Source organism: Haliotis cracherodii, unplaced genomic scaffold, assembly GCF_022045235.1.
Source record: "Haliotis cracherodii isolate W230 unplaced genomic scaffold, xgHalCrac1.p SCAF_5, whole genome shotgun sequence".
Taxonomy (NCBI): domain Eukaryota; kingdom Metazoa; phylum Mollusca; class Gastropoda; order Lepetellida; family Haliotidae; genus Haliotis; species Haliotis cracherodii.
Window position 1 is genome coordinate 8,361,633 of NW_027266308.1, and position 105,602 is coordinate 8,467,234.

Genomic DNA, 105,602 nt, shown 5'->3' on the forward strand with positions numbered 1-105,602 from the left:
TCATGACAAGTTACACTAAAAATGAGGATAGTACTCGTTCCCGGAGCAGAACTCCAAAACATTGGGCTATTGCCAATCTTTATTTCATACTCAAGAGGCCACAGGCCTGTAGTACATAATACAATTCAGCATAATTAATCATTACAATAGAACATCAAATTGAAATAAATTATCTCCCTCTATCTTATTCTTAGTTCTAAATATAATGGACATCTGATAAGGAAGTGATACTCGTCTTCTATTTCATTTAAGTTACACATGTTACATTTTCTTTGTTCTCGTTGGGTATTTAAATATCTGCATGTTTCAATATGTAGATCACGCGACATGCAACGAAACCGTGCTAATGCTTTTTCTATATTTTGGTATGGTAATATCAACGAGATAGCATTCTCTATAAATGTAGGATTTAAAAAGTTTAAAATAAAAGTGTTTATTTGATAATGCTAATGAAACATTCCATAATTGTAAATGAATATCTTTTAGTCTTTGTTTCAGTGACTGGATAAACTAATAAGCTGTATTATTGACCCGTTGATCATACCAAACATTACCAAAACCAGATTCAAATAAAGGTTCTCTAACACCAGTTGCCCAGTTTCTTTTACCATTTGCATAAAAAACAATAACATATTATAAAACTTTTTATTAAATCTATACAAAGGCATATTTAAAATTCTTAACCACTATTTGATAACTTTAATATATGCAAAAATATACAGTGGATAGCGACCACAATCACCATAAACCACAACCCAGGGTGTATTAACTTTTACACCCAAATATTTCTTACAGACATACAAGTGAATCTTTTCTATAGTATCTACTTTTGAGAGTCCCCAAATCTCTGCACCATACAATAAAATTGGACTTATTTTTACATCAAAAATTTTGAAAAGTGTATTATAATCAAAGTTTAGACCACGTGCATTTCGTTGTATAGCAATGAATACATTTTGAGCTTGTATGGATGCTTGGCTTACATGATATGTCCATGAAAGACGGTTAGTAAAATACACTCCTAAATATATATAAAAAAATTGCTAATATATAATTGGTTACCTTTATAGTTCCCCTTTTCATATTTTGATAAATTACCGCCGTTTTTAAATACAACATTTTTTGTTTTATTTCTATTTATATTCAATTTCCATTATCACAATATTTTTTCTAACTCTTTAATTTGTGACTGTAGACCTTTAATAGTACTTGATAATAGTGTAATATCGTCTGCAAACAAAAGTAAAAACAATTGTATTTCTTCTGGGTGTAGTTGAATTCCATAGGAACAATTATTATATATTTGCATTGCAAATTCATTGATGAAAAACGAAAACAGGAACGGACTTAAGATACAACCCTGTCGTACTCCTAAAAGACTTGAAAATGTAGGAGAAATAACTTGGTTATTTCGAACACAGACTTTTATATTTTCATAAATGCTACATAACAATTTATTCATTTTAGAACTTATTCCATGAGTCTTAAAAAGATTCCAAAGTTTATTTCTTTGCACAGAGTCGAATGTTTTAGAAAAATCAACAAAAATTACATAAAACTTTCCACCCTTATTATTAAGGGTATCTTTGTATTAAACAATGTAATATCAATATGTTGTCCACGATACTATATATATCATTCTCTGAATCCAGCTTGTGACTCATCAATTTTGTTCATTGTACTAGCCCAATACACTAATCTTTTATTAATAATAAAAGTAAATATCTTGCTAAAAATGCTAAAAAGAGTTATACCCCTATAATTACCAGTGTTGTTTATATCCCCGCTCTTATGGAGAGGTACTATTATTCCCACCGACCATGAATTCGGAAAGGTTCCGTTTTCTAAAATGACATTAAATATTAGTTCAAGATATGGTACTAACAGGTCTGCTGAATGTTTGAAAAATTCAGGCATTAAATTATCAATGCCAGATGATTTATTGCACTTAAGTTGGATGCTTTCTTAATTTTCTTCTCTCGTAATTGGGGAATCAAGGATCAGCTACAATTTCATCAGTTTCGTTGTTGTTATCATCCTCATTTACATTATCATTACATTCCAGAAATGACACTTTCTCATTGAAAAATACCGAACAGCATTATTTTTTTCTTCGCTGAACTGAAGGTATCCAATGGCAATGAACCAAAACTGGGTAAAAGAAGCCAAGCTCAATTTCCGAATTGCACCAGACCGGGGCCCACTTGCACAAAGCGATCTTAGCGCTAAGACTATTGTAAGCCTATGTTAAAGTATGGGAGTTACGATCATCTTAGCGCTAAGATATATTATCTCCTGCTTGTGTATGGTGCCCCAAGAAGACATCATTGTGATGTACTTGATGTACTCCACTGTTTCCTGAATTGGTTGCACAATATTGATAATGTCTTCCATTAACTGCCCGACGAAGGAGGGCAGTTGAAAAGACCGAGGGCTTCTGCAAATGATAATGCCCTGGAAAATAGCGTTACCGTTATTATAGCTAAAATGGATGGAATTTGTTATCAAATAAAAAGAAACAACAATGTCGATTTTGAAACATTTACTGCAATCAACACGAATGTCACTGACCCACTTTTACAAATATGGAAACGTCATAGAACAAACCAGATGACGTCACTATTGAACGTTACGTCACCTATCCCTATCCTATGACGTCACCTAACAACGGGCGTGATAATGGCCCGTCGTCAAGTAATATGAGGGCATTATCAAGTTACATTGGCCCGCTCATTTCTGATAACATGCGGGCGTTTTTATGATAATTCTATCCATTTTAGCTATAAGATATGTTAGAATCGGGTAGCCTTGTGGTAAAAGCGTTCGATCGTCACGCCGCAGATCCGGGTTCGATTCCCCAAATGGGTGCAATGTTTGAAGCCCATTTCTGGTGTCCCTCGTCGCGATTTTGCTAGAATAACTGCGGCATAAAACCATACTCACTCACTTATATGATGCTTAGAGTAGAAGACTACTTCAGTTCAGGAAAAGTAATTAAAATTAAATTCATGATATCACTGTCATTAGTATACCTTTAGATTATTACCAAAAAATATGTTAAGTTATTATTTCGTATTTTACAAAGAGAGAGGTATGGAGTTTATGGAGATTAATTCTAACGTTGGTGTTGCTAATACAATTCTTAATTCCGTAGGTTATTACAACATGCAGAAATCTAAATTTAGTTTGTATTATTAAATTTGTATTAATAGATCTCTATTATTTTGAAATGGTATGAGGCATACAAGTGTGTTGTTTGAAATGGTTGGCGTTGTCAGATGTTCGATACACATAATCAATACACTGAAATAAACTAGTCAAGGTTTCACGTTTGTTCGCTTTTATCATTGAATGACACAATCAAACTCAGCCACATGTTTTATTAATAGAAAGTAGGGAACAATGGAGGACTCCAGTCCTCTCCTTGCCAACATCAATACAAAAATAAAATATTCATCGCAGCTTATTTGTCATATGTTGCGGGAACATATGATAAAAATCAAAATCGGATTACATGTTTGTCTCCGACGCGTCATACTGAAAAATATACTCCACATGTCTACCATAAAACCTTTTTAAAAAGCTTTACTAGAGTTCTTGAATGGTGTAAACTTTATCAAACAACTTCTGGGTAAGAGTCGTATGACGCTCTTTGGAAAGTTCGTACAAAAAGAAGGTTCGGAGAACCTCAAACGTTGTGAAATGTAGACGCCTAAGGCTGGATCTGCCGGAATACTGATTCCATCGGAGAGAATCGGATCTTGTAATTGTGCGTGGTGTGTTGGTGCCATATATAGCAGTCTCATCAACACTGCCAGACACTTGGTATTGGTTTGATTTCAGCCTTCCTGTCCACTCCGATGTGTCACTGAGACAGAAGACAACGGAGACGACAACGTTGAACCCTATGGCTGTGGGAAGTACAAACCCAAGTAGGTCCGACTCACAACCAGCCTTGAAGTATTTGGTCAAATAGAGTAGGCATTGGTGTTTGTATAGACAAGGGCCTTGCAGAAATAATGTAGACATTATTGCCTTTATAATCAGGGCCTTGTAGAATCCGGTCCAATAGTGTCGACATAGTTGCTTTTATAATCAGACGCCTTGTAAATTCAGGTCCAATAGTGTAGACATTGTTTCTTTTATAATCAAGGCCTTGTAGAATCCGGTCCAATAGTGTAGACATTATTGCCTTTATAATCAGGGCCTTGTAGAATCCGGTCCAATAGTGTAGACATTGTTGCTTTTATAATCAAGGCCTTGTAGAATCCGGTCCAATAGTGTAGACATTATTGCTTTTATAATCAGGGCCTTGTAGAATCCGGTGCAATAGTGAAGATATTGTTGCTTTTATAATCAGGGCCTTGTAGAATCCGGTCGAATAGTGTAGATATTGTTGCTTTTATAATCAAGGCCTTGTAGTATCCCATGCAATTGTGTCTACTAGACATTGTTGCTTGAATAATCAGTGACTTGTAGAATCCGGTGCAATAGTGTAGACATTGTTGCTTTTATAATTAGGGCCTTGTAGAATCCGGTCCAATAGTGTAGACATTGTTGCTTTTATAATCAGGGCCTTGTAGTATCCCGTATAATAGTGTAGACATTGTTGCTTTTATAATCAGGGCCTTGTAGTATCCCGTGCAATATTGTCTACTAGACATTGTTGCTTTTTTAATAAGGGCCTTGTAGCATCTAGTGCAATAGTGTAGACACTGTTGCTTTTATAATCAGGGCCTTATAGCATCCGGTCCAATAGTGTAGACATTGTTGCTTTTATGATCAGGGCCATGTAGTATCCCGTGCAATAGTGTCTACTAGACATTGTTGCTTTTATAATCATGGCCTTGTAGTATCCAATGCAACTGTGTAGACATTGTTGCTTTTATAATCATGGCCTTATAGCATCCGGTCCAATAGTGTAGACATTGTTGCTTTTATAATCAGATCCTTGTAGTATCCGGTAGAATAGTGTAGACATTGTTGCTTTTATAATCATGGCCTTGTAGTATCCGGTAGAATAGTGTAGATAGTGTTGCTTTTATAATCAGGGTCTGTAGCATCGGGTGCAATAGTGTAGATATTGTTGCTTTTATAATCATGGCCTTGTAGAATCCGGTGCAATAGTGTAGACATTTTTGCTTTTATAATCAGGGCCTTGTAGAATCTGGTACAATAGTGTAGCATTATTGCTTTTATAATTAGGGCCTTGTAGAATGCGGTCCAATAGTGTAGACATTGTTGCTTTTATAATCATGGCATTGTAGAATCCGGTCCAATAATGTTGACATTTTTGCTTTTATAATCAAGGCCTTGTAGAATCCGGTGCAATAGTGTAGACATTGTTGCTTTTATAATCAGGGCCTTGTAGAATCCGGTCCAATAGTGTCTATTAGACATTGCTGCTTTTATAATCATGGCCTTGTAGTATCCGATGCAATTGTGTTGTCATTAATGCTTTTATAATCAGGGCCTTGTAGTATCCGGTAGATGAGTGTAGATATTGTTGCTTTTTTAATCAGGGCCTTGTAGCATCCGGTGCCATAGTGTAGTCATTGTTGCTTTTGTAGTCAGAGCCTTGTAGTATCCCGTGCAATAGTGTCTACTAGGCATTGTTGCTTTTATAATCATGGCCTTGTAGTATCCGATGCAATTGTGTAGTCATTGTTGCTTTTATAATCAAGGCCTGATAACATCCGGTCCAATAGTGTAGACATTGTTTCTTTTATAATCAGGGCCTTGTAGAATCTGGTCTAATAGTGTAAACATTGTTGCTTTTATAATCATGGCCTTGTAGAATTCGGTCCAATCGTGTAGACATTTTTGCTTTTATAATCAGGGCCTTGTAGTATCCGGTAGAATAGTGTAGATATTGTTGCTTTTATAATCAGGGCCTTGTAGAATCCGGTCCAATAGTGTCTATTAGACATTGCTGCTTTTATAATCATGGCCTTGTAGTATCCGATGCAATTGTGTTGTCATTAATGCTTTTATAATCAGGGCCTTGTAGTATCCGGTAGATGAGTGTAGATATTGTTGCTTTTTTAATCAGGGCCTTGTAGCATCCGGTGCCATAGTGTAGTCATTGTTGCTTTTATAGTCAGAGCCTTGTAGTATCCCGTGCAATAGTGTCTACTAGGCATTGTTGCTTTTATAATCATGGCCTTGTAGTATCCGATGCAATTGTGTAGTCATTGTTGCTTTTATAATCAAGGCCTGATAACATCCGGTCCAATAGTGTAGACATTGTTTCTTTTATAATCAGGGCCTGGTAGAATCTGGTCCAATAGTGTAAACATTGTTGCTTTTATAATCATGGCCTTGTAGAATTCGGTCCGATCGTGTAGACATTTTTGCTTTTATAATCAGGGCCTTGTAGTATCCGGTAGAATAGTGTAGATATTGTTGCTTTTTTAATCAGGGCCTTGTAGCATCTGGTGCAATAGTTTAGACACTGTTGCTTTTATAATCAGGGCCTTGTAGAATCCGGTGCAATAGTGTAGATATTGTTGCTTTTTTAATCAAGGCCTTGTAGAATCCGGTGAAATAGTGTAGACATTGTTGATTTTATGATCAGGGCCTTGTAGTATCCGGTAGAATAGTGTAGATATTGTTGCGGTTATAATCAGGGTCTGTAGCATCGGGTGCCATAGTGTAGACATTGTTCCTTTTACAATCAGCATTGTTGCTGTTACTGTCAGGGAACGGAACGATGCCCTGCATTATTCGGTGTGATTGTATGTCTGTTTTACTCTCATTGCCAGAGCCTTGCAGTGCATGAACTCCATCCAGGCACATGTCATCTGGCAGTGTGTCTTCAACTTCTGCGAGGGCTTTCTTGTTAACGGCATCATCAACGTAGTCATCGTTGCCTTGGAAACGCGATATGCCCTACCCAGTAGCATGTCGGGCCTCATCTCCAGTAGCAACGACTTCGGCACATTCCTTGTCATCCTTCCCATCAGCTACTTCGGCGAACATCGGCACAAACCGAGATTAATGGCCATGGGGATCGTTGTTATGGCTCTTGGCAGTCTTCTCTTCGCCCTTCCCCACTTCATCGGAGGAGAATACGAGTACACTCTTTCCAGTAATACATCCATCTTTTAGTCGGCACGCTGTAACTCTCTTTGCAGAGTGATGTCCCTTTGACGGGCACGGATCCGCTGGTCGGCGGCTTGAAGTACAGATAAGCCCCACCACATCGTACATCGTACAACATCATGTGTGTCCTCCCACGTATAACTAACGCGCAAACACACACACACACACACACACACACACACACACACACACACACACACACACACACACACACACACACACACACACACACACACACACACACACACTTGCCACCTAAATGGATCGGGTGGTCAGGCTGAGTGATTGCATTTCATCATATCTCAACTGAGTGGGTCGATGCTCATATCAATCACTGGATTGTCTGGTCAAGACTCGATTAATTACAGACCGCCGTCATATTGCTTGAAGATTGCTGAGTGCGGCCTTAAACAACAAACAAACAAATAGCGAAGTCACTGAATCTACACGTTGTACTAAACACGGTATACGCCTTTAAACACTCGAGTTTAAATAGTAACGGTTGCGAATTGAACAAAATACGTTGTAAACTACGGTTCCAAACCGTTCGTGTGAATAGTCTGTTTCATCGCAATTGACCAGATGTTATTTGATTCAGATAACGGGATGACAAACGCGTCGACTAATCTTTGTCTGCTGAATTCGTCTCTCTCCGAATCCTGCTCTGAAACTACTAGCCAGTCAAAATCGTCCCCTCTCTACGCCCTGTTTCTGATTGGCCAAATGTTGCTAGGAGTGGGAGCGTGTCCCCTGTTTACTGTTGGTTTGACATACATTGATGAAAATACGACGACGAAGATGACATCCTTTTACACAGGTAAACCCATGTAAAATACCCGCGGCATGTAATATTCCCACTTATGTATCAGTGGACTCTTCTCAATGATGTCCATAGGATTCGGGAAATAGGAAACCACACTGAACAATTTTAAATTGTCAAAGCATCACTGAAACTACTGCATGCGTCCCATCATCCCCAGAGGATGCTAGGTCAGAACAGTTTTCTACAAATAGATATTGAATATTGATTGGTCACAATGTGTGATCTGGCTGGTTGTGTCACAATGTATGATCTGTCTGGTTGTATTATAGTGTGTGATCTGGCTGGTTGTGTTATAGTGTGTGATCTGGCTGGTTGTGTTATAGTGTGTGATCTGGCTGGTTGTGTCACAGTGTATGATCTGCCTGGTTGTGTTATAGTGTGTGATTTGGCTGGTTGTGTTATAGTGTGTGATCTGGCTGGTTGTGTCACAGTGTATGATCTGGCTGGTTGTGTTATAGTGTGTGATCTGGCTGGTTGTGTCACAGTGTGTGATCTGGCTGGTTGTGTCACAGTGTATGATCTGGCTGGTCGTGTCACAATGTGTGATCTGGCTGGTCGTGTCACAGTGTGTGGTCTGGCTGGTTGTGTCACAGTGTATGATCTGGCTGGTTGTGTCACAGTGTGTGATCTGGCTGGTTGTGTCACAGTGTGTGATCTGGCTGGTTGTGTCACAATATGTGATCTGGCTGGTCGTGTCACAGTGTGTGATCTGGCTGGTCGTGTCACAGTGTGTGATCTGGCTGGTTGTGTCACAGTGTATGATCTGGCTGGTTGTGTCACAGTGTGTGATCTGGCTGGTTGTGTCACAGTGTGTGATCTGGCTGGTTGTGTTACAGTGTGTGATCTGGCTGGTTGTGTCACAGTGTGTGATCTGGCTGGTTGTGTCACAGTGTATGATCTGGCTGGTTGTGTTATAGTGTATGATCTGGCTTGTTGTGTTATAGTGTGTGATCTGGCTGGTTGTGTCACAGTGTGTGATCTGTCTGGTTGTGTTATAGTGTGTGATCTGGCTGGTTGTGTCACAGTGTGTGATCTGGCTGGTTGTGTCACAGTGTGTGGTCTGGCTGGTTGTGTTACAGTGTGTGGTCTGTCTGGTTGTGTCACAGTGTGTGATCTGGCTGGTTGTGTCACAGTGTATGATCTGGCTGGTTGTGTTATAGTGTGTGATCTGGCTGGTTGTGTCACAATGTGTGATCTGTCTGGTTGTGTTATAGTGTGTGATCTGGCTGGTTGTGTCACAGTGTGTGATCTGGCTGGTTGTGTCACAGTGTGTGGTCTGGCTGGTTGTGTTACAGTGTGTGGTCTGGCTGGTTGTGTTACAGTGTGTGGTCTGTCTGGTTGTGTCACAGTGTGTGATCTGGCTGGTTGTGTCACAGTGTATGATCTGGCTGGTTGTGTTATAGTGTGTGATCTGGCTGGTTGTGTCACAGTGTGTGATCTGGCTGGTTGTGTCACAGTGTATGATCTCGATGCTTGTGTCACAGTGTATGATCTGGCTGGTTGTATTATAGTGTGTGATCTGGCTGGTTGTGTCACAGTGTGTGATCTGGCTGGTCGTGTCATAGTGTATGATCTGTCTGGTTGTGTCACAGTGTATGATCTGGCTGGTTGTGTCACAGTGTATGATCTGGCTGGTTGTATCATAGTGTGTGATCTGGCTGGTTGTGTCACAGTGTGTGATCTAGCTGGTTGTGTCACAGTGTGTGATCTGGCTGGTTGTGTCACAGTGTGTGATCTGGCTGGTTGTGTCACAATATGTGATCTGGCTGGTCGTGTCACAGTGTGTGATCTGGCTGGTCGTGTCACAGTGTGTGATCTGGCTGGTTGTGTCACAGTGTATGATCTGGCTGGTTGTGTCACAGTGTGTGATCTGGCTGGTTGTGTCAGAGTGTGTGATCTGGCTGGTTGTGTCACAGTGTGTGATCTGGCTGGTTGTGTTATAGTGTGTGATCTGTCTGGTTGTGTCACAGTGTGTGATCTGTCTGGTTGTGTCACAGTGTGTGGTCTGGCTGGTTGTGTTACAGTGTGTGGTCTGGCTGGTTGTGTTACAGTGTGTGGTCTGTCTGGTTGTGTCACAGTGTGTGATCTGGCTGGTTGTGTCATAGTGTGTGATCTGGCTGGTTGTGTCACAATGTTTGATCTGTCTGGTTGTGTCACAGTGTGTGATCTGGCTGGTCGTGTCATAGTGTATGATCTGTCTGGTTGTGTCAATGTGTGATCTGTCTGGTTGTGTTACAGTGTATGATCTGGCTGGTTGTGTCACAGTGTGTGATCTGGCTGGTTGTGTCACAGTGTATGATCTGGCTGGTTGTGTCAATGTGTGATCTGTCTGGTTGTGTTACAGTGTATGATCTGGCTGGTTGTGTCACAGTGTGTGATCTGTCTGGTTGTGTCACAGTGTATGATCTGGCTGGTCGTGTCACAATGTGTGATCTGGCTGGTCGTGTCACAGTGTGTGATATTGATGTATTCATCCATCCATGGAATGTATCGTCCAAGGAGATAGTAACTGTTTAGCTAAAATAGGTGCTTACTTTCAAGGGTGGACATTCTTCGCCGCTGCCGTTGGTGTCGCTGTTGGTTACGTGGTAGGTGGACAGACGCTTAGCATCTTTGTCGACATCAACACCGTGGACCCGAGCAGGTGAGTTGCAAACACCTCTTTATATACTCCAGTTCTATATCAACACAGTGTAACACGCCAGAAGCAGACACGCGTGTATCAGTTGGTGTCTGATGGTATGTGTGCAGCTCATGTTGTTATATTTTGTGGTCTAGAATGTTCAGATGTGATATTATTGAATGTCACCACATCATAAGATTCTATGCTTACACGTCATATGATTCAATGATTACATGTCACAAGATTCAATGATTACACGTCACATGATTCAATGATTACACGTCATATGATTCAATGATTACACGTCATATTATTGAATGTTTTCACGTCATATGATTCAATTATTACACGTTACGCGATTCAATGATTACGCGTCATATGATTCAGTGATTACACGTCACACGATTCAATGATTACACGCCATATGATTCAATGATTACACGTCATATCATTCAATGATTACACGTCATATGATTCAATGATCGCACGTCACACGATTCAGTGATTACACGTCATATCATTCAATGATTACACGTCATATGATTCAATGATTACACGTCACACGATTCAATGATTACACGTCACACGATTCATTGATTACAAGTCATATTATTGAATGTTTATACGTCATATGATTCAATGATTACACGTCATATGATTCAATGTTTACACGTCATATGATTCAATGTTTATACGTCATATAATTCAATGTTTACACGTCATATGATTCAATTTGTACACGTCATATGATTCAATGATTACACGTCACACGATTCAATGATTACACGTCATATGATTCAATGATTATGCGTCATATGATTCAATGTTTACACGTGTGTTTACACGTCATATGATTCAATGTTTACACGTGTTTACACGTCATATGATTCAATGATTACACGTCACACGATTCAATGATTACACGTCATATGATTCAATAATTATACGTCATATGATTCAATGTTTACACATGTGGTTAGACGTCATAAGTTTCAATGTTTATACGTCATATGATTCAATGTTTACACGTCATGTGATGCTCCCCCTCCGCTACCCCAGCATCCCTCTCACACCAGCTGACCCCCAGTGGGTGGGGGCGTGGTGGATCGGCGTCCTCGTCACATTCATCGCGTTCCTTCTCGTCTCCATTCCATTCCTTGGATACCCGAAAAAACTCCCGGGTGAGTAAAGCTGGTTGGTGCTGTTTGGTAGACAGTTTGGGAGATATATATGGAATATTTAACCCTGCCTTTTATTCTCAGGTCATACAGCAGAGTAAATGAAATTAAAATTGATTTTTAATTTTAATTTTGAAAACTACGTAAATGAGGATCAAATCAGGGTAAGTCGGAATACTTATCCTCGCAGGGGGCACGGATGGCCAAGTCGTCTGAGGCGCCGCGATTCGCTGCGCAGAGTTGCGTCCCCTGGACACGCCAGAAACCTATGATTGTGGGTTCGAATCCCGGTTCATCCCGATTATTATGTTTCTAGGTTTGTCACCACCATAGCTGTGCTCGTGGGTTTCACCGAAGTGGTAAACGTCTGAGAGCTGCACCACTTCGGGCTTTCCTCCTACATTAAGCTGACACGCCGTGATATGACTGGAATACTGTTAAAAGCGGCGTTAAACCCAACTCACTCACTCTATTAGAAACTGTAGTATTCTAGATTTGCATTGGTTGTATAATGTATTGGAGATATTTGTTTCATGGTCGGTACAATTTGTGACTCTTATACTTCGATGCATGCACACACAAAAAAAAACACAAAAAAAAACCAATTGTTAAATGTTGTAGTTTATACGTTATAATGTTCTTATGGAATTGTCATTTTTATTTGCATGAAAGACTTCTCGAGATGTTCTTGGTACAGTAAGTGTCCGAGTACAAACCCACCAAAACCGTTTGCAGGCTCTGTTTTAACTTCGGTACTATTATATTGCGAAAGTAAAACCAATCCATCATCAGGGAATATAAATGGCTATCATTGCTATACCGATAAATGGCTATACCGATATATCGGTATATGGTCTCTGGGTACAGCGCCGGCGCACAATAAGCAAGTCGCTCTCTTTCCACAGGCTATGCTGCATTGCAGCTGAAGCGGAAGTCAGAGGCACATACTGGCGGGGCGGAGGACGTAACAGCCACACCGGGCTTTGGGAAGAACATCAGAGACTTCCCCACAGCAGTGCTGCTTCTTGTATGTGAATGCTTCTGCTTGTTTGATAATAGATGCTTCTGCTCGTTTGATAATCAATGCTGACAAAATGGTTACAAACAACAACTACTCATTTATAAGTCGGAGATTGTTACCACTAGCTAAACCCAAAAACAACACATCAATAAAAACAGTTTTAAAAGTTTCAAATCTCCGAAGCTTGTCGAGGTTGACACGCGGGGGAGATTCTATTTATCATACCAAATCATTCTTTTAACTTTCTCAACAATGTCTTGGGTGTGTCATGAGTAAGTGAGTATGGTTGTACGCCGCTTTTAGCAATATTCCAGCAATATCATGGCGGTGGACACCAGAAACGGGCTTCACACATTGTACCCATTAAGGAATCGAACTCGAGTCTTCGACGTGACGAGCGAACACTTAAACCACTAGGCTACCCGACCGCCCCTGGGTGTGAAATGAACAGTTAATCAGTTTCTGTGGCAGAGAAATGGGTGATGTCTTTCGATTTTGACGCCATGGTTTCAATGTCATTGTTGGGATATCTCCGAGGACGGACATGTTATTTTTTCGGCAACTGCTTCCAAACGCAAATGGTTTTTTTCTGTGATCCGTACAATTTACTGGTTTTGCCACAACACTTAATCTTTTTAGCATGTCCAGCGAACTAAGTTTGTTTTGTTTTTTAAACCTGAGGACATTTTTTCCTGGTGTTTTTCTGTCAACAAATTGTTAAATGTCTCCTACCTGCATGCCTATATTATCGTGTGGTGTAGAACTGCCGTGTGATGATAATCCTTCGAGTCTGAATGGAAACCTATACATATATGAGATATACACATTTGAAACCTCTGATTTATCTACTTCAGCTGAAGAACCCGACCTATGTTCTGACGTGCTTGGGGGCAACAGTAGAAGCGATGATTGTGACAGGATTAGCAACATTTGGGGCCAAATTGCTGCAGCAGAAGTTCCACGCTGACATCACAACCGCGGGGCTCATTATGGGTGGGTGGTACACGGGACCATGTCAGACGTTGCCGGCTGATGGCAGGGGACTGAGAGTCCCGATATGTTCTCTGCCGATAACGTGACGGTGACGGGTGTGGGCGGGGGTTGAGACTGTCGTGCTGTGTGCTGGTATCATGACGGTGACGTGTGTGGGAGGGGGTTGAGACTGTCGCGTTGTCAGCAGGCGTCGTGACGGTGGCGGGTGTGGGAGGGGGTTGAGACTGTCGTGCTGTGTGCTGGTATCGTGACGGTGACGTGTGTGGGAGGGGGTTGAGACTGTCGCGTTGTCAGCAGGTGTCGTGACGGTGACGGGTATGGCTGGGGGTTTATACTGTCATGCTGTCTGCAGGTATCGTGACGGTGACGGGTGTGGGAGGGGGTTGGTAATGTCACGCTGTCTGCAGGTTTCGTGACGGTGACGGGTGTGGGCGGGGGGTTTATATTGTCACGCTGTCTGCAGGTTTCGTGACGGTGACGGGTGTGGGCGGGGGTTGAGACTGTCGTGCTGTGTGCTGGTATCATGACGGTGACGTGTGTGGGAGGGGGTTGAGACTGTCGCGTTGTCAGCAGGCGTCGTGACGGTGGCGGGTGTGGGAGGGGGTTGAGACTGTCGTGCTGTGTGCTGGTATCGTGACGGTGACGTGTGTGGGAGGGGGTTTATACTGTCATGCTGTGTGCTGGTATCATGACGGTGACGTGTGTGGGCGGGGGTTGAGACTGTCGTGCTGTCTGCCGATATCGTGACGGTGACGGGTGTGGGCGGGGGTTGAGACTGTCGTGCTGTGTGCTGGTATCATGACGGTGACGTGTGTGGAAGGGGGTTGAGACTGTCGCGTTGTCAGCAGGTGTCGTGACGGTGACGGGTGTGGGCGGGGGGTTTATATTGTCATGCTCTCTGCAGGTATCGTGACGGTGACGGGTGTGGGAGGGGGTTGGTACTGTCGTGCTGTGTGCTGGTATCATGACGGTGACGTGTGTGGGCGGGGGTTGATACTGTCGCGTTGTCAGCAGGCGTCGTGACGGTGGCGGGTATGGCTGGGGGTTCAGACTGTCGTGCTGTGTGCTGGTATCATGACGGTGACGGGTGTGGGCGGGGGTTGAGACTGTCGCGTTGTGTGCTGGTATCGTGACGGTGACGGGTGTTGGCGGGGGTTGATACTGTCACGTTGTGTGCTGGTATAGTGACGGTGATGGGTGTGGGTGGGGGTTGAGACTGTCGTGCTGTGTGCCGATATCGTGACGGTGACGGGTGTGGGCGGGGATTGAGACTGTCACTTTGTCAGCAGGCGTCGTGACGGTGGCGGGTGTGGCTGGGGGTTTATATTGTCATGCTCTCTGCCGATATCGTGACGGTGACGTGTGTGGGAGGGAGTTGATATTGTCACGCTGTGTGCTGGTATAGTGACGGTGATGGGTGTGGGAGGGGGTTGGTACTGTCACGCTGTGTGCTGGTATCGTGACGGTGGCGGGTATGGGCGGGGGTTGATACTGTCACGTTGTGTGCTGGTATCGTGACGGTGACGGGTGTGGGAGGGGGTTGGTACTGTCACGCTATCTGCGGTTATCGTGACGGTGACGGGTGTGGTTAGGGGTTGGTACTGTCACGCTGTCTGCAGGTTTCGTGACGGTGACGGGTGTTGGAGGGGGTTGGTACTGTCACGCTGTCTGCAGGTATCGTGACGGTGACGTGTGTGGGTGTGGGTTGATACTGTCACGCTGTGTGCTGGTATAGTGGCGATGATGGGTGTGGGAGAGGGTTGGTACTGTCATGCTGTCTGCAGGTGTCGTGACGGTGGCGGGTGTGGGTGGGGGTTGATACTGTAACGCTGTGTGCTGGTATAGTGACGGTGACGGGTGTTGGCGGGGGTTGATACTGTAACGCTGTGTGCTGGTATCGTGACGGTGATGGGTGTGGGAGGGGGTTGGTACTGTCATGCTCTCTGCAGGTATCGTGACGGTGACGGGTGTGGGTGTGGGTGTGGGTGTGGGTTGATACTGTCACGTTGTGTGCTGGTATCGTGACGGAGACGGGTGTGGGCCGGGGTTGATACTGTCACGTTGTTGTCTGCAGGTATGTCACGTAGACGAGTGTGGGCGGGGTTGATACTATCACGTTGTGTGCTGGTATCGTGACGGAGACGGGTGTGGGCCGGGGTTGATACTGTCACGTTGTCTGCAGGTATGTCACGTAGACGAGTGTGGGCGGGGTTGATACTGTCACGTTGTTGTCTGCAGGTATCGTGACGTAGACGGGTGTGGGCGGGGTTGATACTGTCACGTTGTTGTCTGCAGGTATCGTGACGTAGACGGGTGTGGGCGGGGTTGATACTGTCACGTTGTTGTCTGCAGGTATCGTGACGTAGACGGGTGTGGGCAGGGGTTTGATACTGTCACGTTGTTGTCTGCAGGTATCGTGACGGTGCCAGGTGCTGGCGGGGGGATGATCCTGGGCGGGTACCTCGTGAAACGCTTGGATCTAAAATGTCGGGGTATTTTGCGCCTGTGTGCCGCGTTCGCCGCTGTGAGTCTCCTGTTGGCTCCTTCCTTCCTGGCATGGTGTGAAGATGCTCCTCTCTCCGGCATCACCACGTCGTACCAGGCCGGCATGTAAGTATCCCATCTTATCTATATCGTGTCTATATAGATCTCGCTTAAATACAGAAACTAGTGATCATTATAACAGTGAATTAAAATCAGCCAATCTGTTTTGTGTCTCCCAAACGTTGACTTTATGTGTCTCCCAAACGTTGTCTGTTTTGTGTCTCTCAAACGTTGACTGTTTTGTGTCTCTCAAACGTTGTCTGTTTTGTGTCTCTCAAACGTTGACTGTTTTGTGTCTCCCAAACGTTGTCTGTTTTGTGTCTCTCAAACGTTGACTGTTTTGTGTCTCTCAAACGTTGACTGTTTTGTGTCTCTCAAACGTTGACTGTTTTGTGTCTCTCAAACGTTGTCTGTTTTGTGTCTCTCAAACGTTGTCTGTTTTGTGTCTCTCAAACGTTGACTGTTTTGTGTCTCCCAAACGTTGACTTTATGTGTCTCCCAAACGTTGTCTGTTTTGTGTCTCTCAAACGTTGACTGTTTTGTGTCTCTCAAACGTTGACTGTTTTGTGTCTCCCAAACGTTGTCTGTTTGGTGTCTCCCAAACGTTGTCTGTTTGGTGTGCTCACAGACGTTGACTGTTTTGTGTCTCCCAAACGTTGACTGTTTTGTGTCTCCCAAACGTTGTCTGTTTGGTGTCTCACAGACGTTGTCTGTTTTGTGTCTCACAGACTTTGACTGTTTTGTGTCTCACAGACGTTGACTGCTTTGTGTCTCCAAGACGTTGATTGTTTGGTTTTTGTTTGTGTTTTTTTAACACCGCACTCAGTTATATTCCAGCTATATGACGGCGGTCTGTAAATAATCTAATCTGGACCAGACAATCCAGTGATTGACATCATGAGCATCGATCCACGCAATTGGGATACGATGACATGCAGTCAGCGAGCCTGACCAACCGATCCCGTTAGTCGCCTCTTACGACAAGCATAGTCGCCTTTTACGACAAGTATGGGTTGCTGAAGACCTATTCTACCCCGGATCTTCACGGCTTGACTTCTTTGTGTACCCCCGACGTTGACTGTTTTGTGCTTCCACGTTTGTTTGTTGTGTCTCCATGGTGATGGTTGTTCTATATAATCTTCAGAGATATCCCAGCTGGGGGTCTGACGTCAGACTGCAACTCTGGGTGTGGGTGTACTACCGCTGGGTTCGAACCGTTATGTGTCAACTCCACCATCGTATATTTCTCGCCATGCCACGCGGGGTGTACCTCATATACAACGCTGAATGGAACAAAGGTAATATACAAAAGTAGACTAGAAAACTGTTTCGGAAAAAAATCGTTTGTAATTTCAACTTGCACATAAGTTCCAAGACATTTAGGGGCGGTCGGGTAGCCTAGTGGTTAAAGTGTTCGCTCGTCACGCCGAAGACCCGGGTTCGATTCCCGACATGGGCACAATGTGTGAAGCCCATTTCTGGTGTCTCCCGTCGTGATATTGCTGGAATATTGCTTAAACCGGCGTAAAACCATACTCAGTCGGTCCAAGACATTTTAAATGCAATATGGTATATATCATATATGGACTCATACTGATGTCCAAAACGTTCTTTATTGGGTAACATGGACTTGAGTGCGGTGAGTGTATGTGAGTGCGGTGAGTGTATGTGAGTGCGGTGAGTGTATGTGAGTGCGTTTAAAATAATCGCTGCTTTGAACAGTATTCCAGTTATATCACGGCGTGTCTGCTTAATGTGGGAGGAAAGAATGGTGTTGACGAATCTAGAAACATAATCGGAGCGAATCGGGATTCGAACCCACAAACATAGACTATTGGCGTGCCCAAGGGAGGCAACTCTGCACAGCGAATTGCGGCGCCTTAAACGAGAGGCCACCGAGCCCAAGCATGCAAGAGAAGTTTAAGCCAAGCATCACAATGGACAATAAGCCGAATAGCTGTAGACCCATCTCTCATGATGACCCTTACTAGTATACTCAAATTAAGTATTCAAACAAGTATTGAGGATCAAAATGAAATTGAAAGTAATGCACGAATAGCTGTCTATTAACTGATATTGGCTTTGTATGCAATGTTTCAGATTTATGAGAACTGTTCTTGTTTTGACAAGAAACTACCCAGTCACCCTACCCTGAACGGTTCCCAGGCCACCCGGGATGCTGTGACCATGCAGTGGGTTCGACCAGGGACATGCGCAGAGAGTTGTTTTTGGCTCTACGTGTTCTCGGTGTTGTTTTTCTTCATCATGTTGTTCACCTTCTCCATGATGGCGCCCACGGTCTCCGCGCTTTTCAGGTGAGCTATGCTCAGGTGAGCTTTGTACAGGTGAGCTATGTACAGGTGAGCTATGTACAGGTGAGCTATGTGCAGGTGGGCTATGTGCAGGTGAGCTATGTTCAGGTGAGCCAAGTTTAGGTGAGCTATGTACAGGTGCGCTATTACAGGTGAGCTATGTACAATTGAGATATGTTTAGGTGAGCTATGTTCAGGTGAGCTATGTTCAGATGAGCTATGTACAAGTGAGCTATGTACACAAGACTTGCATGCCGTGACTGACGTCTGTTCTGATTAAACTTGTTTGTTGCTTGTCTTTATGCAATTTGTCAATTTGTCAATTAATAACCCACTCTCTGCTACTAAGGGGCACGGATGGCCCAGTCGTCTAAGGCGCAGCGCAGAGTTACGTCCCTTGGGCACGCCAGAAATCTATGATTGTGGGTTCGAATCCCGATTCTCCCCGATTATGTTTCTAGGTTTGTCAGCACCATACCCGTGCTCGTGGGTTTCACCGAAGTGGTAAACGTCTGTGACCTGCATCACTTCGGGCTATCCTCCCACATTAAGCTGACACACCGCGATATAACAGGAATCCTGTTAAAAGCGGCGTTTAAGCCAACTCACTCATTCTGCTGCTCGGGCATACGCATACTCTCACTAACCCCTGGCGGTTACATTAACCCTAATGGTCCAAACCATTCTACGTCACGTCAAAAACCCACTTTCCCGACGCAAGGGATTAGAACCTGGACTTTTGTAGTCAGTTAACTCCCTTGCCTCGGGAAGATGCATGACGTTCACCATTGGTGTAACCCGCCGTCATACGGCTGCACTGATGCAAACAGACACCCTCAGGAGCACTCACTCGGGCAATGGACCCGTGAAGATCCGGGGTAGAATAGGTCTTCAGCAACCCATGATTGCCGTAAGAGGCGATTATGCTTGTCGGAAGAGGCGACTAACGGGATCGGGTGGTCAGGCTCGCTGACTTGGTTGATGCATGTCATCGTATCCCAATTGCGTAGATCGATGCTCATGATGTCACTCCCTGGATTGTCTGGTCCAGACTCGATTATGTACAGACCGCCGTCATGTAGCGGGAATATTGCTGAGTGCGGCGTTAAACAACAAACAAACAAACATTTGGGCAATGGTCCCGACAAGACGCGCGTAGAGATACAGGGTAGTCATAGTGCGTGATTGAGTATGGTTTTACGCCGCTTGTAGCAATATTCCAGCATTATCACAGCAGGGGACACCAGAAATGGGCTTCACAAATTGTACCCATGTCGGGAATCGAACCCGGGTCCTCGACGTGACGACGAGGTAGCTATTGGCTGAAAGCCTGTGCTATACCCTGTCCCGTGACGTCACTATTTGGGGTTACATCACGGCGTGTCAGCTTAATGTGGGAGGAAAGCCCGAAGTGATGCAGGTCTCAGACGTTTACCACTTCGGTGAAACCCACGAGCACGGGTATGGTGCTGACAAACCTAGAAACATAATCGGGGCGAACTGGGATTCGAACCCACAATCATAGGTTTCTGGCGTGCCCAAGGGACGCAACTCTACACAGCGAATCGCAGCGCCTTAGACGACTGGGCCACCCGTGCCCCCGTCACAAACATGAAGTTTCCTCTATTTGGACGATTACCATTTTTGACGTTCCTTGATATGTCATTGCCATTCGTGTTCTTCTGAAAGAAATAATATCTACACACATGCAGATGATTTCTTCCACATTCAGGTGTGTACCTCACAAGCAGCGTTCACTTGGCCTGGGGCTCCAACTACTGATAGCGCGGCTAATAGGTAAGGGTATATCGACTGATGTCCCCCATTGAATAGTGGCGGGCCCGGGGGTCGGTGGTAGGGTGGTAGTGTTTTTAGGTTGGCCCTCCCACTACTCCTCCTTCAACTAAAGGACCCGTGAAGATTCCGGGGTAGAATAGGTCTTCAGCAACTCATGTTTGCCGTAAAAGGCGACTATGCTTGTCGTAAAAGGCGACTAACGGGGTCGGGTGGTCAGGCTCGCTGACTTGGTTGATGCATGTCATCGATCCCAGTTGCGTGGATCGATGCTCATGATATTAATCACTGGATTGTCTGGCCCGGACTCGATTATTTACAGACCGCCGTCATATAGCTGGAATATTGCTGAGTGCGGCGTTAAACAACAAACCAACCAACCTTGAACTAAAGGTTTACAATTCAAAATGAGACACACAGGGTTTTACCTTGACCTACAAAAGTAGGGGTCTAAAGTATCCAGTAATTTTCAGTGGTCCTTTAATGAAATATGAGAATCATGTAAAGTGCTGACATAGTGGTGTGTACTTTACTGTAGGATTTGATCATTACTTTACTAACATGACCTTTATATCTCTTGTCAAGAATTGTCGTAAGAGGCGATCAACGGGATCGGGTGGTCAGGCTCGCTGACTTGGTTGATGAATGTCATCGTATCCCAATTGCGTGGACCGATGCTCATGATGTCAATCACTCTGCCACCCCTGCCACTCTAAGAATATAACTGTCCCCTCTTTTATACACCCTGCATGTGGGACACCCACCCACCCCCCACCCACCCCCCACCCCCACCCCTGAAAATGCGCCGCTCCACCACCACCCACCAATCATATGTTAAAGGGATCCGCCTCTGCCAACGATGCATGTTTTCATCTTTCTGTGAACACCTGATATCGTCCCTATTTCATAGTGATTCATAACCACATGCTCAGAATATAATCATAATCGTATTAGGCACATCAGAGATTTCTGATGATGATGGAAAGTGTTTTTTTGTGGCTTTTATTCTAAAAGCAATAGCATGTTCTTTTCTTTTAGCAAAGACACCACTCTTGTATGGAGGCCGAGAGGGGACACCCTTTCTCGCTCTATCGCTTTCTCGCGGTAAAGTAATATCCCCTCTTGACCACTATAGGGGTCGTATGTGTTATCGTTTTCAACTGGGAGATAATGTTGAAATTTCCTCACTATTTACTTAAACATAATTCAACTGTACAGACGTAGGTGATTTTTAAACAATTAATTAAATGCAAAAAGATGCTGAGTAAACTTAATTAATTGCATAGAGGAAATGCCAACCTGAATATAAAAACAAACAACTATCTATTTCCAAATCAAGGTTATTGAGAACAATGTGTCATTCAAACACTAGAAATGACATAATGGACGTCCGGTGGCGAGGATTTCTACTCAGTCGTGTCAAACGAGTACGGTGGCCCATAAGGGACATGGAGTCTGTTTTTCCATATTTTGATGTTTCACTTACTTTTATCGTAACCTTTAGCAAATTAACACAATTTGTCTTACAAATATGTGATAAATCATGTATAAAAACAACTGAAAACATGGAAAATGTACTTTCAAGTAGCTATTGAGTCGCTGAAATGTGAAGCGAAAATGTCAATAACTAAATTGGAAATGTCAAAATCCAAAACGAAAATGTCAAAAACTAAATTGGAAATGTCAAAAAACAAAACGAAAATGTCAAAAACCAAAACGCACATGTCAAAAACTAAAATGAAACAACAGAAAACTATTTCCACCGCGGTGATAATATTTCAACCACGGTGTAAATAGTTTTCACCGCGGTGGAAATAGCTTTCTGTATTTTCATTTTAGTTTTTGACATTTTCGCTTTTGTTATAGACATTTTCATTTTAGTTTTTGACATTTTTGTTTCCCTTTTCTGCGATTCAATATCTTCTTTACACATGATTTATCACAAATCGTGTTAATTTGCAAAAGGTAAAGACAAAAGTAAGTGAAATATCAAAATATGGAAAAACAGACTCCATGTCCCTTATGGGCCACCGTAAACGAGGCATCAGTGAGTCACCACTAGACGACGCCATCCATACAACACATGCAATCAAAGGCCGACACGACTCAGCGGGTATGGATAGGCTTTATCACACTTGTACTCAGATCTACACCTTTTGCCTTCTCGTTTGCCTTCCATTGTGTTGACACCAACTCCGATAACAAAATACACACTGATATAATCTAAGTGTTGTTTTAGGGAAACACTATTGTGTTTTAGGAGTGAGTGAGTGAGTGAGTCTGGTTTAACGCCGCTTTTAACAGTATTCCAGTCATATCGCGGCGTGTCAGCTTTATGTGGGAGGAAAGCCCGAAGTGATGCAGGTCTCAGACGTTTACCACTTCGGTGAAACCCACGAGCACGGGTATGGTGCTGACAAACCTAGAAACATAATCGGGACGAACCGGGATTCGAACCCACAATCATAGGTTTCTGGCGTGCCTAAGGGACGCAATTCTGCACAGCGAATCGCGGCGTCTTAGACGACTGGGCCAGTGTTTTAGGAAGTCCTCTAGTCAGCAGTACTAATGAGCGGTGCTATTTGGTGTTTGTTTTGATTACTGGGCCTGGGGAGGGGTGGGGGGTGTCACACTTTAGTATTTAGATATGATTGTCATGCCTCGCCACACGCTGACGAAGTGATAGTCCCATAAAACTCCTAAATATGTCCATAAATCCATCAATTACGTTTTACGCAAAAATCCGTGGGTTGTTTTAAAATCCAATTCGTTTGTACAGTTAATTTATGTTTAAGTAGATAGAGAAAATTTCAACACACACATGCGACCCCTATAGTGGTCAAGATGGGATATGACAATTCCGCGAGAAAGCGGCAGAGCGAGAAAGCGAGAAGGCGGTGTCCCCTCTCGACCACCATACTCTTGAATAAATAAACGGTAAATATAAATGGTCCATATACTTCACCGAGTAAATGTTGTGTTGTCTGTTCCAGTAATAGAAACATACTCCAGATTCCTTGTTCTAGGCGCAGTGTTGTTGTGTGATCTATACTACTCAAAGAAGATAAGGATCACAAAATTCTTTTACATTACTTTAGTTAATATGTCTTAGTATAGCAGATTCTTAATAATTATTTATTATCGTAGTATAATTGTAACCTGTTCCGCCAGGTACCACCCCGGGGCCAGTGTTGCTGGGAGCTATCCTGGACAGTACCTGTGAGGTGTGGCAGCAGTCGTGTGGGGAGAGGGGGTCGTGCTGGGTGTACAGCAACAACGCCATGGCCTACCGGCTGCTGGGCTGGTGGTTGGGGCTTAAGGCCCTCAGCATCATATTCTATGGGCTCGCATCTAAAGTGTACAAAGCACCACTTGATGAAATAATAGGATAAAAAAAATATTGTGTGCGCGGTTTTTGTCATGTCATATTATTACACAGTTGCCTCGGGAGGGAGACTAATTACAGTCTATACCCAAAGAAAGGATATCGTCAAAATAATGAGAAATAAGATATATCAATATATAGTGAAAATTATTAAATCAACATAAGTGAGTGAGTGAGTTTGGTTCAACGCCGCTTTGAACAGTATTTCAGTTATATTGTTATAGAAGTCCAATATAAACAGTAATTGTAATCAGAGTACATTTAGAAAACCTTGTCCATCATAAGTGTCACCTATTTTCGTTACATCACGATCTATCTGCAAATGTCCATTCACAATTTTCACATTAAAGCAAATAATAAGATTATAGTATCATAGATAGTTACCTGGAAATGAACTTCTATCGGATTCAACTTTTTGGGTCATGTTCACTGCTGATAGCTATGTTTATCTATCACTGAACGTTCGCGCGAGCAGCACTTGTCAGGCATGACCTGATTACCACTGTGTGTCACTACGCTATTTACATCCATGAATAATATACCTATTGTTATTATTATGCACTATCACTGTACAGGTTGATGCATTCAATGTTACCTTGTTATTATATTTGTTCACTGTTTAGATTCATGATGTATTTTGGGTGATAAGAATAATGTTTGTCAGGGACTATTTCTTGTATACACTCTTGCATCGTGGCTATTTTTAGACAGTAAGTTGACATTTGATCTAGATAAACAATGACCTAATACACTGGTTATTGAAGATTTTCCGATAACTTACTTGCTCTAAAATGTTTCAAAGTATATTTCACTTTGGATATTAATGATAATTACACTTGATTGCAGTAAATAACTAATTTGATCAGTTTGACATTTCTGAGGTTACGGTGACCTGTCAATTATGTCTACGCTTGGCATAGTGACTGTTTATAACTTGGATGTCCGTTTTCACATCAAAGTCATAGATTCATGATAAAGTATTTTTCTGCAGTCTAATCTAGATTTGCAATATTCAGACACATAGAGGACAGCATATACGTTCCCATATTTCTTGCATTTGTAGCAGCAATATGACAGTCGTTTTGTGTTATGACATTTCATTGCCGATAGTTCAAGGCAATATTGACTTTCTGTTTGTCCGTTTCTCTGTTAATATTTGCCAAGTATTTTAATGAATCGTGTTACTGTCCGAATTATTAAAGGACTTATAGGACAACACCAGTACTTGGAATGGGGGCATATTTTGTCCTATAGGCCTATATTTGTCAATAGTCTTAGCGTACGTTTGACGTCTGACAAACTGTCCTCCCAGTCGCTTGGTCTGAATCTATCCTTGTCCTAAATATCATTGTATCAGATATTAGCACAAATTCTGTTTGTTCAACGTGTTCAATCTATTCGGACACTTTGTACATTATAAGGACAATAGCAATTGATAAAAGAAACTGATTGTTTTGTAAATTTCACTTGTAACGGAGATGACCACCAAGCAAGATGGCGGCCGCTGACGCTATGTTGGCGTAAAGATATTGTCCATTTAATTATAACAAATCGTCTCGATGTCCTGATTATTTCTACTGTGTCCTAATTGTATTCGGACAAATAGGACAAAACAAGGACATTTTGTAATCACTTACTTGTGTTGGAAATGACATTACCTATGCCATGCTTGGGATATGAAAGCCATCCAACTTGTGTCCTGATTGGCTAAAAAAGGTCACATGACCTGTTAATGATGCCTATAAATACGATCACGGGTCAAGGTCTAGAACAGTTCTACTTAACATTCACTACCACTAGGTACATATTTTGATACATTTTTAGGCCAAATTTAGAAGAAATCTCTTGACATTTTATTACTTAAAATAACATTTTCTTAAAACAATAAAGCTAATATAACTTAATATTATTACCTCTTTGGAGACTGAGCCCTGTTAGTAAAATCCTTTAGACTTAATAGTAGTTGGTCGAAACTGGGGGTATTTATTGGCATCATTTTTCATCACATTGTTAATAATTTATGTCCACACTGTTGACATTTAAAACCAAAATTAAACATAAAGTTTGTAAACGCCATTACAAACTTGGACTGCTAAATTTCATCTTTGCTTGTGTTATTTGTGTTTTCACTAGCACCCTAAGGGTGTTACAATATCACGGGGTGTCAGTTTAATGTGGAAGGAAATCAGATAATGATGCAGGTCTCAGACGTTTACCACTTCGGTGAAACCCACAAACACGGGTATGGTGCTGACAAACATAGAAACATAATCGGGGCGAATCTGGATGGTAGGTTTCTGGCGTGCCCAGGGGAGGCAACTCTGCACAACGAATTGTGGCCCCAAGACGACTGGGCCCCAGCTCCTCCTCAGCGCGTGATATCTTCGTTTCACTCTCGGTAACCAGTTTGGGAGCGGCTATTACAAATCTTAAAATTTGCCCTCTTACCCCAAATGTAGTGACGTTTATACATTTGCTTATGTCCTCATAGTGAATATTGAAAAGGTTTACCCCTGGCCATATTTCCGAGATGAATTTACATTTTTCTTTGTTTGATCAGATTGGTTCGAGATTGCAGACGAACGAAAAATCCACCAACTTCCCCCTTACATTCTTACTATATCAATTACAATGTAGTTGTAATGGAACAGAATTACAAACTGACAATCAAAGTAAATAATTAAGCTGGGGCAAGATTATTCGGCGTCAAGACAGTCATCACTTGTTTGTAAACATAACTGTCATTCCGTTGCGAGTCCAAGCATGATTGTGATCGCCAATCACAGTGGCAGCGATGGTGCAGAGAGCTCCGCGAACGGGATATCGCTGTGAGGAGCTTGGACTAGGCCATCCGTGCACTCCCAGATTAATAAAGGGAGAATCTATCGGTATCGATCCACACAATAGAGATCGATGACATGCATCAATTCAGCGAGCCTGACCACCCGATCCCGTTAGTCGCTTCTTACGATAAGCATAGTCGCCTTTTACGGCAAGCACGGGTTGCTGAAAACCTATTCTACCCCGCATCCTCACATATATATATAAGCAGCCATCAAGGCAAATCTCACTCAACTTGCATGCTTCGTCGAACACCACTTAGATGTGTTTTCCGTTACTGACTTGGACTTCATTACAAAGATGCAGGGGACTTTGAGAAATGTGTCAAAATGTGAGAAACAGAAAACACTGAAAGACTATTTTATGTAGATGAGGTGAGGTGAGGTGAAATTGGGTTTAACGTCGCGTCCAAGATTATTGCACTTATATAGCGACGTGCATGCACGTGTAAGTGTGTGTGTGGCTGCTTGTACTAGTCCGGACTGATGCCGATTTATAGTGCTAGCTCACTGAGATACCATGCCGCAGTTTAACACGAATACCCCACTCAGACACAGTATACTGACTCCGAGCCGACCAGTCCTTGTTTTAGCCCCTTAATGCCGAGCGCCAGACAGGGTAACAACAAGTACAATCGTTTAACGTCTTTTTGTATGACGCGGCCCGGGATCGAACCCTGGACCTTCCGCTCTCCGGGCGGACGCTCTACCACAAGACCACGGAGGCGGTCTTATGTAGATGAAGCAAGTTGCCAAGACAGTAGCACTTGCATTTACACGAGGAAACGTGTGTCGTTGATGTGTTTAATTCAGTGAGTAATGACTCTATTGTTATGTATAAATGGGAAAATTATTATTATTTTTGCACATTCATTAATTATAAATTAAGGAATGAATGAATAAACAACATAACAATATTAATATTTCGTTTTTAATGATTTTATTACAAGGTACACACGGTTATTATCTATCGTGAAGACGTCCGATTTTCGATCACAAATCACTTAATTTCGTTAATCCGACATACTCGTTAATCCGACACAATCATGTGCAACCAACGATGTCGGATTAACGAGACTTGATTGTATTGTACAGTATACAAGTGTTAAGTTGTGGAATGTTAAAATGGAGTAATGAAGCGGAACAGACATGTTTAAGTTTTTCTTAAAATGAATATTAGTATGTCAGTTTACAAAAATAAATCAAGGCAGGATAACAACAAGCACCACATTAACGTCTTTTGGTATGACGTGGCCGAGGATCGAACCCCGGACATTCTGATGGTACTTGTTGTTACCCTGGCTGGCTTTTGGCATTAAGGGGCCGAGACTAGTACAAGCTAGACTGGTACAAGCAGCCACACACACGTGCATGCACGTCGCTATATTCGTGCAGTAATCCTGAACGCTACGTTAAAATCCTATTCCACCTTACCTATCATTACACACCTCCATAATGACAAAACAATGTCGCCTACGATCACCGAACCTGACCACCCGATTGAATCAGTTCTTAATTGTTTTAAAACATGACATGATAGGATTACAGCCAATTACTCCATTCCTTAAAAATAATGGAGCGTTCGAGGCAAATTATTTTTAAGGAATGGAGAGTTACGAGGATATTCCCCTACTTAAAACTCATCCCTACTTTTACACTTTGACTAAATATTCTTTTTTTGAAAATATTTGAAAAATAAACCAGGACTCTTTGTTGTCTGTACTTATGCTGCGTGAGTCGCCCTTGCGTGATGCACGAGGAATGCGTTCTCTGCCGCTGTTGCACGTGCGCCAAGCTCCGTCGCGCGCTGACATTTACAAAGCGTGCTACACGGCTCTTTATAATTTCGTTGGGCCATAAACTAGTATTTATCAATCGCTTGCACATTGTTAATACATGCTGACGGGAATAATAGGAAATATAGAGCCCCGAACAAGGGATATTTGTATTACCTAATTTGTATTTTCTCGCCAAAGGCTTATGTAATTGCTATAAATATGAACACTGTTGTAGGTAACCTGCTCTAACACAAAATATATCCATATTATATAGAGCTTTTAAGTATTATGCAAAATTATGAAAATATTTCATTATTAATTTCTCACCACACGTTCATGTGCCGCCGTAGCTGAGGTTGATAATAACACGTTATCAAATCAAACGATCGGGGTTCGAATCCCGCTGGCAACACATGTTTTCGGGAAAAAATATAATTATTCACTTGACAATATATGTAAAAAATAGTTCCGTCTGTTACAAGTGGAAATTTATTCAAATGTTGGTTCAAGATAATGTACATTTGACAAACAACTCTCAATTCCTGAAAAAATAATGGAGCGTTGAAACAATAGAATGACGTCATAGAAGTGTTTTAACTTCAAGGAAAATGAAAGGTCTGCTTCGTGTGCAGAAAAAAAATCAGTACATTGTTGTCGAGACAAGCATCATCCGGCCAATTGTCAGGACCGTTTAACCCTTGCTCATTGAGGAAAACACGATGTGAAACTATTGACATTTGATGTTGTTACTTTAAGTGCTTAAGAGGTTGCCTTCCGCCTTAACAATGTCGGCTGACCTGTCCCTCTTTGGGACTTTGAGTAGGGGTACACATATCTATTGTGAGTTTGGTATTCAAATAATTTCTGTTTTTGTATTGATATGATTTCTATTTTGTATATTAATGTACTTTCATTTTTATTCTTTGGCTGCTCTGTTTATATACGTTCGAGCAGCTGTCCATCTCTCATAGATAGAGTTAGTTTGGCCTTCGCTATTGCACCTCTTGGCTTTAGGAGATCTATGACAGATAGCGGATCTAACTGCAATTCTTGTTTTAACCGAGCCCGGGCTGGGGCATGGTCTTGACATTCCAGTAACATGTGAGTAATGGATTGAGGTTGATTGCAAGATGGACAAACCTTTTTATTGTGCTTTTTGTGACCGAGTCTCAGGCGTGAGATGGCAATTGCAACTTTCCTTTCATTTGAGTATGAGTTTGGCTTTCTGTGGATCTTGGGTTGAATTTTGTACAGCCATCTGCTGATCTTACTTGCGTCCCACTGGGCTTGCCATCTTTGGGCTATTGTTGCTTTGATTTTGCTTTTTATTTCTAGTATACTAGAGGGAATAGGCTGTATCTCCGCTTTGTCTAGAGCTAGCTTCGCCAGTGTGTCTGCCTTTTCATTTCCATGAATATCTATACTGAACAGCAAAAGTTCCTGTGACATTGAATAAGATTTAATGCAGTTATGTTTTTTACCAAATCTGAAACAATTTCGGTTTGCAACAGATAAAAGACTCATGTAAGTGTTCAAATGGTTTAATTTGCCATACCGACTTCAGAAAATGCGTGATTTCATAAAAAAAACATGAACATGCCAAAATGTCAATTTACAAATCAATAGCGTGTGTGTCCACCTCTGGTTGCGATGCAAGCAACACATCTTGGTCTCATGTAACGGACCAGGCGTAGCACAAAGTCCTGTAGGATATCTGTCCATATCTGCTGGGGCGTGTTTCGAAGTTCATGGAGTGTCTGTGGAACACGTGGTTGACGTCGAAGGCGCCGATCCATCTCAACCCACATGTGCTCGATTGGTGAGAGATCAGGGGAGCGAGCCGGCCAGGGGATGACATTCACGTTGTTTTGTTGAAGAGAATCATGAACCAGTCGAGCAATATGAGGCCGGGCGTTGTCATGTTGAAAGGTAATGGCTGGGCCATGACGACGCAAACACGGTAGAACAACAGGGCCGATGATCTCGTCGCGGTAGCGCTGTCCATTGAGATTTCCCTCTACCACTATCAAACGGGTCCTCTGTCTTGCTGTAATCCCACTCCATACCATAACGCTGCCGCCCCCAAATCGGTCTTCTTCCATGACACAATGATTGACGTAACGTTCACCTCGACGTCGGTACACTCGAATCCGTCCATCGCTGTCGCTAGGGTGAAAACGAGACTCGTCAGTGAATAGAACTTTTACCAACTGCATGGCCGTCCAGCGTAGAGGCTGTCTGCACCACTGTAGACGTGTTTGACGGTGGTTTCCTGTCAAAATGGGACGTCTGGCGGGTCTTCTGGCGACAATCCCTGCACATCTAAGGCGACGACGTTTGTGAAGATATTCGTCGAAGGCTAGGGACGCTTCTTGCAGTCACTGTTGCTGGCTGGAATCGATTTCGTAGGTGTGTTGTTCGAATCCAGTTGTCTTGTCGATTATTGGTTTCGCGTGGCCTGCCACTCCGAGGATGGTCTCTGACTGCATTCGTCTGTTTCCAACGTTGCCATAAACACCAAATGTGTTTGGTGTTTCTGTGGACGTTAAATTGTCTTGCAACATCACGTTGACTCGATCCTGCTTCAAGCATACCAATGGCTCGCAGTCGCTCATTTTCGGACAGGCGTGGCATTTCGTAATGTTGAATAATTGCGTAATTTTGTTGTTTTTCTGAGTGGTTGTTGTCAGCACGATGCATATGGAATCCTGTTAACGCACATGTTTTCATATCCTTTCTTGGGTAGTCAAATGCATGGGGCTTGCATAAAAGTCAACTTTTGCATGGAATGCATGCTTTTCTGTAGCAGTTGCGTTTTTGTGACTTGATTCCATACATGTACTACAATATTGAAAACCAAACTTTACTTGTTTGAAAAATACACTATAATATTAGTGTCACAGGAACTTTTGTTGTCCTGTTGCCCTTGGTCCGATAGTTTTGCATATTCGGCAGTTTCTGACGCTGATGGCTTGAAGTGCATTTAGCGAGTCTGATAGGACGACTTCCTTTGCGTCCGGTAGTTTCGGTATGAGTTGACATTTGTACACGTAACGTTACTATATATATATATGTATGGTGTAGATACTGGCTATTACTGACACGGGACGCTGAGCTGAGGAAGACGAGGCGAGGCACAAGACATTGATATACTGGGAGTAGGTAATCTATTTGATTTGCCAAGTGATCGTTGTAGGCTTAGAAACACATTCAACTTAATTAGAACCAATCTGCATGTAATTTCATGACGGCAAGTGTGGCCTTTGAAGGTAATTGGCCTTACGATACGAGCCGGATTATGTGAAATGTGCAATGAATACGAAAACAAAAAGTTTCAAAGAGGCCTCTATCGATCTTCGGATCTAGCCAGACAATGTGAAAATCGATCTCAACTTCGCTGACAAACACAACTTCGGTGTGTGCAGGAGTTGCCGCTTGTCCACACTTTTATCCGATATTTTGCCTTTTTGTGATTCGCTTTTGCTGGAAATATCAACCGTGTCTGTGTCTTATTTTCCAGGGAGCCATGAGACGCGCTTCTTTAATATTTCTGACGCTGGCGACGATGTTGTCAATGACGCCGGTCTTGTCAGAAGGCGCTGGGCACTCTGTTTTATCAGAGAGGAAGAAATTGACGGACGACTTTTACAAGCCTGACATCGAGAAGTTCTGTAGCCTGGAGGTGGCGTGTGATGGAGTCAGCGGGACTCGTATCCCCATTCAACTCCCCCGGGGGCGGGACGGCAGTGACGGAGTTCAAGGCCCCGCGGGTCCACAAGGAATACGAGGAAAGCCTGGAAAACGGGGACCGGCTGGCCCACCCGGGAAAGGTAAGGATAAGTACGCCTGTCTGCATTCACCACCTTCATCCTCTTGTGTTTGTTGTTGTTTTGTTTGTTTGTTTGTTTAACGCCGCACTCAGCAATATTCCGGCTATATGACGGCCGTCTGTAAATAATCGAGTCTGGACCAGACAATCCAGTGATTTACATCATGAGCATCGATCCACGCAACTGGGATACGATGACATGCATCAACCAAGTCAGCGAGCCTGACCATCCGATCCCGTTAGTCGCTTCTTACGACAAGCATAGTCACCTTTCACGGCTAGCATGGGTTGCTGAAGACCTATTCTACCCCGGGTCTTCAAGAGGCCCATCCTCTTGGGAATAACAGTAGTTGCATTGCCCTGTCCCCATGCCCCTCTATACATGTGTGTATATCTGCATACGTGAGCATACTTGTCATGTGAACGCATTTACGCATGTGCGTATATTTGCAAATTTGCATCATGTCTGGAGCAGGTGCAAATGTAAATATCAATCTGCAGTGTATGCATATGTTTAAATGTGAACGTTGATGATCGGATGATCTTATTAATATATCTGTTGATATGGCAACACACAAATTGTGAACAGTTCCGTTGCCATCCCCCCCCCCCCCCCCCCCCCCCCCAACCTTGGATCGTAGTTTCCTATCCCAGTTCGGGCCGAATATGTATCATAAGTTTTTTCAGCACCAAATTCGTGCTCGTAGGTTTCACTAAAGTTGTAAACGTCTGAGACCTTCGGGCTTTCCTCCCACACTAAGCTGGAATACAGTTGTAAACGTCTGAGACCTTCGGGCTTTCCTCCCACACTAAGCTGGAATACTGTTCAAAATGGCGTTAAAGTCAACTCACTCAGCATGATCAATCCTAGTGAGTGAGTGAGTGAGTGAGTGAGTGAGTGAGTATGGTTTTACGTCAATAGCAATATTCCCGCAATATCACGACCAGAAATGGGCTTCACACATTGTACCCATGTCGGGAATCGAACCCGGGTCTTCGGCGTGACGAGCGAACGCTTTAACCACTAGGCTACCCGACAGCCCCTGATCAATCTTAAAGGGTAAAAAACATTACTTTCAGTTATATGGCAATGTGTACATCCGGCAACATTACCAGATCTTCTCGATTTGGGGTTTGTAAATGTTTAATGTATTGACGGAACCAGATGTACTAGGTTTGGGACAAGCTACAGTTTCACATGTGGTGCCTTTGCCAGCCTCTCTAGGGTTGTGGATACCAAACGTTGGCATGTAGCAGTGCGACCAAATTCTCTAGGGTTGTGGATAACAAACGTTGGCATGTAGCGATACGACCAGCCTCTCTAGGGTTGTGGATACCAAACGTTGGCATGTAACGATACGACCAACCTCTCTAGGGTTGTGGATAACAAACGTTGGCATGTAGCGATACAATCAGCCTCTCTAGGATTGTGGATAACAAACGTTGGCATGTAGCGATGCGACCAGCCTCTCTAGGGTTGTGGATAACAAACGTTGACATGTAGCGATGCGACCAACCTCTCTAGGGTTGTGGATAACAAACGTTGACATGTAGCGATACGACCAACCTGTCTAGGGTTGTGGATACCAAACGTTGGCATGTAGCGATACGATCAGCCTGTCTAGGGCTGTGGATAACAAACGTTGACATGTAGCGATATGATCAGCCTCTCTAGGGTTGTAGATACCAAACGTTGGCGTGTAGCGATACGACACACACATGCACACACACACACACACACACACACACACACACACACACACACACACGCCTGCATACATTTATATGCGGCAGCGTTATGGTATTGAGTGGGATTACAGCAAGACAGAGGACCCGTTTGATAGTGGTAGAGGGAAATCTCAATGGACAGCGCTACTGCGACGAGATCATCGGCCCTGTTGTTCTACCGTGTTTGCGTCCTCATGGCCCAGCCATTACCTTTCAACATGACAACGCCCGGCCTCACATTGCTCGACTGGGTTCAGGAGTCTCTTCAACAAAACAACGTGAATGTCATCCCCTGGCCGGCTCGCTCCCCTGATCTCTCACAAATCGAGCAAATGTGGGATGAGATGGATCGGCGCCTTTGACGTCAACCACGTGTTCAACAGACACTCCATCAACTTCGAAACATGCTCCAGCAGATATGGACAGATATCCCACAGGACTTTGTGCGACGTCTGGTCTATTTCATGAGACCAAGATGTGTTGCTTGCATCGCAACCAGAGGTGGACACACACGCTATTGATTTGTAAATTGACATTTTGGCATGATCATGTGTTTTTTTTATGAAATCACGCATTTTCTGAGTCGGTATGGCAAATTATACAATTTGAACACTTACATGAGTCTTTTATCTGTTGCAAACCAAAATTGTTTCAGATTTGGTAAAAAAACATAACTTTGCATTAAATCTTATTCAATGCCACAGGAACTTTTGTTGTTCAGTATAGTTAGCACATTTATGAGAAGAGTGTAGTGTAGAATACCAGGTTTTTTTTAGAATGATCAAGAAGTCTTATTTTAAATAATCTGATAAATATGTTAATAATTCAAACATCCTGGCTAATCCATACAAAACCAAAACCAAACTGAAATAGAATATGTTTGATATGTGTAGCCCATGTGACTCTGCCAGCAGCATCAAGCGACTTAAAAATTAAATAACATTGATGAGGTAGCCAATTTCTATCTGGAGTGATTGGTCTACACCAGGACTTGACTGCCCGTGACATGTATGTAAGCTGAAGTGGAGCTCAACCACATTCACCCAATACCATACTATTGCATGTACTTTTACCAACTTTCAGGAAATATTTGCACATTCTTATCTGGACATTTTAGTAGTTTTACAATATGTTGTTCCCCAGATTTCTGACCCATTACACAATATTGGTGTAACCATTGCATCAAAAATCCCGAAAAAATCAGTACAATTAATATCACATACTCTCCTTGGATACCTGTATATTGCCATTATGGCTTTATTTGCTTGTGATGCAAGGCAGAACTGCGCTTTAGTCCAGTTAATTCACAAACATTTTCCAAACCAATTATCTTTATATTTGTAACTGTAATGCAGTTTCAGCGACTGATTTGACTGGTTATAAACTTTCATCATACAGAATAATAGATGAAGGCCATAATCTTGTAGCTGTGTAGCTGTACGCTGCCATCTTTGCTATCAGCAAGTTCCCTAATTCTTAAAGTAATTCTCTACTCTCTAAACAGGGCCAATCTCATTAGCATCTTATCTCAGTTCTCGCTACCGCTAAACAAAGATCTGAGGAAATCCCATTACGGGTCATGCCAGAACGACCTTTCATCTGACCAATCAGAGCGTCGCTCACCATATCAGGAAAGTGTCATTGGGAATGTGTTTTCTAACCATGCACCCTCGTAAACTTAAACATGATGTATTCCGACCGACAGAACATCGACTGAAAACGTCCAAATCTTCGGCTAGCTCTTGCTTCATTGTGATAATCACTGGAACGGAAGAGACTATGTATTGCCCGTGGGAAGTACTGCCATACAATCGAGGCCATCTATCAGCAATTTAAAATGTTCGTATGTTAAGGGGGCACGGGTGGCCTAGTCGTCTAAGGCGCCGTGATTCGCTGTGCAGAGTTGCGTCGATGGAAACGCCAGAAACCTATGATTGTGGGTTCGAATCCCGGTTCGCTCCGATTATGTTTCTAGGTTTGTCAGCACCATACCCGTGCTCGTGGGTTTCACCGAAGTGGTAAACGTCTTTAACCTGCATCACTTCGGGCTTTCCTCCCACATTAAGCTGACACGCCGTGATATAACCGGAATACTGTTAAAAACGGCGCTAAATCCAACTCACTCACTCGTTTGTTCAGTTTTCAAATTTCTAATCGAGAATTTGTGAGAATATGTTTCGAAGCGTAGTCGCCAGTTTGAAACTAGTGTCGTAGAGCTCGAGAAAGCTGCCTTCTGATTGGCTAATGTCGACTTATTGTCAGTCAGACCACTGGTCGGTCAAAGTTAGCGAAAGGTCGGTCTGACGTGACCCGTAATCATCCTCAAAATCTCCAGGGCTAGCCTTTCGGTGAACCTAACCCCTACACTCATGTCTGTAGGTCTCGCAATATTAAATTACCTGCCCTAGATTTTCATTAACATTTTACCGACCAATAAAACATCGAGACGAGGAGGACCCTAGCGTGGTGATCTACCTTCAGTTGTTGGCGATGTATAGCCTGTTTTTATGTTGTATTGTCAAATGTTAATATATTTTTATATGCTCTCTGACTAGTTTTATGTAAATCTGTGATATTCTAGTTATTATACTGCCCTTCGTCGGCAGAATTTTATACAGTTTAAAATATATTGTTAATGTCAAATTTTGTTTCGTCACGATATGGCTGAAATATTGCCGATGTGACGTTAAATATTAACTCACTCACTCACTCGAGATGAGGACAAAGAAAATGGGTAAGGGAGGTAACCCGTATTGCCAACAAACCAAAGCTTCCGCCAGTTTTGATGGACACGAAGATATCCCTTCATTCAAAAAGATATTTGAGAGGTTTCCTTTGCGTGTCAGTCAGGTTTTTTTCAGTTTTGAATTTCTCGCAAAACACCATAGTAATGAGTAGGACTGGCCGCTGTGTTGCTGATATGCCAACACATCATTGATATATTAGATGTTTGTTTTGTTTGTTTATTGTTTAACGCAGCACGCGGCAGTATTCCAGCTAAACTGACGGCCAAAAGAAACGTTGCCAACGAAATTTCTAGGATAAAATATGTCCAACATAATTTGAAGCAGCAATAACAATTGTATTGTAGAAATTCAACAACAAAGTCCTTGACCTCCAACAGGGAGGGACCATTAGGGCCATTCGTCCAGTATTCGATCAACAACATTGGTTACAACTTTAAGGTGACGACGGCCCAGACCGTTCAAATTGGGATATGACCTCCATGAGCGGCAATGCATCTTCGAATGCGGCGTCGAACTGATTAGACAAGCGTCCTCACATCGACTGCAGGTATCCGTTTCCATTCCTCACGGAGGGCAACGATCAACGCTTGTCTCGTGAAGGAAGGATGTTGACGTTTCCGAAGACGACGCCCCAGCTGGTCCCAGAGATGTTCTGTGGGTGACAGATCTGGTGATCGAGGTGGCCACGGCAGGACAGTCACGTTGTTGGCGTTGAGGAAGCCTCTAGTAATACGGGCTTTATGGGGTGTGGCGTTATCTTGTTGGAACACCGTCCGTTGCTGACGCTGGATGAAAGGAAGAACCACTGGCCGTAAGATATTGTCAATGTAGCGTTGTGCTGTCAGATTACCTTTGATGATGACAAGTTCCGTCTTCTCGTCCCCGCAAATGCCGCCCCAGACCATCACACTTCCGCCCCCGTAAGGTTCTACGTTCACCACGTCGTCGATAAACTCGCGTCCGCCCATCAGGTTTGAAGAGTTGGAACCTGCTCTCGTCACTAAACAGCACTCGTCGCCATTCCCCTTGTTGCCATCGCTGAGTTTGCCTGCACCACGTCAATCTGGCACGTCGATGTTGACGGTCCAAGGTCATGCCCTTGAAAGGGCGATAAGCCGGGAGACCATAATGTCGTAGTCGTCTGGTCACTGTTTGTCTGCTGACCGGATGTCCTAAGCTGGTGGCAGCTGATGACGTCACAGTAAGACATCTGTTCCTCAGATGAAGTACCCGTAAAAAGCGGTCATCCTACGGGGTCGTGGCCTTTGGTCTGCCACTCCATGGTCTGTCTGCGGTTCTGCCAGTCTGTTGGAGACGTGCGACCAGTCTGGTAATGGTCATCTATGAGCAGTTCATGTTAACGGCAACCGCTCTCTGTGTCGCTCCCATCTGCAGCATACCTATGGCACTCTCCCTCTGGACAGCGGTCAGTCTTGGCATGTTCGTTGGTGTTATTATAAACCTATAGCAGATTTTGCCTGTTGTTTACGATACAGCTCATTGACACATAATGACCCTAGGGCAGGTTGTCCGGTAAGAAAACCTCAGGTGTAGGTTTTACTTTTGAAAAGTAAAACCTGCTCAGTAGTCAAGTTTTACTTTCTAGGAAGTAAAACATCGGATATTGTAAAACCAGAAAGAACCACAACACGGACCGTTCTGTTTATTCAGTGAAAATTCAGAATTACAGAGTAATGCCGATCTGCGTCCTTGGTTTCCTTTGATTCACCATGGCCACCTTGTTTAGGTCCGACAGTTTCAGTCTTTGCCTCATCCTCGTTCTCCGAAGATCTTACCACCGTGCAGGAAGCGGTTTGAGTCTTCTTCTTAGGAGGGATGTAGAGCATATCAGATAGAGAAAACTTCTGTTCATCTGAGGAACGCTTGTAAATTCTTACAGCTTGCGATGTCCTAAAAGTATATGTGGATTGGGTGGTCAGGCTAGCTTGGTTGATGCATGTCATCGGTCCCGAATGCGTGGATCGATGCTCATGATATTAATCACTGGATTGTCTGGTCCAAGCTTGATTATTTACAGACCGCCGTCATATAGCTGGAATATTGCTGAGTGCGGCGTTAAACAATAAGCAAACAAAAAACAAAACTGTTCTGACGCAGTACTAGAAGGCATTCTAAATGTCACAAATTCTAATATCCTTTCACACATCTTAAATAGATTGAGAACATTTAAGAGCAGTTTCGGTGTTTGAGATATTGGCTATGGTAGTGCAGGGATGACGTTTTTACTTCTATTTAAGTGTCTGTCTTATTCTAGAGGTGTAGTCATTGTATTTACCAGTTTGTACGAACATCTAAGCCTTTACGCCTGACAACTACGCACGCTGGCAGACCCGTGAAGATCCGGGGTAGAATAGGTCTTCAGCAACCCATGCTTGCCATAAAAGGCGACTGTGCTTGTCACAAGAGGCTTAACACTAACAGGATCGGGTGGTCAGGCTCGCTGACTTGGTTGATGCATGTCATCGGCCCCAGTTGCGTGGATCGATGCTCATGGTGTCAGTCCCTGGATTGTCTGGTCCAGACTCGATTATTTACAGACCGCCGTCACATAGCTGGAATATTGCTGAGTGCTGCGTTAAACAACACTCCAACCAACCAACCAACAGACAAACGGTGGTATGCAGTCACAACACAGCCCCACAATGTACTGTGTGGAACGCCGGCCTGTATGAAGCGTCGTAAAATTACTTACCCAGTGTTGATAGATTTACGAGTACGTCAATGTGAAAGTTTGGGATATGACATTTAGGCAAGAAGTAGGCATCCCCATGGGCCCCAATTTTTCAAGAAATGACTTCAATATATTTTGCGTTTATGGAAGTATAAATGTAATATATTTATATGATTCGGAATTTCCTCTTGGGTTGGCAAAATCAAAACATGGGAATGCGGCCATGAAGTCTTACTTAAGCTTCAGATATATCGAGCATCTGATATCGTTCAATAATGGTTAAATAGCCAATTCCCTTCCACTGTTTTACCCATCTACACTAAACATAAGAAACCAGTGAGACCGCCTTATCCTTTATATACTTAGAACTATGCATAAAGATTCAGTGACAAAAAGATCTGCACAAGATTGTATGACAAGAGGGATGACTTTCACCTTTCCAATGGTCAGCTTTCCCTTTTTGTCAAGCAATGTTCCAGTGGCTTCAGTCTACATTTTTCACCCAAAACCGGCCCCTACAGGAGATAACGCATGGGTAAGATCAAGCGATATCTACATATCGCTGCAATGAAATTGCATCACATTGCTTCCAGACCACTGTGACGTCATTGCTACCTTGACGTCACAATCAAATGACATCACAAATGGCTCTGCTACTGAAGCTGTTAGCAGTACTTTTTACACTTAAGACACTGCTTATTACTGTCTACAAACTGAAAAAGTTTGTAGAATGATGTTGGATGATAAATCAAATTTCACCCTCGTGTCTTTTGATATCAAATATATCAACACTCGTTGATAAAAGTGGAGAAACTCCTCGGCAAGCTTCGGAGTTTTTACACTCTTATCAGCTTGCCTTGATATACTTGATATCAAAAGACACTCGAGTGAGATTCTCTATTTCACAATTTTGGAGGTACAATCGAGCATGGTGTCGTTTGTTCAGGGTTACAAGCTTTTAAAACGTTGTATGGAGCATTCCAATTCCCCATTTTGACTTGTGCCATATCGTCCCTTGTTTGTTGTGGTGAATATTTCTACATGGTTTTGTTTTTAAAGCATAATTTGATTTTAAACTTTTTAAAAGAACTCCAGAACTGCTGATGGATCTCTTAGACATCTTATCTTTGAAAATCAATAAATTTGTATTTTCGCCATTAGGAAATATTGTAGGGATCATGTCATTACAAATTCATGTCTTAGTCCAGTCTTCATTGAACCAATTTATTTTTACACGAAATTACCCAGCCACAGATTATCTTTTTACAAACTGTTGCAGGAATGAGTGATGGTTAAATTGACATAATCAAACCTAACAACAGGTCTTTCAAATTTCAATTACATAAAACAAACTCGGTATACTTTCTTTTGCCCCTCAGTATTTATCTTCAACAATGAATATACTCAAAGGTGTATATCCCCAATAGTATAGACCACCCCCGTGATGTAGTGGTCGAGCGTTCGCCCGGAGAGCGGTAGATCCGGGTGCCATCCCCGGCCGCGTCATACACAAAGACGTCAATAGATTAAACTTTAAGGTATTTGTTGTTACCCTGTCTGGCGCTCGGCATTAAGGGCTAAAACAAGGACTGGTCGGCTCGGAGTCAGAATACTGTGTCTGAGTGGGGTATTCACGTCAAACTGCGGCTTGGTATTTCAGTGTGCTGGCACTATTTATAAATCGGCATCAGTCCGGACTAGTACACACTTGTGCGTGCACGTCGCTACTAAGTGCAATAATCTTGGACGGGACGTTAAACCCCTTTTCACCTCAGCTCCTCACCTCAACAGTGTATATCCTCAACAGTAAATGCGCTACAAGCATGATCTCCAATGGTAAAGTACGTCTTTATTCTCACTGCACATTCTATTGAAACTAGGGGCGGTCGGGTAGCCTAGTGGTTAAAGCGTTCGCTCGTCACGCCGAAGACCCGGGTTCGATTCCCGACATGGGTACAATGTGTGAAGCCCATTTCTGGTGTCCCCCGCCGTGATATTGCTGGAATATTGCTATAAGCGGCGTAAAACCACACTCACTCACTCACTGTTTAAACTAAATTCTATGTGCTTGTCTTTCCAGCCAGCACTGGAGTAAGACCATCGGCTTTTATGGTGGGGACAATCGCCCATCGCTACCCCGCCAGCTACGAGCAGCAGTCTGAAGTTTTGATCTACGACTCTGTCTCCACCAACGTCGGCGAAGACTACGACAACCAAACAGGCATCTACTCGGCGCCACTGAATGGAACATATAGCTTCACCGTAACTTTCGCAGCTCACGCAGGGAAGGAGGTAGGTGACGAGGAACATAATCACGTACCTAAAGCTGATCTGTTCAGAAGGCCCTTAAGGCTGGGCAGTAATAATGTTGTTCACAATATAACAGTCTGTCGCTGTCTATTCAACAGCCGCTGGTAGGCTATGTGAGTGAGTGAGTGAGTATGGTTTTACGCCGCTTTTAGAAATATTCCAGCAATATGACGGCGGGGGACACCAGAAATGGGCTTCACACATTGTACCCATGTCGGGAATCGAACCCGTGTCTTCGGCGTGACGAGCGAACGCTTTAACCACCAGGCTACCCGACCGCCCCGGTAGGCTATGTGAGCACGGGAGTAATAGTTTTGTTCACAATATAACAGTCTGTCGCTGTCTATTCAACAGCAGCGGGTACGCTATGTGAGTGAGTGAGTGAGTATGGTTTTACGCCGCTTTTAGAAATATTCCAGCAATATCACGGCGGGGGACACCAGAAATGGGCTTCACACATTGTACCCATGTCGGGAATCGAACCCGGGTCTTCGGCGTGACGAGCGAACGCTTTAACCACCAGGCTACCCGACCGCCCCGGTAGGCTATGTGAGCACGGGAGTAATAGTTTTGTTCACAATATAACAGTCTGTCGCTGTCTATTCAACAGCAGCTGGTAGGCTATGTGAGCACGGGAGTAATAGTGTTGTTCACAATATAACAGTCTGTCACTGTCTATTCAACAGCAGCTGGTAGGCTATGTGAGGACGCAGAGTAATAGCGTTGTTCACAATATAACAGTCTGTCGCTGCCTATTCCACAGCAGCTCGTAGGCCGTCGGCGGATGGGGACGGAGGGTCGATAACAGTGTTGCTTACTATATGAAACAGTCTCTGCTTGTCATTTTTACAGGCAGCTGGTGAGTTGTGGACGAACGACACCGTTGTAGGTCGAGTGTGGGCCATCAGCCGCCCCTCCTGGGCCATGTCCTCAAACACCTTCGTCATCCAGCTACGGGAGGGGCAGGGGGTGTGGGTCAAGCCCATCAAGTCAGCAATGCAGCTCTATGGAAACTTCTACTGCACATTTACAGGGCATGCCTTGTTCTACGACTAAATAACACCCTGTGCTAGAGCTAATACACACGTTGTCCTAGTCCCAACACACATTAACCCCTTGCTGTAGACCCAACACACATTAACACGTTGTGCTAGACCCAACACACATTAACACGTTGTGCTAGACCCAGCACACATTAACACGTTGTGCTAAACCAAACACACATTACCACGTTGTGCTAGACCTAAAACACATTATTACGCTGTGCTAGACCTAATAAACATTAACACGTTCTGCTAGGCCCAACACATATTAACACGTTGCTGTAGACCCAACACACATTAACACGTTGTGCTAGACGCAACACACTTTAACACGTTGTGCTAGACCCAACACACATTAACCCCTTGCTGTAGACCCAACACACATTAACACGTTGTGCTAGACCCAACACACATTAACCCCTTGCTGTAGACCCAACACACATTAACACGTTGTGCTAGACCCAACACACATTAACCCCTTGCTGTAGACCCAACACACATTAACACGTTGTGCTAGACCCAACACACATTAACCCCTTGCTGTAGACCCAACACACTTTAACACGTTGTGCTAGACCCAACACACTTTAACCCCTTGCTGTAGACCCAACACACTTTAACACGTTGTGCTAGACCCAACACACATTAACCCCCTGTCTGTAGACCCAACACACTTTAACATGTTGTGCTAGACCCAATACACATTAACCCCTTGCTGTAGACCCAACACACTTAAACATGTTGTGCTAGACCCAATACACAAAAGTTATGTAAAGCACTGTACGACTAGCATACATTCACAGCCATGTAACACTTTGTATTTAAATAATTCAAGGCATATTGTGTTTTTTTGTTTGTTTGTTTTTGTCGAGAAGAGACAGTCTTCATCCATAATTCAGCATGTCGTATTTCGGTATCCGGTATAAACTTGAGTGAGTGATCTGCAGCTTCCCGAAGGGACCACTTCACTCGTGAACATATTCTGTGGACGCGATTACTACTGCGTATGGGGCGGTCGGGTAGCCTAGTGGTTAAAGCGTTCGCACGTCACGCCGAAGACCCGGGTTCGATTCCCGACATGGGTACAATGTGTGAAGCCCATTTCTGGTGTCCCCAGCCGTGATGTTGCTGGAAAAGCGGCGTAAAACCATACTCACTCACTACTGCGTAACCAGCCAATCGTTAAGGAGTGACATAGAGTTGCAGGTCTCGACTCTGACCACCTCTGGGCGTTGTCCGCCGTCAGGGTCTCCATCGTCACGCATCTTGCTATAACAGACATAAACCTACCTCACTCACTCACTCACTCATCCACAGCGGCCAGAACCCAATAACACATTCGTCACGTGCTGCAAAGAATACAGTCTCTGTTCTGTAATTGTTTAACGCCGATATTCCAGCTATGACGGCGGTCTGTAAATAATCGAGTCTTGACCAGACAATCCAGTGATTGACATCATGTGCATCGATCCACGTAATTTGGATACGATGACATGCATCAACCAAGTCAACGAACCTGACCAACCGATCCCGTTAGTCGAGTCGTCTTTTAAGACAAGCATAGTCGCCTTTCACGGCAAGAATGGCTTCAGATTATTGAACTCAGTTGCCATATTGCCTGGCACATAAAAGATATGTTTTATGACATATTGAAAAAGATATCTGGTTTTGAGTATCTGGCTGTAAAGGCCTTTAAAAAAGTTAAAAAAAAGTTTCTGGTAGACACCTGCATGTTGGCGATATTTCCAAATTTGATGCATCAGTGACAAAAGTTATGTCAAGGTTCCCGCGGTTTTTCCCCAGTTGACTTGCCTTTGCATGTGTTTGTGACGGGTGCCACCATTTGGAAAGGATACGCTCACCTTTTCGCGAACACCTGGTATCATCACTAATTAATTTGGTTGGTTTGTTGTTTAACGCCGCACTCAGCAATATTCCAGCTATATGACGGCGGTCTGTAAATAATCGAGTCTGGACCAGACAATCCAGTGATTAATAGCATGAGCATCGATCCACCCAATTGGGATACGATGACATGCATCAACCAAGTCAGCGAGCCTGACCACCCGATCCCGTTAGTCGCCTTTAACGACAAGCATAGTCACCTTTTAGGGCAAGCATGGGTTGCTGAAGACCTATTCTACCCCGGAATCTTCACGGGTCCATCACTAATTGATAGTGATTCATTAACACATGCTTGTGATATAGTCAAATCGTATAACCGACTTATGTATATATATATGCTTTTAGCAGTGATTTCTTATGAATATGGAAAAGTTTTTAGTGCCTTTTATTTCAAGTAATTTTATAAAGTCAAAACGTGTTGTAAACTCAATAAACAGGGAGCAGTGATATCGGAACAGGTCGTAATTGTCATATATAGTTGTGGTTGACAGACCTATCATTTCCCCAGAATGTCAAACACGCACGTATCACCGCTGAGAGTCGGAACACTTCTCCACATTTGTGTTGAGTAAACATGGTTAATGATTAGCAGGCCAGATATCCGGGATATGGCTTGTTTAACAACAGATCATAACACACGAGGCGTGATGATGCTGTGTGACGTCGATGATGGTGGAGATATTGTCACACAGAACACGTCCGTCACTTCTCCAGCTGCCCCAGTGGATGAGTGAGGTCGGTGCGGGGACACAGGAGAGGGGACAATGACAGGAAGTCGCAGCTTACCAACGCCAGAAAATTACCGCCGTTGGCCGCATGCGGTGTTAAATAATGATAGAAATTGCGGGATTTGCTCCCTTGAATAATATCAATTTTCACGTTGAGCAAATCAGTGTCAATCTGCCTGAGATAATTTCGGTAAGTTATGAGGGCTTGTCGTTTCCCTCTGCCCCGCAGGCCGGTTAGTGCTTCGGGATATTACCTTCGTTTGTTGTTTAACGCCGCGCCCAGCAATATTCCAGCCATATGAGGCGGTCTGTAAATAATCGAATCTGGACCAAAGAAACAATTTATTGACATCATGGCCATCAATCCTCACAATCATGACACGATGACATGCATCAATCAAGTCAGTGAGCCTGACCACCCGATCCTGGTAGTCGCCCCTTACGGTAAGCATGAGTTGCTGAAGACCTGTTCTATCCCGGATCTTCACAGGTCTTTTTTTTAATAGTGCTAGTTCCTCCTATTGAGACGATATTTAGACAAGTCCCTATCTTGACCTGTGGGCTAGCTGACTGTATACTTCACATGCAGGGGCACCTGCTGTTGCTGTCTGTCCATATGTCCCACTGGGGCCATAGTTGCTGGCATCCTGAGCATACTGTCCCATGACTGTAAAAGACATTTAAGTGTATATTACACGGTTATGACAAAGAAGTATGATGCACAATCAAATCATTACAAAACCCTATGATATTTTTTATTTAAAGTTAACACGATATACGGCTTTTCCATTGGACGAGAGGTAAGTCACATGCCCGCGAAATTGACGTTCATAAGTGTATGAACGACACAATTTGACATTCATACGTTTTTCACGAGGTCGTGTTTTTGAAATGATGTAATCACTGACGGACTACTTCCACATTCATCGGGAACCCCTGGGAATTCACTAGCACGAATACGTACAGATGCGTTCTTTCTGATCATTTATACCCTTTAATCTTGAACTCAGCGTTTTAGTATGCATTGAGAAACGTCAGTGGGTTTGACTGCTATATTACGGCGGTCAATAATAATCACGTCTGGACCAGACAATCCAGTGAGCGACATCAAGAGCATCGATCTACGCAGTTGTGATATATGTAACGACATGCATCAACCAAGTCAGCGACCCCGACCACCCGATGTCGCCGTAATCCCTTCTTCCAACCATAGCCACCTCTTAATTACGACGAGCATAGGTTGCTGAAGCCAAACTCGAACACGAATCTTCACGGGTGCATCAGGATAGCGCTACCACCACTCACAACTATTCGTCAGAAGGTGTTACAGAAATGTGCAGAGACAATTCTCAAAATCAAGAGGAATAAAGGACAAGTGTTCTTGAATTACTTATGATAATGTTCTTGAATTACTTTTGATAATGTTCTTGAATTACTTATGATAATGTTCTTGAATTACTTATGATAATGTTCTTGAATTACTTATGATAATGTTCTTGAATTACTTTTGATTATGTTCTTGAATTACTTATGATAATGTTCTTGAATTACTTATGATAATGTTCAAGAATTACTTTTGATAATGTTCAAGAATTACTTATGATAATGTTCTTGAATTACTTATGATAATGTTCAAGAATTACTTTTGATAATGTTCTTGAATTACTTATGATAATGTTCTTGAAATACTTTAAATTTTGATAATGTTCAAGAATTACTTTTGATAATGTTCTTGAATTACTTATGATAATTGATATACGGAGAGCTCTGACGCACATTCTCTCCAGACATTCTCTCCAGACAGTCGGGTATATTCGAAAATCACAGATGATAAAGAAATACAAAGTTTGGTTTGGTTTGTTGGTTGTTTAACGCCGCTCCCTGCAATATTTCAGCTATATGACGGTAGTCTGTAATAATCGAGTCTGGACCAGACAATCCAGTGATTGATATCATAAGCATTGGTCCACTCAATTGGGATCGATGACATGCATCAACCAAGTCAGCGAGCCTGACCACCCGACCCCGTTAGTCGCCTCTTACGACAAGCATAGTCACCTTTTACGGCAAGCATGGGTTGCTGAAGACCTATTCTATCCCGAAATTTTCACGGGAGAGAAATACAAAGAAGAATTGATTGATAATAATGGGTGGATAAGAAAATGGAAGGTCTAGATGTAACATGACAATCAACAGAAGATGTTGGCGGTATATTTTAATGGTGCAAACAGCCAAGAAAGACGACAAGGGTATGTTGTTCGAAACTGAACGTTTGAGATGACTAAATCAATACGCTCTTTAAACATCATTGGCGTTTGGCTAGAATGTGTTTATTTGTTCACGTGGTACAACATGTGGTCGCCGAGCATGCAGATTAGCTGCATGCAGAATTGAACGTCCGTGGCCTGGCGGTAGTGAACAGCGGTTTGATTGACTGTTTGGGCTTGATACAGGTTCCAGTCTGCATGGTTTCTGTGTAATCGATCCAGAAATGATGCTGTTGACCTAGAGCGCCCTGTGCAGGGCCGATCATTAACATTGTGTGTCTGTGGAAACATGTTCGAAAGTCTGCAAAACGCAGACTGAGACACATTGAAATATTGGCTCCATCTAGCTGAGTTCTACCAGTTTGAAAATGCCCTACGTGTTCATCGGCTTGTAGACGACGCATCCCCAACCTGATCACAAATACAGTTGTAAACACTAGTAGAGAGCTTACGTATTACTGTGGATGAAAATCAACAATACATAGCGGTCAAGAAATCAGTGAGTGAGTGAGTTTGGTTTAACGCCGCTTTGAACAGTATTTCAGTTATATCGCGGCGTGTCAGCTTTATGTGGGAGGAAAGGCCGAAGTGATGTAGGTCTCAGACGTTTACCACTTCGGTGAAACCCGCGAGCACGGGTATGGTGCTGACAAACCTAGAAACCGGGATTCCGGGATCCGAACCCACAATCATAGGTTTCTGGCGTCCCCATGTGACGCAACTCTGCACAGCGAATCGCGGCGCCTTAGGCGACTGGGCCACCCGTGCCCCCCGATCAAGAAATCAAAATGACCACGTACCTCCGTTGCACGGAGGAACTGCATTGGCCACGTGCAATGTTTCGGGTGTGTTTTGAGCGTTTCCGAAACCGTTCTATTTCGGGCAGTCATTTTTCAAAGTTGAACTTTCCTCTGACGACCAATCATAAGATGTATATTTCATAATCCCCTATTTTTTGGACGAGTATTGTTTTAACGCGTCCCCCTAGGATACATATTTATTTGTATAGCATTGTAAAACAAACTACGTTAATAACGACAATTATTCATATCTTAGTAGTCCGCCATTAAATGTTCAATATGGGCAGAATTGGTTGAACTGACTTATCAAATCGCTCTGATAATATTTACAAATATGATTTGTCAATCGACTAATATGTCGCATAATAACACAATATGATGGCCTGCACCATGACTTTGATATATAGGCATTTGAATTAATCATAAACAATCTAGATTATACAAAAGCAAGTACTCTACATTAGAGAAAAAAACACGTAGAAGAGAGACTGTCTTACAGGCCCTGATACAAATATATATCAAATACAGCCCATGCAAGTCTATGATGTTTGGCAAGTCTAGATTACTGCAGTATCACGAAAAGAGAGTCACTGGGCTCCCTTATATTATATTTTTATTAAGATAACTGAATAACTGTTTTTTTTTGTGCGATATGTTCATTTAGAGACTAGATGTTAGTCTAAAGAGAGACATGTCTTGTGCAATAGAATATTTTAAAGATTATAAGTTAAGGTGACTTCACACGGGCAACATAAGTTGCCTAACTCTTAGACGTTTCTCAATCGTGTTGGCACACGACAAATATGTGTTGCAATTAGTTACTTTCTCTTCACTTCTCTTAAATGCCAATTCCATTTTGTAACAGGTGTAAGTAAAATCGTGTGGTATGTACACAGTATCTGATATTTGACAACCATTCTTAGGTCAAAATCAAATATCGCCAATTAAAGTTTTGATGAGAAGAGATCGATTTCTCGCCACCAGTCGACCTTGCTTCACAAATCAGTTATCAAACTGTTTTTCTCATTGTTCACACACACACAAACTTATGTGTGTAAAGATAAATCCACAAACATAAGTTTGTCGTGTGAAGCCACCTTTAGTCTAACCACCACTCATAAATATACTACTCAAAAGAAGTTAAGGATCACCTGATTCTTTCATATTGCTATAGTTAATCTCTCATGTCATGACAGATAAACTGTACCAGTATTAAAGAATCGGGTGATCCTTAACTTCCTTTGAGTAGTATATAAAACGTGATATTCATAAAGGAAATGACCCGCAATCGAAACATTTGGTGTTTCTGAGCCGGCATATTTCCTTGAGATAACGTGTTAATAGCGACAACTGAAGACACAGTAGTGATACAAGTTAATTCTCCGACAGGGGTTGGGTTCCGGTCTTGGACGGTTAAACTGAAACGGATCAGACCCTTGACATCAACACTGATTGTCATCTGGTCATGTCGAGGGTCATCGCCTGTCACAAGTGTAATGGCACACGGGCGTGTTGGTTGCGGTGATATGTAAACGTCAGTGGCATCGCTGTATCAGCGGCTCGGGGGCATGTAACACTACACGGTGTTTGGTACTCACACCGTCTTGTAGGACCCTTCTGTCAATCACAGGCCGGTGTCGGTGGCAACAGGGTGGGAGGCATCCACGTGGTGAAGACAGTTTGTACACACAGCTGGTCAATACGCAGGACTGTCTTTTGCCTGCCTTGCTCCAAGGCTGTACTGAAAGATAGATCCATGGATGTGTAGTAATTCTATCCTCCTAATAGGCAAGTCTAGATATGTTACAATCTAAGGATGATAGTTTCTTATAGGGACAACTTGTTCAAATCTAGAAACTAATTGCCTTTGAGACTGTAACTTTTGTCAAATACACATTTTTAAACAATATAACAATAAGACGTGAGACGTGTATTGTGGTTCCAAGTTAGAATAATCATTAGACTGGATTCTGTCAATGTGTATCAAGTTCAACCTGCTTGAACAGATCGCTAAGCAATCATGGCACACACACGCAAACTCGTACGTAGCAAACTAACACAAACTAACATTTAGTACCGGAAAATAATTATATCATTAAAAAAAGAATATATTTAAACCATATTTTATCTTCAAAATAAAAAGTAAAATCCATTGCTTAATTTCAGAGCTGAGGCAATCAACACTTGCCAAAATCCTTCTAGGCTTGAGTTTTGTTTTTTTAAATTTATTCTCTAGGGTGCCAGACCCTAGAGAATAAATAAAAAAAACTAAACTTTGACAGCGTAGGCAGGAATGCACGCACATGATAACAATCTTCAGCATGTGTATATTACGTAATTGCTATTAAGAAAATAATACGTCTCGGAATTGTTTTTAGAATATATTGGATTATTAGTCTTAGAATTCGAGTGCAGTTAGTCCGAACAAACTCAAAGCAACAACAATACCTCGAATCACTGGGTGCCCGACGTTGGAGGGAGGAGGGGGGGGGGGGGGGGGGGGGGTTGTTCGGATATGATACATGTTGACGAGACTATTTTCATTTCATTGCAGCAACTGTATCTCAAAGGAACACGATCCACATGACGCCTGTGAACAGACATGTACATGCAGTAGAAGTATATTTTCACACAGACCGACTCTCGTGAAATTACAATAATACGGAAGTTTTCCCCTCAAGTCTGAATGTCCGGCATCTACACTGGCTACAATAGGACGGATTTGTGTGGGAATGTTTCCCACATGTCGAGGAGGGCAGGATGGGGGGGGGGGGGGGAGGTAGTATGGGAGGAGCATCCCAGTATGGGAAGAGCATCAGTCGTTGAAGGAACATTTGTGAATGACACGCCAGCCCGCATGCATCAGATTCTACTAGATAGGCTCTTTCTCGGTTTATCAGGGCATTCGTTCAAAGGTATATCACTGCCGAGGATGTAACTATTTGGACCTTTTTTTCAAGCCGATGACAAGTGTACACCGTTTCACGCCTCTACTCATTCACAAGGACAGAGCTAATTGAATTCCGATGAACTTTAACTCGTGCGGTAATGTGATACACAGATTTACCACGAACCAGCATGTGGCTATAATTCTCGTAACTTCCTATCATGGTGCAGGATGGTTTTCGTCACACATCCATGACCACTTGTACCGTGAGTCCGTACTAGCCGAGTCCCACAGACCCGCGCGCGGCACTGAGGCTGTCATCAAATGCGCTAACAACCTGAAGTCCTGCGCCCGCTCCCAGTAATGCTAACTAGCGGGCCACCGTAGCTCCATCTCTCCACGAGATGCGGATTTGTTGTGAGCAATTACACCTCATGTGGGCAACCGTCAGATAAGTGCTTGTTTCTCACATCGTTCAACCACCACGGGATCAGAGCGCACGCAGTGTTTTACTTTAAATAATTCGTTATGGAACTTATTTACGAGAATACTGATTGGCTGAAATGGTATTTCTTGTATACGTGCTTTTCTAGAACAACTGTCATTGCCGGGAGGTTTTCAACCTTGAAAGAGGTCTAGCTGTTGCATGTAGGTATGTGTGGAAATAGTTCCTGACAGTCTGAGAAGGGCATCACATCTTAACTGTTATATCAAGGGACGAAACAGTCGCTGAAAGACACGAGAAGAGATTTCTGGAGTGCTGGCAGATTACGACCAGTTTGATGTCTCTGTAGATTGCTGTTCCAGCCGAGACCATATCAGTACATGGTCCCACGATATCGGAAATGGTCTCTGGTTGGTGGCTCCTGTAGGTTCCTGCGTTTCGTGACCGACTGTGTCGAGACAAGTTCCAGACAGGTCACGATCCAGTGAAGCGTGACCCCCCCTGTCAAGCGGAGAAGACAGATAGCCTCAACTTTGACCGGTACCTCATGTCTGGGACTTCTGACATTTACCATAGTGGTCAACTGGACGGAGGCAGCTGGCGTACATCGGCCTGACCCTCCCTTGACCACAGACAACACACTTACAGGTAGGGTAGACACCATATCATTGTTTATATGTTTACGGGAATACAAAGCTCTTCAAACATAATTTTTAAAGGAGGCCTTCAGCCTCGTAGGATACATGGTTCAATAAAAAAATGTTGTACAACGTATGCCTCAGACTTGCACAACTCTCTAAGGCAAAAAAAACAAGTTTAAAACATAATTTCTAGATTATGTAAATAATAAGAACAAGTTGTCCCTATAAGAGACTGGAATCCTTATTGTCCGCTTATCTAGACTTGCCTATAATACGGATAGATTACAATACACCCATGGACTTATTATTCAGTACAGCCTAGGAGCAAGGCTACGTATCCCTTTGATAAACCAATGTTGTTTTCCGCGGACGCCTTCGGTTCAAAATGAGGGGCCGCGATTATTATTATTATTATTATTATTATTATTATTATTATTACACGATATAACAAATATCTATTTTCTTAGATTAATAATCTGATATAAGATTACCATGCTTGGCGCCAACTGTGGATATTGATGTGAAATATGTCCGTTAGTGTATAGTGCTAGCATTAGGGTAGCTTATTCACAAGTGTGTTATTCTGTGATACCTCTTAATAATGACAAACGTTGCGTTATGCGTTTATCATAAAGCTATCACCGTGTCACCCAAAATTGCATTATGTTTCTGACAACATCGGATAAACCTAGAAACCAGCTCATCTTCCAAGCCAAGGGTTTGACGCGGTTCTCTTCCAAACCTAGGATTTGAAATAGATAACTGCTAAACTTGCTTTGGAGTGTTACATTTAAATTGTAATACCTAGGTTTTACAGTTAACGTTTTATAAACTTGCCTCTTGATGTGAACACAATTCTGTTTGATGATTGGTTAAAAGTCACACAAAACAAAAAATGTACATGACAATTCCATAACGTGAATCGAATCTGCAACCTCACATACCGTGTTTTGTAACATACTGTTTTCCCACTGAGCTACCGAGGCAGGTGAGGAGAAGTTGTTAAATGTAACATGTCATGACTCCAGCTAGTCCATGCTGCACGTGGTTTTTCTCTCGCACGCTTTGAGCGAATTTCTTTTAAACCGAGATACACTGTATTGTTTCAAGGTATGTCGATGTTTTCTTATTTGGTCTGGAATATTTTGGATTTTTTGGTTGAAAATGTAAAACCGCGAGCGAGGGAAACGTCCGAGGGAGGCGTGTTTTATCCGATACATATAATATCTTCGAATTTCAGGCGAAATCATCTGGTCACTAATCATCTGAAAATATTTACAAGCGATAATGTTTGTAAGTAGTTGTTATTAGATGAAGTTTATACGAGAAAAACAATTTGTTCACACCAGTATCGAGCGAATATTTACTCGAGGTATGTCCACGGCTGTGTTTGTCTAACTGTAGGTGATGGTGAATACCGAGGGTGTATCATACGAGAATACTGGCCAACTATATGTTCATGGGTGTACAATACAGGAATATTGCCAAACTGTATATTCATGGATGAACAATATAAGAATATTGCCAAACTGTGTGTTCATGGGTGAACAATATAAGAATATTGCCCAACTGTATGTTCATGGGTGTACTATACACGAATATTGCCCAACTGTATGTTGATGGGTGTACTATACAAAAATATTGCCCATCTGTATGTTCATGGGTGTACAACACAATAATATTGCCCAACTATATGTTCATGGGTGTACAATACAAAAGTACTGCCAAACTATGTTCATGGGTGTACTATACAAGAATATTGCCCAACTGTATGTTGATGGGTGTACTATACACGAATATTGCCCAACTGTATGTTCATGGGTGTACTATACAAAAATATTGCCCATCTGTATGTTCATGGGTGTACAATACAAGAATATTGCCCAACTATATGTTCATGGGTGTACAATACAAAAGTATTGCCAAACTATGTTGATGGGTGTACTATACAAGAATATTGCCCAACTATATGTTCGTGGGTGTACAATACAAGAATATTGCCCAACTGTATGATCATGGAAGCACAATACAAGAATATTGACCATCTGTATGTTCATCGGCCTACTGTACAAGATGCCACGCGTCCATGACTCTCCTTACTCTGAACTAGAATTATGTTGGAGTTAGCCATGCATAGTTCTAGAATCCATAGATCATGACAGAAGATGAGAATAACGCATTCCATGAAATAGCAATATCCTGTAAAACAGGATGTCATTGACAATGATACATTTGTATGTCCTAACAAAGTGATTACTCATTCAAATTGGCTCTCTCGGAAATGGCGATTATAGGCAAGCAAATATAGTAATTAATTATCTTTGCGGCGATGACGTTGAGAGCTGTGTATGACTCAGGAACTAAATAACCACAGACTGTACCGTTTTGGGTGAAAAGTGCAGGTCGTTGTCCTACCTACACCGACTTGAACAATATTGAAGTGTTTTACCGTTTTTGTGAAGCAAGCAGATATAGGTGAAAGATTATAGAATATCTGACGGAAAATAAAACCTGCTGATAAAACCGTGTTCAGGCAGTAAGCAAATATAACGACACCTCGTTAATCTGAAAAATCCGCTTTAGTGACGGTAATTGTTGGGAACGTCTCTATACACATAACCTCGCTTCTCCGACACTGTGGAATAGTTAATCCAGATAGTAGTTAATCCGTATAGTCGTTAATCCGGGCGATTGCAGTGGGAGGGGAATTTAGTGTTTTGTACTCTATTCTATGAAATGATTAGACTAACATATAGTCCTTGAAGTCTTTTACTACACAATACATTTCTCTCCTCTAACATTAAAATAAATATTTTTTTCGGAAATAATTTTCCTGATACTTATTTGCGAAATAGAGCTGGCTAGAGCTGGCTAGATCCGGCTAGACTTGCTTTTTCCCCCAAGTCAGAATGTACAAATTGTAGTTCAGTGAAAGTACATGAGGTTCTAGTATTTGAAGATAGTCTCTAAATTCCCATATGCATTCCATCCCGCTGTTAATGTCAAGAACCTTTGTTATGTAGAAGGATCCCAATATAGGCGTTGTGTATAAACTCGGAGCGGTGAGCAGGTCCGTCTCTACACCACTGATTATGTTGAAAGTGCGGAAATGGTCCACAAGAACGCGATAGAGCCGACAATGCCGTTCTTGATAATAACACTACCTCCCATGTTTCGTCAGCCTCACACAGACATCACATCGGACGCATTACCGGCGTTGCGATGTCGGGGAATTCGTCTCACCTGCTTAGAGGGGCCAGTAATAGCTGAATATAATTTGGGCACTCATGGCCACTGATTCCGCTCGGGCTTCGTTACAGACCCAATAGCCCCTGCTTGGAATACATGCTGACTTTGTGTCATCGAACCCCGACGGCCTAGATCGTTGCTGATGTTAAACAGACAGCTGTTGTAATATCAATACCGTTGTACTGTTGACTAAAGCGTGCAACACTAATTGGGATACGATGAGATGCATCAACCAAGTCAGCGAGCCTGAGCACCCGATCCGAAGCATAGTCGCCTTTTACGGCAAGCATGGGTTGCTGAAGACCTCTTCTACCCCGGATCTTCACGATTCACATCGTAAAAGTAATATGTGACCCTCTGACACTTCGCGGTAAGTCGGTACGTATGTATTAAAAAATCTTGTCGTGAGAGGCGACAAACGGGATCGGGTGGTCAGGCTCGCTGACTTGCTTGATGCATGGCATTGTATCCCAATAGCGTAGGTCGATGCTCATGATGACAGTCACTGGATTGTCAGGTCCAGACTCGATTATATACAGACCACCGTCATATAGGTGGGATATTGCTGAGTGCGGCGTTAAACAATCTCATTAAATTTAGATCTTAGTTCTCGCTACCGCTAAATAAAGATCTGAGGACATTCCTTTACGGGTCACGTCAGGGCAACCTTTCGAAAACTTTGACCGACTAATGGAATGACTGACAAGAAGTCGACATTTGCCAAGGAGAAGGCAGATTTCTCGTACATTACGGCACTAGTTTAAAACTGACTACGCTCCGAAACACATTTAGATAAATATCTCGATTAAAAAAATGAAACTGAACAAAATAACATTCTGGAATGGCTAAAAGATTCCCTAAATTGTAAGGATTCAGTCATAAAGCTGTTGTTCGGAATACCCGTGTTAAATGTTTCGAGATTGCATGTTTAGAAAACACATTACGACTGTCACTTTCATGATCCGGTAAGCTACGCTCTGATTGGTCAGATGAAAGGTCGTTCTGACGTGACCCCAACTGGGATGTCATCAGATCATTGTTCAGCGATAGCGAGAACAAAGATCTGATTATAAAGGATTGGGCGTTAAACAACAAACAACCAAACAAGAATCTATTACTAGCGGGTTATTACTAAGTCGAGTCTCTACTATATCGTGCCAAACTAAAATTCATGTCTTTTACAGTAGAATATATGGTTCTCAACTGATAACTCAAAAAAGCAAAATTCTTCTCATTTCCCTAGTGCTCCACGAAGCGCGATGCACCAGCGTACAAGTACCAATTCAAAACAAGTTCAGTTGACAGCAAGTTATCTCCTCTGCATGCAAATCTACAACCCTGGTTTCAGATTTGGCGATATTCTTCCCGATACAAAAAAACGTAACACTCTTATGTAGGCATGTCGGTCGGTCGGTACCCTACCATAAATTAGACATCGCAACAGACAGCCTTAAAGGGGGCTACCCCTTAGGAAATTGGCAGTCCAATCACTGTTATCCGAGTAGTTCAAACACTACTTCCTTCTCTGCCAACTGATATAGTATGTGATGTACTTCAATGTACGAGTATATCATTGCCGTAATTTCAAAGGGCCAACCCCTTGAACATCCGGGTTATAATATTGGTCTTCTGTAACCCATGCTTGTCATAAGAGGCGACTAACGGGATCGGGTGGTCAGGCTCGCTGACTTGCTTGATGCATGTCATCGTATCCCAATAGCGTGGGTCGATTCTCATGTCAGTCACTTGATTGTCTGGTCCAGACTCGATTATATACAGACCCCGCCATATAGCTGGAATATTGCTGAGTGCGTCGTTAAACAACAAACAAACAAACAAGAACCTATTGCTAGCGGGTTACTATACTAAGTCGAGTCTCTACTATATCGTTCCCAACTAAACTTTACGTCTTTTACAGTACAATATGTGTTTCTCAACTGATAACTCAAAGCAAAATTCTTGTCATTTCCCTCGGGCTAGTGCTACATGGCATATCTATGCACCAGCGTACAAGTACCAATTCAAAACAACTTCAGTTGACAGCTGCAAGTCTATCTCCTCTACATGCAAATCTACAAGACTGGTTTCAGATTTGGCGAAATTCTTTCCGATAGAAAACACCGTAACCCTGTACTGTAGACATGTCGGTAGGTCGGTCGGTACCCTACCATTAATTAGACATGCCAAAGGGGGGCTAGCTTCAGGAAATTGGCAGTCCAAGCACTGTTATCAAAGAAGTAGTTCTGCCAGATGATATAATAGTATATGATGTACCTCAATGTACGAGTATATTATTGCCGTAATTACCAAGGCAACGCGAACGTCCCGTTATAATTGGTCTTCAGCAACCCATACTTGTCGTGAAAGGGCCCAACGGGATCGAATGGTCAGATGCGCTGACTTGTTTGATGCATATCATCATACTCCAAATACGCAGATCGATGCTCATGATCTCAATCACTGGATTGCAAACTCGATTAATTAGACCGCCGTCATATAGCTGGAATGTTGATGAGAGCGGCGTTAAACAACAAAGCAGACATGGAGGCAATTACTCATTACTTGAAACAACGGTCGGTCTTCTAGGCTTTGTTTTTCTAGTTTGTCAGCACCATACCCGTACTCATGGGTTTGTATAAAGTGGTTAACGTCTTAGATCCACATTACTTCGGTTTACCTTCCACATCAAGCTGATATATCGAGGATATCCCATGTGTCGAGTGAAACATAACGCCCAGCCAGACTTGAGATAGCGCGGTATTTTGCGAGATCTTAGTGTTTGACAGACGTTGCGATGATCGGTCAGCGAGTAATCGGCGACCCAAAATCTTGAATACCTAAAAAACGAGACAACATTCACATCCAAATCTTGGCAGGCAGATTTACCCTACAGTAAATGTAACAAAAGTCACAGGATATAAAAGAAATATTACATTCATTCTGATATTTAGTTGTAAAAAAATCCAGTCGTCTGTGAAACAACTTTGCACAACAGAAGTTGGAGGAGTTAGCCTTCGGTCAGCTGACATCTTCTGCGCGAGCGAATCTAATTATAGTAAACCACGTGGCGAACTCGCACATTGCACAACTCCTCGAAGTGTCTGTTTGCTTGCAACAAAACTACCAAAAAACTACCAAATGGTATTACAAAGACGTTAAGTTCAATACCACAATGAACACATACCCATATAAAGTTTACGATTGTTTTATGCAGGTATGTTGTGAAGTTTCAAATGTCCGAATTGAAACTATTTTGATTTACATTGAAATGTCACATCCGCATGAAACAATCAACAACTTCTGACACGGAAATTCCAATCAAATATATCTAGATCTAGTTTCAGTCGGGAATTCCAAATGAAATATATCTAGATCTAGCTACTGAAACCTTATAACAGTTTGCTTATATTTCTTTCACTTTTATGCGCCAAAAGGACAAACACGACAGGTCTAGTCATTGTAGTTGGTTGGTTTGTTGTTTAACGCCGCACTCAGCAATATTCCAGCTATATGACGGCGGTCTGTAAATAATCGAGTCTGGACCAGACAATCCAGTGATTAATATCTTGAGCATCGATCCACACAATTGGGATACGATGACATGCATCAACCAAGTCAGCAAGCCTGACCGCTCAATAAATTTATCAGGGAGGAGCGCCCTGCTACAACGTCAACAAATGACACATGGCATGCTACAAGAAATGTAGACTAACATTTAGTCTCTGAAATCTTATATTACACAATATCCTTCTTGACTCTAAAAATAAAAAAAATTCCCTATGCTGATTATAGCTAGCTTGAGCTGGCTAGACATGCTTTTGTATGCATTTCTAGATTATTATTTTTTCATAAAACAAATATATTCCACGGTCATGGTGCAGGACTACAAAAAATGTTACAAAGGAAGTTAAATGTGTGTGTTTTGGTCCCAAATACAAAGAGGGTGTGACGTGGCATCGCGAGTTATCGGACAAAGCAGGAAATATCAAGACTGATTATTATTGGTGCATCAGGAACTGCTACTGCAAGATGCTCCGCCATAATAAATTTATTATGAATGTGGTCAAACATTACAAGGATATCCATAATAACTGTTCAGAAAGGTCGAGATGTCGACTCGACGCGCACTATCAATCATCCAAAACACAGATTTGTGACCCCGTCGCTTGGGCGGATACCAAGGGGGGAGGGGGGGGGGGGGGGGGGGGGGGGGGGGTGCGCACCCCCCCACCCACCCCTTTTATTTCGAAAAAAATCTTTATTTCTGTATAAATTACCACCAAAGACAATAAATAGATTTTAATTGTGCACCCCCCCCCCCCCCCCCCCCCCTTTTAAAAAAAGCTGTATCCGCCCATGCAACGACTACGTTCATTGTACCTACTGTACTATATCATAAATTACTCTACCAGGGCCCCGTTCCACAAAGCGATCGCAGCGCTCTTTACGATCGTAACAACCATACTTTAAAAAGAGACCTGGGCGGTCTTAGCGCTACGATCGCTTTGTGAACGGGACCCAGGACGATATTGAATGTTCCGTTGCTTTCCACAACGCGTGCTACACAGTGTGCGTCAGGGTGCATCTTTACCTCAAGTAGTGTTGTATATTAACCAAGGCCATACCCGTCTGGTCTTAATTATAGGTGGCTAATAGAGCCCCTCGTTATTGACCTTTCAACGCGAGCTGACATCTCCACGGCGCATGTGTGAAGGAAGCTGTGTTTGAAGTGTGACTACCCAGTGAGATAACGATGCTACTGATCCCAGTGAGCATACAGGTGTTTGTGGCTGGATCCTGATCACGCCTGATCCCTCCCTCCCGGGAACTCACGTTGGGGGTCTTTGTTCCTAATCCGGGGGCACGGGTGGCCTAGTCATCTAAGGCGCCGCGATTCGCTGTGCAGAATTGCGTCCCTTGGGCACGCCAGCAACCTATGATTGTGGGTTCGAATCCCGGTTCGCCCCGATTATGTTTCTAGGTTTGTCAGCTTCATACCCGTGCTCGTGGGTTACACCGAAGTGGTAAACGTCTGAGACCTGCATCACTTCGGGCTTTCCTCCTACATTAACCTGACACGCCGCGATATAACTGGAATACTGTTAAAAGCGGCGTTAAACCCAACTCACTCACTCACTCACTCGTTCCTAATACACTGTCTTTATTGAATGTCAGCAAGCGAGGGCTAGCAGTGAAGCTTTCCTTCATCGTTACTTCGGCTTAGAATAATAATTGTACTCGCATCGACGGTAAGAGTGAATACAAAAAGGAGCTTTTCCTGGGTCGTCTTGTAGTTTGTATGTGCATGATTCTCGAGTGAGTGAGTGAGACGCCAAAGGGATGCAGCTCATCCACGTTTAGCACTTTTGTGAAACCAATGAACACGGACAGGGCACTGAGAAACCGATGAACAAGGACAATGTGCTGGGAAACCGATGAACAAGTACAGGGTACTGAGAAACCAATGAACAAGGACAGGGTACTGAGAAACCGATGAACAAGGACAATGTGCTGGGAAACCAATGAACAAGGACAGGGTACTGAGAAACCAATGAACAAGGACAGGGTACTGAGAAACCGATGAACAAGGACAATGTGCTGGGAAACCGATGAACAAGTACAGGGTACTGAGAAACCAATGAACAAGGAAAATGTACTGAGAAACCAATGAACAAGGACAGGGTACTGAGAAACCAATGAACAAGGAAAATGTGCTGAAAAACCATTGAACACGGAAAATGTGCTGAGAAACCAATGATCAAGGACAGGGTACTGAAAAACCAATGAACATAGACAATGTGCTGAGAAACCAATGATCAAGGACAATGCGCTGAGAAACCAATGATCAAGGACAATGCGCTGAGAAACCAATGAACATGGACAATGCGCTGAGAAACCAATGAACATGGACAACGCGCTGAGAAACCAATGAACATGGACAATGTGCGGAGAAACCAATGAACATGGACAATGTGCTGAGAAACCAATGATCAAGGACAATGCGCTGAGAAACCAATGAACATGGACAATGTACTGAGAAACCAATGAACATGGACAATGCGCTGAGAAACCAATGAACAAGGACAATGTGCTGAGAAACCAATGAACAAGGACAATGCGCTGAGAAACCAATGAATAAGTCAAGGCGAGTCCAGGATTTCCAGCCCGCGATCAGCGGATACTGGCACGTTCATGTTACACAACTTTGCACAGCGACGTATGGTACCCTTTACGTATGACCTCCGGGGAACTCGACCCCCGACGCCCGAATTCCTACTCCTGACTCGCGACTCTCGACTACCATTTCCCGACCATCGGTACCCGACTCCCTCTCCCCGGTCTCAAACCACGGTTTCCAAAACCCGACCCCTGACGCCAAACCTCCGACCCTTGGCACCCAACCACTGACCCCCGACTTCCGACCCCCTGACCCCTGGTGCCCATCTCCCGACCCCTGACCCCTGACCCCTGACCCCTGATGCCAATCTCCCGACTCCCGACCCCTGACCCCTGATGCCAGTCTCCCGACCCCTGACGCCCCTGGCACCCGACGCTCAACCTCCGACCCCATACCCCGACTCCCGACCCCAAACCCCGACCCCCGATCCCTAACCCCCGACCCCCGATCCCTAACCCCCGACCCCAAACCCCGACCCCTGATCCCTAACCCCCGACGCCCAAACCCCGATCCCCCGATCCCTAACCCCCGACCCCCGACCCCCGATCCCTAACCCCCGATCCCTAACCCACGACGCCCTTAACCCCTACCCCCGATCCCCCGATCCCTAACCCCCGACCCCTAACCCCCGACCCCCGATACCCCGATCACTAACCCCCGATCCCTGATCCCTAACCTCCGACCCCCGACGCTCAACCCCCGACCCCCGATCCCTAACATACAAATATCACTCGTCCGTGTAGGTATGCCGACGTTATTACTCCACACCGAAGAGCAAGATCCACGATAGCCCTCTTTCAGACTGACGTATACTTTGTATATTATTATTTAGCTGCGACCGTAACGGTGACTAAAACTCACACATCTGGAAGCTGTGTCGCCTGAGTTTCATATCTGAGTTGTATATACGGACCATGATTAGATTCCAAACAGCTCGAGGGCCGCAGCCGCTACTTACAATAGGCTTCTGTGACACTGTTAAACTGCAGGTTCCCACTGTAGGAGTGCCTGCCTGTACCGGCTCCAATGTCGTCGCCAATCCTTCAGTGAACTGCTAGTTTAATAGATGCGTCTTGTGCCACGCTGATTATTTTAATAGTGGATATTCTGTACAGGAGCTCAGTACCTTTAACTATAACAAACCGCATGGAGTTTCAATATATTCTAAGTAATGGAAAAGTCACTCGGATCTGTGACCCGGGGAAGAATAGGTCTTCAGCAACCCATGCTTGCCGTAAAAGGCGAGCGACTATGCTAGCCGCAAGTAGCGACTAACGGGATGGAGTGGTCAGGCTCGCTGACTTGGTTGATGCATGTCATCGTATCCCAATTGGGTAGATCGATGCACTTGATGTCAATCACTGGATTGACGGGTCCTGAAACGATTATTTACAGACCACCGTCATATAGCTGGATTATTGTTGCGTGCGGCGTAAAACAAAAAACAAACAGTCTAGTAATAATCGTGTATTAATATTGCACCGTATCCACACCCTTTAGCGTGCTCATGGAGCTACAGAATTATGAGGTGAGGTGAGGTGAGGTGAAATGGGGTTTAACGTCGCGTCCAAGATTATTGCACTTATATAGCGACGTGCATGTACGTGTGTGTGTTTATGTGGCTGCTTGTACTAGCCCAAACTGATGCCAATTTATAGTGCTAGCTCACTGAGATACCACTCCGCAGCTTAACATAAATAACCCACTCAGACACAGAGTACTGACTCCGAGCCGACCAGTCCTTGTTTTAGCCCCTTTATGCCGAGCGTCAGACAGGGTAACAACGAGTACCATCTTTTAACGTCTTTTGGTATGACGCGGCGGGGTTCGAGCCCCGGACCTCCGCTCTCCGGGCGGACGCTCTACCACTAGACCACGGAGGCGGTCTACAGAATTATGACGTGACAGTGAAATGCGATATTGTTTAAAACTAAAAAAATTATAAGGGTTTGGTTTTGTGTCAGGTCCAGTGACGCCGATTTAGGGTTCCACGTGATTTATGGTAATGATTGATAAAAGATCATGATGTACAGTTTGAGACATTTTGTATATATGTACAAATGTTCAGCATATCCATAGACGTACATAACTGCAGAGGTTCCATAATTACCCCTGGGCAGCACAAGGGCCAGCAATCCGGATTGGTCTGTTGTCGAGCTTGTTATCTGTCTCTCATTCCATAGAGATTGTATGTATAAAGAGAGAATCTCACACGAGTGTCTTTTGATATCAAATATATCAACGAGTGTTGATATATTTGATATCAAAAGACCCGAGGGTGAGATTTTATATATCATCCAACATCATTCTTCGAACTTTTTCAGTTGGTAGACTGTAATAAGCAGAGTCTAAGTGTTAAAAATACTGCTAACAACTTCAGTAGCAGAGCAATTAGTGATGTCATTTGATTGTGACGTCATGGTAACAATGACGTCACAATGGTCTGCAAAGCATTGTAATGCAATTTCATTGCAGCGATATCTACAGTGTAGATATGCTTGATCTCACCCAAGCGATATCTCCCGTGGGAGCCAGTTTTGGACGATAAACAGAGAATCTTACCCGAGTGTCTTTTGATATCAAATATATCAACGAGTGTTGATGTATTTGGTATCAAAAGACACGAGGGTGAGATTTTATACATCATCCAACATCATTCTTCCAACTTTTTCAGTTGGTAGACAGTAATAAGCAGTGTCTAAGTGTTAGAAATACTGCTAACAGCTTCAGCAGCAGAGCCATTAGTAATGTCAATTTGATTGTCACGTCATTGTTGCCATGACGTCACAATGGTCTGCAAAGCATTGTGATGCAATTTCCTGTGGGAGCCAGTTTTGGATGATAAATATTCGAAAGCTACGCGATAAATCGCAAAGAACAATGGCGAACAAAGCGTGGTTTATTTCACGAAAAAACATTGTTCTATCATGACGTCACTTCAGGCGATCACGTCTTTATGAGGTCATATAATGGACAAGGTTATTTTTTAGAGGGAAGTGTCTTCTTATATGTAGCTGTGCTATGCAGATAAACGCAGTGACCGAACGATTGCATCCAAAAGTGGGAGAGTGAGTGAGTGAGTCGGGTTTAACGCCGCTTTTAACAGTATTCCAGTTATATCACGGCGTGTCAGATTAATGTGGGAGGAGAGCCCGAAGTGATGAAGGTCTTAGACGTTTACCACTTCGGTGAAACCCACGGGCACGGGTATGGTGCTGACAAACCAAGACACATAATCGGGGCGAACCGGGATTCAAACCCACAATCATAGGTTTCTGGCGTGCCCAATTGAAGCGACCCTGCACAGCGAATCGCGGCGCCTTAGACGACTGGGCCACCCGTGCCCCCAAAAAGTGGGAGAGATATGACAATTGGTATTTGGAGAAAGGGTACAGGTAATCGACGTGGGGAGTCATCATTTATAAAATATTGGTAAATACTTTTAAAGATTTTAAAGTTAGAAGAACTTGAAGACATGAAACTTTTTATGGATAACAATTTCTTTATTCTTTGTAACGACGTTTCAGGGCTACTTCCTGACCTTTCAGACCCGTGAAGATTCCGGGGTAGAATAGGTCTTCAGCAACCCATACTTGCCGTAAAAGGCGACTATGCTTGTCGTTAAAGGCGACTAACGGGATCGGGTGGTCAGGCTCGTTGACTTGGTTGATACATGTCATCGATCACAATTGCGTGGATCGATGCTCATGCTGTCAATCACTGGATTGTCTGGTCCAGACTCGATTATTTACAGACCGCCGTCATATAGCTGGAATATTGCTGAGTGCGGCGTTGAACAACAAACCAACAAACCAACCAATTTAACCTGCCCTTTCACCAGGTGATTCGAATTCGCGATATATTTAGTCAGTCCCTGACTGAATGGGGACAGGGGCATATTCAGTGACATAGCCAGTGGCATTGAGCACACAACAGAGTTTTATGCACAACCCTGATATTACTGAGGGTCTAATCCCATTCTGAACAATTATGAAATTTAGATACAACTTTCAAGAATAAGGAATAATAATATCATTGTGCATTTTCTGAAATATTTATACTTAAGTGAACACTGCGTGTGCTACTAGCCGCCATGGCGCCGTCCACGCCACGTCTCGCCGGACCCACTACAAGGTAATTCAGTAAACGACACAATTGTCCTGTCATCATTTGTTCAGTGAAGCATCAGAACGATGTGGGTTCTTCTTGTATGCAAGTCTGATCATTTAGTAAACTTTCGTTTCGCAATTATAATAGCGCATATTTACACTTGACATTACAAGTATATTGTTTTAAACTTTGAATTTAAAATGTCATTGCATATTTTTCTATATTTTGGTACTTTTGAACTACTTATTTCAAATGTTCACGTCGTCAATATATTGTAATGATGCAATTATCCTCCTATTATGGATCTAAATGTATCCATGGTTATAAGTGCTTACTGAGTTAATGTAATGACTGGTTCATAGCGTCAACGGCGCAAATTGTTCCCTTGGGAATGAAGAATCTTATACATGCCTAAATACTTGGACCTCCCGCCGGACAAGGCAGTTGTATAGCCTCAGTAGTGTCCGCTGCGACCATGATTATAGCGTGTATATGTATTTGATATACATATCGCCCATATTGGAGTAGTCATCCAAAAGACATTTACATATCACATTCATATGGACGTACCCAGGTGAATATCACAAATGTACTCTATACAGACGCAATTTTGACATAGCAGAAATCAATGGTCGTGGTTTCGAAGCAAGATTTGCCTTGATTATGTCTAGGTTTGTCAGCACCATCTCTGTTTGTGGGTAGCGTCTAGGATCAGCATCACTTCCAGCTTTCCTCCTTCATCAACCTGACGCGTCTTTACATAACTGACACAATGCTCAGAGCGGCGTTAAATTCAATTCGCTGCTCATTTCTTGTGTTCCCTGACCCGATATTGCCCGAATATTCCTAAAAGCGGCGTAAAACCATACTCACTTACTCAGTTTTCTCAATTTATTACTATATGCTTTTTGTTTGTCTTGTTTGTTGTTTAACGCCATACTCAGCAACATTCCAGCTATATGACGGCGGTCTGTAAATAATCGAGTTTGGAGCAGAAAATCCAGTGATTTATATGACATTCCATGCAAATGCAATACGATGACATGCATCAACCAAGTCAGCGAACCTGACCACCCGATCCCGTTAGTCGCCTTTTACTACAAGCATAGTCTCCTTTTACAGCATGCATGGATTCCTGAAGACCTATTCTAACCCTGATCTTCGTGGGTTTACTATATGCAGAAGAGCGGACATAAAATAATATTTCCATTTCACAATGGTCGCATGGATGAACTGTCTGTGTTCTCTGAGAGCTGTACTACAGAGCAGGGGTGCGGAATCGGCAGGCATAGCATCTCGGATGCCCGGACTCTGTATCGCTGCCATAGTTGGTTGATAAGGGATAGACTAACATCTAGTCTCTGAAATGAACATATCGTACAGAAAAAATAGTTGTTAAATAATCTTTACAGAAAAATAATAAAAAGGAGCCAAGAGGCTCTCTTCGTTTTCAGATACTACAGAAATCTAGACTTGCCAAACATTATAGACTTGCATGGGCTGTATTTGATATATTTGTATCAGGGTCTGCAAGACAGACTAGTTAAGGGACTGTGGCACAGTTTGTGCAGCGCTGGATTCTAGGCTCGATTACTCCAAAGTCTCTCAAACATCCTTTTCCCAGTGTCCCCCGTCTTTTCTATTCTGTTACACCCACCTTTATACCCCTTTAGGCACGTATGAAACGGGCAATACTTGAAGTGTGCAACCATACTAAACCTCCCACTAACCCATGGGTGTATTTAAGAACTGACTTCAATATTGTTTGCGTGTATGTGTTTAGTGTGTTCACCCGCGTAGGATTTACGCTAAAACATATTTAAATCAGTTCTTTTAAATAAATACGTCAATATAAATATCTTCACAGACTGTTTATTTAATCATCAACACACATTAAACTAAATACAACAATACGCTATCAGCGATATCCTTTACCGTATTAATGCAACCCAAGCCCCTCTGGTGCTATTGTCAGACAATCAGGAAACAGTCGTTCTTTAGATGGCGTGGCCAATTTTTTCGATACATATAAATATAAGCGCAAACAAAATTGGTTGGTTAGCCAATCAAATACCTTTGAATCACTTCCAATTTATTATTCAAGTATAAATTAACTTCAATATTTTTGCTTTTATGAAGGTATTAACATAGAGAACGGTGTGCACATCGATAATTAACGATATTACTCCATAAAGGTAAAAACATATTCAAGTCAATACTTGTTAATAAAAACTCTTACAAGTAACTTCACGGACCGCTTATTTAATCATTAACACACAAAATACTGTGGACAATAATGCGGAGTTGCGGAATCATTCAGCGCAACAATTCAACACTTTTTTCTTTTTTTTTATAACTTTTTTTTAACTTTATTTCTGTTGCATTTTTACACATGGGCTATACAATGTAATACATAGGCAGTAAACAAAAGTTGAAAACAGAATTATTGTGTGGGAAACAAAAGATGACAAGATGACCAAAACTTGTAGAATTTATCGATACCATTACTTATGAGAGCTGTGTATTTTGTAAGCATGTAAAATTTGTAAATTCAACACCTGGCCCGTCCATTCCATTTTCATCAAATCAGTAAACATAAATGTTCTTTAGGTTTTTGGAAATATAAACGCAAATGCCATGGAAAAACTTGCAATCTATTTATTTGAATGCTGTTTCGATTTTTAGGTAAGGCATGCGCACAAGCGATCTTGGTTGGTTCCTATCATATGCTTGTCCTTGGAATATTCGTGTAAAGGTATATTACTTTCAATATCCCTTACTTTTTATTGACGGTATATATGTGGTACGTGTTTAATGTGACAACCAGAAGTAAGCCGTGTGTTTCCCATTGTGGCTGAAGGTGTCTTTGTGGATGAAGAGGCAACGGATGCAGCTCTTGCATCTCTCACCTCTCATTTGTCACATGGGTAAGTTCGGTGCCCTTTAATTAACTGGGAGACCAATGTATTAACGTCAGAACCCCTTGACTGGAGATGGTTTACAGACAGAACGAGCTTGTTTACGTGGCCCAGAAACGTTGCTGAGCGGTTGCATCTGCTGGTTAGCTCACCTGACTCTTACGTCATCGGGCGTTAACGTTTTTTGCATTTTCGGCGGGTGAATGGAATAGGTCGAAACGCATCATGGACAAGTCCCGGGTTTTACATCTTTCTGTCAGCCGGACAGTTTTCATTTCTAAAAATTCTATCCTTTAGAAAGCATAAGGCGATTGGCGCTCAGCGTAGGATTGACACGGCGAGCAAACGTGTAGGTTAGTTCAAGGTTGAATCACCGAAAGACAAATATGGCGGTCATTGGCGGCCATCTTGACTAAATCATATCACTTAACTTTCTGTTAACAGTTTTGACGGAGCTAACATCTACTGCCTGGTAATGACGACCTCCCTTTGAAGACCTACGTCTACAATACATGTAAATTCGCTAACACATTGTAAGCACTTTTGAATGTCAAACGTATTTTCGTTGAAATTTGTAGCTACACAAGCCCGAAGAGTGTTGTCGTGATATTGATACTTCCTCCCTCCTTCCCCCCCTCCCTCCGCTACTCACTCACTCACTCACTCACTCACACATGCTCACTTACTCTCACTCACGCAATTAATGAAAGTAACGGTCACACGATAGACTGAATTCCTATAGTATCCCAGTCGGATGAGAAAATGTTCAGCGCGTTTAAGCCTCAGCCAATGATTCAGGTGAACAACACAGCTGGATATTTATATAAATGTATTCACCCCCGTCTGGCGTTATCGTGTAGGAAACATCAGGATTGTGCAAAACAGGAAAATAACGTTGTGTGTATGTCTTTCAACATAGGCTGCAAACGAATATCTGAATACGTACGTGCCTTCTGAGAAACCCCTGATGTCATGTTGACCTTGTGATAGTCAGAATGCCATTAACATATATCACACTCGTTTATCTTTATCTGAAACTGTAACCGTCAACATAGCTAATGATCTGTTGACAACATAACACTTATATCTTGCCGCAAAACCAAGAACACATCTTGGTTCTCGGAGTAAAATAAACAAAGCCCCTTTTAGATAAAAACAACAATAATTTTACATGGACAAACGCTTTTAATCTGCAATTTAAGACAAGTATTGATACTCCATCCAAATGAAATCTTCGTTTGAAGTGAGGATAAATGATCCAGGTCAAATAAATATCTACTCAGTTTAATTGTTAGTTAGTTTGTTGTATAACGCCGCACTTATCAATATGACGGCGGTCTGTAAATAATCAACTCTGGACCGCACAATCAAGTGACGAAGTGAAATCTCGCAAGAAAATTTCTCCCAAAATTGTATGGATCAATGAGATCTGTCCTTGGGCTAGTCCCCCAAAGCGATCATAGCGCTAAGACAATCGTTACTCCCATACAGTAATATTAACGTACTTTCGTCGGAGTGTTGGCCAACATCTAGTCTCTGAAATGAACATATCAAACAGAAATTTTGCCTTGTTAAATTATCTTTAAAAAATGATAAAAAAGAGCTCTCTTCATTTCCTGATACTAAAGAAATCTAGACTTGCCAAACATTATAGACTTGCATGGGCTGTATTTGATATATTTGTATCATGGTCTGTAAGACAGACTAGTCGGAGTGCCATAGATCGCTTTGTGCAGTAGGCCTCATGATTGTAGTCATGCTTGTTCTGTGCTAAACCAGATCACTGCAGCAGCCTAGTAACAGAGGCGTAGAAACATAGCACTGGCTTCTGTCAAAGCGCGGACCACCAAACGCTAACCGACATACGCTCGAACTTAAAGCAAGGTATGCAGCTTTGAAGTGCATATCTATCGTCTCGCTAAACCATGGAAGTATTTAGGCAACGACAGTTGAAGATAATATTGTAAGGCTGTTCTGAAGTAGCTGTGCTGCCTTTGTGGACAAGTAAAGATAGGAATTCTAGCAATGTAGTCATAATGGCGTCGGCTTGCAAAAGGAACTTCACCGGAAGTGCTTTTTGACCACGACTTGGATAGTTATCTATACATTGAGAGACGAAAAGCATATACAATTTCACCCAATGTGAACACTCTATGTTTGATTGTTTGTTGTTTAACGCCTCACTCAGCAATATTCCAGCTATATGACGACGATCGGGAAATATCGATTCTGTACCAGAAAATGGAGTGTAAAATCTTTATAACTATTAGTTTAATATAGAAATTTCAAATTAGTTTTCATAATGTCTCCCCCAGGTGAAGCGTGATGATGATTCGTTGGCTCGGATACGTGGCTGCCTGTCTGGTTCTCGCGGAGGGGGTAACGTCGTCCAGCACGCTGCCGCCAGTGGAGACAACTCCCGACAACGCCACCTACCGAGATGTGTTGAAATCCCAGATCCTGGCGCAGCATGTACGGTACTGCGGAAGCAACCGATTGTGTGAGGGCTACCGGCCTAGCCCATGTTGGCGGTGTACTCCGTGTCAATGTGATGCCATGTGCTCTGTATATGATGACTGCTGCCCAGATAAGACGCTATCGGGAGTCGCCAAACCCCCCGTTGCCCTCCCCCCTATGAAGTGCATGGGCAACTTGCATGGCAGATATACAAATGAAGAGAAGATAGCGCGACTCAACACGAGTAGCAGTTTCTTCATGGTGACATCTTGTCCTGAAGATGCTGACGCTGTGCTAACCGCGTCATGTGCGGACTCCCCATCCCTCCCTCCGGTCACCGCCGGGGACAGCAACGTCACCTACCTCAACAAGCACTGTGCGGGGTGTCACGGGGTGCACGACGTCCGGGAGTGGAAGACGCTGGTGGATTGTACGGTATTCCATAATTTTCAAAAGTTCAACTCGACTACAGCAGTTCTGGATTTCGCTATCGACCAGGAGGGGTGTTGGGTGGTATTTGTCGCCCCTCCAGACACCTCCCCTCGGCAGTGTTACCAGGGTAAGGGTATGATCTCGGCCTGTAACGTGACAGGGAAGTGGTCTCATTATGACGAGATGCTGGAGCAAGCATGTCACAGCTACACAACAGTCAAGGAAGTGGGGTCCCAGACATATAGAAATGTCTTCTGCTACATCTGCAACTCAGAGAATCCAGTCCTGTTCTCCAGGTGCAAGAAAAGAACAGGTGGCCCAGTGTCGTTCTCTGCTCTTCTGGACTTCAGCTCGGCGCTGTATGGGAGCGGACACGACCCAAGTTCGAAATGCACGGAGGGGCAGTTATATGATGGCCAGAGGGTAAGATGTAGGTTGATATTGAAAAGAAACATGGATTTATGTTTAATGGATCAAATTCTAGAACAAAGGTACATGTATATAAAAGCGATAAAGCCCTTTCCATCTGCATAAGAAACGCGGTCAAAATCAGTCAGTTGTACGATTCCGACTTTATGAGCATGTGTTATGAATCACTATCATATAGTGATGATCACTTCAACGTTAAGCATATTGAATTTGTGGATAGTTCAAACCGATATACCCTGAGTTAATTTAATTAATTTAGTTAATGTTATTAACTAAAATTTCCTTACAGTTTTGTTACTGTAATATGTTAACAGCATACACTTCGTTTTTCAGGACTCGTGTCGAGATATCTTGTGTTCCCAAGGAAAACAGCTGCTGAATCAGACCTGTGTACCAATATTTGGCTCGGCCAAGGGGCTGGGTTATGAGTTGTACTTTGACATGGAGTCTGCCGAGGAACTGCCCCTCTCTGGCCCCGAGGACCTGTTGCACTCCTTGCCTGCCCGCCTGAAGGACTACTTCCCTTACACTTTGGACATGCTCATTTCTTTCCATGATTTCGTTGTGGCCTTCCATACAACTGACGTTCAAGGACATTGTTCACAGTCAACCAGCAGGCTCTCCATATATGCCACATTCCTAACAACTAAACACATTGACCCCCTGGTGTTTGAGTCAATGCTTCTGGATTTACGAAGAACTAATTTCACACTGCCAACGGAAACCAGGAACATATCTTTTGAGACAATGCCAAATGAGAATGTACGACTGATCAGTCAGACTCACAAGGGACGAGTGCATAAGCATACCTCGTGTGTGATCAGCGTGTCGATGAGCAACCCGTATCAATCGGATGACCCTGAGGTGGAGAAGGAACCAGACTCTTCAGATCCCTTCTCCACGGATTTGGTTCTGATCCGGGTGTCCAACCTGCTTGCGTGTCCGCAGATCCAACTGGAGAAGGATGAATATGTTGAGGGGGATTCCATGATACAGCTGGACTGGCAGGAGGACGCCTTGCATCAGGGGGACTTTGAGGAGGACGACGGAGGCTTGGTGAAGATCTGTCTGGAGCACTTCAAACCTGATGCACTACTTGTAGCCAGACCAGACCCTGAAGCATCAGAAGCAGAAATTATTGTCTCAATTATCTTTACGGTATTGTCGCTTGTTTGTCTCCTTCTCACCTTTATAACATATTGTCTCTTCAAGACGCTGAGAGGAATACCGGGCAAGAATAACATGAACTTGACAATTACTTTATTTGCAGCTCAACTGTTATACCTTGTTGGGTCTGGTAAAACCGAGACAAAGGGTCTGTGTGAAGCTATGGGTATATTCATCCACTACCTATGGCTGTCAGTGTTCTGTGCGATGGCCGTGTGCTCATTCCACATGTTCAGAGTCTTCACAACGCTCAGGAACAGGGAAGATTCCAGTGAAAGAAGACGGAAATTTTTGCAGTACTGTGTATTTATATACGGCGTGCCGGCCACCCTTGTGGTAGCAACACTGGTGGTGCATATCATCTTATCAGAAGGGTCCTCTATCGGCTACGGCGGGACACAGTGCTACCTGTCGTCTGGAGCAGCTATTGGAATAGCGTTTGGCATCCCAGTGGCCGTGACCGTGCTCGTCAATCTGGTCTTCTTCATTCTCACGATTAAACCAATCAGAAACAGACCCAAGGTTGACAAGAACAAGCAGGACGAGCACCATGTCCTCGTGTATATCAAGCTGTCCTCCCTCACCGGCATCACATGGATCCTGGGCTTCGTGGCCTTTGCCATCCAATGGAAGGCCCTCCGCTACCTGTTCATCATAGTGAATGCCAGTCAGGGCGTCTTCCTCTTCATCTCGTTTGTGTGCAACTGCCGTGTGGTCAGGCTGTTCTCGGGATGCTGTTGTGACACTAAGAAAGGGAAGGCGAAGGCCAACGCTGCCTCCTCCTCCACCTCCACCACCAAGGCATTCACCATCTCCAAAACAGAGACAAAGCTCACCGACATAAAAGATTCCAAGTCTTGAAAACAGCAGGTCAAGTTGAAATTGGTGAACTCTGTCCCTGACGCTACCCCCGAGCCATGTGAAGTTTGTGACATCTGTCTCTGATGCTACTTCCAGGTCATGTTAAGTTGATGAACTCTGTCCCTGATGCTACCACAGGCCATGTAAAGTTGATGAACTCTGTGCCTGATGCTACCCCAGGCTATGTAAAGTTGATGAACTCTGTCCCTGATGCTACCACATGCCATGTTAAGTTGATGAACTCTGTCCCTGATGCTACCACAGGCCATGTAAAGTTGATGAACTCTGTCCCTGCTGCTACTTCCAGGGCATGTTAAGTTGATGAACTCTGTCCCTGATGCTACCCCAGGCCATGTGAAGTTGATGAACTCTGTCCCTGATGCTACTTCCAGGGCATGTTCAGTTGATGAACTCTGTCCCTGATGCTACCACAGGCCATGTAAAGTTGATGAACTCTGTCCCTGCTGCTACTTCCAGGGCATGTTCAGTTGATGAACTCTGTCCCTGATGCTACCCCAGGCCATGTAAAGTTGATGAACTCTGTCCCAGATGCTACTTCCAGGGCATGTTCAGTTGATGAACTCTGTCCCTGATGCTACCACAGGCCATGTAAAGTTGATGAACTCTGTCCCTGATGCTACCCCAGGCCATGTAAAGTTGGTGACCTCTGTCCCTGATTCTATCCCCGAGACATGTAAAGACGGTGACCTCTGTCTCAGATGATACCTGTGTTCTTACTAGTGGTTGACATTTGATTGTTGTGTGACATGTCACGCGCGAGCATCGTTTACAGAACTTCCTCCTGGCTGCTTCAAAGGTTTGTAATTGCAGTATATTTGAGGAATCAGAGACACGACAGCGTCACAAGTATGTGACCACACACACATAGAGCCCTAGTAGTTGGCCATCTGACTGTAAAAGCGTCACCAGACGCGATCGACCACGATCAGCTGAAAATAAAAATGTACAATGCCACTCCGAATTAACATGTTTTGAATGGCTTTAAAATGTCATGGATTTTATCATTGTTTTCGAATTCTGGATAAAAGTATCTCCTCTTGGCTGTGGAATTGATTCTTAAAGCTGATCGAAAGCAACAATGATGAGCTATGATTGAGTTTAGGTCATGTATCCATTAATTTTCATTTAGTCATGTAAACACGATTACCAAACACAGAATAGTGATCAATTGCTAAGAAGAAAATCACTATCCAATATTTCAAGGAGTAGAAAATATTAAGTGTGTTTTGGCCACAAATGAAATCTTGTTAGCAGTTTAATCCAGGGCCCCGTTTCAGAAAGCGAACTTAGAGCTACGACTGTCGTAAGCCTATGTTAAAGTACGAGAGTATTAAATAGCGAGTGAGTTGGGTAATCAGCTCGCTTTTCAGAAGTACTTAACACTACCAGCCAACACAACAACAGAGTGAATAAACAATCAGTTTATTTGACACCCACAGAATCGTTTTATAGTCAGTCAACAGAAGAATGCTTACAATCAGTTATTAGAGCATGTTTACAATTAGTTATAGAAGAACATAAACGCCAATAACATCAGATGAATGTGATAAACTTTTAGAATCATTACACATGATACAGACTACATTAGTCACGGAACATATTCCAAGGTACACAACTTTATACAACAGTTTACATTTGATTGAATATAGTACATCCGGCTCACTCTAACTAATACATTACCCGAGTGACCATCCACACAAGATACATTCTAGTTCAGCCAAAATATATATTTATATATGGAAATATCTAAGATATCCACACACGTATGACATTTTCAGTTACCAAATAGGTATTGCCAATATTAATAGCATATAGTAAGATTTAACAAAGTACAAGATGGTAACGTTTCTTACCTGAGAGAATAAACAATAAGTATATTAGACAGCCACAGAACGATTTTCAAGCTCAAGTCATAAGTTTGCTAAATGCTACTTGGAGAATGAAGAGCATGAAAGAAGCATGACCACAGGACTATCAACGTGCGCATGCACCTTAACCTTATAATATTACGCACGGACAAGTTGAGATTGCGAGATTGCGACCCACATGCCTCTCGTGCAGTGGTCGTTCGGATGATCTAAAAGACGACAGCATCAAGTTGCAGTCCCCTAACTCCAAGAGTATGTGTATGGCCGGGCTCCCGCATCCCTCACTAGCCCCCAGTGAAACAGCTGACCAGTGCACGCCTAACCTGTGACCTGGTCACTCCCCCACGAGGGGTTTGCTTGAGGGAGAGGGGGAGGAAATGTGAGCTACTGCCCAGCGCACACTGCTCGCGGTCCACTGTATGTTACTCTTGAAATACTGTATACTGCATGTGATAACTATACCCAACTGCTAAAGAAACGCATAACTCAAAGAAACGCAAAATTAATGTTTAATACTTTTAGCATGATCATGATTTTGGTCGTTACTAATAGATTTATTAAATTTTAGATTTAATCACCAACAAAAAGTATCTTTCCAGCTCATATAGTTTCCAAGATATAACCCTTTAAACTTATCCGGCATGTGCGTTAATTTTGTAGTTGAGTATACCTGATATCCTACATTGTTGGTGACCATTTTGAATATTCAGATAAATATGATCCCAAGGATAAAATTAATCATTCCAATAGTTTTATCGTGTTAAAATGAGCTAGATAAGATACCTCATTTGTTCTTGTAGCCCATCTAGTATTCGACACATGATATGTTCTGTTTTTCAAGATGGCAGCCGGCGGCCATCTTGGAATTCAAGGTCAGAATTGCTTCTAATGTACAAAATAATGATTCCAATGGATTTCTCATGTTCAAATTAGTGGAATTAGACACCTTATATGTGTCTGTGGCTGATATTCTTCCATAGATATACTATTTCATGCTATTCAAAATGGCGTCGACGGCCACTTTAAATTTTGCGTTCTGGCAGCGTTAGCCGTCATTTTCCAGAGGGTAATGGGGGCTATTGTTTTAGTTAAACATGTCAGTTAAGCAAATCCATCATCAAAAAAGTAGGAACAAAGTGGTCACGGATTCCATGGACATGACACCACTATTTAAATGAAAACGAGCAAAAGTAAAACGAGTCTCTCGTCGCGCACTATAACGGTGATGATAAGCTAGTCGATAGTCAAAAGTTTAATATCACCATATATTGTCAGTGACTTGGTCACCGCTTGTTGATTATTAAGGTGAGATAGGTGTCGCCAATGTGCACCAATGAAAAATACAGTGAAATTGATAGCAACTATATTCGTTCGGTTTTCGATCTCCATATGTTGCCATATAGGTTACCATACTACAGAATCATATTAACGATATTGAACTGTATTATGTTCAATAAACGTAGTAACAAATAAATTTCATATGATCTATATAAACAGCGCTGCGATGAAGATGGGAGTCGTAATTAGCTACAATGCCTGTTCCGGTTTAGAAAAGGTCCCCAATAAATCATGTTTGTACTAACATGATTGTGTGTCATTGTACTCTGACAGAGGTTGTGAGACGTGGCTCACTATAACAATCACTGGTTTGCCTGACCGGTTTGTCAGACCGGTGTATATGGAAACCAAATTACATTAGGTGTTTTTTTATGAAAGTACTCATAATTTTGTTACTTATATCTGTTGCCTGAGATATTTCCGATCGGACGTTATACATTGGGACTTTAGATTTACAGTTTTTCCTAAATTTTAGACAATTATACAATATATGTTATCTTTTTGGATAGACTATAGATCTAAATGTATGCTTATTGAATATAGTTCAAGTTTTGCCTTTTTTATATGTTTTCGTTGCAGCAAGGGGGAAAATCTTACACTTGTTTGAATATTGATAAAGTCTTATCTCCAAATGAATGTTTCTCGTCATATGATATCTTTCAAATACCTGCTCGAGATTTATTGAGCTGTTTGTATATCAGGGAAGTGGAAGTGTGGAAGCGAACACCAAAGAAAGAAGATTCTGGCATTCAATAATTTCGAAAAGTGTATAAATGTTCAATTATCTAAAAGTATTAAAATGTCAACACAAATGTGTCTTGGAGTTCTTTGTTGAATGGTGACGTCGCATGACTGAAAGTTGAAGTATACTATAGAGGACCTGGAACTTTTCTATGGATATTACATATGTTTTCGGTCACAGCTACAAAAGCAGATATATGGGCAGGCATTTTTTTTCACCAGTCTGAACTACAATTTTTTTTGTCAAGAAATTTCGGTAACAATTTATTTTTTCGATAAAATTCGGGGCCCCGACCCTCCCAAGAATATCAAATGGTCAACCCCTTACCATGTCTGCCATTCTTATTTTGTTTCCTGCAGTACAAGCCTAAAGGGTAATGGTGTCTGGCTTTGTTATAGTCATAATTATTTATCTAGTTAACAAATCAGTGGTGTTTTTACATTTTGAACATTGTCATCAAAACACGATCTAACTGTTAACTGGGCTATTCGACGCCCTGGTTTTAAAACATTGGTAAAGGGTGTCTCGAATCATACACATTCACGTGACTAAAGCATATGCTAAAACATTTCCGGAACATGTTTTGGGGTTGTTTTTACAACATTTTAGTGGTGAATGGTCATGAGATAACGTTGTCACAACGTACTTCATCCTTGTAACACAAAGTTATTTCACGTCGTTGTGACAACGTCCATGGTAGTACACAGAATAGTGTTGTAGGGGGACGCATTATTATAACATTGCCACAACGTCAAATACAACGTTCCCACGACGTAACATACAACGTTATCACAACGTTGTGACGACGTGAATATGACGTAACACAACGTTAGGCCATGACGTTGTGATAACATAAATGTGAGTCCATAGAATAACGTTATATGGACGTAACATCCCCAACGTTATCACAACGTAAATACAACGTTATCACAACGTTGTCAAAACGTGAAATTGTTAGCTGGGTCCAGAGTTTTTATGTTTCGAAAACGTATACGGAGTTATTGGAGTCTTTTCGGAATGATGATTGGTGTTTGGACAAAGAGCAGATATCCAATGGATTTGTAATTGAACTTCTCATGTAGGCTTAGCTATACCTTATTTAAATAAATATTCACATTTAAAATGCGAAAATGGCAATATTTCCGTTGTATACTATTTTCAGATGTCGTTTGTTGGACATATGCTTTGCCTAAAATAGTTGTTAATGGCGTCACATATATAATAGATACTTTCACTGTGAATCTAAAACTGTGACGTGTATTTGTGTGTATAATGTATTTTAAGATTTAGAAACGTATTATAGACCTAATCTCATCTTGGTCTACACTACAGTGTACAGTCACATAGCCTGTCGTTTCAAATAACACTATGAACACTTTAACCAGGAGAATTAGCCTAGACTGATGCAAATGTCAAAATATATAATTTGGTACAGTGTTATTCTACCACAAGGGAAAATTCCAATATATCCAAAACATGCAATTTTGTATATTTGGTATTTCCAAAAATATACAATTTTGTATATTTGATATTTATCCAAAGGATATCCAATGTTTTTTTATATATGGATAGATTAAATCACTCAGTTTCTGTTTACTTTAGTAACGAATTCTTTTGTTTCATACAGTATGTGGTTGATATTGAAAATATCACTTATGATTATGTACCGGACAGTATGTTTGTGTATGTGACAGTAATATTTAGTACTATTTTCACTATGACAACTGTGTTTGGAGGGTTATTAAATAATTTGTTTTAATTTATGTTGACAGCATTTTTACATAATGATGAAATAGAACATTTGAACAGACTTTTGTAACAGAAAGATAATTAATAATATATATAATGTGTACACCAGCTGTTTTTTTACAAATAAGAAGATCTATACATACAATTAGTTCAGGGTACTGTTGTACAATGACGATAAAATAAATATAATAACATGAATACCAGCTTTTTACAAATATGAATATATTACATTTTTTGAAATTAAGAAATATATAATGTACAATCAAAGAGAAACAATTTCATTTAAACCATCACATATCTGTCCCTTGACAACACAAACATCACATCTTTCTTTTCACATTTTCCGAGTATCTTTATGAATTTACACTTAATACGTTGATGGCATAAACGATGCGGGACCATTGTCAGTATACATTGTCGGATGCCAGGCTTCAACTGCTTTTCCAGTTTTCAGTGGTACTTCAATTAATAGCAAGTGACCTCATCCACAGCAACAATGCGCGTCTACGAAGAAAGAAAAAATTGAAGAGTTTTTGTTACATAATCTATCATGTATCAAGTTATCTAACTCCCATATTACAAATGCAAAACGAATATCAACATTTTGAATAAACTTTGCCTGTTTTATGATCGCATGAGCCCATGTGAACTGTTCTTTACGTGGTGTTTAATGTTACTTCAAAATTATTATTTCTTTTATATACCACCGTCCTTTTCACTATCAGCTTGTTTCATAAGTAACCCTGGGCCCCTTGACCCTCCCAAACATCTTTATCAGTACGAAATAACAAGAGAATAGCCCTTTCAGAGTTATGACACGATGATTGCAAAAATGAAATAAAAAATCCATAATTTAAATTTTACAAGGAAATGTTTTGTTTCATTAAATACCTATCTTATTATGAAATGTGATGTTCTATTCCAACTTCAAGAAAGTTGTTCAATAGTTTCGTACTTTGACGATGGCATTTCACGACAATTACATATTAGTTCTTGAATTGTCAAAGTGAAATTTAATACGTATGTTTCTGTTATTTCATATTATGGTGATTCAAAATCTAAAATATTGCTTGATATTGTTTGACATTGTGATACTTCTACCTAAGTATATAAAAAGGATGTTCGTTTAGTTAATTGACATCTTTTAATTCTAAACAATGATTAGTAAGTTTGTCATCTGGTATAGTGCTCTTCCTCGATTAGCATAATCAGAACTGAGTTTGTAATTAGTTATATACGGACTCAAGTTAACGAAGGCGGCTAACATCAGTGGAGAGTTTGAGCAACTAAAGAGGAGGCGAACAACTCAATGTGACTGTATTAACTTGTGGAATTTGAATGAATAAACGAACGCCCGTCACAAATATGCAGTCAAACATTGAATTCACAGAATCGCAGATTTTTCTATCGTACATTTGAGCGGGAACGTGAACGAACCTGTGCAGGATGCCTTACAGCGATATGTTTTCAGAACATGCAGTGAGCTCAGGTAAGTTTAATTATCGGAATCACCTGTCACGCACACAATTTGCATAAAAACATTATGCTCACATAACTGCATTGTATGGGCAGAATGGACAAACCCAACATGAACAAGTAGAAATTTGCAAAGGCGTAGGTTGGGAACCTGTTACGAGAACGCGCGTTCAGTACAGCTAGAACGCTATGAACATTCGCTCAAACGCGCTAATACCATTTATACCTGAGCGTAGATAGCCTGTTTAACACATGTTGAGTCAACAGCCGTAAGAGAGTTGCGACAATACCAGTTTGCTGTCATTTGAAGGCCAATGATTAGCCATGAAGAAAATCCTAATATGTGCTATTGTCTGTTCCATTGTGACTGGATTAACTGTACATCTCCATTTGAACTGGAATACATTCAACCTTTCACGGTATGTATACTACATTGTGATGTATGTATAGTGTATGATTGGTACAGTATGAGTCATAATTATTGAAAATGGAAAAATCTTTACAATTATAAATATGAAAATCCCCCCCCCCCCCAAAAAAAAAAAAATTAAAAAAAAGAAATTTAAAAAAATAAAACATATTTTAAGTGAGCACAAACCTGCTTTAATTACATCACAGTAACATCAATATTTTATCAGACCACCATTTGCTTCCAAACACAGTTTTATACGATTGGGCATACTTCCTATGAGAGAGGTTAGAGTCTCGTGGGCGAGAGTCCCAATATCGCACCACCTCGCGCTTCATGTCATCAACTTTTGTCAATCCCTTTTTGGTTCACCGACTACTTCACCAGTCCCCACACATTTTCTATAGGATTAAAGTCCGGGCTGTAGCTAGGCAAGTCCAAAACGGTCATATTGTTGTCCACAAACCACTGCCGCGCATGTCTTGCGGTGTGTTTGGGATCACTGCAAAATCCAAGTATTTCCATAAAAAACATCTGCATTTGGGATCAGGTGAGCTTCCAAAATGTCTGTATACCTTTCACTGGTTAAATTACCCTCACAGACACACATGGGCGTCGTTCCAAGTGAAGATATCCCTCCCCAAACATGAAACTTCAGACTGTACTTTGGTCTCTGGTACAATGGAACGGAATGACATTTGGTCCACATTTTAACATTGTTAGGATACACCCATACAGAGCACTCATCTGTGAAAATAACACTGTTCCAGTCAAAGTTTTCATACGCCAAACACCACTCTACACGTCTATCCTTGTGTTCTTGTTTCAAGAGCGGAGAGGCAATTCCTTTCTTTTTTTCCCATCCAAGTTCAATCATATTTCTTCTTACTATAGATTTGGATACATTTACTGTCCCTCTATCTACCATTTCATGTTGAATTTTTGAGATACTCGCCCTTCTGTTTTTAGAAGCCAAAATACCCAGTCTCACACGATCACCAAACACCAGTTTTTGAGGTCTCCCCGCTCCTTTTCTGTGCTCAGTTCCTGAACCATTCTCAATATTCTTCTTAACTCTATACACTGTAGAAAGAGGAGTATCTGTGCTCTTTGCTAATGTAGCAGCATCAGTGATGCCTTCATCATGGAGCTGTAGAATCAACCTTCTTTTCTCCTCTGCACTCATTTCTGACATACATCAGGAAAAGTCGTCTGCTCCATAATCAAGGGAGATAACTCTAATTTGCAACTTCTAAAATTGAAGAAGAGTGGCTTCCCTTTGACCATACCTCAATTGTCACAACGTACTTCATCCTTTAACACAAAGTTATTTCACGTCGTTGTGACAACGTCCATGGTAGTACACAAAATAGTGTTGTAGGGGGACGCATTATTATAACATTGCCACAACGTCAAATACAACGTTCCCACAACGTAACATACAACGTTATCACAACGTTGTGACGACGTGAATATGACGTAACACAACGTTAGGCCATGACGTTGTGATAACATAAATGTGAGTCCATAGAATAACGTTATATGGACGTAACATCCCCAACGTTACCACAACGTAAATACAACGTTACCACAACGTAAATACAACGTTAACACAACGTAAATACAACGTTATCACAACGTAAATACAACGTTATCACAACGTAAATACAACGTTATCACAACGTAAATACGTTACCACAACGTAAATACAACGTTATCACAACGTAAATACAACGTTATCACAACGTAAATACAACGTTACCACAACGTAAATACAACGTTATCACAACGTAAATACAACGTTACCACAACGTAAATACAACGTTATCACAACGTATATACAACGTTACCACAACGTAAAAACAACGTTATCACAACGTAAATACAACGTTATCACAACGTAAATACAACGTTATCACAACGTTGTCAAAACGTGAAATTGTTAGCTGGGTCCAGAGTTTTTATGTTTCGAAAACGTATACGGAGTTATTGGAGTCTTTTCGGAATGATGATTGGTGTTTGGACAAAGAGCAGATACCCAATGGATTTGTAATTGAACTTCTCATGTAGGCTTAGCTATACGTTATTTAAATAAATATTCACATTTAAAATGCGAAAATGGCAATATTTCCGTTGTATACTATTTTCAGATGTCGTTTGTTGGACATATGCTTTGCCTAAAATAGTTGTTAAATGCCGTCACATAATAGATACTTTCACTGAGAATCTAAAACTGTGACGTGTATTTGTGTGTATAATGTATTTTAAGATTTAGAAACGTATTATTGACCTAATCTCATCTTGGTCTACACTACAGTGTACAGTCACATAGCCTGTCGTTTCAAATAACACTATGAACACTTTAACCAGGAGAATAAGCCTAGACTGATGCAAATGTCAAAATATATAATTTGGTACAGTGTTATTCTACCACAAGGGAAAATTCCAATATATCCAAAATATGCAATTTTGTATATTTGGTATTTCCAAAAATATACAATTTTGTATATTTGATATTTATCCAAAGGATATCCAATGTTTTTTTTATATATGGATAGATTAAATCACTCAGTTTCTTTTTACTTTAGTAACGAATTCTTTTGTTTCATACAGTATGTGGTTGATATTGAAAATATCACTTATGATTATGTACCGGACAGTATGTTTGTGTATGTGACAGTAATATTTAGTACTATTTTCACTATGACAACTGTGTTTGGAGGGTTATTAAATAATTTGTTTTAATTTATGTTGACAGCATTTTTACATAATGATGAAATAGAACATTTGAACAGACTTTTGTAACAGAAAGATAATTAATCATATATATAATGTGTACACCAGCTGTTTTTTACAAATAAGAAGATCTATACATACAATTAGTTCAGGGTACTGTTGTACAATGACGATAAAATAAATATAATAACATGAATACCAGCTTTTTACAAATATGAATATATTACATTTTTTGAAATTAAGAAATATATAATGTACAATCAAAGAGAAACAATTTCATTTAAACCATCACATATCTGTCCCTTGACAACACAAACATCACATCTTTCTTTTCACATTTTCCGAGTATCTTTATGAATTTACACTTAATACGTTGATGGCATAAACGATGCGGGACCATTGTCAGTATACATTGTCGGATGCCAGGCTTCAACTGCTTTTCCAGTTTTCAGTGGTACTTCAATTAATAGCAAGTGACCTCATCCACAGCAACAATGCGCGACTACGAAGAAAGAAACAATTTAAAACCCTTTTCTTATTTTCTACCTTTCTAAACAAAATTATTTGTCTTTTCTGTTACATAATCCATCATGTATCAAGTTATCTAACTCCCATATTACAAATGCAAAACGAATATCAACATTTTGAATAAACTTTGCCTGTTTTATATCATGAGCCCATGTGAACTGTTCTTTATGTGGTGTTTAATGTTATTTCAAAATTATTATTTCTTTTATATACCACCGTCCTTTTCACTATCAGCTTGTTTCATAAGTAACCCTGGGCCCCTTGACCCTCCCAAACATCTTTATCAGTACGAAATAACAAGAGAATAGCCCTTTCAGAGTTATGACACGATGATTGCAAAAATGAAATAAAAATCCATAATTTAAATTTTACAAGGAAATGTTTTGTTTCATTAAATACCTATCTTATTATGAAATGTGATGTTCTATTCCAACTTCAAGAAAGTTGTTCAATAGTTTCGTACTTTGACGATGGCATTTCACGACAATTACATATTAGTTCTTGAATTGTCAAAGTGAAATTTAATACGTATGTTTCTGTTATTTCATATTATGGTGATTCAAAATCTAAAATATTGCTTGATATTGTTTGACATTGTGATACTTCTACCTAAGTATATAAAAAGGATGTTCGTTTAGTTAATTGACATCTTTTAATTCTAAACAATGATTAGTAAGTTTGTCATCTGGTATAGTGCTCTTCCTCGATTAGCATAATCAGAACTGAGTTTGTAATTAGTTATATACGGACTCAAGTTAACGAAGGCGGCTAACATCAGTGGAGAGTTTGAGCAACTAAAGAGGAGGCGAACAACTCAATGTGACTGTATTAACTTGTGGAATTTGAATGAATAAACGAACGCCCGTCACAAATATGCAGTCAAACATTGAATTCACAGAATCGCAGATTTTTCTATCGTACATTTGAGCGGGAACGTGAACGAACCTGTGCAGGATGCCTTACAGCGATATGTTTTCAGAACATGCAGTGAGCTCAGGTAAGTTTAATTATCGGAATCACCTGTCACGCACACAATTTGCATAAAAACATTATGCTCACATAACTGCATTGTATGGGCAGAATGGACAAACCCAACATGAACAAGTAGAAATTTGCAAAGGCGTAGGTTGGGAACCTGTTACGAGAACACGCGTTTAGTACAGCTAGAACGCTATGAACATTCGCTCAAACGCGCTAATACCATTTATACCAGAGCGTAGATAGCCTGTTTAACACATGTTGAGTCAACAGCCGTAAGAGAGTTGCGACAATACCAGTTTGCTGTCATTTGAAGGCCAATGATTAGCCATGAAGAAAATCCTAATATGTGCTATTGTCTGTTCCATTGTGACTGGATTAACTGTACATCTCCATTTGAACTGGAATACATTCAACCTTTCACGGTATGTATACTACATTGTGATGTATGTATAGTGTATGATTGGTACAGTATGAGTCATAATTATTGAAAATGGAAAAATCTTTACAATTATAAATATGAAAATCCCCCCCCCAAAAAAAAAAAAAATTAAAAAAAAGAAATTTAAAAAAATAAAACATATTTTAAGTGAGCACAAACCTGCTTTAATTACATCACAGTAACATCAATATTTTATCAGACCACCATTTGCTTCCAAACACAGTTTTATACGATTGGGCATACTTCCTATGAGAGAGGTTAGAGTCTCGTGGGCGAGAGTCCCAATATCGCACCACCTCGCGCTTCATGTCATCAACTTTTGTCAATCCCTTTTTGGTTCACCGACTACTTCACCAGTCCCCACACATTTTCTATAGGATTAAAGTCCGGGCTGTAGCTAGGCAAGTCCAAAACGGTCATATTGTTGTCCACAAACCACTGCCGCGCATGTCTTGCGGTGTGTTTGGGATCACTGCAAAATCCAAGTATTTCCATAAAAAACATCTGCATTTGGGATCAGGTGAGCTTCCAAAATGTCTGTATACCTTTCACTGGTTAAATTACCCTCACAGACACACATGGGCGTCGTTCCAAGTGAAGATATCCCTCCCCAAACATGAAACTTCGGACTGTACTTTGGTCTCTGGTACAATGGAACCGAATGACATTTTGTCCACATTTTAACATTGTTAGGATACACCCATACAGAGCACTCATCTGTGAAAATAACACTGTTCCAGTCAAAGTTTTCATGCGCCAAACACCACTCTACACATCTATCCTTGTGTTCTTGTTTCAAGAGCGGAGAGGCAATTCCTTTCTTTTTTTCACATCCAAGTTCAATCAAATTTCTTCTTACTGTAGATTTGGATACATTTACTGTCCCTCTATTTACCATTTCATGTTGAATTTTTGAGATACTCGCCCTTTTTTTTTTAGAAGCCAAAATACCCAGTCTCACACGATCACCAAACACCAGTTTTCGAGGTCTCCCCGCTCCTTTTCTGTGCTCAATTCCTGAACCATTCTCAATATTCTTCTTAACTCTATATACTGTAGAAAGAGGAGTGTCTGTGCTCTTTGCTAATGTAGCAGCATCAGTGATGCCTTCATCATGGAGCTGTAGAATCAACCTTTTTTTCTCTTCTGCACTCATTTCTGACATATATCAGGAAAAGTCGTCTGCTCCATAATCAAGGGAGATAACTCTAATTTGCAACTTCTAAAATTGAAGAAGAGTGGCTTCCCTTTGACCATACCTCAATTTTAAACACTTGTCAATATTGATATTTTATGTATGCTTCCTTGAATATGATATTAAAATTCACAATCATTTTGAACCAGACTATATGTATCTGATTGTAATTCCGAGCAAAATATCTACCCGGCCAGTTGGTTATAATTTACCAGGACTGACGGTCCAAGTGCGCTTAATTCCCCTGACTGTTCGTCTTTCTGTCCGTCCGTACTTTATCGTTTGATTCAATGGACTAACCTAAACATATAAGTGAGTGAGTGAGTGAGTGAGTATGGTTTTACGCCGCTTTTAGCAATATTCCAGCAATATCAGGGCGGGGGACACCAGAAATAGGCTTCACACATTGTACCCATGTCGGGAATCGAACCCGGGTCTTCGGCGTGACGAGCCGACGCTTTAACCACTAGGCTATCCGACCGCCCCTCTAAACATATAAAACAAGCGAGCAGCATTGTACAAAAACATTCAGTTGCTTTAGTTATTTAAATATGAAAAATTGTGAAAATCCGTTTATAATCTTCTTCTCAGAAACCACAAGGCCTAGGATTATGAAACACTGATACGCTGCAAAGAAATACCTTTGAATTAGTATCAAAGTTAGTTGTAAGTCCTGGTGGTACATGTATAAGTGCTATGCAAGTGCCTGTGAATCTGATTTGCATATCTTGTATAAATGTATATTATACATGATATCCATATTTGACTTATACCCTGATGATATGCACTTTACTAAACATGTTCAAAGGTGTTTAAATTCTAGACATCTTTTAATTTGGAACCGAGCGCCTAGGTAAACTTCTCCTGTTAGATTACAGGGCTATAAAACTGAACTTTAACATGTTTCGTGTTATGATGACATCATGTTTGGCTCAAAACATAACGATGAAATGTTTGTTTGGCAGACTTAGTCGTCAGCATTTACAGAACACATGTTTGATTAATTGTTTGGGTGAGCTACAGTGCCGTGCATTTATTTTACGATTATTTTAACTGTATACACCATAGACCTGGCGGATCATTTTGGACAAAAAAACTTGTTATTGAATATTATTTTCTTTACCAATACTGATCATGCCATAAACCGAGGATGTTGTCGTTTCTTAAAAAAAGTAATGCATAAACAGCAAAATAGTACTAAATGTTTTTTTCAGTTAACCTATTGTGTCTCCTCTGGTCTTCTGTTTGACACCCTAATTCAAATAATTGTCTCGTGATGCTATGCACCATCTGTTCGCTTGTTGACAGAATCAACACGGTGACAGCCCACCCATGTGGTGCTACTTACACATGTAGAACTATGCCAAGTTTCTAATGGCACGAATGCCCATTTATGCCTAGAAGCAAGTTATACAATGACATAAAATAATTCACATAGGTTTATTTCCAACGGCATTATAATCTCACCCCGATCTTTGTGTATCTAGTATGATCGAGGGAATGACTTCACCCCCCACCCACCCCACCCACCCCCCACACAGTCAACTATCCCATCATGTCGAGCAATATGCCAACAGCTTCAGGCTTTGGTGTCTACATTTCATAACTTTTGAGGTACAATCGAGCATTTTCTTTCTTCCAGGCTTTTTCTTCCAAAATAGCGTCAAACGACTATTGCACAAAATTATTTTGATCAAGGTTACACCATTCAAGGCCTCAGTAAAGCTTTCAATTTTTTTTATGGTAAACACGTGAAGGACATCTCAGTTAGCTATTGCGTCATGCAATTCCAAAAGAGGCAAATAATTGTATTTCAGCTCATGCTAATGCCCAAATGTTGGCTGGCAATTAGACAGATTATGTTCGTTTAAAATGACCGATATTGCAACGTTCTTGATTCTTAGTCGACAGATGAAAACAGACAAAAAGTAGAACTGATGAAAACACACAAGTAGAACAGGAGAAAACACACACACAAACAGAACAGATGAAAACACACACAAGTAGAACAGATGAACACACACACACACACACACAAACACACAAATAGAACAGATAAAAACACACACAAGCAGAACAGATGAACACACACACACACACAAATAGAACAGATAAAAACACACACAAGCAGAACAGATGAACACACACACACACAAATAGAACAGATGAAAACACAGACAAGTAGAACAGATGAACACACACACACACACACACAAACACACAAATAGAACAGATAAAAACACACACAAGCAGAACAGATGAACACACACACACACACAAATAGAACAGATAAAAACACACACAAGCAGAACAGATGAACACACACACACACAAATAGAACAGATGAAAACACAGACAAGTAGAACAGATGAACACACACACACACACACACAAACACACAAATAGAACAGATAAAAACACACACAAGCAGAACAGATGAACACACACACACACACACACACACACACACACACAAATAGAACAGATAAAAACACACACAAGCAGAACAGATGAACACACACACACACACACACACACACACACACACAAATAGAACAGATAAAAACACACACAAGTAGAACAGATGAACACACACACACACACACACAAATAGAACAGATAAAAACACACACAAGCAGAACAGATGAACACACACACACACACACACACACACACACACACAAATAGAACAGATAAAAACACACACAAGTAGAACAGATGAACACACACACACACACACACACACACACACAAATAGAACAGATAAAAACACACACAAGCAGAACAGATGAACACACACACACACAAATAGAACAGATAAAAACACACACAAGCAGAACAGATGAACACACACACACACACACACACAAATAGAACAGATAAAAACACACACAAGCAGAACAGATGAACACACACACACACACACACACAAATAGAACAGATAAAAACACAGACAAGTAGAACAGATGAACACACACACACACACACACACAAATAGAACAGATAAAAACACACACAAGCAGAACACATGAAAACACACACAAATAGAACAGATGAACACACACACAAATAGAACAGACGAACACAAACACAAATAGAAAAAATTAAAAAACCCTCTCAAAGTATAGATCTGCTGTATCCAAGAATCACTATTTTGACTTATATGTATATTGGTATTGGGATTATCTGGATCTGCTAGATGATTGATGTATTGATAGTATGCAATTGATAATATTTCAGGGGCTACTTTCAAACAAGAGGAACGACATATCTCACAGAGGAGGTAATCCGTTATGGACATGTCTCTGTGATTTCATTATGTGCAAATGCGAAAAAATCCCGTGTGTCACTCAACCACGCCCATAAAGTCTACAGTTTAGGAGAGCAGATTCAAGTGCAAGTAGATCTGTATGATTTGTATGGTAACCGCAAGTTAACGGGAGGTGACGTTTTGAGAGTTTGGATGGAGAACCCAGAGACAGCAGCTTCCGTTTCCTGTCGGGTGTCGGACCACAATAACGGAAGTTACACTGCTCTGCTTAGAGCCGTATGGTCAGGAAGCGCTACGATTAAGGCATTCATTGCTTCGAGGAAGGAGGAGGTAGTTCTCAACTATATGATATACCAACAGCATGGCAGTCTCTGGACAGTGTTGGCTGAATTCCGGGCAAACAATCTAACAGATGCAACAGCGTGTTCAGTTAGACAAGGGAATTCCTTCAAGACAAACGAGTGGTGTAATTTCACGAATGAGAACAATGGCTACAGTTGGTACTGTAAGAAGTCCAAAATCAAGCAGTTAGCATGTGATACGTGGTCGCATTCGTTTAGTGCAAAGAACATGAGCTTTCATCTTAATAACACCGAGAGAAGCATTTTGGATTTGTATGTATATTATATTTTTAATTATTTCTCTTAAATAAATAAATACCTTGGTGTGCTTGTTAGGTTTAAAGCTGCTTTAAACAGTATGCTGTTTATTTCACTTAATATGAGAGGAAAACCCAGATGTGATATGAAAGTTGACATCTATGACATGTGCCATTTTGAATTATTACCCTAGTTATAACATCTAGGTTTTGTGACTGACAGAGTAACTTTAACAAATAAATATGTTTTATTCCTAACACAGGCCGTTGGCAGCTTTAAAACAAGATGTTTTACAGAGTTCAGTGAGGGTGTCAGTTAGAGGAGGTAAGCATGTGCTGTGTTTGTATATCATTCAATGGACAAATCATTCATTAATAGTGTTGACAGGAGGCATACAGTTGTGTCACTTACTGGGCAACTCATCCATTCATAGTGTTGACAGGAGGCATACAGTTGTGTCACTTACTGGGCAACTCATCCATTCATAGTGTTGTCAGGAGTCATACAAGTGTGTCACTCACTGGGCAACTCATCCATTCATAGTGTTGACAGGAGGCATACAAGTGTATCACTCACTGGGCAACTCATCCATTCATAGTGTTGACAGGAGGCATACAAGTGTGTCACTCACTGGGCAACTCATCCATTCATAGTGGTGACAGGAGGCATACAAGTGTATCACTCACTGGGCAACTCATCCATTCATAGTGTTGACAGGAGGCATACACGTGTGTCACTCACTGGGCAACTCATCCATTCATAGTGGTGACATGAGGCATACAAGTGTGTCACTCACTGGGCAACTCATCCATTCATGGTGTTGACAGGAGGCATATAAGTGTGTCACTCACTGGGCAACTCATCCATTCATAGTGTTGACAGGAGGCATACAAGTGTGTCACTCACTGGGCAACTCATCCATTCATAGTGTTGACAGGAGGCATACAAGTGTGTCACTCACTGGGCAACTCATCCATTCATAATGTGGACATGAGGCATACAAGTGTGTCACTCACTGGGCAACTCATCCATTCATAGTGTTGACAGGAGGTATACAAGTGTGTCACTCACTGGGCAACTCATCCATTCATAATGTGGACATGAGGCATACAAGTGTGTCACTCACTGGGCAACTCATCCATTCATAATGTGGACATGAGGCATACAAGTGTGTCACTCACTGGGCAACTCATCCATTCATAGTGTTGACAGGAGGTATACAAGTGTATCACTCACTGGGCAACTCATCCATTCATAGTGTTGACAGGAGGTATACAAGTGTGTCACTCACTGGGCCACTCATCCATTCATAGTGGTGACAGGAGGCATACAAGTGTATCACTCACTGGGCAACTCATCCATTCATAGTGTTGACAGGAGGTATACAAGTGTGTCACTCACTGGGCAACTCATCCATTCATAATGTGGACATGAGGCATACAAGTGTGTCACTCACTGGGCAACTCATCCATTCATAATGTGGACATGAGGCATACAAGTGTGTCACTCACTGGGCAACTCATCCATTCATAGTGTTGACAGGAGGTATACAAGTGTATCACTCACTGGGCAACTCATCCATTCATAGTGTTGACAGGAGGTATACAAGTGTGTCACTCACTGGGCCACTCATCCATTCATAGTGGTGACAGGAGGCATACAAGTGTATCACTCACTGGGCAACTCATCCATTCATAGTGTTGACAGGAGGCATACACGTGTGTCACTCACTGGGCAACTCATCCATTCATAGTGTTGACAGGAGGGATACAAGTGTGTCACTCACTGGGCCACTCATCCATTCATAGTGGTGACAGGAGGTATACAAGTGTATCACTCACTGGGCAACTCATCCATTCATAGTGTTGACAGGAGGCATACAAGTGTGTCACTCACTGGGCAGCTCATCCATTCATGGTGTTGACAGGAGGCATACAAGTGTGTCACTCACTGGGCAACTCATCCATTCATAGTGTTGACAGGAGGGATACAAGTGTGTCACTCACTGGGCAACTCATTTATTCATAGTGTTGACAGGAGGGATACAAGTGTGTCACTCACTGGGCAACTCATCCATTCATAGTGGTGACAGGAGGCATACAATGTGCAATGTAAATGTAGAAACCGTTACTTAAGCGTTTTGAGCACAAGGCTACAACGTTGCCCCTGCCGCCTGGCTAAAATGGCCCTTGTAATCAGGTTGGAGTGTAAAGGATCGAGAGAATGTTATTTTACGTCACAACAATATTTAACGGCATCAGGTGATTACATGGGATGAGTATCGTTCCACCACTTCGGAACACAATGACACACAATCAGCAAGGTCACAAGTTGTAACAAGCCTTAGAAGCATTGCTCAATGATGATCTATTCTCTCCCAGAACCGCGCTGCAAAGACAATACATAGCAACATGTTATCCATATATGACTCCGAGGCCATAAAAACATAAGATATGATTAGGTTCCGGACATGTACAATTCTCTTCAAAGAAATAAACACGAACCTGAAGCAAACATTTCCGCATAAATTCTACAAAATATCTGGCTTAAAAATTAATGTAGACAAGACAAAAGCAATAAGGATAGGCTCAAAAGCGGGTAGCAATGATCGTTTATGCCAAGACTTACACATAGAATGGCACAATAAGGAATTTGAAATATGAGGAATTATGCTGAATCCAAACTTAAGTGAACTCTTGGTAATCAATATAAAACAAAAGCTAAAAGAAAGAAATAGATTGCTTGCAAATTGGAGAAAAAGAAATCTAACGCTAACAGGAAAAATTACGGTCATAAAAACTTTTGCATTGTCAAAACTAGTTCATGAAAATACAGTTGCTTAAGTGATATGGTGAAGCCTGTAAAAGGCGCTAGACTCTTTTATGATAAATGAATATCAAATGAAAATAATCTTAAAGTTTATGATCAATGGCAATCAATTTTTCACTGTGATTTTAATTGGAAAACGATGTTTACTGTTTATAGATATAAACTGAAGGATGTAAAACTTTTAGATTTTCAGTACAGATTTCTACATGGAATTATTTACACAAAGAAGGAACTATTAACAATGAATCTTGTGGACAACAGCGTTTGTAGCTTTTGAAGTGATGTCAATGAGGACGTCAGCCGTGTCTCGAACTTTGGCTTAACAATTATCTTTCGCACAAAATTAAATTGACAAAATATCTTATTTGGTTTGGTTCTAACAACTCTAATACTTTAAACAATCATATAGTTTTATTGGGGAAAAGGCATATCCATGTAAGTGGAATTAAAGGAACCAAATTAGATATACTTTTTAAACTATTTAAAAACATATATTCAATCAAGAAAAAAACAAAAAATGGTCGACTTTATTCTCAGCATTTGACTCACAGCTCTCTGTTGATACAGGAGGACATGTTTGATTCTGATTGTGTGTTGCAACCGTTTTGGTTTGAAATGGGACAATGTTTGTTTCCTAACCTTTAATTTCTTAAAGAGTGTATTGTGCCATTCTGTGCAATCCGAAATATCTTTGACGGAATACTGTGTTAATCTACAACTCTGGGAAAAATGAAAAAGTTTTTTAATAAATAAATAATAATAATAATTTCCGCATCATTTGGGGTAGATATATCCTTTTCATTATCAACACTAGAAGCATGCATATAGAGAATCTCACCCGAGTGTCTTTTGATATCAAATATATCAACACGAGTTGATAAAAGTGGAAAAAGTCCAAGGCTTGCCAGTAACTAGCAGTGTCTTCAGGGTAAAAAGTACTGAAAACAGCTTCAGTAGCAGAGCCATTAATGATGTCATTTGATTGTGAAGTCATGGTTACCAGTGACGTCACAATGGTCAGCAAAGCATTGTGATGTAATTTCATTGCAGCGATATCAGATATCGCTTGATCTCATCCAAGCGATATCTCCTGTGGGAGCCAGTTTTGGATTATGAATGTACGTATCCAACATTGGTTTCTTCATCCTTAACCCATTTTTTTCACAGGTCCAAAGGGTGTAAAACTATCGGCTCCTTCAACTTCCTGCAATGCTCTTCCAGCGGAAATGACATGGCGACGAACGTCCCCGAATGGTTTCTTTCACCAGAACAAGTGGCATTCGCTTCTGTGTACTGACACGCTGCCTCGCACCATTGATGCCTACAGACAGTGCTTGAAAGGAAGAACGCTCTGGCTTCATGGGGATTCAACAAGTAGACAGTTTAAAGAAGTTCTTCATTCAATATTACGCTTTCCTTCCCATTCAGATCGTCATGTACCTGTTACTGACACAGATTTGATACATAATTTTTCAATTTCATATCATGCTCACGAACTACCGTTCTATCATGGACCTCGACACTTTAAAAAGTCAGTAAACCAGGCACAGTACATCATGGTGGACCGCCTCCCGAACACCACCAAGGACATCGTAGTGTTATATATGTATGCTCATTTCGTGTTTGTCCATCCGGATGTGTTTAGGCGACATGTTCAAAGACTTGTTCCATCTGTCAGGAACCTCTTGGCACGCGCTCCTAATGTTACTATTGCAGTTCGTGGGCCACATGCATTTTTCACACCGATGCGTGGTGTGTTATCTTACTGGGGTCATCTGTACTCTGATATTTGGCATGAAGAATTTGCTTCATTGCAAGACAAAATTGTCTATTTAGATTTTTGGGACTTGACTATGGCAAAGCCATCTCAGAATATCCACCCAAAAACTGCCATAGTGAACGAAATGGTTCACAACATGATGTCATTGTTGTGCTTTAGAAAGTGAAGGAATGGTTGTGTCATGTGGATATATACTCAATTGACTGTATTGTAACACGAGGGTTGTATTTCTTCAGATAAACTGGTGTTCTGCCTTTGTATCGCGTTCTTTCAATTTACATCTTGAAAATATTTTGAAATTTCACATAAAGGTCTTCAGCAACCTCATAAAACTATTCTTGATCATGTTAATATCAGGATAATTGCTGCAGTTATTTGTAAATATAGTGATTATTAAGTTATTTTGTGTAGATTCCCCTTATTTGACACCAAAGTATCAGTTTGGTTTAAGGAAATAGTTTAGAAAAGATCCACGAAATACATTTGAAACATTTCATTAAACGAATGGTTTATGTTATATCAAAAAAAGATGACATTTTATATCTTATCGTTATTTAATCTGTATTCGAACTTAGAAGGGGTAACTATTGATTCTCAAATAAATGATTATTATCAGAGAAACACCTTAAACAAAACCAGCTTATACATTGATTAACGGCCTGAGCAATGATCCACGCCGTCCAGGAACCCGTTACACAGAGCGATTTCAGTGCTAAGTTGGCCGTAACTCCAATACTTTATCATAGGCTTACGATCAACGTAGCACTAGGATTGCGTTATGGAACAGGGCCCAGGATTCACACATTTCAATCGTGGGGATAATGGGAACTGGTGTATGTAATTCGCTGTTTTCGTTTTCGTTCCATGTTAAAATAAAAGGTCGTCATCATCTTCATGTTGTAGTTTATCACAAGGAGCTACGCTCGAATTAAATCTTTACTTTCTCACTCAACTTCAGTTGATTGACACCGTTTCTACTTGGACCCCCTGAATACCACCAGACTCCTCTTTGTCTCCCCGTGCCCCCTGACACCCTGTGCTTCCCTATATTCCCTGACTGGCATTTCTCTGTGTCTCCCCGTACCCGTGACTGGCACCAGACACCCTGTGTATCCCGTACCCCCTGACTACTACCTGACTTCTCTGTGTCTCCCCGTACCCCCTGACTACCACCTGATTTATATGTGTCTCCCCGTACCCCTGACTACCACCAGACTCCCCTGTGTCTCCCCGTACCCCTGACTACCTCCAGACTCCCCTGTGTCTCCCCGTATCCCCTGACTACCACCTGATTTCTCTGTGTCTCCCCGTACCCCCTGATTTCTCTGTGTCTTCCCGTACCCCTGGCTGGCGCAAGACACCCTGTGTCTCCCCGTACCTCCTGACTACCACCTGATTTCTCTGTGTCTGCCCGTACCCCTGACTACCACCAGACACCCCTGTGTCTCCCCTTAGCCTCTGACTGGCACCAGACACCCTGTGTCTCCCCGTACCCCCTGACTACCACCTGATTTCTGTGTCTCCCCGTACCCCCTGACTACCACCTGATTTCTGTGTCTCCCCGTACCCCTGACTGGCACCAGACACCCTGTGTCTCCCCGTACCTCACTCACTACCACCAGACACCCTGTGTCTCCCCGTACCTCACTCACTACCACCAGACACCCTGTGTCTCCCCGTACCTCCTGCCTGGCACCAGACACCCTGTGTCTCCCCGTACCTCACTCACTACCACCAGACACCCTGTGTCTCCCCGTACCCCCTGACCAACACCAGACACCACTGTGTCTCCCCGACACCATGACTAGCACCAGAATCCCCTGTGTCTCCCCGTACCCCATGACTACCACGAGAATCCTCTGTGTCTCCCAGCACCCCCTGACTACCACCAGACTCAACTGTGTCTCCACGTATCCCATGACTACCACCAGATTCCTCTGCGTCTCAACGCCTAATTAGCAACAGATTCTCCTGTGTCTCCCACCACCCGCTGACTACCTCCAGACACCCTTGCGTCTCCCCGTACCCCCTGACCAGCTTCAGACTAGCACCAGTCTCCCCGTACCCCCTGACTACTACCAGACACCCCTGTGTCTCCCGTACCTCATGACTAGCACCAAATACCATGTGTCTCCAAGTACCCCCCTCACTAGTATGAGAATCCTCTGTTTCTCCATATACCTCCTGACTAGCACCAGACACCTCTGTGTCTCCCCGTACCCCATGACTAGCACCAAATACCCTGTGTCTCCCCGTACCTCACTCACTACCACCAGACACCCTGTGTCTCCCCGTACCTCCTGCCTGGCACCAGACACCCTGTGTCTCCCCGTACCTCACTCACTACCACCAGACACCCTGTGTCTCCCCGTACCCCCTGACCAACACCAGACACCACTGTGTCTCCCCGACACCATGACTAGCACCAGAATCCCCTGTGTCTCCCCGTACCCCATGACTACCACGAGAATCCTCTGTGTCTCCCAGCACCCCCTGACTACCACCAGACTCAACTGTGTCTCCACGTATCCCATGACTACCACCAGATTCCTCTGCGTCTCAACGCCTAATTAGCAACAGATTCTCCTGTGTCTCCCACCACCCGCTGACTACCTCCAGACACCCTTGCGTCTCCCCGTACCCCCTGACCAGCTTCAGACTAGCACCAGTCTCCCCGTACCCCCTGACTACTACCAGACACCCCTGTGTCTCCCGTACCTCATGACTAGCACCAAATACCATGTGTCTCCAAGTACCCCCCTCACTAGTATGAGAATCCTCTGTTTCTCCATGTACCTCCTGACTAGCACCAGACACCTCTGTGTCTCCCCGTACCCCATGACTAGCACCAAATACCCTGTGTCTCCGCGTACCCCCTGACTAGCACGAGAATTCTCTGTGTCTCCCTGTACCTCCTGACTAGCTCCAAATACCCTGTGTCTCCGCGTACCCCTTGACTAGCACGAGAACTCTCTGTGTCTCCCTGTATCTCCTGACTAGCACCAGATACCCTGTGTCTCCCCCTAATCCCTCGCCAGCACCAGATACCCTGTCCCTCCCGACACCCTGACTGCCACCAGACGCCCCTGTGTCTCCCAGTACCCCATGACTACAACGAGAATCCTCTGTCTCCCAGTATCTCCTGACTAGCACCAGATACCCTGTGTCTCACCGTACCCCCTGACTACCACCAAACAGCCAGTGTCTCCCTGCACCCCCTGACCAGCACCAGACACAGCTGTGTCTCCCCGAACCCCCTGACCAGCACCAGACACAGCTGTGTCTCCCCGAACCCCCTGAACAGCACCAGACACATTTGTGTCTCCCCGAACCCCCTGACCAGCACCAGACACAGCTGTGACTCCCTGCACCCCCTGACCAGCACCAGACACATTTGTGTCTCCCCGTACCCCCTGAACAGCTCCAGACACAGCTGTGACTCCCCGACACACTGACTAGAACCAGAATCCCCTGTGTCTCCCCGTACCCCATGACTACCACGAGAATCCTCTGTGTCTCCCAGCACCCCCTGACTACCACCAGACTCAACTGTGTCTCCACGTATCCCATGACTACCACCAGATTCCTCTGTGTCTCAACACCGAATTAGCAACAGATTCTCCTGTGTCTCCCAGCACCCGCTGGCTACCACCAGACACCCTTGGGTCTCACCGTACCCCCTGACCAGCTTCAGACTAGCACCAGTCTCCCCGTACCCCCTGACTACTACCAGACACCCCTGTGTCTCCCCGTACCCCATGACCAGCTTCAGACTAGCACCAGTCTCCCCGTACCCCCTGACTACCACCAGACACCCTTAAAATATGTTCCTTTGCTCAAAACTCAAAATGTTTTTCTTTAGCAAATGCATAAATGTTTGTCTACAAGCATCGTGACACATGATTGAACTCATTTTAACTTAATTCAACTAATTTGTGGTGTTATTAAAATATAAGTAAGTGTTATGTAATCGGTACACAAATATCTTTGATGTGGTGTCAGTGTGAAAGAATTTTTGAATTACGTCCGCCACTGGCCACAGAAATCCTCAAAGTATAGCAACAATCAACAAGGCCACTGCCGTACTGATAACCGTACTGTCAATCTTTCATGCTATCATCCCTGTCAAAACTGGCGTATAAACGGCTTTTTGTGAATATATGCACTAGACATAAGATTTAAAGACTAATAAAACCAATTTAGACCGCATAGACTATAAAACCGTAAAAATATGTCTTGACATCATCTCTTGTGTATTAGATGATAGTAATGACCTGAAATGTTATAACGTTAGATTAGGAAGGAGAAACATTAAAGTGTTTTATAATACATGGGAACATAAGCAATAAGATGTAGCAACATAAGCATGCATGAAATGGTATAGGGAAAAAGTAAAAACAAATTAAAATAGATTTTACTAAAACATTATTGTACTAAACAACTTGCAAAACCCAAAACCGAAAATTGTTTGATCGTATTTTGTGTGTTGTAGACTGGCGACTAGCAAGTAATTGTCATGCTTTACGCATGGTTCCATAAACACATTTAGATATACCACCGGGATGAAGCCGAGAACTGAGATGCCAAGTATAACCTGCATTCAACATTTGCATTGTAATACATATATTAATTATTAAAACTTGGTAATTTGGTGGGTCACCGACAGACATGATTTTCAGTTTTTTGACACCTTTGGTTGATACGGATTACATACATATAGTCACTTTCGGTGATGTATCTGTTAGTTAGAAATTTCAAATGTCATGTAATAGCACTGTTGCTAAAATAAGGCAGTTTCTTTTATCGGGTATAAATAGTTGACTCGTCTCTTCTCGCAGTCATTTTACTTGATCGAATGATTTCCACGAAACATTCCGGCAAAGAGTTGTTTTTTGTAATTTATTATATACATGTATTGTTAATTGTAGAAGATGCTTACATCACTGTATCTCAGAACGCAAAACTGATAACATTCAAACACGTAATTAGTACACAGTGAATTGTTACATATAATTTCCTGCATATTCCTTTTTGAACAAAAAGCCTACATGTAAACCGTAATCAGTGTCCACTGTTAAAAGGGTAAAAGTGCAGACAGCCATGGTAAATGGAGAGAAAATAATAAGGTGATTAAATATAGTCTGTTGCAGAATATACGGTATAATTGCAGTCATTTATACATATACACATTACACATATACAGATGAAATATACGATATGATATAGTGCAAGAACAAATTAAGATACGGTTTCTATTAAAAATAATAATATGAATATGATTATGGATTTAATTAACATTTGTTAATGATTACCGTCTACATACATATTCAAACAAGTTTACAGGCCAACACGGTTGAGATACAGCATCGGCATACTTAACTGGAGTTTTTTTCCGCCGGTCGTAAGTTCATTGTTTGACTGAGCACACTTGTGTCGGGGTTGCGATATTTTCTTCTCTTTGTTGGCAGCCTGCCACCGGCCTGAATTTAGAGAAAGGTCTCAGCATGGGACTGTTATTTTTTTCTTAATGATGTCTACAAGCTTACAAACTTGTTGATGTTGGGGCGGTTAGGACCAAACTTTTTCAGCTTAGAGTGCCATTCTTCGCAGTGTTAGTGGTCCTGGAACCCATGGTGTCAAACAGGTTCTGCACAATACGTCCTTCAGATTCTATCTACTGTTCAGCAACATTGTCACTGAATTTCAGAACACTGGTATCATCAAGGATTACGGAGGTGAACGAGGAGAAAGGCAGACGCACGTGGATTTACTCTTGGGTTATTATTGTCTGCAGTTCACATTTTGGGGCATTTCAGACACTGATTGAGCAGACTTCACCTGCACATGTCCACTTAAGTCAGACAGACTATAATGGACTATGTGGAAAATGGGACGGTTGTCTCTGATAAGGGCAAAGTTTTGGATAAATGGAAATCTGATTATTGTAAATTATACAATGGCGACATATATGATCAGTTCGATGATAACCACTTCCATCACGTAGTGGAGTGTGTATCTTCTGATTCCGTTACTTGTACCAGCACTGTGGACACGGGCTCTTTAGATGCATCTATAACACGCGAGGAGGTCCTCCATGCAATTAATCGTGCTAAATGTGGTAAGGATGCTGGGTTAGATCTTATACCTGCCGAGGCATTGAAAAATAACTACTGTATTGATGTATTATTGCGCAGATTCTCATATTGTTTTAACAACAATGTTTGCCCTAATATTTGGCGTCATAGCTTAATTTATCCTATCCAAAAAGCTGATACAGACACACGTGACCCATAAGGCTACCGTGGAATTTCTTTAATATCAATACTATGTAAGTTATACGCGGATATTTTAAATACTCGTTTTTCTAGATGGTTGGAATTAAATTATATTTTGGCAAAAGAGCAAAACGGCTTCCGCAGTAAAAGAAGTACAACGGAACACATTTATACTTTATTTTCCATTATCAAAAACCGTAAAGCTGTTAAACTCCAAACTTACGTCTGTTATATCGACACCATGAAAGCCTTTGATCGTGTGAACTGCGACTGCCTTTGGTATAAAATACATAGATTGGGAATAAACGGAAAGTTCTTCCGATCAGTGAAATCGCTATATGAAAATAATAGCTCTCGGGTTTTTATAAATGGTAACATGACTGACAGCTTCGCTGTATCTAGCGGTGTAAAACAAGGTTGTGTTCTGTCGCCTATGCTCTTTTCCGTTTTTATTAATGATTTAGTTAAAGAAATTAATGATCTGAAATGCGGAATAAAGGTTGATAATTCTATAATCAGTATTTTATTGTATGCTGACGATATCGCTCTTTTAGCACCCGATGAAAAGTCATTACAATCAATGTTAACCTGTGTCGGCAATTGGTGCAAGAAATGGCGCCTTCAAATAAATAGCAAAAAAAAATAAAAAATTCATTATCGTAACATATCTTCTGTTAAGTCATCCTATCACTTTACCTGTGGTGCGGAAAATATAGAAATTGTTTATTCATATAAGTATCTTGGGCTTTGGTTACATGAAAACTTAGATATGAAGTATACAGCAAAAGAAATATCTAAATCAGCCAGTAGGGCACTTGGGGTAATTATCAGTAAGTTTAAAGCGGTGGGCGGCATGGATTGTGATGTATTCACTACTTTATACAATAACTTAGTTCAACCATTTTTATCATATGGTTCAGCTATTTGGGGCACCAAAGAATTTAGTTGTATTAACGCTATCCAAAATAGAGCTTGCCGCTTTTTCTTGAGAGTAGGCAACAAAACACCTAATTTGGCAGTAAAGGGGGAAATGGGCTGGTCATCTAACTATACAAAGCAAAAAATTGAGATAGTCCGTTTCTGGAAAAGGCTGAGTTTGGCAGATGAAAACAGGCTAATGCATATAGTGCAAAGATGGTCATCTAAATTTCGTAAGTCATGGGATAATTCAGTTAAGAAATTATTCGATGTGAAATCAATTACTTCTGTTATAACTAATCTATTATCTTGTGACTTCGACCATGCTAGAAATATACTCATCAATAAGGATAAGGAATTATGGTTGGAACAGCTCTGGGATGACAGAGGATTAACAAAAGGTATTAAGTTAAGAACATATCGACTGTGGGTTCGAATCCCGGACGGGACTCAACCCCCAAAAAGTACTAGAATCTGTACTTTACTAGGAAAGTGTTATCCCAAATATAACATTAGTTACATTTGACCACTTTCTAAATGGCATTGTGTATTCATAACATATCGACTGTTTAAAACGTCTTTAAGTGCCTCCAAATATGTCATTAATTTAGCCAACAGAGAACATCGTAGTATATTTGCTAAATTTAGATGTGGTACCCTCCCTCTGGAAATTGAACACGGTCGTTTCTTGAAACCAAAAATTCCCTGCCATAATCGTATTTGTAAACACTGTAATACAAACAGTATCGAAGACGAGGTTCATTTCTTAACAACGTGTAATCTTTATGCAGATCAACGAGAATATGTTTGGGGTTATGCCTCGTCTCTTTGCCAAAATTTTTGTCTCATGACCCCTATAGATCAAACCACATTCCTTATGAAGTGATATAATTTATCCTATTCAGTAGCTGCACTAATTAAATCCATGTACAAACGTAGGTTATATAACAACGTGTCATAAACCCATTCTAGTATTGTATGCCTCTGTATATTTTATAAAACATGTCATTGTATAGCAATGCCTGTTATAAATGTACGAGTATTATACTTTTATCACGTATTTTGTTCACCATTAATAAATAAATTCATCACTGTCCACTGTAACTATTTTAGCACTTGCAGTGCTTTTAAGAACATTGGTGTCTAATAGGCCCACGCTGGCCGGGCGATGTATATCTTTTAATATATTTTACCTCCTGTACAAATTGATGTAATTGTATGTATACACCGCTGGACACTTACAGAAACTATTTTTCTTCTTTCTTCCTCTTCTATAACCAAAAAATGCAATGAGCTGCAGGTCTTAGTCCCTTATAACAACACCAAGGATGAGGGCACAGTTAAGTTAAACCGTGTCCACCAGACTGGCAAATGTCATATCTCCTATCAAGTCAGCTCTATTTCTCAAGCATAATCTAATTTTGTACATGTTGAATGAAAAGAATTTAAAAAAAACATATTTAAGAAACCTACACATTACCAAATACAAACACCCGTTCTACATTTCGTTCCAATTGACCTGGATCATTCAACTCGCTCGCGAAGGTGGAAGGTCATATACGACTTTAAAGTGAATACATCTATAGTGTAAAGTAACTTTTAACTGTATCAAAAATATTCACGATAAGCAATTAGCAGGTGATAAAAGAGGCAATGATTGAATAATCCGTAATATATTATTTGTTCTTGTTCAATCTATTTTGAAGTCATTTTAAAGTTTAATGTTGTGGCATTATGAATGAAGGTAGACAAAATTTTATGGATAACAACTTCTTTAATACTGTAAAAAGCGACGTTTCGGTATAGATCCTTGTATCGTTGTTAAGCAAGACTGAGTGAGGATCATTGTACAGAGTATATATTCATGTAGTAGGTGGAGGATTAACAGTAGAGGATTAACAGTAACAACAATTGCATACATGAGTGGGATAACATGAGTAAGTGTTGACAACAGAAAGATAATCCTGTCACAACACGATGGACAGAGAACACATAGATGGGAGCCAATGGGACATGAAGCCAATTCAACAGGATATGTGATTATTGCTTGATGAGTTCATAGTAGGCTGATGGGATGAAATAGCCTAGATCTCTGTTGATTGATGGATTATAGCGGTGAATGTGTACTGGTTCTGTTAGTTTTCTTTTAGTGAAATTATGGAGGTTGTTAGAGAGGATTTGGACGTTATCCCAGATGATGTTGTGATTAGGACATTTGCTGATATGGTCC

General features: G+C 41.9%; 4 protein-coding genes across 6 annotated transcripts; all 4 read left to right on the forward strand.

Annotated features, from left to right (window-relative positions):
* The first annotated feature begins 2,954 nt into the window (after positions 1-2,954).
* LOC139442385 (solute carrier organic anion transporter family member 4C1-like) lies at positions 2,955-23,784 on the forward strand. The gene is made up of 13 exons (XM_071223188.1): positions 2,955-2,990; positions 3,844-3,932; positions 6,765-7,090; positions 7,703-7,921; positions 10,469-10,571; positions 11,610-11,731; positions 12,634-12,755; positions 13,604-13,742; positions 16,154-16,352; positions 17,431-17,584; positions 18,387-18,601; positions 20,331-20,395; positions 23,564-23,784. The coding sequence occupies exons 1-13, from the start codon at positions 2,955-2,957 to the stop codon at positions 23,782-23,784; spliced, it is 2,010 nt and encodes a 669-aa protein (XP_071079289.1).
* A 5,693-nt stretch (positions 23,785-29,477) lies between these two features.
* On the forward strand, positions 29,478-43,576 carry LOC139442671 (complement C1q-like protein 4). Of its 3 annotated transcripts, none has more exons than XM_071223534.1 (5): positions 29,478-29,496; positions 31,480-31,553; positions 31,916-32,225; positions 41,472-41,683; positions 42,554-43,576. In XM_071223534.1, exons 3-5 carry the CDS (start codon positions 31,922-31,924, stop codon positions 42,755-42,757), a joined length of 720 nt encoding a protein of 239 aa, XP_071079635.1. In that variant the 5' UTR covers positions 29,478-29,496; positions 31,480-31,553; positions 31,916-31,921; the 3' UTR covers positions 42,758-43,576. The 3 variants fall into 3 exon arrangements, with proteins under 3 accessions (XP_071079635.1, XP_071079637.1, XP_071079636.1); XM_071223536.1 differs by having other exon boundaries at positions 29,480-29,496; positions 31,480-31,557; XM_071223535.1 differs by lacking the exon at positions 29,478-29,496 and having other exon boundaries at positions 31,461-31,553.
* An 8,141-nt stretch (positions 43,577-51,717) lies between these two features.
* LOC139443424 (uncharacterized) lies at positions 51,718-75,687 on the forward strand. The gene is made up of 3 exons (XM_071224413.1): positions 51,718-52,424; positions 71,188-72,184; positions 72,524-75,687. Exons 2-3 carry the CDS (start codon positions 71,198-71,200, stop codon positions 74,216-74,218), a joined length of 2,682 nt encoding a protein of 893 aa, XP_071080514.1. The 5' UTR covers positions 51,718-52,424; positions 71,188-71,197; the 3' UTR covers positions 74,219-75,687.
* Positions 75,688-86,393: 10,706 nt separating this feature from the next.
* Positions 86,394-96,490, forward strand: LOC139444009 (NXPE family member 3-like). The gene is made up of 4 exons (XM_071224908.1): positions 86,394-86,488; positions 90,941-91,585; positions 91,833-91,894; positions 95,567-96,490. The coding sequence occupies exons 1-4, from the start codon at positions 86,394-86,396 to the stop codon at positions 96,343-96,345; spliced, it is 1,581 nt and encodes a 526-aa protein (XP_071081009.1). The 3' UTR covers positions 96,346-96,490.
* Positions 96,491-105,602: the final 9,112 nt, after the last annotated feature.

Excerpts from the sequence above, each read along its gene's own strand:
- LOC139442385 (XM_071223188.1), top strand. The coding sequence starts at position 2,955 with ATGCTTAGAGTAGAAGACTACTTCAGTTCAGGAAAA. Across the intron at positions 7,922-10,468 it reads GATGACATCCTTTTACACAG|GGTGGACATTCTTCGCCGCT; the intron begins GTAAACCCATGT and ends CTTACTTTCAAG. Across the intron at positions 20,396-23,563 it reads ACTGATAGCGCGGCTAATAG|GTACCACCCCGGGGCCAGTG; the intron begins GTAAGGGTATAT and ends CTGTTCCGCCAG.
- LOC139442671 (XM_071223534.1), top strand. The coding sequence starts at position 31,922 with ATGAGACGCGCTTCTTTAATATTTCTGACGCTGGCGACGATGTTGTCA. Across the intron at positions 32,226-41,471 it reads GGCTGGCCCACCCGGGAAAG|CCAGCACTGGAGTAAGACCA; the intron begins GTAAGGATAAGT and ends TTGTCTTTCCAG. Across the intron at positions 41,684-42,553 it reads CAGCTCACGCAGGGAAGGAG|GCAGCTGGTGAGTTGTGGAC; the intron begins GTAGGTGACGAG and ends TCATTTTTACAG.
- LOC139443424 (XM_071224413.1), top strand. The coding sequence starts at position 71,198 with ATGATGATTCGTTGGCTCGGATACGTGGCTGCCTGTCTGGTTCTCGCG. Across the intron at positions 72,185-72,523 it reads AGTTATATGATGGCCAGAGG|GACTCGTGTCGAGATATCTT; the intron begins GTAAGATGTAGG and ends TTCGTTTTTCAG.
- LOC139444009 (XM_071224908.1), top strand. The coding sequence starts at position 86,394 with ATGAAGAAAATCCTAATATGTGCTATTGTCTGTTCCATTGTGACTGGA. Across the intron at positions 91,586-91,832 it reads GAGAGAAGCATTTTGGATTT|GCCGTTGGCAGCTTTAAAAC; the intron begins GTATGTATATTA and ends TTCCTAACACAG. Across the intron at positions 91,895-95,566 it reads GAGGGTGTCAGTTAGAGGAG|GTCCAAAGGGTGTAAAACTA; the intron begins GTAAGCATGTGC and ends TTTTTTTCACAG.